Source organism: Microtus oregoni, unplaced genomic scaffold, assembly GCF_018167655.1.
Source record: "Microtus oregoni isolate MIOR12 unplaced genomic scaffold, Mior012 000138F_ref0000102, whole genome shotgun sequence".
NCBI classification, from domain to species: domain Eukaryota; kingdom Metazoa; phylum Chordata; class Mammalia; order Rodentia; family Cricetidae; genus Microtus; species Microtus oregoni.
This window is the reverse complement of record NW_024544788.1, coordinates 724988-867140: the sequence shown is the minus strand read 5'-3', so window position 1 is coordinate 867140 and position 142153 is coordinate 724988. Positions and strand designations below refer to the sequence as shown.

Genomic DNA, 142153 nt, shown 5'->3' with positions numbered 1-142153 from the left:
CTCCCTCAAGCTCCAGTCACATTTTAAAAATGTTATTTATTTGTTTTTATGTTTGCGTGAGTGTTCTGACTTCATGTATATCTGTGCACCACTTTCATGTCTGTGTCTGAGGAGGCCAGATGAGGGTAACAGATGTACCAGGACTGGAGTTACAAATGCTTATGAGCCACTGTGTAAATGGTGAGAATTGAACCCTGATCCTCTGGAAGAACAGCCAGTGCTTTCACCACTAAGCCATCACCCCAGCCCATTTTTTTCACATTTTTCTTAACAAATCAATTTTTATTCTAAAAAACTCAAACAATAAATCTGCCTGAGGGCAGTGGGATTTGAAGCATGTCCTTGTATTCATCCCCCATAGGGCAAAACACAAGACTCGGAAGGAGGTAGAGGGGTAGGAAATAGAAGGATCTGGGGTCAATGAAACCTTCATTTGGCTCCATAGTCTGGGAGACTGTTGTGGAATATTCCTTTACACTACGTGAAGATGTGTCACTGTGATTGGTTTAACAAAAAGCCAAGATAGGCAGAGGGTATGGGGATGACTTCTGGGCTGAGAGGACTCAGAGAAAAAAATGGGGAGTCACCAGTCAGATGCAGAGGAAGCAAAATGGAGACGAAGTAACAAGCACGTGGAAGAACATAAATTAGAAATATATATATATATATATATATATATATGTCAATTTAAATTAAAAGAATTGGTTAAAAACAAGCCTAATCTAAGGCCGAGCTTTCATAATTAATAATGCCTCCATGTCATTTTTTTGTGGGCTGGCAGTCCAAAGACAAATCTGTCTACAGGAGACAGTCTATTTGGCAGAAGCGCTTTCTCTTTCTCCATGCGTGGTGGGTACGCAGCATTCATGTGACAGCTCACAACCATCTGTATAACTCCAGTTCCAGGAGATCGGATGCCCTATCCTGGCCTCTGCAGGTGCTATACATATATAGCATGTACATATGCACATACATACATACATACATACACACCAAGCACCTAAGCACGTAATATAAAAATAAATAATAATGTTTTTAAACTTCAATCTTTTTATTTATTTTGTATGTGTACATATGTGTACGCCCAAATAATGAATTCCAGGAGATTAGAGGACATTTCACCCACATCAGCTCAATTCTTCCATAACAGAATCAAATGCACATCTTCGGACTTGGTAGCAGGTACTTACCTATACTGGCTGATACATCTCACTGGCCCTTAAATGCTGGGCTGGCAAGATGGCTCAATGGGTAAAGGTTCTTACCACTGTAGGCAGATGTTTCCTGTCTCAGAGCTGCTCAGTCCCAAATACCCAGCAGTCACTTCCCAAACTACCACACAGAGGCTTAATATTATTTATAAATGCTCAACCAGTAGCCCAGGCTTATATTAACCAGCTCTTACATTTTAAGCTAACCTGTATTCCTTATTTACGTCTGCCATGTGGTGGTACCTTTTCTCAGTATGGCATGCCCATCTTGCTCTCAGAGACCCAGTCTGGCCTGTGCCTCTTGATTGCACCCTTCTCTTTTCCTTGTATCTCTGTCTGAATTTCCCACCTAGCTATGTTCTGTCTGGATATTAGCCAATTCAGCAATTTTATTAACCAATGGGAATAAAACATATTCACACCATACCAAAGAATTATCACACAACATACCATCAAATCTGATGACCTAAGTTTGACCCCTGGGACCACATGGTGGAAGGCCAGAATGGATTCCCATAACATATACTCTAAGTTCCATATGAATGATGTGACCTACACACACACACACAGTAAATGAATAAATTTAATAATTTTACATCTCTTTGTTTTGTATGTGCACACAGAACCTATCTGTTTTCCAGGGCAAGGAGGTCAGAGGGCAAGGCTAGAGAATGAACAATTTACTTCTGTCATGTGGTTGAAGGATGAAACTCAGATCCTCAGGCTTTATCTGCTGAGCTATCTCAACATCCCCCAAAAATTTGTGTGTGTGTGTGTGTGTGTGTGTGTGTGTGTGTGTGTGCGTGCGCACACACTCCCATGTGCACATGCACGCCTGAGTGTCCAGATGTCTGGAGGTTTGATGACATGTTACTAGAGTCAGCCTCATCTCCCTCTGACTCTGCCCATTTTCCCTCTCTGTATGTTCAGTTTGGCTTCCCCGCCTAGTCATATTCTGCCTTACTATAGGCCAAATTAGCTTTATTATCAACCAATGAGAGTGATACATATTCACAGCCTACAGAAGGATTATCCCACAGCAACAGACTTATTTTTAAAACTTAAATTTGGGGCTAGTGACATTGCACTGTGGTTAAAAGCACTGGCTGCTCTTCCGGAGGACCCAGGTTCAATTTCCAGCCCCATGTGGTAACTAACAACCACCAGTAACTTCAGTCCAAGGGAATCTGATGCCCTCTCTGGCCTGCCAAGCACTACAGGCACATGGTGCACATACATATATACACGCAGGCAAAATACTTTTACATGTAATAAACAAATAAAAATTTAAAGTCTCAGTGTGTGTGTGTGTGACTTTTACATATAATAAACAAATAAAAATTTAAAGTCTCAGTGTGTTATGTGTGTGTGTGTGTGGACAGGTGTCATGACAGTTTGACTTCAGGTGGTTTCCTCTATTGGCTTTCCACCATTAAAAAACTAAGCTACAGGGCTGGAGAGATGGCTTAGAGGTTAAGAGCAGTGATTGATCTTCCAGAGATCCTGAGTTCAATTCCTCAGCCACCACGTAGTGGCTCACAACCATCTGTAATGAAATCTGGTGCCCTCTTCTGGCCTGCAGACATACATGCAGACGGAACACTGTAAACAAAATAAATCTCTGAGAGAGAGAGAGAGAGAGAGAGAGAGAGAGAGAGAGAGAGAGAGGAATTTGTGTTTTATTTATTTATTTATTATTTATTAAAGATTTCTTAAAAAAAAAAAGATTTCTGCCTCCTCCCCACCACCACCTCCCATTCCCTGCCCCCCCCTCGTCAAGTCCCCCTCCCTCGTCAGCCCAAAGAGCAATTAGGGTTCCCTGCCCTGTGGGAAGTCCAAGGACCACCCACCTCCATCCAGGTCTAGTAAGGTGAGCATCCAAACTACCTAGGCTCCCCCAAAGCCAGTATGTGCAGTAGGATCAAAAACCCATTGCCATTGTTCTTGAGTTCTCAGTAGTCCTCATTGTCCACTATGTTCAGCAAGTCCGGTTTTATCCCATGCTTTTTCAGACCCAGGCCAGCTGGCCTTGGTGAGTTCCCGATAGAACATCCCCATTGTCTCAGTGTGTGGGTGCACCCCTCGCGGTCCTGAGTGAGAGAGAGGAATTTGAAATTAATTTTAAAAAAACCTAAACTACATTTATTTATGATTTGTGTGCTGAGGGTCGGGTGTCTTGTCATGGTGCTCATGTAAAGGTCAGAGAAGAACCTGTGGGAGTTAGCTCCCTCCCTTCACAACGCTTGGAGCATCCCACAATGGTCATTGGGCTTGACTGCAAGCCTCTTTACCTTCTCTAAGCCATCTTGCTGGCCCTCTTCACTCTTTCAAAAAATTACATTTATTTATGTATTGTGGGGGGGGGCATACTGAGTCATTAGTTCCCATCTTATAAAAACATTTATTTTTGTGTATTGAATACAGGTTTCTGTGTGGTGGCACATATAAGGAACAGGGCTTGTCTGGAGGTCTGTGGAGATCTGCACACAAGAAGAGGGCACTGAGCCCTTGGAGCTGGAGTTCAGGCAGTTGTTAACGGCCTGCTGTGGGTCCTCTGGGAGAGTAGTAAGCACTCTTAACTATTGAACGATCTAGTCTCTTCGTCCCTCTTGTTTTTGAGGCAGGGTATCTCGTGTTCATGGCTCTGTGTATCCCAGTTCAGATGGCCTCTGAGCTTCTAGGGTATTCTCCTGCGTCCACCTCCCATCTCCCTATAGAAATGTTGGGGTTCACACACTGCCACAAAGTTTTTCCATGGGTTCCCGTGATCCATACTGAGGTCTCCTGGCTTGAATTGCAGACAGTCGTGCCCACCGAGCCATCTGCCAGGGCTTTATTCTTTCAGACAGGGTCTCTCATTGTGCTGGAAGCTCACCATTTTGGCCAGGCTGACTGGCCAATGAGCTCCCAGGCTTCCTGCTCCCACAAAGCTGAAGGTTACATGCACGTGCAATCATGGCCAACTTTTCTACGTCAGGTCCTCAGGCTTTCACAGCGAGTACTCTTCCCTACTGAATCATCTCTTCGGCCCCTGTTGTATTTATTTCTCTGAATTTCTTCATTTCTTCTGCCTTCTCTACAATAGCCTCTTTTCTTTCCCATTTAACTGATTCTTCTGCACATCTCTTAAATATTATTTCCTGTGTCTTCAAGCCCTGTTTCTAGTAAACTGCTCGTATACCTCAGTTATGCTACATACAGTCTTTACTAAAGTCTATCCTAGTCTATCCAGTGAGTCCATGGGGCTCTCGAGATGGTTCAGCAGTTAAGCGGCCTTCCTAGCCACACAGGGAACCTACATATGAACTCTTGCTGCCCCTAATTCCAGTTTCAGGGACCCAGTGCCCTCTTATGGCTTTCAAAGGCACTACACACATGCATGATGCCCATATACTCTGTGTGTGTGTGTCTCTCTCTGTCTACCTCTCTTTCTGTCTCTCTCTATCTCTTTATCTCTCGCTCTGTCTCTCTCTGTCTCTCTCTCTCTCTCTCACACACACACACACCCCAAATAAATAGTAAGAAAAAGTGATCTTGTCAGGCGGTGATGATACATGCCTTTTATCCCAGCACTTGGGATACAGGGGCAAGCAAAACTCTGAGTTTGAGGCCAGCCTGGTCTACAGAGTGAGTTTCCAGGACAGCCAGGACTGTTACACAGAGAAACCCTGTCTTAAAAAAAAAGAAAGAAAACAAAAAAGTGGTCTCATGTCTGTGGAGTCCTAGGTTGTGTTTCAATTCTTTTTTCCCCTTGGCCATTCCAGCCAGTTGCTCTTCCACGGAACCATATTCTCCTCAGTCCCAGGACTAGGTTCTTATTTTTCTCTATTACATTTTATTTACTTTATTCTCAGTGTGTACTTGAAGATGGGAGTCAACTCTGTCCCTCCACTATGTGGGTCCAATTCAGGTGGTCAGGTCTGGCAGCAGGTGCCTCCACCCACTGAGACATGTCACCAGCCCAAGAGATTAGGTTAATGCTGAGACCAACCTTATTTGTCGCTACTATTCAGTATACAGCTGCAGAAGTTGCAGCCTGTGTCTACTGTATTCATTGTTATTATCCCCTGTCCTAAACACAGTGCTTAAGAACCTCTGTTCAGTCAGGCGGTGGTGGCGCACACCTTTAATGCCAGCTCTTGGGAGGCGGAGGCAGGCGGATCTCTGTGAGTGAGAGGCCAGCCTGGTCTACAGAGTTAGTTCCAGAACAGCCAGGGCTACACAGAGAGATCCTCTCTCAAAAAGCCAAAGAGGGACAAAAAAAGAATGTCTGTTCAAAGAAAATCTTTAAATGAATATCTTTAAATATGAATAAAGCCCACTTTAACTCAATTTATACATTCATCTGTTTCCTGATCTCAACCCAATTTGAATTATATCACTAAAATAATGACTAATCGTATGGCCTGTCCTCTCTGCATCTCGGTAATGTTACACAAATGTATGTGTAGTCCTCATCTTCCCATTACCTACAGAATATAACTTCAAATTCCTCGGTGTGGACTCAAAGCTTTGGTCTAAATCCCCTTTCTTAGAACTCTTTCATCAATTTCTTAACTATATGCCAAGCACTAAACTAGTTCCCAAACAATTATGACTACAAGTACACTAATTTTAACAAGGTGTGATTAGTTCTGATTTTAACAAGGTGTGATTAGTTCTATTGGAGTCTAAGAGAACACCGATAGTTTCAGATTATGGATTTTAAAACATTAGACCTTTTACTATCTCCAAGTTCACAAATTCAGTTAAGTGTAACATCCAATTTAGTGGCCATCTATACATTTCAAGCACAAGTAGCCACATGAGGCTAATACCTATTATACTGGACAGTATCTATCATATTTCATCAGCTGTGGAAATGGGGGTTACCTATAGGTGCTCCAAAGGAAACATGGACCACTTTCCAAAGATTGCAAGGTACACTTTCAAAGTGATCGAGGACCAACTCAAACCCTCCAATGTGCATTCTAAAACAACACTTGCTCCAACAACATAATGCATCAAAGTAATTTCTACACTATTACATAATATAGAAATATGATATAATAAATAGGTCCAGTTCTTGACTTCATCACAACTTTGGTTCCCCCAAGTACATCTTAGCTTTTTTTCGTGACTTCTCCCATTCACACAACTTATGACACAGGGCTCTGAAATACTCACCAGTTAGGTATCTATTTCAAGGCTAAAAATATCCAGATAATACCTATCTTGAAACCTTTCATCCAGGGCCCTAGTCCATCGCCTGCCTTCTCTGCCACTTTCCTAAAAGAAAAATAGATTCCAAAAGATTTTTAACAAACAACAAAATATTTATTTTGCGACTGGGAATTACGGAAAACCTAAATAATGGGAACTGAACTCTCCTCCTCAGGGTCTTTTTGGAAATCAGAAGCACCTCCCTCTGCTTCAGCTCGATGCTTTCCAAGTTTAGCAATCACTTCTTTGGCTGGATTGAAGACGCCATTGGTCTGCTGATCACAGACATAGCAACGAGATGTGGTGCGGAAATGCTGCAGTGCACATCTCTCGCAGAAATAATGCCTACACTTGGTGACAACTGGGTTTTGGAAGGTCTGGCGACAGATGAAACACTTGAATGGTATTTCCTCATCATCGCTTCCCACTTCGTAGTTTTCGTCCTCATAGACACCATAGCGACCCTCATCAAGCTCACGTTCGATCTGCCACCCGTGCTTGTAATCTGAACGGTCATGGAGGAATTTGCAGCTGTCTCCGAAGCCGCAGAAGCCAGTCTCCTTGTAGTCCTTGCAGATGTCGGGCTGGTAATCCCAGCGCACGGTGGCACGTAGATGCTCGGGAGCTCGGATGGGACCTTTCCTCACCATCCCGGAGGAAGCATTGCCCATGGACATATCTTTGGGTTTCACATATTTCTGATAATTATTGATTCCCCGATAGATCTTGTCATCTTCCTTACCCCTCAGCTCCTCCTGGATCTTCTGGCTCCGTTCAAAGATGGATTGTGCATCGCGCTCCTTCTCAGTGTCCAGTTCATAGACAGCGGTATCCCCCATATCCTCGGGCCCCACGGGTTTTGCCGAACGGGTCGACTTGTAGACCACGCTGAGACCCTCCTGTATATTCTCGTCCTCGCTACTCAAGCCACTGTAGTTCGTCTTCTGTTTACCGCTACCACGAGTCTTCTGGATCATTGGATTGTGGGTTGCCTGCTTCTTCTCCGGTCGAACCACAGCGCTGCTTTCGTCGCTGCTGCTGCCACTGTCCCCGGACCCTGCATCACAGAGCGGGCGCTTTCGGCGCCCCGCTGCCCCTTTCCGCCCAGGCTTTTTGAAGAGGAAGGTGCACACCTGGCCGGCCGAATTCCCCAGAGAAAGTTGTTCTGCCATTTGAGATCATTAAGCTCTGAAACGGCCGCGGCGTACAGGACCGCTCCGCGTCGTCAGACTTCGTGGTCTCCGCTTCGGTGAGTTGGATGGGGGTGGGGGACGGGCGGCGAAAGATACAGCCTGGGAAAGACAGCCAGACCGAGAACGCCAGTCACTTTTGAGCCCCTGCGGCCACCGTCGCTTCCTCCTGAGCCGTACAAGGCACCGCCCCCTTCTGCTTGCGGCCGGAAGGAAGGTGAAAGCCGGTCACCTCTGAGAAGCCGGTTGCGGTTTGGAGTGCGAGTTACGGTTCGGAGTGCGAGTTACGGTTCGGAGATGTGGTTCGAGATTCTGCCTGGCCTCGCCATTATGGGCGTGTGCTTGACCATCCCCGGGGTGTCCACTGCGTACATCCACAAGTTTTCCAACGGGGGCAAGGTAAGGCGGCCACGGCCGGGCTCTGTGGACCATGGGACTACGGTGGCCATTTGGATGCGCTGCCGCTCCGCTCTGTGAGGGTGAGGAATGCCGCTCTGCTCTGTCCTCCTTTGCGTGTTGCCTGAAAGCGGAGACTCGGCGGACTCCACATTTTCCTTTAGCAGAACATAGCGAGGTTTTGGTTGAGGAAGAGTGGCTCAAAAGGCAAACGATGCGTTTGGCAGTTAGCAAGGTAGCGTACAAGAGCCGGGCCCTACTGCCTAGACCGAGGAAAGAGGAGGTAGTTGTGTCCCCATTCCTTCCCATCATTCATCTCCTTGTGGAAACCGATTGGGTGACTGTGCACGCGAGCGTAGGTGCCTGCGGAGATCCAAAGAGGGCACCGGGTCTCTTGGATCTGAAGTTGCAGGAGGGTAGGAGCCAGCAGAAGTGGGTGCCAGGAATCGGACTCAAGTCCTCTGCGGAAGCGACTGGCACTCTGAACCAATTAAACAATCTCTCCATTCCTGGTCGTTTTTCTTTTTACGTGTTGGGGGGGGGGGGTAGGCGTGTCAGGCACACCTGCGGACATCACAATTCAGCGTGCCAGAATTGCGTTTCTCCCTCCATCATGTGGGTCCAGGGGATACAGCCCAGGTCCACAGGCTTAGGGCAAGGGCCTTTACCCGTTAAGCCGTCCGACACCTTCCCTCTGTTGGCTTAATTTCCCACTTTCATGTTTCCGTAGCTGTGTGTTCTGTATCCTTAATCAATCCTGCCTCCTTTTCAGCTTCCCACTTGAATGTGTAAGCCTTAAGGAACTCACATCGTGGCTTTCGTTTTCCCTCTTCCTAGGCCTCCCCAGCGACAATAGAGTACTGTCAGATTATAATTGGACTTCTGTTTTGGTTTGGACTTTTCTTTCAGGTGTACTCTAACCTTTATTGTTTGTTAGAGTTACAAAGCAACAGCTAGATTTTTTTTTTCTTTCCTTCATTTTTCGCATTCTCTACGACGTGGCTTGCTTGGATTTGAACTTGTGGATCCTCCTGCTCTTACCTCCAGAGTTTTGGCATTACAGGCATGACCCACCTCACCCAGCTGCCAATTGTTTTATCTTATAAAAATTAACTTTCCATTTAGTGTGTGTGCAAGCCTTCAGAAATCTGAGGACAACTTGCAGGGAGCAGTTGTCTCTTACCACGTGGTACCAGAGAGCTAATTCAAGTCTTCAGGCTGGGCAACAAGCACTTTTCCCTGCTGAGCCATCTCACTGGCTCAGCAGCAAAATAAAACGGCTGGGCTTGGTGGCTCTAGCCTGTAATCTAGCACTCAGGAAGCTTGGGCAAGGAGATTGAGGAAGACTGGAGGTCAACCTGGGGCTAGATAGTGAGTTCCAGGAGAGCCCAGAATGCAATGAGGTCCTGTCCCCCCAAAAAAGAGAGAGAAAACAAAGAAGAAAGAAAATCAGTGCCCCGCCCCCCAAAAATAATGGTATTGATGGTCTGGTTTTGCTTTTGTTTCAGCAATGATTCTAGTTTTCTAGCGGATTATTTCTTTTTGTAGAAATGTATTTTATTATTACTATTTACATGAATGTGTGTCTGCTTCTGTTTGTGTGCACCATGGAGAGTAGAAGAGAGGGTATCAAGTCTCCTCTGGAATGGAGTTCAAGGCAGTTAGTCTCCTCCTGCCTCCCCCCAAACAAAACAAAACATGTTGGTACTGAGAAACCAATTGAGAACCCAGAGATAACAAGGGCTCTTAACCACCTCTTCAACCCCTACTTTGTCACTGAAGAAAAATTGGAGCTTTATCTTTTTACTGGGTCACCCATATTTATAAACTGCATTATCCTTTACTTGAAGGAAAAAAGAGTTGGTCGCTTTCGTTACCAATGGTATTTGATGGAAAGAGATAGACGTATCTCTGGAGTCAACCACTACTATGTGTCCAAGGTAAGATGACTGAAAGATTGCAGTGTGTTCTGGTACTTCCTTGCCTAAGTTCATACGGTACTCATTTAATTGGCATGTTTTTTTCTAGTGAAGTATGCCGTCTTTTATATATAAAATGGTCTTTGTTGGTGTGTTGTATGTGTGTGTGGTGTGCATTCGTACATGTGTGGGTACACTTCCCCTGAATGTGTACGTGGACGACACTCTCCCATTTATTTACTTGCTTGTTTGCTGTTTCTTTTTTAGGCAGGGTCTGAATATGTAGCTTTGGCTTGCCTTGAACCTGCTCTGTAGACCAAGCTGGCTGAACTCACAGATTGACCTACCTGTGTCTCCTGAGTGCTGAGATAAAATGTGTGTAGTAGCAGGCCTGGCTATTTATTTATTTGAAATTTCTCTTCCTTCTGTGTGTGTGCCATGGTGCATATATGAAGCTCAGAGGACAGCTTGTGGGAGTCAGCTCTCTCCCTTCACCATGTAAGTCCCAGGGATCAAATTCAGCTCCTCAGTCTTGGTGTCAGGCACTTTTACTTATGGAAGCATCTTGCCAGCCCTTTTAAACCTTGTTTAAAGAATTGATATAGCTGTCATGGTGGCACATGCTTGTAATCCTAGCCTCTGAGAGGCTGAGGCAGGGAAAATCTATGAGTTTGATACTAACTTGTACTACATAGAAAGATCTTACTCATAAAACATAGAAAAGAATATAATTTTATGCATAATTGAGTTGTAAGAAACTGTTATTTTTATAGGTCAAAAATAGCCAAGTAGCATTTTAATATTACTCAGATTAATGCTATATTTTCCTAACTTGTAAGATAATTTTTTCTTAATTACTTTTAATTTTATTTGTTTGTGTGTTGTGTGTGCGTGCATGTGTTTGTGTGTGAATGCAGGTTGCATGTGGAGGTCAGAGGACAATCTGGAGGCAATCAGTTCTCTCCTGCAACCTTGTGGGATCCAGGAATCCAACTCAGGTTGACAGGTTTGCATGCAGGTGCCTCTCACCCTCATAATTCTTTCAGTTTCTTAAATCACTTTGTATTTGCCCCTAGCTCACAGATTCCCCGCAATGAACTTAGGTGAATTTTGTGTTCATTTTATAGATGAGAAAGCATGGTTAGAATGAGTAAAAAGTATTGCAGGGCTCAGTTTGATGCTGGCTGAGAATCAACTCTCATGGACGAGAAGGTAGATAATAAGTAGCTTCCTTTAAAAAGTCCGTGCTTTGCTGCTCAGTGGCTTCATCTCCCCTGACTATGTTCTTTTCATTACTTATCTCTAGTAGAGTCTTAAGCATTGTGAATGATTTTTTTTTGGTTTTGATACTGCTTTTCTTTGGAAGCAGACACTTGCTACATATCTCTGGCTGGTCTGGAGCTTGCTGTGTAGCCTAGAGTAAAGTTGAACTCAGAGCAAACTTCCTGCCTTTGCCTCCCCGAGTGCTGGAATTGCGATTACAGATATATGATACTATGCCCTCTTTAGAAGGTCTGCATATTTATGGAGCAAAGGTTTTAGAGTTAGGGTCATTGTACTTGAATTTTGGCTTTGCTACTATTTGACTGACTTAAAGAAGTGGTGTTTGTTTTCTTGAGGTAGAATCGGGTGATTTCTAACTTCTTTGAGTTTCTGCTTCATCGTTTATGACGAGTTTGAATGAGGATAACAGTATTTGCCTTGTGTTTGGTGCTGTTTTGTGAGACAGTGTAGTGGTCCTCTAATTTATGGAGGGGCCTGTGTATGAGGATCCAGGAAGTGAATAGTTGCTTGACTGTAATTCTAGTTAAGGTGAAGAAAAGGGCTTTTCATATATATAATATGTTTGCTGCTGTCAGAAAATGAAGTGAACGAGGTATAGTGTGCACTCTACAATCCTAGCATTTGAAAGGTGGAAGCAGGCGGATCAGGAGTTTACCTTTGGTTACATAGGGAGTTTAAGATGAACTTGGATTACATGAGACCTTATCCAAAAAAAGAGAGAGAAAAGGCCAGACATGGTGTGGTGGTACACACCTTTAATCCCAGCACTCTGAGGGCAAAGGCAAGTGAATCTCTGTGAGTTTGAGGTTACCCAGGACTATGGAGTGAGACCCTGTCTCAAAGGGGTGGGGGCTCAAAGGTCTTTATTCAAGGATTATGAAATCTGGCCGGGTGGTGGTGGCGCACGCCTTTAATCCCAGCACTTGGGAGGCAGAGGCAGGCAGATCTCTGGGAGTTTGAGGTCAGCCTGGTCTACAAGAGCTAGTTCCAGGACAGACTCCAAAACCACAGAGAAACCCTGTCTCGAAAAAAGAAAAAAGCAAAAAAAAAAAAAGGATTATGAAATCCAATTCAGCTTCTATTGTTGCAGTTAGAGAAATGTGGAATGGTAAATCACTTGCTTTACTAACAGTGTCATTCTGTGACACTGGAAATCAACAGCATGGTACATTTCTCATGGGAACAGGATCCTCACATTCTCCTTTTCAAACTGTTTTACAGGGCTTGGAGAACATTGATTAAGGAAGCATTTTCCTTGCTGATGAAAGAAATTACTCAGCTATGATCATCTGTTCTTGCTAAAAGGCAAATGCAGCATATTATATACTATGCGCAAGTTATATAATGCCGAATAAAAATTAAAAAAAAATCTAAAGTCAATTTTCCTTCTTACGAAGTAAAGTTGGAGTTTACTAAAGCTATTTTGATACAGGCATAAGCGTGGGGGTTGAGAGAGAAGTAGAAGCACTCTGAAGAAACTAAGATGTATCTAAACACACAGTTTAGAGTGTGGGTGTGGCTTCTTGGAGAGTCTCCTTTTTCTTTTACAGTGATGAGGTTTTGGTAGGTGCTGTGATGAAACATGACATGAAATTTGGGGAGGAAAGGATTTATTTCACTCACAGTTCCATACAACAGTTCATCATCAAAAGCAGTGAGGGCAGGAACTTGGAGGCAGGAGCTGATGCAGAGGCCATGGAGGGGTGCTGATTACTGGCTTGCTCTCTGTGGCTTGCTTAGTCTGTTCTCTCATAGAACAAAGACTATGAGCCCATGGTGGCACCATCCACAATAGGCTGGGCCCTCCCCCATTAATCACTAATTAAGAAAATGCCCCACAGTCTTGTCTGCAGTCCAATTTTTTTTTAAACTTCTCTTTTTTTTCAAATATTTATTTGTTATGTATACAATGTTCTGTCTGTGTGTATGCCTGCAGGCCAGAAGAGGGCACCAGACCTCATTACAGATGGTTGTGAGCCACCGTGTGGTTGCTGGGAATTGAACTCAGTACCTTTGGAAGAGCAGGCAATGATCTTAACCACTGAGCCATCTCTCCAGCCCCTCTGCAGTCCAATCTTACAAAAACATTTTGTCAATTGAGGTTCTCTGATGACTCTAGCTTGTGTCAAGTTGGCATAAAACTAGCCAGTACAATATGTTTTGAAGTTACTATCTTTAAAGAGTTGCTAAGAAACCTAAATAAGGTCACCATAGAACCTTCATCCAGCAACTGATGGAAGCAGATGCAGAGATCCATAGCTGAGCACTGGGCTGAGCTCCCAAAGTCCAGTCGAAAAGTGGGAGGAGTGAGAATATGAGCTAAGAGGTCAAGACCATGCTGAGGACACCCGCTGTGACAGCTTTCCTGAGCTAATGGGAGCTCACGAACATGATGGCGAGGGAACCAGCTTAGGATCAAACTAGGCTCTCTCAATGTGGGTGACAGTTGTATGGGGCAGACTGAGGGGCCACTGGCAGTGAAACAAGGATTTATCTGTACTGTCCTCCCCCCCCCATCCCCTCTTCCGTGTGCTCTGATGTAGTCCACTCCTGCTTAGGGGCTTGTGTCGGTTAGTTTGTATTGTCAACTTGATACAGCTAGAATCACCTGGAAAGAGTGAGGGGTTCCCCCATCAGATTGCCTGTGGGCAAACCTGTGGGGCATTTTCTTGATTAATGGTTGATGTGGGAGTATCCTGTCCACAACGTATGGTGTCGCCACTGGGCATGTGGTCCTGGCTTGTGGAAGAGAGCAGACCGAGTAAGCCATGGAGAGCAATCCCGGTTCTTGCTCCTGCTCTTGACTTCCTCGGTGATGGACTGAAACTGGGACTTGTAAGCCAAACAAAGCCTTTCCTCCCCACGTTTTTGTCAGTGTTTTATCGCAGTGATAGACAGAAAGCAAACTAATGCAGGGCCGGTTTCTGGGTTTTTCTCAATTCAAGAATCTAACGCCGTGGGAACCTGCAAGTATCTCGCCAGCACTCTCTGGTGAACACGGTATCCTTGATAGTCCCTCTACTTCCCACACGTAGAGCAAGCAAGGTGCTCGCTTGCTCTCTTCCCTGCAGTTCCGTCCAGTACTGGACAGCACAGGTAGTACAGCCAGGTAAGCCATGCAGGGCATGTGCAGCTGTCCTTGGGAGATAACGGACATAGACTTACCTTGGCCTGGCCTGCCATAGGCAAAGGCAGCTTCCCTTAGAATCCAGTGTCCCATGGAATGAGGGGGCATTGTGCCTTGTGTACAGACAGGTTTGACCTTCTCGCAGGTAAATGCCAGGGCATGAATGAACCATGGGCCAGTGGAGTCCTGCTCTATGTATGGTTAAGGCCAGAAATGGAGTCGTAGAGTGTTGAAGAGGCCAGACACCCTGATTACTAGAGGCACATCGAGTGGGTGGGCGGGAGCAGGGAGAGAGGTGGCCGAGTAGAGGAATGGGGCCTCCCAGGCAAGGAATGATGACTGAGCTTCCAAGGCATAGCTTCTCCTCTGCCCTTCTTTTCCCTCTAACTGCTGTCCCCTGTTCTACTGTCCCATGTTCTGCTATCCCCTCGTCTGCTGTCCCCTAGTCTGCTCTCCACACTCCTCCACACTTACCTGAGTTGGCATTAGAGTTGGCAGAGCTGGGAAGAATGTGCACTTAGCGCTGCACGAGAGGCCTCTAATTTGCTACCACTACAGGCTAGATGTCCAGAATTGGTTTGCATCTTGGCTTGGCACAGGTGCTGATGTTTCAGCTCCTGCTACAGAGAAAAAGCCTGGTTATCCTGCTGGGAGACCTCTTACGGCTCAGCAGAAGGTCTATCTTGTTTATAAGGCATTACCTGTTACTTGCCTTCACGTCTTTCTCTGACCATCATGAATCTCCTTCCCAGGAGCTGGAGACATGGCTTAACAACGAAGAGAGTTTACTGCTCTTGCAGGGGAGCCAAGCTAGGCTCCAAGCCTCTTCATGGCAACTCACAACTACCCATCACTCTAGTTCCAGGTGCTCCAGCATCCTCTTCTGGCCTTCAAGGACACCTGCACACACATGGCATACATGCAGGCACATGCATAAAAATAAACCATATTAATTACTTTTCTATTGTGTAATAAAATCACCATGACCCAGACAACTTGTAGAAGGAAAGATTATTTGAAACTTATGGTTCCAGAAGGATAAAACTCCACCTCTGAGTCAGGCAGTGATAATGCACTCCTTTGGTCCCAGCACTTAGGGGGCAGAGGCAGACAGATCTCAGTTCAAGGCCAGCGTGTTTTACAGAGTGAGTCCCAGGACAGCCAAGGCTACACTGAGAAACCCTGTCTTGAAAAAAAAAAGTCCAGCATCATCATGCTAGGGAAACATGGTAGCAAGAGCCAAGCGTAGCAGCAGGAATAGCTGTGAGCTCCCATGTTGTCTGGGTTTCTGTCCTGCCTGGTTTCTGTCCTCCCACCAGGTCCCACAGCCATTTAGCCCCAAAGAAATCACACATAGGCCTATATTTATGATAAACTGGCCCATTAGCTCAGGCTTCTTATTAACACTTATAACTTATATTAGCCCATTATTCTAGTATATGTTAGCCACATGGCTAGGTACCTTTTTCAGTGGGGCAATCACATTGTCCTTCTTCGGTGTCTGCGCAGGACTCTGAAGGGAGCTTCCCTCTTCCCAGAATTCTCCTGTTCTCATTGCCCGGTCTCTACTTCCTGTCTGGTTGTCCCACCTATACTTCCTGCCTGGCTACTGGCCAATCAGCATTTATTTGAAACATAGTTGACAGAATATAAGAAATTGTCCCGCACCACTCCCATCTCAAACCACAAGCAGGAAACAGGGCAAACCAGGAATGGCGAGGGTCTGAACTCTCAAATCCATCCCCAGTGACGTACTTCCTCCATCAAGGACACACCTCCTGCTAGGCAGTGGTGGCGCATGCCTTTAATCCCAGCACTCGGGAGGCAGAGGCAGGCGGATCTCTGTGAGTTTGAGGCCAGCCTGGTCTACAAGAGCTAGTTCCAGGACAGGAACCAAAAGCTACAGAGAAACCCTGTCTCGAAAATCCAAAAAAAAAAAAAAAAAAGGACACACCTCCTAGTTCTACCCTGTAACATGGAGGGTCCTGTTTGTTGTTGGGGTTTCTGTCCCACCAGGTAAACCAAAACTGTTTAGCCCCAAAGTAAATCACACATAGGTCTCCATAAATTAGAAACTGATTGGCCCATTAGCTCTAGCCTCTCACTGGCTAACTCTCACATCTTGATTAACCCATTTTTCTGATCTATGTTAGCCATGTGGCTTAGTACCTTTTTCAGTGGGGCAGATCACATCCTGTTGCTTCGGTGGTCTGTGCAGGAGTGGGAGGAATCAGCTTCCTCCTTCCCAGAATTCTCCTGTTCTCATTGCATCATTTCTACTTCCTGTCTGGTTTTCCCACCTATATTTCCTGCCTGGCCAATCAGCATTTATTTATAACATGACTGACAGAATACACACAATTCTCCCGCACCACTACCCAATGTCGCCCAAACTGGGGACCAAGTATTCAAATGCCTGAGAATATGGGGTATGAGGGACATCTCATTCAAACCACCACAAAAACCTTAAAAAAAATCCTACTTCCAAATTCTCACACTAGGTCCTCTATGTGTCTCTCACGCACTGTCCTGGGGCCTCCACATCCTCTAATCTGTGGTGATCCTTCTGCTTCCAGAGGCTGGGGTTCCAGGTGTGCATTAACACCCCACCCAGCTCTGAAGTTACTACTTTCTTTCCTCTTTTATCATGGTGCTAGAGATGGAACCCAGCATGTAATGGGTTCTTCCTACACTGTCTCACTACATCCACACCCCCTTCACCACCTCTGCTCACCTGTCTGGAACTCCATCTCGTCAGCGGGATCTCACTGTGTGGAAACTTGATGTACATGGTGTCATCCAGGTATTGAGCTCGGCATTGGTGTTTTTTTTTTGTCCTAAGCAAAATAAAGACATTGAAGGGAGCATTTCTTTTCTTTGCTCCAATGCAGATCATCTGTGTCACAGTGAACAACCACCGAACACCCACAGCATGGTGCCGGGCAGGGATTCAGAAACTAGAGCATTTCCTGGGCTAGTGAGACTAGAGCTTGATAAAGAGTCATCAGATCTTTACCTCATCAGCGAAGCCCGCTTCATTAAAAATGTCACTACTAGTTCATCTGATGCCCTCTGGTTCAGGCAGGTGTGAGCCACCCAAAGACCAGCCTGGAATCCTCAGGACCAGGACTGGCAGGAAGATAGCCATGGGCCCATGTGTAGGTGGATCCCATTATGATGAACAAGTGTGTAGTGGGGAAATAGAAAAGACAGGGAAGCAGAATGATTCATGGGCTGTGGAAGTAGGTGGAGCCAAAGAAGTGGAGGCAGTGAGGAGGAGACAGGTCTGGTCCATGGTCCTATCACAGTCAGGCTGTGTGTGGCCAACCATGACCCATGTCACCACTAAAGGCCACAGGGATGCCCAGTGTCTGGGGCTGCCAATAGTGTTCATATAGGCGTCCAAGAGCTGAGCCGCCACCAGAGCCCACACTGATCTTGGTGGACTACGCTGCCATCCAAGGCCACGGTGTCATCCAGGCCCAGGCTGCTGACAAGGGCAATGTCTGGGTCTGTGGCCCTGCTGCAGCCAGGGCCTGTGTTGATGACTGTGGCTCCTTGCCATCAAAGGCCGTGCAGATTCCTGGGTTCTGTGCCACTACCTGGGGCTGTGTTGGTTTCCAAGGGCCAGGCTGCCATAGGGACCATTCCAGTCTGTCACTTGGGGCCATGGTGATGTCCAAACAAACCCAGGCTGCTGCCAAGAACCATGTCTGAGTCCATGGTATTACCGCAGCCAGAGTCTGTGTTGAAGTCTGTGGCCCATGTTGCCACCCAGAGCCATGTGAATGCCCACAGTCAGGTAGCCACCTGAGTCCATGTTGGTGGCTGAGGGACATGCTAAAACTGGTGCCATGCAGATCTGAGTGGCCTGCATTGCTACCTGATGCCATTGTGACATTCAGGCCAGAGCTGCAGCTGAGGGCTATGTCTGGATCTGTGACCAGGGTCTGTGTTGATGTCTGAAGTTCCTGTTACCATTGAAGGCCACATGGATACCCGAGATCTGGGGCTATGTTAGTGTCTAAAGACCATGATACCACTGGGGCTGTGCGTATCTTAGTGACCTGCACTGACACCTGGGGCAATGGTGACATCCAGACCTGGATGTTGCCTAGGACCATGTCTGGGTCCGTGGTCCCACTGCAGCCACATTCTGGGTTGCCACCAAAGGTTATATGGAAGTCTGGGGTCAGGGCTGCAACCTATGGCCTAGGTGTTAGGGCTGGCCTGTGGAGGGGGGATACATGGTGTGCCACCTCCAGAACCATCCTGATCTGAGGGCCTGTGCTTCAACCCAGAGCCAAGATGTCATCTGGGCCCAAGCTGTTGCCAAGGGCCATATCTGGGTCCGTGGTCCTACTGCAACTAAGGCCTGTGTCGATATCTGGGGCCTGTGACCCCTTAGGGGGCAATGGGAACCATGTGTGATGGAATCAGAGAACCATGCTGAGCAGGCTCTGCTCTTCACTGGCCCTAGGATAGCTGGCCCTGCCCCTTGCTGGGCACAGCAGCAAGAGCTGGCCCCAACCCTCATAACAGGTAGGGGAGAGCTGACCCTGATGGCATGGGTACAGGGGAGCTGGCTCTGCCCCTCGCCTGAGGGGGACAGCCCTGGTGGCCTGGAATGACCAGTTCAGCTACCACCCAAACCCACAGCCAGGCCTTGGGTTGGCCTGCCCTAACATCTACGCCATCTAGGACCCGCTGGAGCTCCTGAAGGGATGTTGTTCTCCATGACTTGGGGCAGCCACAGGATATCCTAGAGGAGTTTTGGAGAGGGTCCAGTGATGATGCTGTACCAGAAACTAGAGGCCTTGAACCAGGTCAAGGACTCATTGCAATGAAAGCATTTGCAAGTAAAGTTGATGGGACAAAAGGGTAGACTGTGTGATACACCTTGGCTCCCAGTGCTACCAGGACGATGAAGAGGTGTTGGAGAGGCAGGAATGATGGAGGAACAAAGGGGTTTTTATGTTTGTTTGGTTGGTTTTTGTTTGGTTGTTTGTTCTTTTGTTGTTTTTATTTTTGTTTTTGTTTGGTTTGGTTTAATTTTTTTATTTTTGTTTGGGGGCACTTCAGGGTGTGGGGAGGATATGGAGGGACTGGGAGGTGAGTGGAATTGTGGTGTATGATGTGGAATTCCCAAAGATTCGATAAAGAAATTACATTAATAAAAATATTTTTTAAAATGTCACTACTATAGGGTTGGAGAGATGGTATAGCAGTTAAGAGTGTTTACTGTTTTCAGAAGACTCAGGTTCAGTTCCCAGCACCCACATAGCAACTCACAACAGTCTGTAACTCCAGATCCAGGGGCTCCAACACAGTCGCCTGGCATCCATGAACACGAAGTACACATGTGGTACGCATACATACATTCAGGTAAAAAACACTTATACACATAAAATAATAAAATAAATCTTAGAAACACATCATTATTATTAATGATGCTGCCAGGAATATTACCAACCACTATAAAGAAAGTATGTGATATATCTGGCACTGCTTCTAATTTTCATATAAATAATTGGGCTTAATTATCATTTTTTTTAAAAGCAGCAAAGCAACTCTTTGAGGCAGAGGCAGGCAGATATCTGTGAGTTCAAGACCAACCTGGTCTATATAACAAATTTCAGGCCAGACAGGGCTAACATAGAACTTGTCTCAAAAACAAAACAAGAGTCAACAACTAGAAAAGTCCAAACAAACACCCTATTCATGTCTAAGGATGCAACTCAGTTGGCAGCTTGCATGAATTCCATAGCTTAGGGTCAGAAGTTCAAGGCCATCCTCTGCTACATAGCAAGTTCAGATCCAGCCTGGAATACATGGGACCCTGGTTGAGAGGGAAGGAGGGAGGGAGGAGTGTTGTAGAGAGGGGCTGCTTGTTTGTCCCGGCCACCCTGCTACCTAACACCTGAAATAACCACACAGAAACTGTATTAATTGCCGGGGTATGGTGGTGCACGCCTTTAATCCCAGCACTCGGGAGGCAGAGGCAGGTGGATTTCTGTGAGTTCGAGACCAGCCTGGTCTACAGAGCTAGTTCCAGGACAGGCTCCAAAACCACAGAGAAACCCTGTCTCGAAAAACCAAAAAAAAAAAAAAGGAAACTATTAATTAAAACACTACTTGGCCATTAGCTCTTTTTATTGTCTAACTCTTACATATTAGTTTAACCTATCTCCATTCATCTGTGTATCGCCACGTAGCAGTGGGTTACCAGAGATTGTTAACAGCATCCATCTCTGGCAGAGGATCCATGACTTCTCTCACTCTGCCCTTCTTCCTCTCAGCATTCAGTTCTGTTTTCTCCACCTACCTAAGTTCCACCCTATCAACTAGGCCAAGGCAGTTTCTTTATTCATTAACCAATGAAAGCAACACACAAACAGAAGGAACTCCTACACCATAGGAAGAAAGGAGGGAGGAGGGAGGGAGGGAAGGAGAGATGGGGAAGAGAGAGAATTTGAGAGAGAGAATAGAAGGACAAAAGAAAACCTATTCAAAGTTGGGCATGATGCTGCCCTCAAGCTGACATATGGGGATCTCGAGCTTGAGGATACAACTCATGTTATTCTTTTGGTCTCTGGTCCCTTTAAGGGACAAGCCACACCCGCTCCCAGTGACCTCTGACCCCTGCCCCGCCATCTTGAATCTCTCTCGCTGTCTCCTCTTGGCATGCGCACTGCACGTGTCTGTCTCTCTCTCTCTTCTCTATGTAATAAACGTTCAGTTCTGATTTATACAATGTGTCTGTCACATGTCCCTACCCACGCGCCCACTCACCGTTGGGAACCCGCCACCACTCAGATGGCGGGACCCAGGACCTGCCACGAGCCACTCTGCGAGCATTTCCCGCCAATAGCTGCTAGGGGAACCACCCGGGGATTATGGAACATTAATTGGTGCCACATGACTCAGATATCCTGAACTGGATTCTTTTTCCATTCCCACTGTTGGACTTTAGCGTCCAAAAACACCGAGAAGGAGTCACCCTCAGAGACCATCTCACACACCACAGCCGATGCAAAAGCATGAGGAATTTATTAATTCTGTCATGACAGGGTCCCCCAGCATTCAGGAAGCCGAGGGACCTCGAATAGCTGGTACAGTCTACTTTTTTTTTTTTTTTGGTTTTTCGAGACAGGGTTTCTCTGTGGCTTTGTAGCCTGTCCTGGAACTAGCTCTGTAGACCAGGCTGGTCTCGAACTCACAGAGATCCGCCCGTCTCTGCCTCCCGAGTGCTGGGATTAAAGGCATGCGCCACCATCGCCTGGCTTACAGTCTACTTTTAAAGGGGCCACAGAAGCAAGGGGGTTGCTCTTTGACTATTCTGATTGGCTTATTTGAAAGGGCTATTACCAATAATTGACTGGAGAGCTGTTGCCAGATCAGATGAGGTAAGAGGTCATTTTTACCCCATTTCCCAGGGGCGGAACCAAAACATATGTATATGGGTAATTGTTCAGGAACTGAGTACGTGTGAGTGTAGCTGTTAGGTCCTTGGTTCCCAGGGGAGAAGGGGAAGCACTATGGCACAGAGGCAGAGAGGATTCAGAATTGTCAAAAATGGCTTCAGGATTGTCTTAAAGTCTTACACACCACCAGCTTCCCAGATGGCTTCAATGGTGAGTGTCTCCCCATTCTGCTATGGTTGCTTTCCTTTGCCGGAGTCATGTTTGGATGGGTCCTGGGGATCGGTCTGCCTGCGTTAGCACTATGCACTTCCCGTGCAGTGCATTTGACCAGGGACCCAGGGTCCCTTAGTTTCTTTATCTTTTTTTTTCCATTTCCTCTCTTTCCTTTTTCTCTTCTTGTTATTCTTTTTTAAAAAATGCTGCAAGATCCCCGGTGGCAGTAGGCAGCAGAAATACTGTAGGTCCCAAATGGTGGTAGCGGGCCATGTGGTGGCAGGCAGCGGGCCCTGGGAGCAGCCAGTCCCAGGCAGAGACGGCTGCTGGTCCCAGAGCAGTGGTGGCGGGCCATGTGGCAGCAGGCAGTGGGCCCCAGGCAGAGACGGCTGCTGGTCCCTGAGCAATGGCTGGTTCCAGGCAGGGAGACACATGGCGGGTGGGCAGAAGACAGAAACAGGGATAGACACGACATGCAGGGTGAGGTTGAATGTTTATTCAGGGGGTTATGGAGGAGGAAGGGTGAAGGGGGGGACAGAGAGAGAGGAAGAGAGAGAGGGAGAGAGAGAGGGAGAGAGAGAGAGAGAGGAGAGAAGAGGAGAAAGAGACAGAGAAGGGGGGAAGCAGAGAAGTGGGGAAAGAGGCAGAAGCGAAGCTGCCTCTCCGAGAGGAAGATGGAAAAGAGAATGAGCTCAGGCAGGAAGCTGAAGGGCAGCCTGCCTCAGCGGATGGGGAGGGGAATGGGTGTGGCTTGTCTCTTAAAGGGACCAAAACCATAACATTCCCAGGTCTTCCTTATAATAAAAAGCACGCACGTCAAGGAAGCAGAAAAGGAAGGGCCCAAGATGGCAGCAGCGGGCAGGTCAGAGGTAATGGGAGTGGGCGTGGCTTGTCCCTTAAAGCAACAGGAAAGCACAACACTTCTTTCATCGGTTAATCGCCACTCGGAGCAGCCGCCCCCCCCAGCCTCCCTGGTTTCTGGGTCACCAGAATCCAGCTAGGCCATAGCACCCCACCCGCAGATAGAAGATGCTCTTCCACGTGGTCTTGGGTGTTCACGCTGTTTTTGTGGGTTTTCACAATTTTGGCTCTGGATAGCAACCGGCTCCCCGGCCTTTAAAATTCCAGCCGGCTTTTCAATTGAAGCCGTGGCATGATGCAGTTTTTTCGGTTCCAGCCTTTTGCCCCTCCCCTCTGTGGCTTCTGTTATGTCATGGCGGCTCAGCAACAGAGCAGATCATGCCTTTAAGTCGCTCTCATTAAGCTTCAAATCCTTACAGCTCAAAAATTGTGACTTTTTTCATACAACACGTGGCTGTCGCCATCTTGGTGGAGGGCCAGGTGGGTCCAGTGACTTTGTCACCATTTTGGCTGAGAGCCAGGTCAGGTGACCAAGCTCTCCCACTTTTACTTCTGCATACCCTGCCTTTTCACCTGGTTTTCACTAAACTCCTCATGTTAACCCTGTTACATATGTTTTGTACAATGGCATGCCTTTGATAGGGTCCATCCATGTTGTCCAATTCCTGTTCACTCTTTCTGTGTATAATAATTGCTCATTACATCTCATTTCAGACTACAAAATCATAAGTCTCATATTTTAAACTGGTATGTACTTTTAAGTCTCTTACAGAAACGCCTTATATTTAATATTAAGCTGTTCTCTACCATTGTCAGTTCTGCCACTAATCTTATATTACAAGCAGTTTTTTTTCTTTCTTTCTCTCTTTTTACGAGTGTGGATCTTACCTGTTAAGAGCCAGTGCAGTGAAGCTCAGATCCAACCTTCCAGACAGATTCTATGCTGCAGCTATGCCTGATAAACAGCCCTCAACTGCTCAGAGATCCGGGGAATGTGATATTTAAGTATTTAATTATTAAAAAACTTTTCATAACAAGAAGAGACAGGTTGGCTCCTTAGCAGCAACACTCTGCTTCCTCCAAAGAAGACAAATGGGCGCAGAACAACATCCTTCTGCAGTTTGCTTCAACTGCCAAGCGCTGACCATTGGGCAAAACTGCCTTTCGTCTAAACTAAAGACTTCTAGATGTGGACGGAATCACTGGAATCGACAGCCTAGCTGCTCAGGTCAAGGTAGGCCTGTCTTCCTACAGATTTCTTAGCCCACAGGATCTTCTGGAGCCTGGCAGGCCTGGTGCTAACCAGCAAAGGTCAAGTGCAACCTTCAGCGACCATGGAGGGCCCAAAAGAGTAGCTCTGGGTGCCATCCAAGTAAGTTCTCTGTTATTTTTTAATCAGTAACTCAAGTAAAATCTTATCCTTCTCAAAGATCTCAGACAATTTGATAGCTGAGAGGTTTTGCCAGGTTACCACACCAAATAAATTTCAAATCAAATTTCTCTATTATGCTGCCTTCCATGTGTCTAAAACTTCTGTTTTCACAAACCCAAGGAATTCTTGTGAGTTCCAGGGAGCTGAATTAAAGGATCTTAAACAGGTCAGTTACACCCATCAATTCCCTGGTCCAAAAAAATTTTTATCCCCTTAATTTAACTTTGTTCTTTGTTCTGCCAATACCTTAAACAGGATAAGGGACACCAGACATTTCCGTGCCACAGACACCAGTCAGAAGCAAAGAGACCAGCTATGCCAGGATGTGGCCAGCACCCAGCCTTCCCAGGTCCCCCCGCCCCAAAAGACGATTCCCACAATCAGCCAGAAGCAGTTTTGAGAATCTGCCGCCCCAATTCCTTCAAACTGTGGTGTCTAATCTTCTGTTTTTTTATTGTAAGGAAGACGTGGGAATGTTATTCTTTTGGTCTCTGGTTCCTTTAAGGGACAAGCCACACCCACTCCCAGTGACCTCAGACCCCTGCCCCACCATCTTGAATCTCTCTCGCTGTCCCCTCTTGGTGTGCGTGTGCACATGTCTCTCTGTCTCTCTCTCTTTCTCTCCCTCCCTCCCTCCCTCCCTCTCTCTCTCCTCTAAGTAGTAAAGGTTCAGTTTTGATTCATACTATGTGTCTGTCACATGTCCCTACCCATGCGCCCGCTTGCCGTTGGGAACCCGCCGCCACTCGGGTGGTGGGACCCAGGACCTGCCACGAGCCACTCCGGGGCCTGGCACCTGCCCCGCTGCTCTGCGAGCCCGCCGGGGACTCGCCAGCATTTCCCGCAGCTAGCTGCTTGGGAAACCACCCAGGAATCCTGGGCAGGCCACTTGGGAACGCCCGGGGATTTTGGAACATTAAGTCAGTTGGCATCATGCATGAATTCCATAGCTTAGGGTCAGAAGTTCAAGGCCATCCTCTGCTGCATAGCAAGTTCAGATCCCATACATGAGACCCTGGTTGAGAGGGAGGGCTCTATAGAAAGACATTGTCTAAAAAGGACAACACCCTCTACTCTAAGCCATGATCATCTTTATTTTGTAGACAAGAAATAGAGAAAAGTTGGGTGGTGGTGCACATCTTTATCCCAGCACTTGGGAGGCAGAGGAAGGTGGATCTCTATGAGTTCAAGGCCAGCCTGGTCTCAGAGTGAGTTCCAGGACAGCCAGGGCTGTTACCCAGAGAAACCTTGTCTCAAAAAACAAAAAAACAACAACAAATGGATAAAGAAAAGTGCAAAGCAAACTGTCTTGAGTCTGTACAGATATCATTGTTCTACTCTCATCCTCAATGCACAAAAGACATCTTTCAGAATAGTTGAACATATTAGAGCTCCTAACCTCAGAATGGGCATGAAAAGATGAGATTGTGGTCAATGATGTCAGATAGTTCTGGGTTTGAGCTCTCAGCAATTTGCATGACATCCTCTGTGCCTCACTTCATCCAAATATGAAACACTGGTACCTACATTCTGACGGCACTGTAAAAAGTAGATAGCTTGTTGCAGTAACCTGCAGAGCATACAAAGGCCCAGTGCTTCTTGGCTGAGGAATGTGACATCACCCTCCAGGCACTACCCTGAAAGCTCATGTCCTGGGAAGAAGCTGAGCTTGCGTCACACAGCTCAGTTCTGGTACTGAGGCCAAATGGCAAGGAGAATGTGTGTTCCTCCTCTTGCTTTCTTTGCTTTTATTGACTGGGGCACATGGGCTTAGCTTCCCATTGTTCAAAGAGCCGTCGTTGCCATGGTAGCATTTGTAAACATTCTCTCCAGGAATCTTGGGGCAAAGCCCTGCAAGAACTGCTAAAGCTTCCCTGGCTAACTCTGCTACTGCTTCGAAAAGGAATCTACTCATTTAGGTACCGGAGTTTCTTTGGGATGGGGCAGGCCTCAACTGGGGACCTGAAGTGGTTCTATTAATTACCCAGACCCCAAAGAAGTCAGTGGGAGGGACACCTAAGACTGATGTGTCCGTAGATGGGTGAAGTTAAAACCCTTCCTTCTTTCCTTCCTCAAGCCCTCCCTTTTTGGTTTGCTGTTGTTACTTTGGAGATGAGGGAATCTATGTAACCTAGGCTGGCTGCTTTCAAACTTGCTATGTAGCCAAAGGTGGGCTTTGGAAAGACGCCAGCTGCCGCAAGAGGACAACTGAGGTGGAGGGGAGTGGAGCGGAAAATGAAAATATCAAGGCCTAAATGAGCATGAGTCTGTAGTTATCTGTAGTTATTACAGGAATGTTTAAAGGATATGCAGGGCTTCATATATATATATATATATATATATATATATATATATATATATATGGAATTTGATTGCCTTACACAGTGTCCACCATACACTTAGGACCAATGATGCTAAAAAGGGAAACAAAGGGTTGTCTTTCATGAAAGGGGCTTGCAGCAAGAGTGAGATGGCACAGGGCATAAATGTGGTCCCCAGGACTCACGTGGTAGAAAGAGAGAACCAGCTTCTGCAAGTTGCCTTCTGACCTCCCCATGTGTGTTGGAGCACCCATGCCCCCTCCCATTAAGGAGTTGAAAAAAAAGAGGCTTGCAGGAAGAAGGAGCACAATCTGGACCAGATGAAGATGAAAACAGGCCCCTGAAGCCTTTTGTGAATTAATATTTTTGCATTTCTTTTTCCTATCTTATATATCAGCTGGCTCACAACTGCCTGTAACTCTGATTCCAGGCCCGGCAGTGGTGGCACACACCTTTAATCCCAGCACTCAGGAGGCAAAGACAAGTGGATCTCTGTGAGTTTGAGGCTAGTCTGGTCTACAAGAGCTAGTTCCAGGACAACCAGGGCTTTTACACAGACAGAAACCCTGTCTCAAAAAAAAAAAACAAAAAAAAACAAAAAAAAAATCCTCTAGTTCCAGGGGATCCCACCCTCTTCTAGTTTCCACAGTCTCCTGCACATACACAGTACACTTGCATACAATCAGTCAACTGAACTAAATAAACATGTTTAAAAATTAGCATTCTATTTGCCGGGCAGCGGTGTTGCACATCTTTAATCCCAGCACTCGGGATGCAGAGACAGGAGGATCTCTGTGAGTTAGAGGCCAGCCTGATCTACAAAGTGAATTCTGGGACAGCCAAGGCTACCAAAGAAACCCTGTCTCAAAACAATAAAAAAAAACTTAGCATACTTAAATTAGGATAGTTGGTCAAGGAAATACAAAGATGCGGCCATAGTACAGACATACAGAGTTCAGCTTGCTGAGGCTTGTAGGAGTTGGAGGGAACCAGACACAAGTTGTGTAAGACAGCAGCCCAGAGAAGCTAGAAGTTTCTCTAGGCAGCCAGCCAGTCACAGGTATTCCATAGAGGGGGGGGCAGCAAGCAATGTAGTTTTCCTCTCACAGGTCCACATGCTCTTCCTGGCATGTGACCTCCCTAGGACACTAGAGGGCCATTTCATGTGCTCTACTCCCGTCAGCCTTCCAGCAAAGCAGGAGACAGAAGATGTGGAAAGTAGCCAGTGTCTGTCTCAGTCATAGGGTCATGGTAGTTAAATGAAACATGGCACATAAAATATCCCAAAATTGGGAGCTTTTTTTGTAGAAAAATAAAGAGCTCAGTTTGGAAAAACACCTAATGCCACCCCCCTCCCTTTCATTTATAGGTTTGCTGGCAAGGAGGCTGGCATGGGGTTGTACACCTTTAATCAAGCAGGTGGATGGATCTTTGTGTGTCCAAAGCCATTCTGGTCTACACGGGGTACTCCAGGCCAGCAAACGCTACATAATAAGACCCCTTCTCTTACCAACTCCAGCTGGACAGGGAAGGAACCAGCATAGGACCAAACTAGATCCTCTGAATGTGGTTGACAGTTGTATAGCTGGGGCAGACTGAGGGGCCACTGGCAGTGGCACCAGGATTTATCCCTGCTGCTTGTACTGGCTTTTTGGGAACCCATTTCCTACAGATGAATATCTTGCTCAGCCTAAATATAGTAGGGACAGCCTTGGACCTTCCCCAAAGTAAGCCCTCTCTGAGGATTTGATGGGGGGTGGGGTGGGGAGTAGGTGAAGGGAATGGGAGGATGGGAGGGAGTGGGAACTAGGATTGGTATGTAAAATGAAAAAAGATAGTTTTTCTTTTAAAAAATAATAAATTATAAAAGACCCATCTCAAAAAAACTAAATTTTTTTAAATTAAAAAAAAGATTTGCCTGCAAGAAATGATTTACAAGCTAGAAATGATTTCTCAGAAGTGTTTCAAGACTCAAGAGGAAAGATGTAAAAAGGAAAAAACAGAACTCCCGATGGACACACCCCTATTATGTCCACAGTCCTGAGAAAGCTAAGGCTCAGTTATTGTTAACGGTATCAGCAAATGCTGAAGGTATTTGGAAAACTTGAACTGCATTTATGATTTTTTTAAGAAAAACATTTCTGTTCCTTCAAACAGGAACAAAATTTTTTTTTAAATTTTATGTGTATGAGTGTTTTACCTGCATGTGTCTGTGCACCACATGTGTGCCTGATGCCTGCAGAGACCAGAAGAGAACATCAGACCCCTTGGCACTGGAGTTGCAGGCAGTTATGAGCTGCCAGGTGGATGCTGGGAATTGAACAGGGGTCCTCTGGAAGAGCAGCCAGTGCTCTTAACCACTAAGCTATCTCTAGCTCCGTTCACTTATTTTTTTTAAGGCAGGGTGTCACTATGTAGCACAAGATGCCTTGGCCTGTTGATAGGGCAGAACTTAGGTAGGCGGGAAAGAAGTAAATGCTGGGAAGAAGAAGGCAGAGTCAGGGAGCCGCCATGGAGCCACAGGAAATAGACATGCTGAAAGTTTCCTGGTAGGCTACGACCTCGTGGTGATATACAGATTAACAGAGATGGGTTAAATTAAGATGAAAGAGTTAGTCAATAAAAGCTAGAGCTAGCTGGGTGGTGGTGGTGCATGCCTTTAATCCCAGCACTCGGGAAGCAGAGGCAGGCAGATCTCTGTTTTCTGTGAGTTCAAGGCCAGCCTGGTCTACAAGAGCTAGTTCCAGGACAGGCACTAAAGCTACAGAGAAACCCTGTCTCGAAAAAAAAAAAAAGCAAGTTAATGGGTCAAGCAGTGATTTAATTAATGCAGTTTCTGTGTGATTATTTGGGTTCTGGGCAGCCAGGAACCAACAAGAGGCCTCCTGCAACACTTGCGGCACTCTTCCTATCTCCCAAAAATTAAGATGAAAGATATTTGTCACTATTCCCAGCTTCAAATCTCAGAACATAAACCAGAGTCATCCCAAATGGTTCAAGAGCCCCACTGAATCCAGACAGAAAGGAGAATACTCATCATCTTGACCTCCATTTAACATTTTTGAAAGGGTTAACCAAAGCTAATTAAGCACAAGTGACATAACATGTTCGGGAAAGAAATGGTAAAAATAATAGTTTCCTTGAGATAATATATGCCTGGGATCTTTGAGAATTATATACCTGGAAAATTCAAGATGAAAACACTCTTCTGCTGGCTTGCCTCTTGGTTCATTACGTGTGCTTGCACGTGTGTGTGTGTGTGTGTGTGTGTGTGAGAGAGAGAGAGAGAGAGAGAGAGAGAGAGAGAGAGAGAGAGAGAAAGTATATGTATGTGTGTGTGTTGTGTGTTGCTAGAGATGGACCCCAAGGCTTCTCAAGGTTAGATAAATGGCCTACTACTGGAATACACTTTTATTCCCTCAACTCACAACTTTTTAAAAAAGTCATGCTGGGGCTGGAGAGATGGTTCAGTGGTTAAGAGCATGTACTGAGCTTCCAGAGGTCCCAAGTTTGGTTCCCAGCACCTACATCAGGTGACTTACATCCCCTCATAACCGCAGCTCCAGGGCAATTTAGTCTTCCTTTGGCATCTCCAGGCACCCATATTCACATGCACAAGCAAACCCACACACAGATTTAAAAATGAAATTTGGAGGCTGGAGAGATGGCTCAGTGATTAAGAGAACGGGCTGCTCTTCCAGAGGTCCTGAGTTCAATTCCTAGCCCCCACATGGTGGCTCACAGCCATCTCATAACTGTCATGAGATCCAATGCCCTCTTTGTGATGTGCAGATGTACATGCAGACAAGAACATGCACACATAAAATAAATAAGTCTTTAAGAAATGAAATTCGAATTTTAAACTAGGCTCGACCCCTTATCTGTTCAAAGCATGAACTGAGGCATTTAGAGTCAGTATTTGGAGTTATGGTCCAAGTAAGCTAGGAATTCCTCTGTTGCATTTCGATTTAAGTTCTCTCAGTTTGCAGCATGGAAAATCCTTGGTTTTCAGGCAAGGTCCATCTCAGCAAGCAGATAAAAAGGGTCGGTAGTAAAAGGTCTGACTAGCACCCTTCACCCCTAGTCTCTTCTCAAGAGGCAGCAGGTGTGGCCTGAGTATTTTGAACTTCCAATGGACAGGGTGGAGGAATTGGAGACATGACTCTGTTTTATGGCCCTTGTTGCTCTTATAGAAGACTTGGGTTGAAGTCCCAGCATCCACATGATGGCATGCGACTGTCAGTAACTCCAGTTACAGGGAATTCAATGTTCTCTTCTAAGCTCTGCAGGCATCAGGCATACACTTGCTGCAAGATATGCACACAAGCAAAACATTCATGCACATAAATATTTTTTTTTAATCTAGGCAAAATAAAATGGATAACAGAAAAAGACTCCCACCCCAGAGGGGTAAGACTGTGGAGAACACTAGCGCAGCCAAGGCAAAGAAACCGGATGCTCCAGAGCCCAAGAGTGCTACAGAGCCAAAAGACAGCAAGACTGTGGCGGACCCAAAGAAGACTGTAACAGATCAGAAAGAGAAAAAGACTGTGACCATCGTCACAGATCCGAAGGACAGAAAGAGTGTGTCTGAGCCAAAAGAAAAGAAGACTGTGACGATCTCAGATCCCAAGGACAAGAAGCCAGAGACGAAAGACAAAAGGATGGTGACATTTGTGACAGACGTAAAAGACAAGAGAATTGTGACAGACACGAGAGAAAACAAGATTATGTCAATAGAGATGAAAGAAAAGGTGGTTGTGCCCGTAGTGCCAGAAGCCAAAGAAAAGAAAATTGTGCCACCAGTAGAACCAAAGGAAAAGGTGGCTGTGCCAGCTGCGCCAGTTGCACCGGCTGCGCCAGCTTCTCCAGCTGCTCCAACTGCGCCAGCTGCGCCAGTTGTACCAGTCGTGCCAGTCGTGCCAGCTGTGCTACTTGTCCCAGAATTTAAAGAGAAGATCTTCATGCCAGAGATGAGACAGAAGAAAGACATGCCACCTCTGCTTGAGGTAAAGGGATTCAAGTCTCTGCGAATACAAGAGATAAAAGACAAGAAGGCTGAACCCGAGGTAAAAGAGAAGGCACCCGAGACAGAAACAAAAGAGAAGAAAGTTGTGCCAGAAGTCAAAGAGAAAAAGCCTGTGGTAGAGGAAAAAAAAGACGATGGGACAGGTGAGGTAGCTCGGACTATAGTTGAAGGTGTTCTGGCTGCCGCTGTTCAATTTGTGGAAGGTAAGTTTCTGGTTTATTTGTCTAAAGAATTGTCTCGTTGCTGTAAGAGCACACTACCAGGCAACTAATACACCTCTACCTTGTTTGCAGAAGCCAGAAACCCCATCAAGAACATTAAGTGGCTCACTCATGGAGAATTCACAGCAGAAAAGGGTCGGAAACAAATTGAGAAGTTTGTTTCGGTAAGTGACTTTGGTCACTCCAGTTTGGTACCCCAGGGTGTGAGCAACAACAAAAAAGTCCTCCATTGATCAAAAGTTTGAGGTCATGAAAACAAAAGGGGTGGCATCAAAGACACCTAGAATAAGTAAACATAATTTTCCTGTGAGTTCCAAAGTCAAGATTGGAAAGTTTTGCTTACTTGTCTTATGTTTTTAATAGAAGCATTGTAACCCTTCAGTCACTGCTCTTTTCTTTTAAAAAGAAAAACATCTTTGTATTGTATGTGTACGAGTGGTTTTGCCCCGACTTGTATGTGTGTGCACCATGTGTACGCTTGGTGCCTGTGGAGGTTGGAAGAGAGTGTCAGATGCCCCAGAACTGGAGTGGGAGGTGGCTGGGAGTTACTGTAGATGCGGAGGGTTGAAGCCAGGTTCTCTGAAAAGAGTAGCCAACATTCTTAGTAAGCCATTTCTCCAGTCCTATTTTAATTTTTTGAAACAGGCTCTCACTATGAAGCTCAAGCTGGCTTGGGATTTGCTATGTAGATTAGGCTGACCTCAAACACATAAGAGATCCATCTGCCCCTGCCTCTTGAATGCTGGGCTTAAAAAGGGTGCACCACCTCCCCAGTCAGTAAGCATTCTTAGCCACTGAACTATCTCTCCAGCCCCAAGGTAGGATGATCTTTGAAAGAGAAAAGTGCAACCACATTGCTATGCATTTGTATCGTCCTAATTGTACATTTCCCAAAGATATGCTATTTCAACATAAGCACTTTGTGCTGACATAGTCAATGGGGGCAAGCTGGCCTAAGGAGAGAGAAGTATCTCTAGGTATAGTGGGACAGGATTGTAACCCCAGCCCTGGGGGCGTGGGGGGGTGAAGGTGAGAGGATTGGGAGTTTAAAGTCATTTTCAACTACCATTCCAGGCCAGTCTGAGTTACATGAGTCTCTGTCTCCAAAAGGTGAGGAAGGCTGGAGAGATATTTCAGTCAGGAATATGCCTGCAGTGTAAGCACGAAGACCTGAGTTCAGTTCCTAGCAGCCACTTAAAAAGCCATGCGTGATGCTGTGTACTTGTAATCCAAGTGCCAGGAAGGCAGAGACAGGCAAATGCTTGCCTAGGACTGACCAGTGAGAAGCCATTTCTCAAAAAAAAAAAAAGAAAGAAAAGAAAAAGAAAAGGTACAAATTGGAAAGATCCTAAGAAATAACAAAAGGTTAACCATTATTTCCACATACGCATACGCATATAAACAACATCCTACTCATTCATGTCTTTGGCCCTTTGTAATGCGCATATATTGAATAACTATTCATGCGGGTCCTTTCCTACTGTGGCTCACATCTCTCCACTCCTCTCAGATCCTGGTACCACTACTCCATTTTAACCTTTGTTGGTGCTCACCAGACCCTGGGCAGTGGCCTCCTCTCTATACTCCATTGCCCTGAACCTCACTTCTGCGGACCACCCCATACTGTGAAGCCAAGCCTACTTTCCTTAAGCTTGGCTTCAAACCTACAAACTCGGCTCTGAAACCGTCAGTAGCCTGTTACTTTTTACTAATGGCCAAAAGAAAGGGAAAATGTCTCACTGTGCCACTTATGATTTCCCACAGTCTAAACCAGGCAGTGATGGTACAAGCCTTTAATCCCAGCACTCAGGAGGCAGAGGCAGGCAGATCTCTGTGAGTTCGAGGCCAGCCTGTCCATAGAGTGAGCTGCAGAACAGCCAAAGCTACATAGGGAAACCCTGTCTCGAAAAACAAGCAAACAAAACAAAATTTCCCACAGCCTGGATTAAAAATCAGATATGACTTAATTTCTTCATGTGTATGGTATATGTTGCCTATGAATATGCATTTTATGGGAATGCATGTGTGAGCACGCGTGTGTGTGGCTCCTGTCACTCTTCCACCTTATTTTTGAGGAAGGATCTCTCAATGAGTCAATCCCACAGCTTGCCCTATGCAGCTTCCTGTCTTTGCCTTCTAAAGCTGAAATTACAGCTGCACCACCATTACCCAGCCATATGGGTTTCTGGAGAGCCAAACTTCAGGGCACTTCCTTGTGTACCTGTCTCTCCATCCCATTGCATTTTGGGGGGTGGAAAGGCACAGGATTTCCTGAAGCCCAAGCTGGCCTGGAACTCATCGGATGTCTAAGAGTGACTTTGAACTTCGGAGCTTCCTGCCTCTACCTCCCGCAAGCTGGTATGACAGGTGTGCTCCACCACATCTGGCCTATGCAGTGCTGGGGACAAGCCAAGGGCTTTGTGCATGCAAACATGAGCACTCTGACAACTTAGCTACACCCTCAGCCCCCAATCAGATGAGACCTGCCACCCTCACGTCTTTTCTTACCGGACTATCTAGTGAGACCCTGTCTCAGAGAGTGTAGAAGACCCATGCTGGGGATCAGACCCCAAGGCCTTCCACACAGGAGGCAAACACTCTTCTACTGAGCTGCACCACCCCCCTCCCAGTCCCCCATTTGAGGTAGATAACCCAACTGCCTGACCTTCTTTTACTTTTTTGTTGTGTGCGGGGGAAGGTGGGGGGGGTCACACACCTACCACAGTGCACACATAGAGAGGTCAGAGGACAGCCCTATGGAGTTAGCTGGGACCTTTATGGGGATCCTGGGGTTTGAACTCAAGTCCTCAGGCTTGCATAGCAAGTGCCTTCAAAGAAAAATCTCCCCCAGAACGCGGCCCTTCTTTTCTAAGCCACGTTTCACAACAAAGGAAGTAAGTCCAATTTGACAGGTGCTTGAAATGGGCTTCGTTACCCTAGAGGCCTCCTGGGGTAAACAGAACACCTATTCCAATCACTGATTAGTCTCCAATTTAGCCACACACTTGCCTCCCAAGTGAGAATGTCAAGTGTGATGTGTACATCCACACCTTAACCCTTGCCCCATTCTGCTTCTGCCACCGCCCAAAGCTCATCTCAAATGTTTCGCATTTCCGAATTATTCTGTCTCTCTCCTGTGGGAATAACTCAGAGTGGGTCCTAGTTCGAAACAAACTGAACAAGGTCAAGATTTCAGAATCTGTAACCCTGTTACGTACTGCCTTTGTTGAGCTGATCCTGCTGTTCTCTCTCTGTGAGCTTTCTCTTTTTTCTGTGAAACAGACGTGGGAGTTTCAAAATCGCTGGGTGTACTATGCAGATTTTATAGAGAGGAAAGACTTAATTCACTCCTTCCACTATATCTACCGTGTGCGCTGGAGTGCCCCTACTGCCGTGAGACCCCTAGCAAGAGTCAGTGCTAACGCCTATTTCACCATCAAGTTCAACAAGAGCAAACCTCCGGTAAGCTCTGCTTTTTGCATCCTGGTCCCTTCAGTGAGGATTCAGCAATGATGACATCTTTGGTCATGGGTATCATCGACTCCCCTGCCTACTGCAAAACACTGGGCTTTTGTGGGGACAGGTTGTGATCTTTAACTACTTAAATAGCCAAGGATGGCCCTGAAATCCTGATCCTCCTGCCTCAGCCTCCCCCGTGCTGAGATTCCAGGCGTGTGCTACCAGTGCTCACTCTAACAAATTCAAGCCATTTGTTTGTTTATTTATTTATGTGGTGCTGAGGATGGAACCCTGGGTCTTGCATGTGCTAGGCAGTTACTCTGTCCTTTAGCTGTATCTCCAACACATAAAACTTAATTGTAGCATGAATAATAAAAACCTAGAGACAGATATTAGGGTTCAACCTGAAGATCGGAAAAACAAAGCAGTCAAGGCACTAGAGAGCTCTGACCTCAGTGAAACCTTCGGACTGAGAGAGAGAGAGTTCTTGTCTCATCCCACCTCATATTCCTTTCTACTGCTCGGAATAAAGGCGTGCATCACCACCATCCAGCCCCTATGGCTAACTAGTGTGGCTGATGGGATTGAAAGTGTGTGCCACCACTGCCTGGCCTGTATGGCTGACTAGTGTGGCTTCTTTGCACTGACCTTCAGGCCAGCTTTATTTATTAAAACACAAATAATATGCCACTCTACTTAGCAGTCACGTTTCTGCCCTCATTTTACTTGGCCCATCCGCAGCACCTATCACGCTGACTACTGTCCTCCACACTTTGCATCTGGTTTCTAGTACGCTCTCCTGGCGTGCCTTGTCCCGCACTCACCATTCCTTTGCGGCATGGACTGGTGTCTGCCTCACACGGTCAACTTCATGTTACAATGTCCCAATGCCCAGACCCATTCTCTGTACTTAGCTTCGTTATTTTATCCAGTCATATGGCTTTAACCACCATCCAGAGCTCGGTACGTGGATGCCTGCCTATAGCCGCCCCACCCACTCAGGAGGCTGAAATGGGAGAATCATTTGAATCCGCATACCAACCTGAGCAACAGCAAGAGGTACATTTCAAAATCAAACAAAACCTCAAGCTGGGTACAGTGATGCACTTTGCTCTCAGCACTCAGGAGGTTAAGAATCACTTGAACGCAGTTTATGGCAGTTACGTGCGCTTGCTGTTCTTGCTGAGTTTGGTTCCCAGGACCCAAGACACAGGGCTCATAATTACTCCAGCTCCAAAGGATCTAGCTTCTGGATACTCATAAGCACATATCCCCCAACAAACACACACACACACACACACACACACACACAATTTAAAAATAAAATCCAGGGCTGGCTCAGTGGTTAAAAGCTCTGGCTGCTCTTGCATAGGACCTGGGTTAGATTCCTAGCATCCACAAGGCAGCTCATAGTCATCTGTAACTACAGTCCAAGAGACCCTGAAACCCTCTTTGGTTCCAGGTACATGTGTGGTGCACACACATACATGCAGGCAAAACACTCATAAAATAATAAAAATAAGAACCTTGAAAATGTTTATTACCCCCCAAAAAAAAACACTTTTTGAGAATTTTTATACCCAACTTTGGTGACACACTGTGATTCCTTCATCTCAAAAAAAAAAAAAAAAAGTGAATCAAGCCAGGCAGTGGTGGCGCATGCCTTTAATCCCAGCACTCGGGAGACAAAGGCAGGCAGATCTGTGAGTTCGAGACCAGCCTGGTCTACAAGAGCTAGTTCCAGGATAGGCTCCAAAGCTACAGAGAAACACTGTCTTGAAAAACAAAAAACAAAACAAAGTGACTCAATAAGAAAAATTAATGTCACTAGATCTTATGATTTCCAAATCTCTAGCATATTTTGAGATTTAATGCACCTTTCACTTATTATTTTTAAAATTAGTTTTGTTTCTGTGATTCTGGAGGTTGGACCTAGGGCCTTTGGACGCTAAACAAGTGCTTTAGCCCTGAGCCGTCTCCCTAGCCTTAAAATTGAATGTTTGATTTCGCCCCACAACTGACCCACTTCAAGTCTTTGCATCTGAGCTGATGGCTGATTCCTCGGCATCTTCCTTGACTCTTCTCTTTCCATCATGTCCTTCCCTTCACCCATCAAGAAAGTATGGACAGTATTCCACATCTCCTGTCTCTCTCCCTCTGTCCCCAGGATTATTTCAATAGCTTAACTGTTCTCTCTCCTGTCATTGCCCACATGCAGTAGCCCTTTAAAGCGAATTTCTGTCACTCCTGTGTTTAAAGATTTATTTTTATTAATTGTGTGTGTTCATATGAGTGCATCTAACATACAGAGGCCAAGAAAGGGCTTCAGATCCCCTGGATCTGGAGTTTCAGGCAGTTTTAAGTTGCCTACTATGGGTCCTCTGAAGGAGAGCTGTTAACTGTTGAGCCATTTCTCCAGCCTCAGGTCCTTTGTTTAAAATGTCCCCGCAATAGTGCTGAACTTTGAAGTACATGGAAATTACTTGAGGATCTTATTAAATAAAGATTCAGATTCAGAGGGTCTTATTTTGGAGACAGGGTTTCTCTGTGTGGCTCTGGCTGTCCTACTCACTTTGTAGCCCGGGCTGGCCACCAGAGATCCACAGACCTCTGGCTGCCTCCTAAGTGCTGGGGTTAAGGCATAGGCTACCAGCACCCAGCTGAGATAATACATTCTCAGCAAACTCCTAGGTAATTCTGATAGCACACACCTAGAGACTGTATCTGAATAACAATGAGCTATGACTATATCTAATATACATATTATAAATATACTATTTCTGCTTTCTCATTGCCGCTTTCCCTCTATTCTGTTTCTACCACTCCAACCTTGCTATTCTTCCAATAAACCTGATAGAGACATCCACCATTCCTTCTAACTAGAACATTTTCTTCCCAAACAATGCATTGCCTGTTCCCTCTTCTCTCTACTTCTTTCCCCTTCCCCTTCCTTCCTTCCTTTTTTTCTATCTTATGTGTCAGGATTTCATATAGTCCAGGTTGGCTTCCAACCTGCCTCTCCCTCCCAAGTGCTGGGATGACAGGCACGGGTCACCATGTTCAATTTATGAGGCACTGGCTTCAGGCATGCTAGAGAAGTATTCTACCAACTGAGCTATATCCCCAAACACTCCCGCTTTTTGAGACAGGGTCTTGCTATAAAAGCCCTGGCTGACACTGAACTCACTTGGTAGACCAGGCTGGCCTCAAACTTGTGACAATCCTCTACCTCCTGAGTACTGGGATTCAGACAGGTGCCATCACACCTAGCTTCTTTTTTAGCCAGGGTCTTACTTACTATTGTAACTATTGGTCCTCATTCCTCGGTGTGTATGTATGTACCACCAGTACAGGTAACACAGCAAAACCACTGCTTCAAAATGAGAATGTTTTAACTTGTTCATCTATGTTATTTCCTTCTTGTTTGTTCCATTCCTAAGAGGTAGAGAGCCACAGCTGACTAAAATGCACTATGTAAAGAAGACAACAGAACTAAACTTCGATATTAAAAAACCATTTCAAGCCGGGCGGTGGTGGCGCACGCCTTTAATCCCAGCACTCAGGAGGCAGAGGCAGGCGGATCTCCGTGAGTTCGAGACCAGCCTGGTCTACAAGAGCTAGTTCTAGGACAGGCTCCAAAGCTACAGAGAAACCCTGTCTCGGAAAAAAAAAAACCATTTCAATCCCCCCCCTTGCCAAAAGAAATTAATAAAGAAGGCAAAAGACTGAGTCATGCTCTTGTTGAGGGACACTTGCCTCTGGCGACTGTCTCCAATCTTGTGGTGTAGCTTAAGGTACCTGTGACCAAAAAAAAAAGTCTTTAGCAGAATAGCCTTTAAATGACAAAAGAACTACCAGCTAATAAGTTCCCACTTATGGGTCCTGAAAATGCAAATATATACTTCTGGATAAGGGGAGAGGGGGAGGATTGAGCGTTGGCATGCTTGGTCCAGACTTACAGTTGTCCCTCTCTCTCAGGATATGCCTGTTGATGTCTCCTATATCTTTGAGAATTCAGAACTACTTCAAAGGTAATTAAAATTTGGAGACTTGTTCTAAACAGGTGAGGTAAAGGCTGTCACATTCTAGGAATCCCATAGGCCCACACCCACAGATAATTCATGCAGAGCTCACCTCATCTTTGACCACTTTCCCTACAGGACTGGCTGAAAGGATGATTCTGGCAGCAGTCTAGAAAACTGTTTTTCTTAGTGTTTTTTTTTCAGTAATTAGAAACTTATGAATTAGTTGATAGAACAGGGTAATGCAAAGTGAGTCATATCTGTTATTTCTACAGAAACATCAAAGCTTGAAAGTGTGTGTGTGTGAGTGCGTGTGTGCGTGTGTTTTCTGGGTATCAAGCCCAGAACCTTGCATACATGAGGCAGGGAACCTACCACTGAGCTACGGCCCTAGCCCTCTTCAGGAAAACTTGACAATTATACTGAATTTACTATGGGTAAATGCCCCTTTTAGGCATTATAATGTATGTCTATAACCTCAGCACTTGAGAGGCTGAGGCAGGAGGACTGCTGTAAGTTTCAGGCTTGACTGGACTATAGAGTAAAATTATGTTTCAGGACTTCCGCTCCCAATAAAGAACCACATGAAACTCACAATGAATTTGCTCAAGTGTAGCAACCCATGTTACTTCATGGCAGCCCTCCAAAAGACTTTATACCTAGGCTTAAAGAACAGTAAGGAATCCAGTAGAAACCAGTCAGAACCCTGTTCACTGGGAATGTAAGGAGGGAATTCCTGTCTCAATGTTTTGATTATAAAAGCTTTGTGTATGCATGTTTTTCCCCTTCCTCTATAGACCAGGAAAGATCCGATTTCGAGAACAATGGCTGAGAGACATTACTGAGACCAAACATATTTTGTTGGAGTCTATTCCTTTCAAAGTTGTCTGATTCTTGTGTTATGTCTGAGGACTCTTAATGATACATTAAAATATGAAACAGCACATCAAACCACATAATATTTATTGAATAATAAACTTGTGGTACACAACCCAACTGCATTTTTGCTTTTATTTGTTATCCATTCTGTAATAAGTTGTTTTCTGTTTTTGAAAAGGTTTTTGTCAACACTATATCATGATTTTGGAGTTTGGCAAGCACAGAGTTGCATTTCCAACAATGCTCAAGTTCACCCATTGGCCCTTAGCTGTTTGGTCCTTCTCTGTGCCTGCCTCCCGGCTTGATACACATTTTTATGGGTATGCTGGGTAACAAAACGGCAACACTTCTGAGCTCATACTACCCAGTCTGAAGGGTTTGCTTACTCACAGACCTCTTCTACTGTAAGGTGAGCCTCACTGCCAAATACTGAAACCGAATGTTTTGGCTTCTAGAACACATCACATGCTTATTAGTACAATGAACTAGAGAGGGATTAGCGCCCTTATTCTTTTCTGGTCTTGTTTCTACCTTCACACTGGGTCATCATGTATTCCTACCTTCCTTATGAGACTCCTAAGCTTGGTCACACAATTTTAAAATGTCCAAGACAAATTTACACTATACTTTGAGTGACAAAGACATACAAGGAACACAGAATACTTGTAACAAACAAGACATGTGGTAGGACTGAGCAAGTCTTCTATTTTTTTAACTATTATCTTTGTACAACAATTTAAAAAGGAGAGAAAACCCTGTGAACAACAGGTGAAGAGGTAAGAAACTAGGTAAGTCTCTTTACAGAACAAAATGAAGTATTTAAATTACAATCATTCTACATAGATTTTAAATGGGCCTAAAGAACTTGAACAATACAGCTAGAACCCTAGCCACCATCTTGTTCACTGGGAGTGTAGCAAAAAGAAGTCCTAACTCAATGTTTGTTCAATTACAAATGTGTGTGTGCGCATGTGTGTGCACGTGTGTGTGCATGTGTGTACGTGCATGTGTGTGCGCACGTGTGTACGTGCATGCGTGCGCATGTGTGTGCACGTGTGCGTGTGCGTGCACGTGTGTATGCGCGTGTGTGTGCATATGTGTGTAAACCAGGAAGATTTGCCTTTGCAAACAGTGGCTGGCTTAGAGCTCAGGTGATAAAACACAGTTTGAAGCAATAACTCAAGCTAAAAATAAAATACTTTTAGCCTTCCACTTTTTTTTAAAGGATCTGCTATTAAAGCTGATCTTTGCAGATCTTATCCAAATGAACTGACTCAAGGAATGGTAGGTTTTGAAATAAATTCCTATCTTTTCTTTCATTGACTGTGTCTATTCTATACAAGAGAAGAATCGAAATAAAACCCATAATACTTATACACCATAAAATTGTTGCATTTAAACTACATTACCTAAGAAAAATGAAAACATACTCATCCAGTCGCTAGGAGCCAGTTAACAAAATCTAATGCCCCCCCAGAATAAAGTTTAAAGTAGGAATTATAAACTTTACATTGTATGACATGAGGAGGTGTAGGAAACAGTAAGACTTGAAACTTTGGAAGCTAGTTTCCATGAAGTTTTAGGAAACTGCAGACTTACTAGACTGAGAAGAACAGATACAGTGAAATCATTTCAAGTTCAAAGATCACAGATGTTGCTACATGCTAACTGCTGGCCAGTTCAGCAGCTGTGGGCTAAAAACACATTTTCCAAGAACATATATTCAACTTTTCGAGCAGTGATAAAGTGAGGAGGGTTTCTACAAAGTTAGGGATTAAAGACATTGATTGATATAAAAAAGCTGAAGAGTTTAACAATGTTTAAAATCAAAGCTGATAGCCAGGTGCAGTGGCACACACCTCTAATTCTAGCACCAGGAAAGCAGAGGCAGGCAGAATTCTAGGAATTCCAGGCTATCCAGGGCTACACAGTGAGACTCTGTCGCAAAAAAAAAATCTGAGTACATAAAGAACACAAATGAAAACATTTAATATTTTACTTTCATTATCATGAAAGAGCTAATTAAAATACTGACATTATATTTTCCCTCATTAGCACTCCTGACGTTCATTCCTTTAGATATTATCCTATCAATAAATATCAGCTTAGCTAGAAATAGTATTTTTATACCGGCACAACAAGAGACTTCCCAAGACTGCATTTCAAAATTTTTTTTTTTTTGCACTGCTGGGGATGTAGCTCAGGGCCGCATGCATGATAACCACATGTTCTAACTCTGAGCTACACCCTGGCAGCTGAAAGAACTATCTTAAGTAATTCATTAACAACTTAAAACATCTAATGCTCACATTTTCTATTCCACACATCTGTGAGTTAGCCTTTTGGTTTGCTTGCTTTTAGAGCAGAGGTAGACTTAGCCCAAAATACATTTCTAGGGCAGACTATAGAAACAGTCAGTTTTCAAATTCCAGAATTGCTTTTTACAGCAACACTGTCATTCATTTTGTTAACAGCCCATTTGTGACACAGTCAAGACAGAGATATGCCATTTCCAAGTTCTGCTGGGGCAGGGGCAGACACTGTATAAAGCTAAAAATATTCACACCAAATCACAACGTAAAATTTAAACTTCTGCTGCCGCTGCCACTTTCTCTCTGTGACACCTTTCTAACATTGCATGATTTCACTCAAAATTTGGACTTTCAAACCAGAAAGTTAGGGTCAACCTTAAAAAGCCCAAAATAACTTACTAATTGTATCAACAAGCATCTTTTATTGAAGGACTGAAGGATTCAGAAGGCACGGAAGCACTGAAAAGCCATTCCAGAGCGCAGTAGCCTTTTTGGCTGGGCATAGTGGCACACATCTGGAATCTCAACACTTGGAAGGTAGAGGCAGGAGACCAAGAGCTCAGAGTCATCCTTGGCCACAAAGCCTGAGGCCAACCTGAACTGCTTGAAACCACACATCAAAAAGTAACCCCAAAAACAAACAAAACAATAACCTTTTTATGCCTAGAACCCACAATTTCCTTTTTGATGTTAGAAATGTCCACTTGTACAGTGGGAAAGTCCTCACTTGTCATCTTTCCCTTTGGTCTTCCTGTACACCATCTCCCGAAAGCTGGCCAGAATCTTGTTCTCCCTCTTCCGTCTTTCTTCCTGGTTAAAGGATGCAAGGGCTCTCTTCTCGTCTGCACTATAGATCTGGTTCTCTTTCCGCAGTCGCACGGCCTCCATTCGACGATGCCTAAAGACAATTTTAGTTTTTAATTAATTTCTTATTAATAATTCTTATACTATATCCTCATTAATCCTTTCTTAATATAGAATCTTCTATTTAAAAGGTGACAATAGAACCTGGAGATAGGTCATCAAATGATTATACATTTTATCTATCGATGGTCCCTTTTCCTTTAACTTATATCTAGTAGTGATGATCACCAATGTTTGTCAGCATAGTGGATATTATCATTAATTTCAGATTAAAGACAATTCTTTTTTGCTTATTTCTAATAAACTGACATGGGAAACTTATTAAATGTTTTAGATTATGTGCATTTTTTTGTTTTTGGGTTTTTGTGTGTTTTTTAAAAAGAGTTTCATTAAATAGCTCTGGCTAATATGGCTGACCTCAAATTCACACAGATCCACCTGCCTCTGCCTCTCCAGCACTGTAATATAAGGCATGTGCCACCATGCCCAGCCAGTAATAGTGGGTTTTGTCTTTGTGGAGTCCATAACAGGGCAGATGAAAGATTTCTCTTAGTTAGCCAAGTGTCACTGATAAAAGAAGAGAATGAAGTGAAAATCTATAACTGACGAGGGATCCTGTGGATACTTTAATATCCTTAGAATCCAGAAGGGTCATAAAGAAAACGGGATGCAGTCTAAGAGTTAGATCAGTAAAGTATAGAAGCAGAGGAAAACTATAATGTTGAATTCAAAGGGTCTGTTATTTAGAGAGAAAAATTAATGACCTTTTTTGTGCATATGTACCCAAGCCTACATAATTATTTCAAGAAACTTCTCTCAGAAAAACCAAGAAAGACTGGGTAACAAGAGGAGAGAATCATTTCAGGTTCGTGTAATGGTATCTCGGGATAAGATGGGAGAGTCAAGGAAATGGGAATATATTTAAGTTGTTTAGTGCAGTTACATGGAACAGAAAGATGCTATAATGAACACCTACATGCGTGTCTCTAGTCCATGGGTAGGATTTTCTCTTGGGTACCCTAGTATAGTGCTGCTTGGTTATAATGCACATGAGAATCCAACTTCCCAAGATAATGTCACATTGTTAATGGATATGCTACCACCAGTGTTTAAGAGGTCTTGTGGCACCACATTCTCTCAATATCTGCCACTGTCAAAACTTTGAATCTCTTCTTATTAAGTGGGTACAAAACAGTATTTCACCAAGGTCTTGATTTCCATTTCCAATAATCATGCACATCATTTAGTTTATATATAGGATACATGTATTCTTTTGATTGACCTTCTGTCATTTCCCCGTATTTCTTTTATAGGTGTTCATTTAAATATTCTCATTATCAGCACTTTATCAATTGTGTGTATTGCAAGAATCTTACCTGAGCTTGGAATTTTCACATTTTAATGTCTTTTGATGGACACAAGTTCTTACTTTTAGCCTAGGCAAACTTCTAGGTAGCACATGTTTTGTATTGCTTATAAAATACATTTTTATCTAAGAGGCACCCTCTCTGAAAGTATGTTATCTAGTGGCTACTTTTTATATATAGTGACTCAGTGTTCTATGTTCTTCTTTTAACATATAGATGACATTTTTCCTATTCCATTTCCTGAATACTTCTGCACAGATCTGGCATGCTCTCTCATACACACAAATTCCACACATGTAAAACTGTCCTTGGGCTCTGCATTTTATCCCACTGAATAATTAGGTTATTCCCTATGCTTCCTAAGGCCTGCAAGCTCCTTAATTCTCAGCTCTTGTAGGCCACATCTTATTTGCCTACTCTTCTTTAGAAGTAACATGGCTAATCTTGGCCTTTCAAACTAACAAATACATTTTAGAACATTTAGAGCATTTAGAACAGCTTTATTAAGTTTCATAAACTGCTGTGATTTTGTTTTAAATTTTATTGAATCTACAGATAAATTTGAGAAAACTGATTTTACAATATTGCTATTCTATCTTTGAACATGGTCTGTCTCTATAATTCTTCTTTAGTGTTTCTTTTTTATTATTCATCCATTCATTGGTTTTTCAGGACAAGGTTTCTCCTTGTAGCCCTGGCTGTCCTAGAACTCTCTGTAGATCAGGCTGACCTCAAACACAGAGACCTGCCTGCCTCTGCCAGAGAGCTAGAACTAAAAATCTGTACCACCACACCCAGCTAAACTTTTTAATTTTTTAAATGTGTATGAATGTTTTGTATATTTGAATGTATATCTATCTATACAGCACATATGTGAAGTGCCTGCAGAGGCCAGAAGAGGACTTCAGATCCCCTGGGACTGGAGTTAAAGCTGCTTGTGAGCTATCATATAGATGCTGGGAATTGAACCTGGGTTCTCTAAAAGAGTAGCCAGTGCTATTAACCACTAAGCAATGTCTACATTCTCTTAAGGATTCTTTATGTTTTATAGTTTTTCCTGTGGGGGTCTGGGGATCCTTTTGTTAAGATTTAGTGCTAAATTATTCATATTCTGATACTATATAATATACTTAAACTATAAATGTTTAATTATATTTCCTTATATATTATGCAGTTATACATTATTAGTTATATTGATGATATATTTAATAGTATTTTCTAGTTTCCTGTTGCTGAGATATAAAAACACAATTGGTTCTGTAATAACTTTATATGCAACCATTTGTTAACGCCCTGAAGAGTCTTTGGGACCTTTTATGTAAATAATCATCTCAATCAAAAAAAAATTGCTATGTTGAACCCTCCTTACTGATCCTTACATTTGTAGTGGATTGTCCTTACCATACTGTCATCCTCCAAAGTGATGCTGGTTTGCAGAAATCTAAGATTCTGGGGTACTTTAGAAAGAAGGGTCCACATATATTTGTCTCTGCTATCAATTCAAAATAGCAGTTTTAGTAGGTAGCTTGTAATCTTAAAGAAGCCACAGTTCCACATGAGTTCAGTACTGCTGCCCTTCCTCTCCCTGATTGGTCAAGTATTTTCTGTTTCTTCCATAGTCTTATTTCCTCATGCTGAACCTCACATCCTTCATGATCCCTAACTGTTACTCACTTCCAGAAATTCTGGTCCTCTGAGACCTGGAGGCAAACTCAAAAACCAACAAAGTTTATCTCATGGATTCCCATATTCTTCTATGATAGATGGCTGAACTTAACTATATTTTCCAGGGGGAAAATTATACCAAAATATGAATACAAAATAAAACTGGAGGGCTGGGGAGATGGCTCAGAAGTAAAGAACTGGCTGCTTTTCCAGAGTACCTGAGTTCAATTCCCAGCAACCACAAGATGGCTCACAACCACCTATAGTGAAGTCTGGTGCCTTCTTCTAGCATGCAGACAGAACACTGTATACATAATTAAAGTCATTATTTAAAAAAAAGTGTATACCACCACTGCCTGGTGGACCAGTTGTTTAAAATAAAACTGGAAACTAGTCTTTAAATTTGGAGATATTGTAAAGTTTGAGGCTAAGTTTTATACATAGTTAAATCTTATTTAAGTATGTTTTTCCTAATGAAACCAGTATTTGTGTGTGTGTGTGTGAGCATGTGTGTACGTGTATACTATTTTCCATTAGGAAATAGTCACTTAGTGAAAACATCACCAAAATATAATCCTAGTAGTAATAGAGAAGGAGAAGGAAAAGAGTTAATTATGGAAACTGATTCAATGCCCAGAAAATACCTGCTACCACTCATTACGTAACCCGAACATTCAAATGATGTGATCTCTTCACTCGTCAAGCCAATTTCTCCTCTTCGTGGGATTCGCTTTCCAGCTTTCACGTATTCAGCCATAGCTGCACCCTCACCAGGTAACAGAGCGTGGCCATAGCTACAAGGTAATTCAGAATTCACAAAAGACTCATTAAACTATCTCCATAGAAAAGGAGCGCACACGTCATTTTCCCTCAGATAGTAGTGAGCATAACAGTACTGAGCAGCTGTGTGCCTGATGTGAGTTACTTCATTTTTATTAGAGAACATTATACTGTACTACTAACCTAGAAATGTATAAATAATCAGGAAGAACAAATGAACCAATATTCACAAGTAAAAACTCACACCTTATAACTGTGGGTTAATTAATCAGGTATTACCATTATTGTTTGTCCTCAGAGCATTCTCGCTAAAAAACCCAAATAAATAATATATCGCAAAATAACTTGTAACAAATAATAAAATAATGCCATACAGGCCAGGCGATGGTGGCGCACGCCTTTAATCCCAGCACTCGGGAGGCAGAGGCAGGCGGATCTCTGTGAGTTTGAGACCAGCCTGGTCTACAAGAGCTAGTTCCAGGACAGGCTCCAAAGCCACAGAGAAACCCTGTCTCGAAAAACCAAAAAAAAAAAAAAATAATGCCATACGGTAAAAATTATCTTTTGCCTTTGATTAAAAGAGATTTTTTTAAAGCAGTTCAGTGATGGTTTCTTGTATTTCCTATTAAACTTGAAGCTTGTGACACAAAAGTAATCTCTGCACTTACAAAATTTATATAGTTATAAAGATAACTATACTACACTATAAGGGAAACACAAACAATATACTGCAGCATGGGCTGCAGAGGAGGCTCACAGTTAAGGTAGAGACATTTACCATCAAGTCTGCTGACCCAAGTTCAATCCCTGGTACCTATATGGTGGAGGAAAAGAACCGACCCCTAAAAGTTGTCCTCTGACTTCATGCTTTCCCCTCCCCCATAAAAAATGGGTAAACTGATAAAAACTTTAAAAATGGCATTGAACACGAGAAACAAGCAGTGCTGTGAGGACTAAAGATGGTAGAAGCTTTGGGATTCGCCATATGCTCCTTCTATTGGAAGGGGACTTTGAAGGACAGTTAAAGAGCTTGTTTTTATTTTGGAGAAACCAGGTCTCCTGTAGCCCAGACTGGCCTTGAGATCACAATGTAGCCTAGAATGTCCTTGAATTCCCAGATCTCCCTGCCTTGTCCTTCCAAATGCTGGGATCACAGGTATAAGCACCATACTGAGCTAAGAAAGTCCTTTAGATACTGCAAATACACTGCTACTGGCTGAACGCACAGTTCAGGGTCAGCCTGCTAACCTGGCATGACCATACTCAGTACTGCAGAAAACAAAGCAAATAGCCTACAATAAAGAGAACCACCAAACCCCACAATTGTACGCTTCTACTTACTTCAAAGGCTTATCATCTTGGGAAGCAAGTGTTTTGGGAGCCTCTGGGCCAATGAGATCTGATGGTTCTTCTGCCTCTGCATGAAAAATATTAAGAAGCACATTCACAACTTGACTAATCAGTTACTGTTTCATGTTTTGAGTTAGTCAACTGCAAGAACCTACTTGATCGATCCTTCCAAGGATTCTCTAGAAATTCTTCTTGGGACTCTTTGGAGCTTGAATCACTGGAGTCTTTTCTGTTCTTCTTAGACTTCTTTTTCTTAGATTTCTTCCTGCAAGGATTATAATACAAATTAAGTATTCTCATATTAAAAGGCATTCTCATGTTTTCTTTTCAATTCAGTTTTCTCAGTTAACCCAAGTAGTATTTTACTATCAACAAGAAATAACTAAAAGATTAACAAAATATATTTATCATGTAGAAAGTTAATGGAAATAAAATAACTTAAAAGTTAACTCTCAGGCCGGAGGTGATAGCTTATGTCTGTAATTGCTGCAAAAAAAAAATCTTTTTGTACACTGTAAAGAAGTGTCACTTTGATTGGTTTAATAAAAAGCTAAATGGCCAATAGCTAGGCAGGATTTTCAGGACAGAGAATACTGGGGAGAAGGTTGAGTCTCCAGTCAGACGTAAAGGAAGCAAAACCTGCAGGAAGAGAGGTAAAAGCCACGAGCCACATGGTACCACACAGATGAATAGAAATGGGTTAATTTAAGTTATAAAAAAAGCCTAAGCTATCAGCCGAGTTTTCATAATTAATAAAATGTCTCTGTGGTGTGATTTGGGGGCTGGTTGGTGGGACAAAAAAAGACTAACTACATGTATTCCTAGCACTTGGGAGCTAGAGGCAGGAAAATCAGGAGTTCAAACACATTCTATGATATCTAGTGAGCCTGAGGCCAGCCTGGGGTTTATAGACCCTTGTGTAAAAATAAAAGAAAAGAAAATAAACATCAGAGATTAAAGAGATGGTTCAGCAGTTACAAATGCTTGCTGCTCTTTCAGAGAACTAGAGTTCATATCCCAGCACATCAGGTAGTTCCAGGGGACCTGATGCCCTTTACTGTCCTCTCCAGGTACCTGTATAAACATCACACACACACACACACACACACACACACACACATATATATACACTTAAATGAAAATAAATCTTTAAAAAAACATAAAACAATCCCCAAAACAAAAAAAACCACAAAAACAAAACAAAATGCAAAAATAAAAAAAAATAACCGCCACAAAACAAAAACGAGTTCTCATCAATGTAAGCGTTAATAAAAGTTTTCAGTATAATGGGTTAAAATACAGCAAATACGTTTAAATAGCAGCATTCAAAGTAAACTCCCACACTGCTTTATAATCTCAGTGATATACTGACTCTTGACAAAGACCATTAGTGTTTGCTAATATGTCAAAAAGAGACAAGACATCTGTTGCCTACTGCTGGTGTTACATAGCACCACCTAGAAAGTATTCCTGGCCAAAGTTCCAATTTGAACCTTGCCCACCTCAAGATACCTTCCCCTTCTCTCTCCAGGAAATAGAGAAGACAGAAAAACATGCTAATTTACTCTGAATAACCAATTTGATTAGGGACATTAATTGTATTCTGATTTGAATAAACTACAGGAAAAAAAACTACAGGGAATTGACTATTAAATTTTTTTGTTTTCTCAAGACAGGGTTTCTCTGAATAGGACTGGCTGTCCTGGAACTCACTCTGTAGACCAGGCTGGCCTGGAACTCACTCTGTAGACCAGGCTAGCCTGGAACTCACAAAGATCAGCCTACATCTGCCTCCTGAGTGCTGGGATTAAAGGTGTGAGCCACCACTCCCCAATGACTGTTAACATTTTAAGCACAACAGAAATTACTATCTTTACTTTTCTTTAAACGAACACCTTTTAGAGAAAGGTACTAAATTATCAAATTATTTATGGAGGGAATGATAGCTCTCATTAGTACCAAAATGACTGGAGGGTGGTAGAGATTACCCATGAGAGGGTAATAGGTCAGACTGAGTGTGTGTGTGTGTGTGTGTGTGTATGTGTGTGTGTGTATATATATATGACCATTATACTATTTTACATAATTTTATCTACATTTCAAACTTTTCCATTAAAAAGAAAAGAAAAACTGACGTCCTCCGTTTTCTCTTTTTTTCTTTTTTCTTAGCTTTCTTTGCTCTTCTTTTTGTATCTTCATCTGAAAATTAAAGCACATTATTATTAAAAAGAATTTAAAGTTCAAAATCCCAATATTTTAACAGGTAAATATTCTATTGTAAATATTCATTAGTTGTTTCAGAGAAATTTATTCATTCTAACATTTATTGAAACTTGCCAGGAACTATACTAGGGGCAGGAATCAAAGAAATTAAAGCCATGGACCAGCAAGATGGCTCAATGGGTAAAATGCTTACTATCAAAACTGACTTGAATTTGAGCCCCAGAACTATGTGTGGAAGGAGAGACTTGATTCCTATAAGTTGTTCTCTGATATCCACACAACTTATAGGTATGTATGAATGCATAACACAAACAAACAATAAATAAATAAATGTAAAATATTAAAGTCCCCACTAAGTATTAATAATATAGGGAATCAATATTAATTTACTCATTGAGTTAATAGCATTGATTAAGTAGGAAAATGTCCTATTTCAAAGATATATATAGCCGGGCGATGGTGGCGCACACCTTTAATCCCAGCACTCGGGAGGCAGAGGCAGGTGGATCTCTGTGAGTTCGAGACCAGCCTGGTCTACAGAGCTAGTTCCAGGACAGGCTCCAAAGCCACAGAGAAACCCTGTCTCGAAAAAACCAAATATATATATTTAGTCAAGGAGAATGGCAACTTACTCTGAAGAGCTCATCAACTTCCCCTATTCCCATATTTTATGCAACTATATCAAAATGCTAAGAAAACTAATAATAAAGATGATGATTACCTTATTCCCTTTACTTCCCGAGAATTGTCAAAGTTTCATAGCGAGAAAAACAAAAGCAAAAAGGAACAACGCTGTGTATGTAGCAGAGGAAGAGAATGCTTTCCAGAATCTCAGTGGAATGGAGGAGAGATGGTAATGAAACAAGCAGAATCTGGGCTGACAGAGGAAAGCATGGAGGAGAACAAACTCTAACTGGTCTTAACAATAAAAACCTATATATTAGGGGGTGAAACTTGAGAGATCAGAGAAGCAGAGTGGCCAGTCACTAGAGAATTCTTACCTCTACCAATGCTCAGATTGAAGGGGCGACCATATCTCTACAAATCCTCAGACTGCTGCATCTCTATGAAACTTCAAAATGCATCTGTCTCTACGAATTCTGAATCCCTCCGACTGCATCCCCCCACCATATCTCACACTGCATCCTCACACTGCATCTCTGACTGAATCCTCAGACTGTATCTGAGACTGTATCTCTGACTGCATCCTCAGATTATACCCTCAGACTGCACCTCAGACTGCATCTCACACTGCATCCTCAGACTGCACCTCAGACTGCATCTCACACTGCATCCTCAGACTGCATTTCCGACTGCATCCTCAGACTGCACCCCTGACTGCATCCTCAGACTGTATCTCTGACTGCATCTCTGACTGCACCTGCAGACTACATCTCAGGTTGCATCCTCAGACTGCATCTCCAACTGCATCCTCAGACTGAGCTCCTGTCTCCTCCCACCTTATATTCCTCTCTGCCCATCCTTATAACTCCTGTCTCCTCCTCCTCAGTGCTGCGATTAAAGGCCTGTGATCACAAGTGCTGGGATCACCTTTGTGTGGCTATGTTTCTTGTTTAGACAGATTCAATCTCATGTAGTCCAGGAAGGCCTTGAACTCACGGAGATCTGTCTGCCTCTGTCCCCCGAGTGTTGGGATTAAAGGTGTGTGCCACCACTGCCTGGCCTCTATGGCTAACTAGTGGCTTAGCTCTGCACTCTGATTGATCTTTAGGTAAGCTTTAGTTGTTAGATGACAAACAAAATATCACTACAGCTTAGGGTGCATGGGGATACAGAGGAATCTTAAAAGCAGCCAGAAATGCACTGGCAAGATGACTCAGTTGATAAGATTGCTTATTGCTGGGCTTGAGGACCTGAGTTCAACCCCCAGGACCCACATGATGGAAGGAGAGAAATTTCTACTCCTCAAAGTTACTCTCTAACTTCTACACATATCCTGTGGTATGCATGTCCACATACACACATATGAACAAAATAAATGAAGAAAAATGTAATAAAAACCATGGCTGATTTGGGACAATAATTAAGGAATGGTTGACCTGGAAGTGGTGACTAGTTGTTTTTGAAATCTGTGTATCACAAACCTACTGCATGTCCACTGCTGCTCAGAGTAAGCCAAGGCAAAGCCGGGAGTGACTAGCTCAGAAGGCAGAGGCCTGCTGTACCAAGTGACACATACTTAAGTGCAGAAAATATAATCAGAAAACTAACATGGCTAGAATTACAGCTATAATTCAACAAATTTTTAAAAAGCTCAGGGGCTAGAGTGATGGCTTAGTAGTTAAGAGCCCTGGCAGCTCTTCCAGAGGACTGGGTTTGATTCCCAGCACTCACATGGTGGTCATAACGGTGACTCCAGTTCCGGGGGATCTGACAGCGGAGGAAATACACATGGTGCATAGACACGCTTGCAGACAAAACACTCCCGCACATAACATTTTGAACAATGAGAATGCAGTCCAGGGTTTGCAGAATGACACAGCTTTCTTACCACTGGAGTCTGTTTCGGATTCAGAGTCACTGTCACTGTCTTCAGAATATTTCTTATGTTTTCTTTTAGATGACTTTTTCTTTCTCTTTTTCTTGGATCTTTCTTTTGAATGACCAGATTTCCTTTTCTTCTTCTTTTCATCTGTTGTAAGTACAAATGAAAAATTAACTTCTACAGAAGTATTTCCAAACATCTTACTATATTGGAAATGATGAAAAGAAACAGCTGTTTTGTAGCCTGGGTAAAAGCAAGGTCCAATGTGCAATTATTTATAAACATACTTTTGAAATTTATGAATTAATTCCTTATTTTACAAAATTACCTTCTGAACTAGATGCTGAAGTAGTGCTTTTCTTTGGCTCTTCATCCTCTACTGGTGTATGTTCATCAGAGCTGAATTACAGAAAACGGTTGTAAGAAATATGTTCCATAGGGCATTAAAATAAGCACTTACAGTTTTTCAGCAACAGCGCTCATTGCCTAGGAACCTTTAAAGCTTGTAAAATTATTCTTATTATTAATGTTGCTTTTATCTTACTTGTGTGGGCATTCTGCCGACACATATGACTGTGCCTGGTGCCCACAGGGGCCAGAGAGAGCATCGGGTCCTCTAGAATTGGCTGTACAGAATTATTATTATATGGGTCTTGTGGCTCAAACTCAGGCTTGATAGCCTGTGCTCTTAACCACTGAACCACCTCTCTAGCGCCCAAAGACAAGCCATTTTTGTAAGAGTATATTCAAGAGTCTACCATCTCCTTAATAATAAAATAACTTATATTTATATAATGCTTCAGAGTTTACACAGTATGTTAAAAAAGCAGTGTGTAGCTGGGCAGTGGTGGTGCACACCTTTAATCCCAGCACTCAGGAAGCAAAAGCAGGCAGATCTCTGTGAGTTCAAGGCCAGCCTGGTCTACAGAGCGAGTTCCAGGACAGATTCCTGCCACACCAACTCCAGTGTCGTCTGTGTGACATGACATATGTCATTATGCCGGACGGGAGCTACATGTCCTATGGGACTAGGCTCCCTGGAGGTCAATGGCAGACGGCCCAGTATTAGCCACTGCTGAGGCATAGATGTGCAGGATATGGGCTTTGCAAATCTCTTTTATAATAATAATATCCTTTTTTTTCCTTTTTTTTTAAAATATTTTTTTATTTAGTATGTATACAATATTCTGTCTGCATGTGTGCCTGTGGGCCAGAAGAGGGCACCAGGCCTCATTACAGATGGTTGTGAGCCACCATGTGGTCGCTGGGAATTGAACTCAGGACCTTTGGAAGAGCAGGCAATGCTCTCAACCGATGAGCCATCTCTCCAGCCCCCAATAATGATAGTCTATGTATCTACAAGACAAGGATTGTCTCTTCACGAACAGCTCTGGGATAGGGAAGCACAGTATGGGAATGTATAAGACGACATACACGGGATGTATGATGAGCAAGGGAATAGATAAGGTATGGACAAAGAGGGTTATATTATACTCTGAACTTTCTGGATAGGCTTGCTAGATCCCAACCCCCATGGTGTCTGCTGCATAAGAAGGTACTAAAAAGTATATTTCAACAGGTGCAGAGAACTGATTGGGTATATTTGGTCACTAGATGAATAAAGCGTTAGGAAGAGGAAGGGCCATGATAGCGATAATGAGACAGAAACTTTCTATTCATAAGATGAAAGCACTTGCCTGAGGTTTACATTCCCAAGGACAAGATTTCCTCTTCTAAGGACGCTTTATGTCTAACACCTGTTCCTGATAATATACTTTTCTTAAATATAGCTGATGTGACTAAAAGAAGCTTTCCTACTGTGCCAACCAATGATACATGACCTTCTGATTTGTTCTTTGTTTGAATACTATATAATGAAAACATGAATTCAGTAAAATTGCAGCAGATCCCAACCACTCTCTTGTGTGTTGTGTCTGTCTGTCATTCACCGAACTTGCACCTTCCTGATTACCAAGACCTGCTTCTCCCACGGTCTGAGTGGCTCCCCACTCAGTCCGTGGCAGGTTCCAAAGCTACACAGAGAAACCCTATCTAAAAAAAGCAATGTGTAAGATTTATATTTACAGAAGAAATTCACAAGATAAAAGTTGAGAAATAGAAAACATAAGGAAAGATCAAGAAAAGGCAAACATGAAGATTAATGAAAGAGTTCATGATTTTATTATTGACTGTAGGAATCAAACCTAGGTCTCACTGATGCTAGGCATTTGCTCTATATCCAGGAGATATCATAGCTTCAGAATTTTATTCTAAGTAGGTAAAGGATATACACTGGAACAACTCCCATCTCCCCAGACCTTAACAGACTACAGAATTAGCAAAATAAATTCTGAAAGTAAGCTTTTTGTTTGGGGGTTTGAAAACATTTTTCACATTTAGCTTGTTTAGTACGTGTGTGAGTGTGTGTAGGTGTGCACGAGTGCACGCGTGCACATATGTGTACACTACTGTGGGGGTCTGAGAACAATTTTCAGGATTTGGTTATCTCCTTCTACCCATGTGGGTCCCGTGGATCTGATGAAGTTGTTGGAGTTGGCAGCTGAAACATATGGCTTTTGAGACAGGGTCTCTAGCTCATGCTGGGGTTTAACTCTGTGGCTAAGGATAGCCTTTCACTTTAGCACCCCCCCCTGCCTCTACCTCTTCAATCCTGAGATCATAAATCATGTACCACCATGCCTGGTGTATTTGGTGCTAGAGATTAAACCCAGGGTCTTAGGCATTCTAGACAAGCCCTCTACCAGCTGTTATCTGCACAGCAAGTAGAGTGTGCACTGCTCTTGAACAGCAGCTGAGCTTGACTCCCAGTACCCATGCTGGGGGTGGCTCAAAATCACCTAAAACTCGACTTCAAAGAAATCTGATATCCCTGGCCTCTGGGGGCACTAGCGCCTAGCTGTGCATACCCATGGAAATCCACACAATACATATAATTAAAAATAATAAAAATAGCAAGACATGGTGATACACATCTTTAATCCCAGCACTTGGAAGGCAGATGCAGGTGGATTTCTGTGAGTCTGAATCCAGTCTGGTCTACACAGTGAGTTTCAGGACAGCTGGGGGCCACATAGTGAGACCTTGTCAAAACTAGTAAATAAATCTAAACAAAAATTTTAATTCTTTGGGACAGGCTCTAAAAAATTAAAATGCTTTGATGGTACCCAAGGAAAGTTAAAATATTGTGTCATCCTTAAAGTTTGGAAGATCACATGATATAACTTGGATATTACTTATCAAAATATTTTTAGGGTTTCTTTTAATCCTCACTCAATGAGTTCAGGTATCTGTAAGAACAGGTTTCAGATAATATCGCTTTATCATCCTGACACAAATTAAAGGTTTCTTGTTAAGCACACTGTCTCAAAAAAATCCAAGAGTGGAGCTGAGTAGGGTAGCTCACACCCTTAATCCCCACAGCTGGATCTGAGTTCAAGGCCAGCCTGGTCTACAGAGTGAGTTCCAAGACAGTCAGGGCTACACAGAGAAACCTCTCACAAAACCAAAAATATAAATAAATAAAAAGGCCGGGCGGTGGTAGCACACACCTTTAATCCGAGCACTCGGGAGGCAGAGGCAGGCGGATCTCTGGGAGTTCGAGGCCAGCCTGGTCTACAAGAGCTAATTCCAGGACAGGCACCAAAGCTACAGAGAAACCCTGTCTCGAAAAACCAAAATAAATAAATAAATAAATAAATAATAAATAAATAAATAAATAAATAAATAAATAAATGAAATAAGCATGGGGGCCAGCAAGCTAAAGGTGCTTGTTGTCAAGCCTGAGGTCCTGAGTGCAATCCTTAGACTCCATACTGTAGAAGGAGAGAGCAACTCCACCTGTGTGCTAGGGCACACAGATACCCGCTTAGAAAATATTAACGTTTAAAAAGAAACTAAGCATCAACTAAAAAGTACTAGGCCTTCAGAGTATTAGATATAGAAAACGTTTATTTGAAATTGTCAAAGAACAAATTTAACTAATAAAAATGATGTCATCAGCACTAGGAAACATTTTTTTAAATAGCAGCATATTAATTTTAAAAATTCTTGGTGACCTTAATATAGACTTGAAACTCTGAAAATCTAAGAGGAAACCCTTTGAAATACGAACATACGGGATGAAGAGATGGCTCAGTGGTTTAGCACCTTGGCTGTTCTTTGCAGAGGACCCGAGCTCAGTTCCCAGCACCTACACGGCAGTTCACAACCATCTGTAATTCCAGTTTCAGGGGCTCTAATGCTCTCTTCTGCCCTCTGCAGGCCCAGGGTAGTATGCAGTACACTTATACACAATGTAGGCAAAACACTTATAAAATAAATATTTTTCAAAAAACATAGGTGTAAGTAAGAACTTTCTAAATAGGATACCAGTTGTTCACAAAATAAATCCCCAGATCAACAAATGGGGCCTTACAAGATTAAAACCTCTTACACAGCAAAAAAAAATTGAGTGAAGAAACAGCTTACAGAATGGGAGAAAACCTTACATCTGGCAGAGGAGGATAACAAGACTATGAGGAACCAAAAACATTAAACAAGAAACCAACACAATAAATGCACTCAGCCAGGTGGTGGGGGCACACCCCTTTAGTCCCAGCACTTGGGAGACAGAGGAAGGCTGATCTCTGTGAGTTCAAGGCCAGCTTGGTCTACAGAATAAGTTCCAGGACATCTGGGTCTACACAGAAAAACCCTGTCTCAAATAAACATACAAATAAAAAATAAATAAATAAATAAATAAAGACTAATGAAATGAACAGATGGTTCTCAAAAGACAAAATACAAATGGTCAATAAACACATACAAAAAAAATCAACCTCATTATCCATCAGTGAAATGTGGATGAAAACTACACTGAGAGTCCATCTTACCCCAGCCATTAAGAAAACAACTAAGAGCCTGGCAGTGGTGGTGCACACCTTTAATCCCAGCACTCGGGAGGCAGAGGCAGGCGGATCACTGGGAGTTCGAGGCCAGCCTGGTCTGTAGAGCCAGTTCCAGGCCAGGCTCCAAAGCTACACAGAGAAACCCTGTCTCAAAAAAAAAACCCAAAAAACAAAAAACAAAGAAAGAGAGAGAGAGAGAGGGAGGGAAGGAGGGAGAGAGAGAGAGAGAGAGAGAGAGAGAGAGAAAGAAAACAACTCAGTACAAATGCTGTTGAGGATGTAGACAACAGGGAGCCTTTATATACAATCAGTTGGAAAATAGACTGATCCAGCGTCTGTGGAAAGCAGTATGGAGGTTTCTCAAACAACAAGAACAACAAAAAAAAAATAGATCCTCCACAGAATCTAGCTCTACCACTCCTGGGCATCTGCCTGATCTGCCTGATCTGCCCAAAGGACTAGAGTCATCACATCACAGAGACACACACACACAATGTAAACTGCAGACTATTCACAGCAGCTCGGCCGTGGGACAAACCTACAGACAGACCTACAGATGTAGTGTATGTGCACAGTGGAAACATTTCCAGTCAAAAAGAAGAATGGAAGCGGGGCGGTGGTGGTGCACGCCTTTAATCCCAGCACTCGGGAGGCAGAGGCAGGTGGATCTCTGTGAGTTTGAGGCCAGCCTGGTCTACAAAGCTAGTTCCAGGACAGGAACCAAAAGCTGTGGAGAAACCCTGTCTCGAAAAATAAAAAAAATAAAAAAAAGAAGAATGGAGTTCCACCATGTACAGGAAAACAGGTGCAAAAGCCTATCATCCTGTTGAGCAAATGAGGTCAGTCCCAGAAATACAAATTTCATGTTTTATCTGATTTGTGGTTCCCAGATTCTATATAGTCCCATAAGATCATGTATGTATGTATAAAATGAAAGAAGAAATGAAAGTATTTAGGAGAACAGAAGGAAGCAAGGGGTGGGAATATGGCAATGGACAATGTTATATCTGTCTGAACGTTTTTTTAATTCAGGGGTCAGAGAGGTAGCTCAGTTGATCAAATGTTTGTCACATAAGCACAAGGACCTGAGTTCAGATTCTCAGCACCCACAGAAAAATGATGGGTGGGGTGGCATTCACCTGTAACTCTAACACTCAGAGGCAAAGACAGCAAGATTCCTAGGGCTTATTGGTCAACCAATCATGCTCACTGAATCAGCACCAGGTTCATTGAAAAACTCTGTCTCAAAAAACAAGGTGCTGGACTAACAAGATGCCTTAGCAGGTAAGAACACTTGATGCCAATCCTAACAACTTGAATTATATCTCCTATAGCCCTCACAGTGGAAGATAACCCAACTCCTGGAAGTTGTCCTCTGACCTCCACATGTGTTATGTGAGTACACCTAGAACACCCGTGCACGGACTGTGTGTGTGAGAGAGAGAGAATAAATCAATGTAAACTTAAAATATAAGGTAGAGAAGAGATCACAGAAGATATCTGACTTCAAATTCTGAACCCCGCACACAATCACTCACACACATGAATTTTCCAGGCTTTTGAGTGTCTACTTTCCCCAGCTCACTAGCCCACTTCCACTCTCAGGAGGACCTTCTTTCTTAGTAAATTACCTCTATTTTTATTACTTATGCTAATACCTAGCAGTCTGATGGTGGGTTAGTTGAAAAAAAAGAAAAATATTATAAATATATTATTTTTAATAACGAATCTGAGTAGGAAATTAATGATTCATGAGTTATAATTTCAAGATAGCAGTTAAGCAGGACATGGTGATCTATGCCAGGAATTCCAGCATTTAGGGGGTTAAGGCAGGAGGATTGCTGTGAGGCTGAGTTCTGCCTTGGTTATTACACTGTGGGTTCCAAACAGCCTGGATCACGGAATCAGACCATGTCTCAAATACAAAACAAAACAAAGCAACCTCCCCCCACACACACACAATGAATGTGCTAAAATCTACTAACTGTATCTGTAATCATTACCCATGTTCCATGTTTTTTTTTTAATATAAGGGGTAAAATAGTATAAATCATAAGAAAGCAAAAAAAATTTTGATAAGTACTTGAAGCTCTTCACTTAAAAATTTTGACAGTAGGGCTGGCGAGATGGATCAGTAGGTAAAGGCGCTTGCTGCTAAGCCTGACGACCTGAGTTCAATCCCTGGGACCCACATAGTGGAAGGAGAGAACCGACTCCTGCAAGTTGTCCTCTGACCTCCACCTGTGCACATACATACATGTGCAAATAAATAAAATGTAAGAAAATATAATTAAAAAAATTTTGCCTGCAGACCAGGATTTAAACAAATGCTATTAACATTTTAAAATTATATTTTTTTAACCTACTTACTCTGGTTCAGGATTCTTTGGAGAAAGTCCCCAAACTTCAGGAGCTCCCAATTCTCCAATTCTCTCTCTTTCACTTAATCTCCTAAAAGATATAAATATTTAAATTATAACTCAATGGATGAACTGTTTCCTAGACATACAATAAAACTCAACAGGAATCAAGTCTTCTAGTATTATGTTCCTCATATATCTTTTGAGACAGGATCTTACCGTGTTGACTAGGCTGGCCTTGAACTCCTGGGCTCAAGTGATCCAGCCTTCGAAATAGCTGAGGCTACAGAAACACCTGGATTTATGTATGATTGAAAAGTTAATAAAAACTTGATTTAAATATAAGCTCTGTAGGTAGGAGTCGATGCTCTGATAGTATCATAAACAGGTGTAAACTATAGAGTGCTTCAGTGGCAGTGGCAAAAATGGCAGTCAGACTGTCAAGGGCATCTCTTTTACTGAATGTGTGGCATAGCTTCTAAATGCCCATTTAACTGTAAAGTGTAACAGAAAGGTTTTGAGGGTGGAGGAGGTTGGTGTTTTGTTTTGTTTTGTTTTGTTTTGTTTTCCTTTGAGACGAGTTTCTCTGTGTAGCTTTGAAGTGTGTCCTGGAACTTGCTTTCTAAATCAGGTTGGCCTCAAACTCACAGAGATCCACCTGCCTCTGCCTCCCTAGTGCTGGGATTAAAGGTGTGCGCCGTCACCCCCGGCTAAGAAAGGTTTATATTTAAAAATAAATTCATTTGTTTACGTATATTTATAAAGTAGTGAAATCTTTTGATTTGGTCAAACTTTGCTTTCAGAAACCTAGGAATTAGTGAAGATAAAGATGAAATAAAAATAAAGGGAATTCTGGAGAGAAAGGAAAATTTTCTTTAACAAAAACTGTCCTCATGCTCCATAAGGCTTATGACCAGTTTTCCATCCAGATCCTTTTAGGGGAAGGAGTATGTTCTCTACTCTTGGGAGGACACCTTTTTTCATTTTGTGTATGTGGCTAATTCTGTTTTAATATTTACTACTACTCATAAACTTAAAATACAAACTCTGGGCGGGAGAGATGGCCCAATGAAGAGCACATATTGTTCTTGCAGAGGACTGGAGTTTGGTCCCCCGCATCCAAGACGGTTGATTCTCAGCTGCCTGTAACTCCAGCTCCAGGAGATCTGATGCTTCTGGCCTTCCAAGGCATCTACACTCATATATACATATCCATACACAGACGCACATTCCTACACAGAATTCAAAACATAATAAAAATAGCATCATGTATAGTGGTTGGTGCCTTCAGTCCCAGCACTTGGGAAGCAAAGTACGGCGGGTCTCTTTTTGTTGAGGCCAGCTTGGTCTATCTAAGTTCTAGAACAGCTGTATAGACAGACCTTGTCTAAACCACCCCCCCAAAAGAAATAATTATTCGAAGATAAAAAATAATTATTGGGGTGGAAGCCTGAATTTCTTAAAGTGTAGTAGCTTGCAACTTACAGTTTAAAAATTAATCATTATAGCACAAATATAATTGGCTTGATTTTCTTTTAACTTCTTTCATCATGGGAAAAACTTGGAGGTTTTTTTTAATTTGGTCAAAACTATAATTTAAAAGGGAATTCATCTCTTTGTAACTGCTAGGGGAAGAATGCCTACCCAACCACAAAGAACACAAAGCCTCATACCCGTTGCTCCTGTAATGTTTTAAAAGTTCTCATTTTTAAACACATGCTACAATGCCTAGTACTGAGCCTAAGACACAATGTTTAACAGACAGAATAAACTTCAAGTCATCTAAAAGTACAAATGCAAATTCCATCCAATGAATTATAACATTCCAGTAAACCCTCTCCACCTGTTTTTGAGACTGGATCTCATATAGCAGGGTCCAGCTAGTCTTCAACTCCTGATCCTTTCTCAAGTCATGGGATTAGAGACATGAGCTCACAAAACTCCTGGCTCACCGTTTGCTTTCCGGCCCACATACTCTGTGGGGACTACACCATGCTGAATAACTTAAATTGGATAATTAAGTCTCTAACAATTCAGAACTATCTTACTGTTTCCGTTTTCACGCATTTATGGAAGTTAGTAGAACCTTAAAAGCCTTGTTGCTAATTTCCCGCACCCCTTTCTGGTGAAGAAGAGAAGCTCAGAAAGGTCAACTGACTTGCCCAAAGCTACCTGCTTCATGGCAAACAAAATCTTCATCCTCAAGCAGAGTGGCTGTGAAGCCTGCCCTTTTTACTATTAGACTTTATGTCCTCCCCTCCTGGAAGGAAAAAAAAATATCACGAAAACATTTCTCAACAGTTAGAGAGTTTACTTGCCCCTAATGCCTGTAATGTTTTAAGTTTTATCCTTTTAAAACACATGGTAAAGGCCTAGTCCAGTGCCTAAGACATAATGCTTAACAAACATGATAAACTTCATAATATTAGCACTATGACTAATGCAGCAATAAATGCCTCTCTCTTAGGGTCTCACTCTCCCTCAGGCTGACCTTGAATTTATTCTGCAGTCCAGGCTACCTGCCCTCCATTCTGAATGCTGAGCCATCATGCCCAGCCTTTTTAACGTATTTTCTGAGATACGGTCTCGTGTATAGCAGGCTAGCCTTAAACTTGCTACGGAGATGAGGACGACAATGATCTAACTTCCTGCTGAGACTCATAGCTGTTGCAACCACAGGCTTTTTAAACCAAGAACTCCATTAGAGGAGATCTGATCTCAATACCTGCATTGCTTTTCATGGTCAAAAATGGCTGAGACCACTTCACAAAACTTTTCCTAATATAGCCTCATCCACAGTTTGGCAGAGTACTTTTCTTACATTCATCTAACCATCTTGCATAGAGGAAGGTTTCCTCCTACCCAATACAGATCCTTAATTAAAATCCTTACCAATTCCCAGCAAAACTTTCCCACTGACATCGTGTTATCGCAAGCTCGTCTGTTCCTTCATGCAACAAGCGATGGTTGTTGCATGCCTACCAAGAGGCAGGCACTACTAATTCTGTGAACAATAAAATAGAACCTCTACTTTTCACAAGTTCAATTTAGTGAAGAATAAAGAGAAGCTCACGGATAATGACACAACCAAAGAACTACAATAGAGCCGAGGCTCTTAGCGTTATCAGCCTGCAAAGACAGGAGGGGGGAAGTAGGTAGTGGGAAAACGGGGCACTTTATGAAGGAGTCTCGGGATGAATGAAAATTTAAGTTAGAAAAGGATAAATAAAAAGGTCGTGAGATGGACTGAAGAACAGGATGAAAAAGGTGCGAGGTGGGTGGGAAGCGAAATACAAACACAAACAATGAACGACTAGCCGGACTCAAAGGCGGGCGGACTCGTCCAAGAGAGGATGCGGCGATCTCACTCACTTCTGCCGCAGACTCTCCTCCCTCTCCTTGTCCAGCAGGCTTGGCCAGGGCTTGTCGCCCCCGTAGGGGCGCGAGTAACCGCCATAATAGGCAGACGAGGATGCAGAAGCAAAAGGGGCACTCCGCTGCGCAGAGGGCCGCTCTCGAGAACGCGATCGAGAGCGGGAGCGGTAAGACTGGTTTCGAGAGCTTTGGCTGAAGCCGCTCAGCGAATGGCTCAGACCATTCCGGTCACAGAGCTGAGAACAAGAGCGCGAGCGAGAGCGGCGACCCTGCGGGGAGCGGGAAGACTTGCTGGGCTCAGGGCTCCTCGACGAACTGCGCCATTTTCCCCCGGAGGCCTCCCTTTCAGGGCTACGTGAGCCCGACACAGGAGCCATGGTGGTGGAAGCTGAACCCGCCAAGGAGCGGGACAAGGGGGCGCTCTTGCGGCCCCCAAAGGGTCTAAGATGCCAAGCGTCCAAGAGCCCGCAGCGTTTAGCAAACCAGAAAAAAAGAAAAAACCCTTGGAAACAGTTCCGGGTACGTCGGTAAACCCCTTCCCCTGGACCCAAGCTCCTTGCAGCAAACAGGAAGGGATGGGTGTATTAGTATAAAGAAGCCGGTCGGGAAACTCGAGCCACGGACTCGTACAGTTCCTAGTGAGGCTTCAGAAATGTAAACCACGCGAACATTAATTCTTTGTTCGTTCTGGAACTCTAATACCTGGAGCAAAGTTACGATGAATGCTGTACATATTTCATTGAGTAGCTGTGTGAACAACACCAATTCTCAATGTGTTCCGTGTGCGGTTTTATTTGGTGTGAGCTTTTGTATCTGTGTATGTAATGTAACAGACACACGTACACACACCGCTCCTTTTTTTTTTCCTTTGAAATCTGTGGGCACTGGAGAGAGGGCTAAGTGGTTAAGAGCACTGACTTCTCTTCCAGAAGACCCGGGTTCAATTCCCAGCACCCATATGGCGGCTCACAAACTGTAGTTTCAGTTCCAGGGGACCCGGCACCCTCACACAGACATACATGCAGGCAAAACATCAATGTACATAAAAGAAAAATAAATAAATTATCCTGGGCAGTGATGGCATAGGCCTTTAATCCCAGAAATCGGGAGGTGAGGTAGGAGGATCTCTGTGAGTTTGAGGCCAGCCTGATCCACAAAGCGAGTTCCAGGACAGCCAGTTCTCCGTTCCACAGAGAAACCCTGTCTCGGAAAAAAAAAAATCCATGTATGTATACACACACACACACACACACACACACACACACACGGCTCCTTTTTTCTTTTGAAATCCCAAACCAAAAAAAAAAAAATCGCTGTTTTTTTTTAAAGCTTTGATCTAAGACCCTTGTCTTTCGGTTTTCTTAGAAGACATACATTCTGATAACTCAGTCTGTTGCACTCCGATTAAATAAACAGCCCAGAGGAAAATCTTAGAACTTAGCCCCCAGCCACCCTTCTCTACCAGTGTCTCCACAAAACGAATTTGTTCAGCCCCCTAAACTACTCCGTCATACACTAGTCCAGCAATACATGGTAAATGATCCCTAATTGTATTTATTAAGTACTATTTTAAGTGAAAGGGCATCCAAATGCTAATTTTGATTTGGGTTTTTTTTTCTTTTTTTTTTTGAGACAGGGTTTCTCTGTGGCTTTGGAGCCTGTCCTGGAACTAGCTCTGTAGACCAGGCTGGCCTCGAACTCACAGAGATCCACCTGCCTCTGCCTCCCGAGTGCTGGGATTAAAGGCGTGCGCCACCATCGCCCGGCTTTGATGTGGGCTTTTTAATCTCTTGAAATTGAAATACAATTACATCATTTCCTCCTTCCCTTTCTCCCTCTAAGCCTTCTCATGTGCCTCCTCCTTACTCTCTTCAATTCATAGCTTATTTTTCTTTAATTGTCATTACATAGTGTGTGTGTGTGTGTAAATATAATTGTTTAACCATTGTGTGGTATTTAACAGAGAAGACTGCTTTGGACATGCATTTAAGCTAATAGAAAGTCTTTATTAGCTAACGAATACACTGGGTGTTCAGGATCTCAGTTTAGCTCCCAGACTTTCTCAGGGTGAACTTTTAAGAACAAACAAATAAAAAAATATCCTGGGTTGGCATACTTCACTTAACAAGAACAGCCAGAAGTGGAACTAGAGAAGACAAAAGACAAGGTTAGTACATCTAGAAACTTTCCAAAACTATACACTTTGATGGATTGGGTCTTTTGTTTTGGCAGGTGGTACTGTCTACATGCTGAGTTTTACAGCCTTAATGGTACTTCAATCATGGAGTCAGTTGTGCTAAGGTTTGGGGGCCTACTAAGGTCTGGAGCCCTGTTTCAATAACCTGTTCAATGCATATACTATTACCTGTATGTATATGTTTTCTGGGCAGACCACTTAGTATTAGATAGTCAATTGGGGGAAGGCTATTTCTCTTGGCTCTCAGCATTACTTAGTTGCCTGTAAATCTTTGTCTAGGGTTGGAGCTTCTTGTGATTTCCCTCTTTCATCTCACCTTATCTATCTGTTGGTGTGGTCCTTGTTCAGGTCTTGTTTAAGTAACAATGTTGCTGAAACCTCTAGTGATGTAGGAAGTCCTTCTGTATGTGTGTTGCTTTTATTGGTTAATGAAAGAAAGCAGAGTTAGGAGAAGTCATGGAGCCGCCAGAGGAGAAAGATGCAAGCAGCCAGTCGGAACCTTACTGGTATGCCATGAACCTCGTGATAAAATATAAAATAATGGAAACGGGTTAATTCTAGATGTAAGAGTTAGCCAATAAGAGGCGAGAGCTAATAGGCCAAGCAGTGATTTTTTTTTTTTTTTGGTTTTTCTGTAGCTTTGGTGCCTGTCCCGGAAGTAGCTCTTGTAGACCAGGCTGGCCTCGAATTCACAGAGATCTGCTTGCCTCTGCCTCACAAGTGCTGGGATTAAAGGTGTGCTCCACCACTGCCCGGCAATTTAATCCTCTGTGATGGTCTCTGTCTCTTGCAAAGACAGGTTTCTTTGATGAGAGGTGATAGTTATGCTTGTATTTATGGGTATTAAGATAAAAAATTTAGAATGCAGGTAAGAACTATGTTGGTTTAGTGAAGTGATGGTTGTAGGTTCTCTGCAAGTATCAATGACCTAACTAGCCCTGGGAAGTTAGTTGACTGGGTTTCTAGTACCAGGCATCACTTCCCTCTTGTTGAGCAGGCTTTACTTTATGAAGAAGTCTGGGGATGAGTGAAAAAGTAAGGAATAAAAGGATAAGTAAAAAGGTTGTGGGGTGGAATGAAAAAAGGGCTGAAAAGATTGCAAGGCAGGCAAAAATCAAAATGCAAAGAGAAAACAAATGAATGACAAGCCAGACTCAAAGGCAGGCAGACTTATCTAAGAAAGGGTGCAGCCAACTAGAGAGCTGTAGGTTACTTCCAGGATATTCATGCCCCTACTGCATCTTTAGGGATATCCCTACTGCATCTTTAGGGATATAGTGCTATGCCGGTTGATGTTGTAGTTCATAGGTATGACGATTGGTTGTTCTGGAAGCTTGTATGGCACCTTTTGGTATCACAAAAGCTAATCCTCAGGAAGGAAGCTTTAAGGTTAGATCCAGCTCAGATCCTCCAGGTCCTTGTTTGGTGTGTGGTGCCTTCAAAATATGGACTTACTTTCAACTTCTGAGAGGCAACAAAGAGCAACAGCAATAGTTTATGCTTAAAGAGTCTCTTAGACTCCCCTGACCAATAACCCAAAAGCGGGCTTCTTATCTGGTGTAATGGCTATTCTTGGTTGTCAACTTGACTACATCGGGAATCAACTACAAAATCCAAAAATGGAGGGAATACCAGGGAGGAATTTTTTGCTTAATCTAAAATAGGAAGATACATATCTAACCCAAATCTTGAGGTGGGAAGAAACATGCCTTTAATCTTGAAGGGCTCTGGTGGCACACGCCTTTAATCCCAGCACTCGGGAGGCAGAGGCAAGCAGATCTCTGAGTTTGGGTCCAGCCTGGTCTACAGAATGAGTTCCAAAGCAGCCAAGGCTACACAGAGAAACCTGTTTCAAAAACACAAAATAATAATAATAATAATAAATCTGGATCTTAAGGTGGAAAGACACACCTTTAATTTGGGCCACACCTTTCTGCTGGAAGCCTATATAAGGATATGGAATACGTAAGCTTTTGTTCTTTACCCGCTTACCGTTGCCTTGCTGGCAAATGCCTTCCTTCACTGCATTAGAACTTCCTTCTTCAGGGTTCCAGTGTCTCCTGGACCAGTGAGACATCCAGCATCATTGACTGAACAACTACAGGATTCTTGGGCTTTCTGTTAGCAGCCAGCCATTGTTGGATTAGATGAACTGTAGCCTGTGTGTCATTCTAATAAATCCCCTTTCTATATATAGTGTGGTTCACTCTATAAGTTCTGTTACTCTAGAGAACCCTGACTAATAATACTGCGGATATTGGAGTTTTATTATATAGAGTGTATGGCTCTCCTGGGGGGCACTGTCAGTCCACTCTAATTTGGATGTTTGAAGGCACATAGACTTGCAGTGGAATATCAGGGCTAGCAGTAACTCATCACACTTTGAAAACCAATAAACTGGAGTATGAGCCATTTCCTTTGAAATATAAGAGAAAGTTGTATGAAATGTTAAATGGGAAAAGCGAGCCTTATGTTGAATATAGCCTTGGTTTTTCAAGACAGGGTTTCTCTGTTGCATTGGATCCTGTCCTGGAACTAGCTCTTATAGACCAGGCTGGTGTCGAACTCACAGAGATCCGCCTGCCTCTGCCTCCCAAGTGCTGGGATTAAAGGCGTGCGCCACCACCGCCCGGCCTGTTGAATATATTCTATGAAAAAAAAAAGACAAGCTGGGCGGTGGTGGCGCACACCTTAATCCCAGCACTTGGGAGGAAGAGGCAGGTGGATCTTTGTGAATTTGAGGCTCAGCCTGGTCTACAAGAGCTAGTTCCAGGACAGGCTCCAAAGCTACAGAGAAACCCTATGTTGAAAAAAAAAAACAGAAAGAAAAAAAAAGACAATTAGTCGGAGGTCAAAAGTGCAAACCAGAATTGTGTGGAATTCTGTGTTGTGTAGCAGACTCCTTCCAGATTAAAACCTTCCATTTTGGAGAGAAGTTCATTAAGACATCGGATGTTCTAAAGCAGCCATTCTTAACATGTGGCCCTCCACCCCTTTGAGGGCTGAATGACCCTTTCGCAGAGATCACTAATCAGATATCCCACATTGGAGATACCTGCATTATTATTCATAACAGTAGCAAAATTACATTTGTGAAGCAGCAAGGAAAATATTTTTCTGGTTGGGGATCACCATGACATGAGGAAGCATTGTGGCTGCGGCATTAGGAAGGTTGAGAACCACTGTTCTAAAGGGAAGGGAAAACTTCCATCCTATAAAGAAGCCAGTGAAGCTCAGGAAGTAAGCAATGCCAAGGCTGTAGAAAGTCCCTGACACGGAGAAGATACCTAAATCCCTCCCTTACCACACACACTGGTGATATCTTTGAGTCATTTCTGAAACTGGAAGTAACCATTCACCCACATCCCTGTGAGTAACCCCAATAAAACTCATTGGCTCGTCAAGTTGGACTTTGATGGTATCCTTACTTTGGTCTGTTAACAGTTCCTTATCTGCAGTGAATAGACATTTATTTGTTCATGTCTCCCAACTTGGAGTAAGACTTACCAGGAAATTTGTTCTTCTTATTTTTTCTTGTTTGCTTGTTTGTTTGTTTTTGAAATAGGGCAACATTATATAGCCCTAGTTGGCCTGGAGCTAATGAGACGCCCAGCAGGTAAAGGCCTCTGACACTAAGCTTAGGGATCTGAATTCCATTCCATCAGAACATGACAGAAAGAATGACGCACGATGGGCAATGCCTTGGGGAACTGGGAGAAGGGGGAAAAGCGGAGGGCCTTTTACCTCGGGTGCATTTTGCTCTTGGAGGAGATTTCCTGCCTCCTGTGACAAATATCTGCATTCAATTTATAAGACATGGTTTATTCTTGTTGGATGTCAGACCATAGCTATAGAACCCAAGCTGGCGAAAGGATATATTTTGCATATGTGCCTCTGTGTGTGTGTGTTTGGGTGTCTCACCAAGTAAAAGGACTTGCTGTCAGATTTCACAATGTGAGTTGAATAGCTGGGAAGAGAGAGCAAATTCTTGCAGGTTGTCCTCTGAGCATCGTGTCCCAGCCACCCAAAACACACACCCAGACACATACACGAAATGGATCAGATTTTTCAAACACATTTTTTTAAAGCACTGGCAAGATATAAATAAAGGTTCTGGGTGCCAAGCCTGAGTTTGACCTCTGAGAATATTGGAGTTGGAAGGAGAGATTCAACTCTTTCTGGGTGCCATCTAAACCCATGGCCTGCAGGCACCTGCACACAAACCCCCGTAGCCACACATAGTTCACCACCGCACAGAAAATAAACTATTTAAAAACATTTTTTAAAGCCTGGTGGAGGGCATACCTTTAATCCCAGCACTTGGGAGACAGAGGCTGGCGAATCTCACTGTGTTCAAGGCTAGCCTGATCTGCAAAGCAAGTTCCCGAACAGTCAGGGCTGTTACACAAAAACACACTGTCTCAAACAAACAAACAAATAAAAATAAACCATGTTTTATGACGAAGTGTGGTGAAATGCCTCGGCTGGTGTGTGTGCCAAGGGTAAACCTCGGGATTCCATCTCCACCTCCACATGGTGAAAATGGAACACAAATGATGTCTGGGTATCTTAATATTCCCAGGAGTGCAGACGCACAAGCACACCAAAACCAAAGACGACACATGCTTAAGGAGGAAAAAAAGGTAAAGGTCCAGTGAGGTGGCTCAGAAGGCAGAAGGGCCTGCTGCAAAGCTTGACAATTTGGGTTTCATTCCCCGGACCCATGGAGTGGAGCAGCTGCAGTTGGCCAGCTGGCCTGTAGCATCACCAGAAGGCTCTCAGACAGACAGAGAGAAACACACACACACACACACACACACACACCCACACACACCAATGAATAAAAAATAGTTTGAGAATGTATTTTAAAGGGAGTAGTGAGATAGCTCAACAGGTGTGTGGAGGTGCCTGTTGCCAAGCCTTATGACCTGAGTTCTGTCCCTGCAAAGCACCAGGTGGAAGGTTTCAGCCCTCTCTGGTCGTATGACTTCTCACCTCCTCAGCTACATAAACACACATGTACCACACACAAAATAAAGACATTAAAAAAAGGTCGGGTGGTGGTGGCGCACACCTTTACTCCCAGCACTCGGGAGGCAGAGGCAGGCGGATCTCTGTGAGTTCGACACCAGCCTGGTCTACAAGAGCTAGTTCCAGGACAGGCTCCAAAGCCACAAAGAAACCCTGCTCGAAAAACCAAAAATCAAAAAACAAACAAACAAAAAAAGACATTAAAAAAAGATTAAAATTTGGGGGGCTGAAGAGATGCTGCTCTCCAAGAGGACCCAGGTTCAAGTCCCGGAACTCACACATCAGGGCACAATTGTCTACAACTCCCGTCCCAGGGTATCTGATGCCCTCTTCTGGCTTCTTTGGGTACTACATGCATGGTGCGTCTACATTCCAGCACTTATCACCTACTAATTTAAATTTTTTCCCCCTAAAGTACGGTGTGTTTATTGGGGAGCATGAATCAGGGGATAAAGATTCCTGTCATCCATTTTCTCTGAAGTTCCAGTCCCACCTGGTAGAAGGAGAGAACCTACTTGGGGGAGGATGTTGTTATATAATCTCCTTGCTGGTACGCACACAGGTACACCTCAACATGCATGCTCTAAAAAAAAGTGTCAGAAAATAGCTTTAAAAAATACCAGACACTGAGATGAAACTACAGGTTAAAGAGCCTGCAGCAACCCCTGAGGATGTGAACTTCATTCCTGGGACCCAGATGATGGCAGGAGCGAAAGAACTGGGGTGGGGATGGAATCATTTACCTTCTGCATAAGCAAACACGCGTACACACTGACACTAACTAAGTAAAAGTTGTTTTACGGAAAGGATTTTTTTTTTTAAGGATTGGAGAGATTTCTCGGGCAAAATGGCAAGTCTTAGAATCGGTTTAATCCCGGGGTTCCAGGTGGTGAAAAGCAAGAACAAACTCCTGCTGGGTGTCCACTGGTCTCCTCTCCCATGCACACACACACAGGCACACACTCAAAATATGTACATTTAAAAGGTTTAAAGGGCTGGTGAGATGATCAGCAAATAAAGGCACCTGCTACCAGCACTCGGGAGGCAGAGGCAGGCAGATCTCTGTGAGTTCGAGGCCAGCCTGGTCTACAGAGTGAGTTCCAGGACAGGCTCCAAAGCTACAGAGAAACCATGTCTCGAAAAAATTCAATCAATCAATCAATTAATAAAAGGCACCTCCTGCAAGTGAGTACTATCCCCACAAACCACTTGGTGGAAGGAGATCCCCAACTCTGGTGGAGTATCTTCTATCTTATCTTTTTGGGATGGCAAATATAGAGCTATCTCAGTTAAGAGCACCGGTTGCTCTTCCAGAAAACCTGGCTCCTATCCCAGCACTCACAAGGCAGCTCACAATGGTCACTAATCCCAACCCCAAGGGATCTAGCAACCTCTTCTGTCCTCCATAGGCATTGCACATATGCGGTACACAAGTATATATTCAGATAAAAACTCATACACTTCAATGAAAATAAATAAAACCTAAAATTTTAAATCTTCAGGGAAAAAGAAATTACAATGTAGATTTTAATCACGAAGATTTGGGGGGGAGGCACTTGGAAAAATAAGACATCAAGTGTGGCTATGGGCTATAGAGGAGAGTCGTGCTCGGGCTTTTTAAGACTAGGTACTGTCTCGGGGTTTCTGTTGCTGCTTTGAAACACCATGACCAAAAATCAAGTTGGGGGAGGAAGGGTTTATTTTACACTTCAGCATTGCTGTTCATCACTGAAGGAAGACAGGACAAGAACACAAACAGGGCAGGATCCCAGAGGCAGGAACTGATACAGAAGCCGTGATGTTGGGAGCAGCTTCTTACTGGCCTACTCAGTGTGCTTTCTTATAGAACCCAGGACCACCAACCCAGGGATGTCACCACCCACAATGGGCTGTGCCCGCCCTTATCATCCAAAGGGGCTGTACCAGCTTGCAGTCCCACCAGCAATGCAGAAGTGTTCTCTTTTCCCCACAACCTCTCCAGCATAAGTTGTCATCAGTGTTTTTGATCTTGGCCATTCTTACAGGTTAAGATGGAATCTTAGAGTTGTTTTGATTTGCATTTCTCTGATGACTAAGGCTGTTGAACATTTCCTTAAGTGTCTTTCAGCCATTTTAGATTCCTCTGTTGAGAGTTCTCTGTTTAGGTCTGTACTCCATTTTTAAAAAATTGGATTATGTGATCTTTTCGTGTCCAATTTCTTGAGTTCTTTGTAGTTTTTGGAGATCAGACCTCTGTCTGATGTGGGGCGAGTGAAGATCTTTTCCCATTCTGTAGGCTGTCATTTTGTCTTGTTGACCGTTTCCTTTGCCTTACAGAAGCTTTTCAGTTTCAGGAGGTCCCATTTATTGATTGTTTCTCTCAGTGCCTGTGTTACTGGGGTTATATTTAGGAAGTGGTTCCCTGTGCCAATGCATTCAAGTGTACTTCCCACTTTCTCTTTTATAAGGTCCAGTGTGGCTGGCTTTATGTTGAGGTCTTTGATCCATTTGGACTTGAGGTTTCTGCATGGTGATAGATATGGGTCTATTTTTCATTTTTTTTTACATGTTGATATCCAGTTATGCTAGCACCACTTGTTAAATATGCTTTCTTTTTTCCATTTGATATTTTTTGCTTCTTTAATCAAAGATCAGGTGTTCGAAGATGTGGATTGACATCCGGGTCTTCTATTTGGTTCCACTGGTCCTCCCGTCTGTTCTTATACCAATACCAGGCTGTTTTCAGTACTGTAGCTCTGTACTAGAGTTTGAAGTCAGAGATTGTGATGCCTCCAGAAGTTCTTTTATTGCACAGGATTGTTTTGGCTATCCTGGGTTTTTTGCTTTTCCAAATGAAGTTGAGTACCGTTCTTTTGAGGTCTTTGAAGAATTTTTCTGGGATTTTGATGGGCATTGCGTTGAATCTGTAGATTGCTTTCGGTGAGATTGCCATTTTTACTATATTAATTCTGCCTACCCAAGAGCATGGGAGGTCTTTCCACTTTCTGGTGTCTTCATCAAATTTCTTTCTTCAAACATTTAAAGTTCTTGTCATACAACTCTTTCACTTGTTTGGTTAGAGTTACTCCGAGATATCTTATGCTATTTGTGGCTATTGTAAAGGGTGTTGATTCTCTGATTTCTTCCCCAGCCCTTTTATCATCTGTGTACAGGAGGGCTACTGATTTTTTTTTAGTTAATCTTGTATCCTACTACATTGCTGAAAGTGTTTATGAGTTGTAAAAGTCCCAAATGCAGGGACAACAGGAACACGCCACAACACCTGGCTAATCTCCTTGCTCCTATTTACAGAATGTGTCACAGGTCATTACCAAGACATAGTACTTCATCCTGAGGATGCAGCACAGCTCGCTTGTCCATTCACCTGCTAAGGGGATTTAAATTGTAGGAGAGGTCGTTTACAGTCAGTTTTGTCCTTTTTAAAATGAAGAGAGTAAAGTGAACCAATACCAGTAGAGAATCCCTTAATTACAAAAAAAAGGGGGTGAGGTGGTGGGGTGAAAACAAATCTCATACATTTTTGTTATAACTCCTTGCAATTAGTATAGTGTGTTTTTTGACTTTCTGTAAAGTCTAATTTTATTTACTTATTTGGTTTTTAGAGAGGTTTCTCTGCATAGTCCTGGCTGTCCTAGAACTCGCTCTGTAGACCAGGCTGGCTTCAAACTCACAGAGATCTGCCTGCCTCTGAGGCATGTGCCATGACTGCCTAGTTAATTTTGTAAATCCTAATCAGTAAATTTTCATACTAGGATTTAACGCTTCTGAAAGTGTATTTCAGAAAAAAAAAAGACAACTTTTCCTTAGCTATTTATTTACCTATTGATTGATTGGTTGCTACAGGGATCCACTATCTAGCACTAATTTGCCTGGAACTTGCTATTTAGACCAGACTTTGAACCTGCTGTGATCCTCCACCCTCAGGCTCCCTAGTGTTGGGATTACAGGCACCAGCTACCACACGCAGCTCAAAACCTTATCTGAAAAAAAAATGAACACTAAAATTTAACATTAAATGATCACATATGCCGGGCGGTGGTGGCGCACGCCTGTAAATCCCAGCACTCAGAAGACAGAGGCAGGTGGATCTTTGTGAGTTCGGGGCGAGCCTGGTCTACAAAGTGAGTTCCAGGTCAGTCCAGGGCTGTTACACTGAGGAAACCCTGTCTCGAAAAACCAAAAAAGAAAAAAAAAGATCACATGTACTTAAAATAGAGACCCTGAGACAGCTGTAAAATTCCCACGTTCCAGTCTTAGGCGGGTAGTTGCGTTGCATGCAGGGAACTGTAGTCCACGAAAGAGTCGCTTCCAGACAAGATGGCGGAGTTGCTACTGACGCTCGAAGGGGCGGGCCCCGCGGGACTCTGGGCCCCTAGGGGATTGGGCCGCGCGGCGATTAAGCAGGCGGGAAGTATAGACCAGGTGTTAAACCCTTACCCCCGGAGTAAAGCAGGGTGCCCTAGACTCTCGCGAGATCTCGGGGAGCCCAATGGAACGCCAGGCTCCGCTTATCACCAGGGGCATTTGTTAGAGGCGGAGCTCTGAAGGCTTCTTGCCGGGAGCCGTAGGTGCCCGGCGAAACGGCATTGCAGCTGAGCTACCGCTCTGAGGAGCGTACCCGTGACCATGAAGGAAGAGAAAGACAGGCCTAAGGAGAAGCGAGTGACTCTCTTAACGCCTCAGGGTGCCACGGGCAGCAGCGCTGGTGCTACTGCCGAAGGCGCCAAAGGGGAAGATAAGCAAGATCGCAACAGGGAGAAGAAAGAAGCTTTAAGCAAGGTGCCTACCGGCGGGTGGCCCGAGAGAGGGCGGGACGTGTACTCGGGTTGGAGAGGCTGGCAGAGAATGGGGCTGTTCTCTTCCTCTCCCGGGTTTCTCTTCTTGTTCTGACTGAATGAAAATCGCTTTGCTCGGTCTCGAGCGCCGGTGGAAATAGGATTAGCGGGTTCTGGTTAAGCCCCCGAATGGGGGGCGGGGAGCGGTGAGGGAAAGCGAGGGTTCCCTGATGAGAAGGGTGGATTAAGTTAGAGTTGCGACTGCGGGGTGGTCATGGGAGAGGGGAGCGGCAGGCAAGATAGGGGAACTTTAATTGCGCTGAATTGCTAAATAGTCCTTGCGATACCGCGGGTGAGGGGTGGGAGTGCGTGTGATGGGTTAATGGAGGCGAGTTGGGGAAGTCCGTCAAGGGACTTGATGACCTAGAGGGGCACGACAGACGGTTGGCGACGGGTGAAATGTTTTGCATATGTTAAGCAGAATGGGGAGGGTATTCTTTCAGCGGGAGTTAGGAATACAAGTGCGAGAGAGACGATTTCGTGACACTCACGAAAGACTAGGATTTGTCTACCTGTTCAAGAACGGGTTGCACACTGCGGGGTTGCTGTTTAAGAGCAGAACCTGAGATTGTCCTTGCGCCAGACAATTGTCATTTCCGAGAGTGTTTATCAACCCGCATTGCCCCTACCTTTGACTAATCCTGAGTATTGGGCTGCAGGAGAATAGTCTCAGTGGTTTTGTATTTTAAAGCCGATCCTCAAGAGCCATGATTAGGGTATGCGAGAAAGTTGATGTGTGCTGATCTTGTTTTCCTCATATTTCCTAAGGTGGTAATTCGAAGATTACCTCCCTCTTTGACCAAGGAGCAGCTTCAGGAACATCTTCAACCTATGCCTGAGCATGATTATTTTGAGTTTTTTTCCAATGATACTAGGTAAAAAAAAAAAAAAGAATAATAATAATTAAAAACGGGGGTGGAGAGCAGACTTCCGTTCTTTTATCTTACTCCTTTTTGATTTTGAGCTAGTTTCTTTGATGCGTACATCTTTGCGATTGAGCCAGACACCTGCAAGCATATTCACATACCTGCTTTCCCTCTACAGTCTGTATCCGAATATCTATGCCAGAGCCTATATCAACTTTAAGAACCAAGAGGACATTATTTTATTCAGGGACCGATTTGATGGCTATGTATTCCTTGACAATAAAGGTGAGTCTTTTTAAAAAGGTTTCTTAGAAGAGTTTTCCATTTTTACATTGAAGAGACTGTGTGTGGCCAGTAGCGGTGCATACCTATTATCAGCACTCTGGTGACAGAGGCAGGAGGATGACTGCAAGTTAGAGGTCATTCTGGGCTGCATAGAATGACCCTAGAAAAAGAGAGGGTTAGGGAGGGGGAGGGCAGGAGGAAAAGAGAGAGGGAGGGGCAGAGGGGGAGAGCAGTACACAAAACACTGCTTTCTCCACGCCTATGTAGGCGCTTTTTCTCAACTCCTTTGAGATAGAATGTGCAACATGTAAAGGGTTTTTAAAATCCTGAGATATTTTTATTAACTTACTTTAGTTGGATCCAGTGAATGAAATTGCCACGGATTTCTCCTTATGCGACACCTTAAACTTGTTTTAAATGTTGACTTTCTGCTTCAGAGCTATTAATATCCTTTAGGTCAGGAGTCCTCAGTGAGAATACTGTTTATCTTTCTCACAAAGTTGTATATAGCTAACACATCAAATTTGCTCTCCCAGACTGAAGATGATTAATATCATGTGAGGCCCTGGTGTGATCCCCAGCACCAGAAAAACACATAAACATGCAAGCTCTTGGTATCCAGGACACGCAATTTATAACAGTGACAAACTTCTGACTTAACTTCAATCTCACTTTTTACTTGGTATTGGCTACTTGCAATATTTAGCCAAAATGTATCCAGGTTGGCATTTGCCATCTTTCATTTGGTTTTATAATTACAGATAAATGATATAAGGTTTCTCAATTATTTCCAGTTTTCAAATAGTGAATCTTGGTTATGGTATATGCCAATAAAAGCTGAAGGCTTAACAATTGTGTTTATCGAACTTGTGTGCACAAAGGATAAACCAAGGGCTTCTCACTTGCTACAGTCACTCTCTGTTATACTCTTCCATGCCTAACTTCTATAAATTTTCCCAAACTAGCTATTTTTCCTGACCAGCATTTTTATTCTAGTAGGTAGCAGTGATTTCTCACTTAGTTCACAAGTTGTAGTGATTTTTTTTTTGTAGTGATATTTTTATTTCTTTATTCTTTACATCTGATTCAAGTTAGGAGTCTTATCAACGTATTATTTTCTTTTTTTCTTTCTCTCTTTTTTGGATTAGGTTTTTCTTTTTTTTTAAATATTTATTTATTTATTATGTATACAATATTCTGTCTGTGTGTATGCTCGAAGGCCAGAAGAGGGCACCAGACCCCATTACAGATGGTTGTGAGCCACCATGTGGTTGCTGGGAATTGAACTCAGGACCTTTGGAAGAGCAGGCAATGCTCTTAACCTCTGAGCCATCTCTCCAGGCCCAGGTTTTTCTTTTTTTAAAAAAATATTTATTTATTATGTATAGGGCACCAGACCCCATTACAGATGGTTGTGAGCCACCATGTGGTTGCTGGGAATTGAACTCAGGACCTCTGGAAGAGCAGGCAGTGCTCTTAACCGCTGAATCATCTCTTCAGCCCCCTGGTTTTTCAAGACAGGGTTTTCTGTGTAGCTTTGGAGTCAAAGCCTGTCCTGGAACTTGCTCTGTAGACTAGACTGACCTCGAACTCAGAATTTACAAAGATCCACCTGCCTCTGACTCCTGAGTGTTGGGATTATAGGCGTGTGTCACTACCGCCTGGCTTATTTTCTTAAACAATTTTATTACATGTATTTGTTTTGTGTGTGGGTTATGGTACACATATTATCTTGTTCCACTGTGAGGGTGTTGGGAATTAAACTCAGGTCATCAGCCTTGGTGGCAAGTGTACTTACCCACTGAGTCCTCTCACCAGCCCATTGTGTATAGTTTTTTATATTTAAGTAACATTTATTATGTGTATTTTTTTTAAAAAATTTACGTGTATGAGTGTTGCCTGCATGTATGTCTGTGTACCATATTCATGCCTCATGCCCACTGAGACCAGGGCACCAGATCCCTTGGAACTGGAGAGTTACAGATGGTTGTGAGCTGCCATGTGGGTGCTGGGAATTGAACCCATATCTAAGAGCAATAAGTGCTCTTAATCACTGAGCCATCTCTCCAGCCCCTAAAGTGCATTCTTCCCTGAAACTTAACCTATACTTTACATTCTGTGTCCTCATCAGCCATTTCTCCTTACAGGGGTTTCTATTTTTCTATTTTTGTATACTTTAATTGCTATAAGATTCATTGTGTGTGTGTGTGTGTGTGTGTGTGTGTGTGCGCGTGCGCGCGCACACACACACACACACACACACACAAGAATAGAACCAGGGTCTCTCACATACAAGGCCGTGTCTCTGTCACAGAGCTACATCCCCCACTTGAAATTAACCCTTTTGAAAAGATGATTTAAGTTGATAGTTATGAAACAAAAATTCCAAACTCATCCTGGCAGTAACAGCCCTGCACCACCTTGCCTTGGCTCTGGTTTGGTTTTCCTTTGTTTCCCCCAGTTGATCTCCCACTGTGCTTCAGTCTAGTTTTCTTTCTTCCTCTCCTTCAATAGATAGCACTTAATCCTCCTGGTCTGATTCTGCATTTGTTAGGATTTTCATAACCATGTTTCCTTCATGATTTGTTTTTGTTTGAGACAGGTCCCATGTAGCCTAGGCTAGCTTTGACTTCCTCATCCTCCTTCCTGCCTTCCTCTTCTAAGTACTAGGATTGCATCTGTGCCTCCCAACCCCACATAAGAACCCAGTTGTTATTTTATTCTAGTTTATGTCACTGAAGAGAAGATAGTATTTTTTATTTTATTAATTTATTTGAGAAGACAGTATTTTGTACCATGTATGACATTGTTCAGTGGGAATGATCAGGTATATGCTATTTTTTAGCAGTCAGTTTTCTTTTTCAATTGAAATTCACTACCTTTTTCCGAGTGGTGATGGCCCCAGCTCTCAGGGGCAGAGGCAGGCGGATCTCTGTGAGTTCAAGGCCAGCGTGGTCTACAGAGCAAGTTCCAGGACAGGACTCCATAGCTAATGAGAAGCCCTGTCTTGAGAACCCCCCCACCTCCCCCCCAAATAAAAGAAAGAAGGAAATTCACCATCTATAAGCGCAAATTTAGTAGTGTTTAGTATATTCACAAAGTTCTGTGAGTATCACTTTGCTGGAGCGTGGACCATCCACAAAATAACTCCTCTCTATTAGCAGTCTTCTAATCTCCGCTCAGCCCTGGCAGTCAGCTAATCCACCCTCTCTATGGATTTCCCTACTCTGGGCATTTCATAGCAGCAGAATCATATCATTTGTGCAATATGTAGTCTTTTTTTTGTTTTACTTTGTTTTATACTTTTGAAACAGTATATATAGACCAGGCTGGCCTTGAACTTGTGGCAATCCTCCTGTCTCTGTTTCCTGAGTGCTAGATTATAGGTACGAGCCACCATACCTGACTTTAAACAGGTTTTTCTGTTTAGTGAGATCAAATTGACAAATTTATACAAGTTTGTTGACATTATGAAAACTTGATGTATGTATATATACTATGAGATGATTGCCATAATGAAGTTAATAATATTTGTCAAACTTATATTGGTACCTTGCTGAAAATATCTTTATGTAGGTGTAATTCACACACCATAAAATATACCCTTTTAAAGAATACAGTTCAGTGGTTTTTTTTTCATATAATCACACAGTTGTATAGCCATCACCACAATCTAATTTTAGACTGTGATTATCATCCCAGTGAGAAACCCCATACTTATTAGTTGTCACCCCCACAACTAGCTCTAAGCCATTTAGTATCTCCCTCATCCCCAGACAGGGTCTTACTCTGTATCCAATGCTGGCCTCAACTCAAGGCATTCTTCCTCATGAGTACTGGGACTACAGGCTTGTGCCACCACACTGAGCTTCTGTCTCTAGATTTCCCTCATGTAGCTGGTCATTGTATCCCTTTAATACCAGAGTTTGGGAGGTGGATGCAGGAGGATCAGGGGTTTAAGACAGTATCAGCTGCATAGAAAGTTTGAGGTTGGCTGTGGCTATGTGATGTATCCTACTTCCAAAAAAAGCCACCATATTGTTTTAACAATTGCTTGTTTAAGAGATTTCTAATATTTGCTGGTTTTATTTAGAATTTTTGAATTGGTGTTTGCTAGGCAGCCCAGACTGGCCTTGAACTCATGACCCTCCTATTTTAACCATCTAGTGCTAGGGCTATAGATGACCCACTATGTCATGCTCTAATATATGGAATGAATTCATAATGAAAATTAATTTGTAGATTTTCTTTTCACATATCAAAATACCGCATTTTAGAAGGTAAATTTCAGGGAACATTAATTCTGTGCCTTATCTTTGTTTTTGTTGTTGATAGAGATAGGATCTTTGTGTGTTGCCCAGGCTGGCCTGAAACTCTTGGGCTCAAGCAATCTTCCTGCCTCAGTCTTCTCAATAGTTGAGACTATAGGTACATGCCACCACATCCAGCTTAGTGCCATGTCTTTAATTCTGCTATCAGTGTCAGTTCTGTAGTTGTGTTAATCTAGTAAGGGTTTCGGCATTTGGAGTCTGGAAAACAGTAGATGATTTGCTTGTACCCACTTTTGAGATCTTCTTTATTACAGCAAGGGTGGCATTTTTTTTTCTCTAAACAGGTCAGGAATATCATGCTATAGTAGAATTTGCACCTTTTCAAAAAGCTGCAAAAAAGAAGATTAAGAAAAGAGATACAAAAGTTGGGACTATCGATGATGGTACAGTATAGCTCTGGTTATGTATTGCTGCTTTGGGCTTTTTTAAAGTTCTTTTGCATAATGCTTTTGTGAGTTAGACTCCAATATGTTACATTAGAAACATTTCAAATAAAGTTAATGGGAACTCTTATGCCTGCGGAAGCGTTGCTGAATTGTGAGAGTGGGTGTGGCTTTTCCAGTGTTTCTGTTCTCTTTGGCTTAGTAGCATTTCATTCGTCCGCCACTGAGCCATCCAGTCTTGACTGCTGAGTAGTAAATCATTCTGAGTCTGCTGGTTAGGAAATGGTAACCAAAAGCAGTTTTTAATTATGTTTACAGTGTTCTGCCTGCAGGCCAGAAGAGGGCACCAGATCTCGTTATAGATGGTTGTGAACCACCATGTGGTTGCTGGGAACTGAACTCAGAACCTCTGGAAGAGCTGCCAGTGCCCTTAACCTCTCAGCCATCTCTCCAGCCTCAAAAATTAGTTTAAATGATATTGATTGCTCCTTGCAGCCTCCTACCAAGCTGTGATTTAATTTATAGTTTCTGTTATCTTTCTAAAACAAGTTTTGTCCTATGGTTGAAAACATTGTAAAAGTGTGTGTGTGTGTGTGTGTGTGTGTGTTTTATCTTCATGTTTGTCTATATACCATTTATCTGCCTGGTGAAAGGAGAGGCCAGAAGAGGGTCCCCTGAAACTAGAATTATAGGCGATTGTGAGCCACTATGGGGTGCTTAGAATTAAACCCAGGTCTTCTGGAACCGCAGTCAATACCCTTAACTACTGACCAATTTCTCTAGCCCCCCCCCATGACTTTGAAAAATATTAATGTAGGAAGTGGAAATTTTGAATGGTATTATTTATTAAGTAATAAAAAATATTAGAAAAATATTAATGTATATAATTGGTGGTGAGGGGAATACATAAGTGTAGAGTTTAGGGGACAGCTTTTAGGAGTTGGTCTCCCCTCTACCATTTGGGTCCTGGGGACGGATCTCGGGTCAGCAGGTTTGGCAGCAAATGTTTTTACCTCTGAGCCATCTTGATAGACACTCCCACCCCCAAGGGGAAAACCTTTTTATCTCCAGGTAGCTTCATATAAAACAACTGAAATCAGCATTCTAATCCCCTAGGCCTTGAGTATGCAGTTAGCAATACATATAGTTACTAAGCTAAACAAAAATAGAGGAATGGATAACTGGCATAATTTCCATGTAAGGCATAACCAACTCCAGATTTTGAGATTTTGGTACTATTATGTTGGAAAACTGTTATATAACTCTTATTGTATTCGATAAGGATTTAGCCCCAGTGTGTGTGTTTTTTTTTTATTTTTTATATGTTTGGGTGTTTTGCCTGCATGTATGTCTGTGCACCTCAGAGGCTAGAAGAGAATGTTGAATTCCCTAGAATTGGAGTGATAGAAGGTTGTAAAGCACCATTGAATTTTGGGAATCGAACCTGGATCCTCTGAAAGAGAAGCCAGTGCTCTTAACCACTTAGCCATCTCTCTAACCAGCCATCTATCTAACCACCAGCCTCAATATTTTTATATCAGATTGATCCTAAAAGATCAATCTGATATAAAAATGTTAAATAAAATAAAAATTGTTGAATTTTTGTCATTTGTTGTTGTGAAACAGTGAAGAGGCAAGTACACAGCTTTTTATTGATGATAATCCAGATATGAAATGCGGCAGTGCAAACAATATAATGACTCAGGTATATTTCCCTTCCTTAGGATGGAGATACCTAGGAGAGAGCTCCAGGAATCACCACAGTCTCCAAAGCCATGTTTAGGACTTGGCCTCTAATTTATCATTTTGGACCACCACACTTTCCGATTGAGGTGTCATAAAGTGGTGTGTGCTCATGCACAAATTGCTTACACGCTGTTAAGGAATACTATGTAATTTCTATTTCTCCTGTAAGTGTGGCTCTGGTTTCATGGGGTCCTTAGACTTTTTTCTCCTGAGATTCTGTGGCTCAAACCAAGTGTCTCATCCATCTAAGCAAGCGCTCTCAAACTGAGCTGCAACCCCAGGCCTAGAACAGTGTTCCACCTCGTATCAGTGTGTTCTAATGTATGCTCTCTCGTTTTTCCTGACCCCTCTGTTACATCACACTCCACCGTGGGTATCAGTGATTTGAGTTCCAAAGTAGCCGTAGGGATCTAGCTTGTGTGAGTGTTGTTTTTTGTTTTTCAAGTCTTCCATATAGTAGAAAAATATCTTCTTAGGTAAAGATCTGTCCTAGGTAATACTTCTTTTTTGTTGGTTAAAGTCTCTGTTTTCTGGTTCCTTAAATGATTGTTTAGATCCAGAATACAGAAAATTTTTGGAGAGTTATGCCACAGACAATGAAAAAATGACGTCTACTCCAGAGACATTGCTGGAGGAAATAGAAGCCAAAAATCGAGAATTAATAGGTAAGTAGGAAGAGGGTTTTGGCCAGTGGCTTTTTCATCAGACTGCCTTTGAAAAACAATTGATGTCTTCTAGCAGTAAGATCTTATTCCTAAAACTTGACCTGGTAATCTACAAAACTGAAGTTCATTATTAGAAAACTGAAAATATGAGAAATTTTCACTTAGATGTTGGTTCTAAGCAACCAGCTCTAACTACTGGCATGTGTTTGACCCAGGATTTCTACTTCTAGGAATTTATCTCATAAATTTGTTCCATAGTCCTAGCTACTCGGAGAGGATAGAAAGTTAAGGCCTGCCTGCACTATAGTTTGTTCGCGGCCAGTTGGACAGTTAAGTGAGCAGGATGCTGTCTCCAAAAAAAAAAAAAAAAAAAAACAACCCAGTAATGGTAGCATACACTTGTAATCCCAGCACTCGGTGGGGTGAAGGGGATAGATAGAGGAAGGGGGATCAGAGGTTAAAGGTTAAAGTGATCCTCTGAGAGCTGGGCAGTGATGATGCACGCCTTTAATCCCAGCACTTGGGAGGCAGAGGCAGGTGGATCTCTGTGAATTTGAGGCCAGCCTGGTCTACAGAGTAAGTTCCAGGACATCCAGGGCTGTTACACAGAGAAACCTTGTCTTGAAAAACCAAAAAAAAAAAAAAAGGACCATCGTTGGTTATATAGTGAGTTCTTCCAGACCAGCCTTAGCTGTATTAGACTCTGTCTCTAAACAAACAGAAAGTTTATTTTATTTATTTTTTTTGGGGGGGGGTTAGAAAGTTTTTTTTTTTTTTAAAAAAGATGTACCCGGGCGGTGGTGGCGCACGCCTTTAATCCCAGCACTCGGGAGGCAGAGGCAGGCGGATCTCTGTGAGTTCGAGACCAGCCTGGTCTACAAGAGCTAGTTCCAGGACAGGCTCCAAAACCACAGAGAAACCCTGTCTCGAAAAACCACACAAAAAAAAAGAATATAAAAAAAAAGATGTGTTCAAAAAGATGCCATCAAGGCTATTATCACTGTTCAGCATGTTGAAAAAATGAATTTAAGTAAGTTTTTTTTTAGTATTTGTTTGTTGTTTTGAGACAGGTTCCCTCCGTAGTCCTGGCTGTCCTGGAACTCACTCTGTATACCAGGATGCCTGCACAGAGATCCTCCTGCCACCTGTCTCCCTAGTCTCCTGTCTCCCTAGTATGCCACCATGTCTACTCCATTTTTACTTTTCTAATGTTTATGTCTGTGGGGGGGTGTATGCACATGGGTGCAGGTGCCTGGGGAGGCAGGAGACTTCAGATTGCCTAGCGCTGGGATTCTGATGTGATTCCTGAGAGGTGGACTCGGGTCTTCTGCAGTAGCAGTACTTAACTCTTAACCCCTGAGCTGTCCCTCCAGCCCCTTACTAAAATGCTAAAGCTTGGTTTCTATTAATGAATATGCAGATTATTCTATTAATGAATATGCAGATTAAGCTTCCTTAGAATAAATTCCCCGAAGCAGAGCTAGGGCATCAGAATGACCAGCTGTTTGGAGTAGCGCTCCTGTCCTTGGTTTCTTTCCAGTCAAACTTAAGCTCCTATCTAATAAAAATGTACTTACTTACCTGTTACCAAGTAGCAATTGCTCATAAAAACTTTCAGCACTTCTTTTTTAAGATTTATTTTTATGTACACATGCTTTGTCTGCATGTATACCTGCAGCCCAGAAGAGGGCATCAGATTGTGAGCCATCATGTGGGCGCTGGGAACTGAACTTAGGACCTCAGGAAGAGCAGCCAGTGCTCTTAATTGCTGAGCCATCTCTCCAGCCCCAACTTTCAGTATTCTAATGACAGTTTATTCACTGTCTTTTCACTTTTTTGTGAGATGGTCTCATGTACCCCAAGCTAGCCTCAAACTATGTGACCATACAGCCAAGGATAGTCTAAACTCCTGATCCTCTTGCCTCCTCAGGTGTATGCCACCACACCCAGTTTTATTCACTTTTTAAAAAATGTAATTTAAGCTTGCATTTTGAAATAGAATACTTTACAACTTGTTTGGATTAATAGGGTGGATTTTGTAAGGGGTATCATTTCCCCATCTTGAGTGGGTAGCAGGGCTGACTGAAAATAAAATCCTTTCCAGGCTTGATAAGCATTATTAATAATCTGCTTGTGCTTTATAGCTAAAAAGACAACCCCACTCTTGAGCTTCCTGAAGAACAAACAGGTGAGTTTTCATTTTGTAGTTCGCCTGGTTCTTGATTAGTTCACAGAGCATAAACATCTGAGAGCCTTGGGGTCCTACAGGAGAAATAGCTATTTTCCCACAGTTAGCCCTTAAAGGTCTAGCTTCTTTGGGCATCTTCATGGTGGTGGTGAGCCTATGGGCTTACCTTGCAGACCTAGAGAGAGCTTTGCTTCCCCAGAGAAATTTGTGATACCCCGAATGCCTCAAGTCAGATGGGCTAGCAGGTACCCATAATACCTTTGCAGCTAATTGGGGTTTTGGTGCCTTTGGAATTGGAATTGGATTGTGTTCGTATTTCTAGCGAATGAGAGAAGAAAAGAGGGAAGAAAGAAGGAGACGAGAAATAGAAAGGAAAAGACAACGAGAGGAAGAGAGAAGAAAATGGAAAGAAGAGGAGAAACGAAAAAGAAAAGATATAGAAAAGCTAAAGAAGATAGAGAGAGTTCCAGAAAGGGAAAAAATAAAGGATGAACCAAAGATCAAGGTATGGGAACAACGGAAACAGACTGCATGTCACTGAAACTGCATGTGTCTATGCATGAGCCTTGTGTTGTTGCAAGTTTTGTTTTATTTTTGCACTTTTGGGGGTGGGTTGTGGAAATAAAAATATTTCCTATCATAGTAATAATATTAAGTTTTAAGCTGAGGATGACTTAGAAGGATTCGGTAGTTTACCCAATGCTATCATCCTTCATTGCAGACCTGTTTTGTTTCAGTCACTAATAATGTTTGCTATGTGGGTTGCTAGTTTCTCGGGTCCTGGTAAATGAGGACTTAGGCTTGGCTTGCATGAATGTGGGGTTTTTTTCAGCTTTTCTTTCATAAATGATACATGAAGTTGCCTCATCTGTTTGTTTTCCACTGTCTTCAGGTACACAGGTTTCTGTTACAAGCTGTGAATCAGAAAAATGTAAGGATCAAATACATGATACAGAACATCTAGTATCATGTCACACACACAGGTCTTAGCTCATAACTTTTGGTGGTGGTGGTAGTGTTATGTGTTGAAACCCCTTCAGATTGACTTGGGTCTTTGTAAAAGCTGAGCTATTTGACATCTCTCTTTAAAAGGAAACCCCAAACCAGGCAAGGTAATTCATCAAGGCAGAAGGGTTTAGTATGAAGCCAGCCTGCCCTGCAGTTCCAGTACCTCAATAAAATAGGATAGAATAAATGGAGGGCATTCAAGTGACACCCTCATGTTCTGCTGTATACCCAGAAGCCTCAGCAGTGTAGCTTCAGAGGAAAGTCAGTTTATATCGTGCCTTCTCTTCTATGCCTCTCCTAACTGGCTGCCCTGGGGAACGAGTATTGACAAATACCCTGCCTTAAATGCTTTCCCTCTCATGATTCCTGAGTTACTGTCTTGCATCTAGGAATCTGTAATCAACAGGTGCTTATTGCTACATTGCATATAGGAAGAGGAAAGCCTGTAGAAAGATCTCAGCCTTGCTGCTTCCATCCCAAGGGTATGGCTTGGGCAGCCCTTGCTCCAGTGAACATCCCAGAGAAGTACTTGGAGCTAGACCATCAGAAAGTCTAAGAACATCTCACAGATAGGACAGCATGGTTGCCTTCTTCTACTTTCTGGAAATACAGCAGTTAGGGGAGCTGGGGTTTCCTGAGTCTCCTTTGGACTCATCATTGCTGATACAGGAGAAACTTCCACCTCAGTTCCTTCCAGCTGAGTCTCTGTTCACCATGCCACAATTGATTTGACTTGTTTATCTACATGATAAGCAAGACAGAAGGTAGAGCCAGCCATACTAGAGAGCTTCTCTAATGTTCTTATTAAGTAACGAACATCTTGGCATCTAATACAGGTAGATGTTTGTTAGAGAAATAAGAACACTTCAAATGAAACCTGCACATCCGCCCTCATTTTACTTTGGGACCTTCTTTGTGTCCATTTTGGATTCCCATTTGTAGTGGCTGTGTGTGCTGAAGTAGCTCATGCTTAAGTCCTGTGGTTCTTTTGCCTTTTGCTTGGTGACTTGCATGATGACTTTTCCCTAAGGTGAACCTCTTATGATGCATTTACTGTGATACTTTGTTTTGCCTAAGAATCTCTGCCTATCCAACACCTAGTGGAGGTATCCATGATACCTCTTTATAGCAATGATGTCAGAAAGAGTAGCATATGTGGCATTGAGTAGAGTTGGAATTTCAGCGTTCTATTGTGTAAGGCTTTTGGGTTTTAAAATCTCAGTGCCAAGTAATTCTTGATATTTATCTCTAATGATAATGTGATTATACCATCATAAATATGTTATTCTCAGGCTTAAGGCAGAATCATTTCCACAATGAATCTCTCCTTTGGTAATCAAGGCATTTGGCACTGCAGGTGTATACATAAAAGAAAAATAAAAACAAAAAACCTGACTGACTTAAAAGTTTGACCTATAGCCAGGTATGGTGGTGCACACTTTTAACCAGTACTAGGGAGACAGATATAGGCAGATTATAATTTCCTGGCTAGCCTGGGCTACATAGTAAGAACCTGTCTCAAAACCCCTTCAAAAGAGTCCATTTAAAACCAAAGGAGTCTTGATCCCATTGCCACAGGATGATGAAACCACTTCTCGTGGAAGGAATGATACTTTACAATAGTAGCATCCTTTTAGTAAGTCACTATTGTGCATTAGCTGTTTGAGAATAATGGCACAAAGATAAGGGGCTTTCTGTAGTATAAAGTCAAAATAGTATATTGTGGGATTTTTGATAAAATCAGAAGGCAATGCCCTATTCACCAAAATAAAAAATAAAAATTTTCTCTTTAAAAGCTGCTCAAGAAACCAGAAAAAGGAGATGAAAAAGAACTTGATAAAAGAGACAAAGCCAAGAAAATGGACAAAGAGAATCTGAATGAAGAAAGAGCCTGTGGGCAAAGTTGTACTCTGCCCAGGCGTTTTGATGTTGACCTGAAGGATGAAAAGCCAAAGAGGTCAGTCAGCGATTGAGAGCTCTGAGCCACCTTTCATCGTTAGCCATTAATGTAGATGGCATGCCCTATACTTGCCTAGAGTTAAATTAATTGCTGATTGGAATAGTGTACTCACATGTAAGAACACTCAGGAGGCTGCGGTAGGAGGATTGTTAGTTTCCAGACTAGCTTAGACTACATAGTAAGACCTTGTCAAAAAAAAGGAAAAAAGATGAATTGCTTTATACACGTGGAAGAAGGAAAAGGAAAGGTCGCAAATATTCTAGTGTTTTCATCTAGGTGAATGAGCTTTGGTTTTTCTTTTTTTTTCTAAAGATTTATTTATATTATTTTCAGTTATGTGTATGTGTCTAGTATGTGATTATATGCACATGTGTGCAAATTCCCTTGGAGGCCATAGGTGTCCGATCCCCCTGTGACTGGAGTTACAGGTGCTTGTGAGCCCCTGATGTGGGTGCTGGGAAACAAACTCGAGTTTTCTGCAAAAGCAATAGGTTCTTAACTGGTGAGCCAGCTTTTCAGCCCTGACCTCTGGTTTTGCTTGGTTTTTTTTTTTTTTTTGGTTTTTTGAGACAGGGTTTCTCTGTGGCTTTGGAGCCTGTCCTGGAACTAGCTCTGTAGACCAGGCTGGTCTCGAACTCACAGAGATCCACCTGCCTCTGCCTCCCGAGTGCTGGGATTAAAGGCGTGCGCCACCATCGCCCGGCTTTGCTTGTTTTCAAAAACACTACTTTTCCCTCAGCTGTAGCAGTCAGTGCACCCTCATTAGGATGGCCAAGTTAGCACAGTGTTCCTGCACTTGCAATTGCAGGATGCTTGAAGGGTCAGGCTCACCTTCCTTTCTTTTGTTCCGCTGTGTTTTTCAGACGGTCTCATGTGTTTGAGTCCAGCCTATGGTGCTGGGACTTAAGACCCGCACACGATCATACATCATTTGGTAAAGCACCCACCTTGTCAGCCAAGCTGTGTTTCCAGCCCTCTTGTTTGTTTGTCACGCAGGCTTGATGATGAGAATGTCAGAGATTACAGGGATCGGGATTATGAAAGAGAGCAGGAGCGCATGATCCGAGAAAGAGAGAGGATAAAGCGGCAAGAAGAAGAACGCCGGAGGCAGCAGCAGAAGGAGCGCTATGAGAAAGAGAAGGCTTTCAAACGAAAGGAAGAGGAGCTGAAGAGGGAAAAAGAAGCACTTCGAGATAAAGGGAAGAAGAGCGAGAATACAGAATCAATATGCACCTTGGAAAAAGCTGAAAAGAAAGAGGAAGTGGTGAAGAGAGACCGCATAAGGAACAAGGTGCTGCTTTTCATTAAACTTGCTTATTTTATGCGGATTGATTTCCCCATTCTTACAAGGATAAATGTAAAGGAATGAGTGCTCTCCCCACCCCCACTAGGTATTGAACTCAGGGCTTTGCAAGTTTTCTGCTCATGAACTTCATCCCCAGTCCCTATTGTGGAATTTTCATTTCTTTTGTTATGTTTATTTACTCATTTATTTTGTGTGTGCAAGTGCACATTAGGTCTCAGTGCGTAAGTGACAGTCAGAGGGCAATTTGTGGGAGTCATTTCTTTCCTTCCACCATGTAGATCCTAGGGATTGAACTCCCGTTGTCAAGCTTGGCAGCAAGTGCCCTTACCTGATGAACAGTAATTTCTTTTTTTTGGATTTATTTATTATATATACAGTGTTCTGCCTGCCTGTCTGCCTTCATGCCAGAAGAGGGCACAAGATCTCATTATGGATGGTTGTGAGCCATCATGTGGTTGCTGGGAACTGAACTCAGTACCTCTGGAAGAACAGCCAGTGTTCTTAACCACTAAGCCATCTCTCCAGTCCAAGCAGTAATTTCTTAATATCCTATTTATTCATAATTCAGAGTTCCTCAATTGCATCATTAATGTCTTCTTAAATAAGGGCTTTGAACAAAGTTCTTAAAGTATATGTGTTTGAAATAGTTAATTAGTGTGTGGTTGAATTCTCTTTTTTTTTTTTTTTTTTTGGTTTTTCGAGACAGGGTTTCTCTGTGGTTTTGGAGCCTGTCCTGGAACTAGCTCTTGTAGACCAGTTGAATTCTCTTTTGATCTAAGCAATCTCCCTTTTGTTTTCCTGACATTGAATTGTTTGTTGCAGAAACCAATTTGTCTTATGGATCTTCTCAGATTGTAGACTGGCAAAATATAACATTTTGATCTCATTAAACATATATATCCTGTTTCTTTTACAGTTCATAATTAAGTGCTGGTACTGTGATAGACAACTTAGCATGAATGTTCAGTCTCCAATACTAAAAACTTATAATTAACTGAACAATTTTAAAATGAAAATAATAATCAAATCTAGGCTGGAAATCAGCAAGCATTCCTAGAAAAGGCCAGCTGGTAAATATATTAAGCTGTAAGAGCCATATGGTCTCTGACATAGCAGCTAAATTCTGTTAAGAAAACAGGCATGATGGTATATAAAAATGATCTTGGAACTGTGAGTATTTCTCAGTGGTTAAGAGTGCTTGCCTAAATTGCATGAGGCCCAAGGTTCAATCCCAGCACTGCCAAAAGGAAAAAAAGGAATGAATTGAGTATAGCTGTGTCCTAAGCAAATTTTATTTACTTAAAAAATAAAAAACTTGGGGCTGGAGAGATGGCTTAGCAGTTAAGAGTGAATAGTGCTTTTCCAGAGTACTGGACTTCAGTTCCTAGCACCCATGTTAGAGTCACGGAATCTATAACTCCAGCTTCTATGAGCAAGTTGTACATAAATACATGCATGCACACACACATGCATACACACACCCCATAGTTAAAAATAATAAAAATAGGGGCTGGAGAAATGGCTCAGTGGTTAAGAGCATTGCCTGCTCTTCCAAAGGTCCTGAGTTCAATTCCCAGCAACCACATGGTGGCTCACAACCATCTGTAATGAGATCTGGTGCCCTCTTCTGGCCTGCAGATGTACACACAGACAGAATATTGTATAGATAATAAATAAATAAATATTTAAAAAAATAATAAAAATAAATCTTTAAAACGGCTGGGCATGGTGGTGCACACATTTAATCCCAAAACTCAGGAGGCAGGAGCAGATAGATCACTGTAAGACAGGTAGATCTTTACAAATTTGAGACCAGCCTGGTCTAAACAATGAGTTTCAGGCTAACTACAGCTACATAGTGAGACCCTGTCTCAAAAACAAAATAGACAAAACACCCGGTGTGCCCTGATCTCGAAAAACCAAAAAAAAAAAGTTAGACCTAATTATTGAATCTGAGATAGCTTTAAAGGTTAGGCAAAGAAAGCCAGGTGGTAGTGGTGCACGCCTTTAATCCCAGACTGCAAGTTGGGTATGGTGGCACATGTTTTTAACCCCAGAACTAAGGAGGCAGAAGCAGATGGAACTCTGTGAGTCTGAGATCAGCCTGCTCCACAGAGTGAGTTCCAGGACAGCCAGGGCTACACAGAGAAACCCTGTCTTAAATAAAAATGGGACAGCAGCTATATATATACACACACACACACATATTGTATATGTATATGTTGATGGCCTGTAGTTCTAGCTACTCTGACGGCTGAGGCAAGAAGATAGTAAGTTCAAGGCCTGCCTGGGCAACTTAGAGATAGCCTGTCTCAGAATAAATAGAAAAAGGGTTGGATATACAGTTTAGTGGAGCACTTATCTACCATGCACAAGGCTCTTGTTTCAATCCCTCCTTTCAAAAAAAAAAGGTTGCTTTTCAGATTGAGAGAGGAATTGGGAAGTTATTACGTAGCACACATTCAGGTCTTTGACCTGATATGACTTGATTTGGGGGTATATGAATGCATCATTTAGGGCTCTGAAATCCCCCTCCCCCCATGTTAAAGAGGAGTAACAGTGCTGTAACATGAATATTTTGCTTTGTTTTAGGATCGTCCAGCAATGCAGCTGTACCAACCAGGAGCCCGAAGCCGAAATCGACTCTGTCCCCCTGATGACAACATCAAGTCTGGAGATTCCCCAGTGGACAGAAAGCAGGAAAGTGGTATTAGCCATAGAAAAGAAGGAGGAGAAGAGTGAGAAGACTCATTGGCCATAGGTGTCCTGACTGTCCAGGCAGCCAAAGAGCACGTGTTATGCTATCCAGAAGTGCCTTCAGGGCAAAGGAACAGAGAACAAGGAAAGGGGTCGCTGTGCTGGTGGGATGCACTACAGAGGAGTGTAGTGTGTCTAAGCAGGAATAAGATTGCAGGCTCAGAATCGGAAGTACAATTTCATTGTTTTTTGCAGTTTTCACAAGTTAATTTTAATGTCTCAGACAAAGATGGTAGCAAGAACATTGCAAGTGCAAAGTAAGGACTTTGTATGACACAAGCGAAAACGGAGCAGGGGCTAAAATCAACAGGTGTTCTTAATCCTGGCTTAGAGTGTCTTAGCTTGAGTGGAGCAGAAGCACACGAAGTCTTGTCGGGGTCTAACTGTTTTGCATTGTTGGTGATAACTGTTGACTCTGTAGTGTAGAAGTAACAAGCATGTAATTGTAGCACAAGTAGAGTGGAAGAGAGATTATGGCTGATGGAAAAGATTTAAATAGTCGTGTTACATCTATATTCTTTGTCTGAAGTTTTTGTAATTATAGCTTGTTTTGTTTACTTCTGTGAACTTAGCATCAAAAAAATTGTAAATGTCTTGTTTTGCCTTTAGCAATTTTTTCCTATTTATAGGTAAAGTGTAGTCTTTAGTTAGCTGCTGACAATCTAAGTCTTCGTTCTATCTTAGGTCAGATGACTTGAGTGCACACCCTCTCCAGGAAGAAAACTACACAGATAGATCTGTTCCTGTCAAATGGCAGCTTTCAGTCTTAGCTTGTTTTGTGTTACAGTCAATAAATTTTGACTTCATTCAAGTATGAAACTCCATTTCCTTATTCACGTTCTGACTTACTGGTGGTACTGGGGACGGAATGAGGGAACTCAAGCATGCTCTGTGTGCACTCTGCCACTCAGCTATAACCTCTGCAGCCTGAAGCAAGGTGAGTTTATTAACTTTCTTAAGTAGCTTTGCTTTTTAGAAATTAAGTAGTTGATACTGAATTAACTTCTTGAAAATTTTGAAAGGGGATAAATGATACTAATTTCTGCCTTCAGTAGGCAAGGAGAGGCTTCAACCAAAAGAGAGGTTAGATCATGGCTCACCATTCTTTTACCATAAAGAACGAACTAAAGGTAGACATGGGTTCACACCTGCAATCCCAGCACTCAGAAAGTCAAGGCACAAGGATTGACATCAATTTGAGGTCATCCTGTGCTACATAGCAGGGTCTAGGCTAGCCTGAGCTACAAAGTAAGACTGTCGAAAACAGTAGTGCACAACATTCTTTTTTCCAGTGTCTTTTACACATTGTATTTTTTAAAAAATATTTATTTATTATGTATACAATATTCTGTCTGCATGTATGTCTGCAGGCCAGAAGAGGGCACCAGACCTCATTACAGATGGTTGTGAGCCACCATGTGGTTGCTGGGAATTGAACTCAGGACCTTGGTCTAGTTCGAGGTTCCTGGTTTCTGCTACACTATCAATGCTGGGTCCTCACTAGGACTCTTTCGGATATCCTGTGGTTACCCTGTGTTGTGGAGATCCTGTAGCTTTGGATCTGCAGGTCAGGTTTCTTCACATATTCCTGCAGGATAGATGGGGTGGATGTTGCCAGTGAAGTCAAAAGTCATAACCCTGGTTCTGGGCCTGGGCTGCTGCAGGGTTGATCACCCCACCAGTTCTGCCCTGTCCTCACCACCAGGGTGAGCTCTCCAATACTGTCCGGGCCCTGTCCCCTCTCCCGCCCATTGTCCCTTGTGGCAATGAGGGAGGGGTGGGGCCAGTTCTCCTGTCAGGCCCTCAGGGTCTGCTCTTCCACACCTGCCCCACCAGGGCCAGCTCCACTGTGTTACCCTGTGAGGTACAGTGGCCTCTCCTTCCAGTGCTGCAGCTGGTGAGGGGTAGGGACAGCTCTCCCACTCTTATGACCCCATGGCCAGCTCCTCCACCTGGCTCAGGCATTGATGAGTGGGGTTTGGGGGTGCATCTCTCCTCCGCCCATGATGCCACATGTCAGATGAGTAATGGGTCACCCTTACCTCCAAATACCTGGCCAACTCTGCTGTGCTGCCTAGGCGAGGCAGAGCCCACTTTCCTGAGTGCTGCAGCTGGTAAGGGGGAGGGTCAGCTCTCTCATCTGTTGCAGGCTGTAGAGGGGGGATCTCCCCCACCCCTACTACTGCATGAGATACGAGTAGTGGGGCACAGCATTCTTGAGCTGCTGCTTGACTTCCTGCCAGCTCCACCTAAGGTGGCATTGATTGCCCATTTACTCATAGGCTAGCTTGTGGCTTTGTATTTCTTCACATTTATTAAAAATAGTTTTGGTCTTTGACAATTTTATACATGTATGCAATGTATCTTTTAAAAACCCATTTTACTGATTTATGTGTCAGACTGGATTTCTGTGCATCACATGAGTACCTGGTGCTAGCAGAGCAGATCTCCTGAAACTGGAATTACCGGCCATTGTAAACTGCTGTGTAGGTGCTGGGAACTGAACCAGGTTCTCTGTAGTGGTGGCAAGTGCTCTTAACCACTAAACCGTCTCTCCAGCCCCCTATGCAATATCAGTGTATCTTGGTCATATCCACCTTTCTCAGCTTGTAGAAGCCGGTTCCAAGAAGCAGGTAGAAGAGCCACTAAAAATGATTGAAAGACAATTATCCAAAACTGGGAGAGTACTTCCAAATAAGGGAAAATTTCAGGAGAGTGGCTCAGTGTGTCCCTTGCCTCAGAAAGGTTAGGGAACAGAAGTATGAAGTTGTCACTGGATTTGGCAGTGCTTGAGTGTTAGGAAACTGGGCAGAGGGAAACTCATATAATGCAGAGTGACCGGTAAGTGGGGAGCAGAGATGGGGGCAAATGGGTCAGAAGAGATTAGAACTTGAGAAACATCTAGGAACTCATCTAATTTTAGATGGTCATTGAAGCCACAGACATGGATTCTGTCACTTAGCCAAAGAGAATGAAGTAGGGACAGAAATAGATGTAGATTCCAGGCTGAAAGAATTCTAACATTCTACCAATAAAAGAAAAATGTTTCTATAAGGATGACAAGAAGTAGCCATAGAGTAGGAGAAAAGCCAAATATTCTGGTGCTACTTAATCTGAAAGGATGTTTCGAGAAGTAGTGGCCCTGGATATAGAGGAACAGATCTCTAATCATAGCACTTGGAGATGGAGAGTTCAAGACTATTGGCTACATCTTAAGTTTCAGGCCAACCCCGGGCTGTATGAGACCCTATCTCAAAACATGAAAAAAAAAAACCAGTAGTAGTAGACAGGGCTGTGAATAAAGCTTGGTGATAGAGCAAGCAAGGCCTTGGCTTCACACTCCAGACTGCAGTGGGAAAAGGGGAGTTGCCAGCAGAGTTGAATGCAAGAGAAGAGAAAACTCAATTAGGATACTTGAGAGCCACAGAATGTGGTGGCTTCTAGACTATTAATAGCCTGGCATTTGAAAGCCACTGGGTTGAGAATAGATTCAGTTTGCATTTATAGCTTTTTATAGAAGTCTATCATGAAATAAACCAGACAAATGGTGTTGATAAATGATCATTTTTAATATAAGGAACACTAAAATTTAGTATTTAGACGTCTAAGAGAAGGGAGAATAACCAATAATGTAGTTTTCTTGCAAAGGCAGCCAAAATAGAAGCGAAGGTAGAGGTCAGAGGAGCCTGCCTTGGGAAAAAGGCTACTCCCCAACCATCAGTAATGAGTTGGCAGCGCCTGCCTCCTCTCTAGCCGGTTAGCAAGCAGCTGAGTAAACGCAGGGCGGTTTTCCCGTCAGCACCTCTCTCCGGTCTTGCGTGGCCTGAGTCAAGGCCTCTTCCCCGCCCCTTCGAATTTCTTCCCCCCCCCCTCTCTCTCTCTCTCTATTCACTTCCTATTCACTGTGTGCCAGTCACTAGGGACAAGGAAAGAAAACCAAGTCCTTGTCCTTGAGTAACTCAGCTAAGTCAGTGACTAGAGACCAGTGGAACAAACAACTGGGGTTACAATGTGAGCGGGGCGGTGAGAGGAGAGATGATCTGGGAGTCTCCTGCCTGGAAGCTGCCAAGTGTGGCTGAGGAAACCCCCTAAACTGGATGGACCGGTTGAGAGCATGGCAGGGCCCAGCCCTCCTCCCTCTGAGCAGTTGTTTGGTGTTAGCAACCAGTGTTGTTTTCTCGAAGCTGCCTTTCTTTCACTTTCTACGCTGAAGATTGAGCCTGGTGATGGTGGGGGCGGGGCGCACAGGCCTTGAGTCACAGCACTCAGCGGACAAGTGGATTTCTGTGAGTTCAAGGCCAGCCTGAGTTCCAGGACAGCCTGGGGCCTGAACAGAGGCCCTATCTCAGCCAGGTCCGACCCCTCCCAAATAATAGTACCGCTTCTTAGCCACAGGGCTGTTTCTCCAGCCCTAACTTTAATTTTTATTGTATTTATTTTGTGGAGCTGTTTACACATGGCATGGCATGTGTTGAGGTCAGAGGGCAACTTTTGGGGCTTTGGGGGATTGGTTCTCAGTTGTCAGATTTAGCCACTGAGCCATTTTACTGCCACACCCCCCCTTTTTTTGTCAAACTTTAGTTTGTCCCCTTACTGTCCCTCTCCACCACTTTTATTTTTTTTATTTATTTATTGAGACAAAGTCTCTGTATACAGTCCTCGCCGTCCTGGAACTCTCTCTAGATCAGGCTCGCCTCGAACACACAGATTTGCCTGAATCTGCTTCCAGAGTACTGAGATTAAAGACATGTGCTGCCATGTCCTACCTTGCAGCCATAAAGCATAATTTCTTATTATTTATAATAATAAACTTATAGGAGCCAGGCATGATGGCTCATTGTCTATAATGCTGGTACTCAAGAGGCTGAGGCAGAAGGATTGCTGTAAATGTAAGGTCAACCTGAGCTATATAGTGAGTTTTAAAAAAGCCTGAACTACACTGTAAGACCCTGTCTCAAGGGGCAGGAGAGATGGCTCAGAGGTTGAGAGCACTTCCAGAGGTCCTGAGTTCAGCCATCTGTATAATGAGATCTGGTGCCCTCTTCTGGCCAGCAAAGCATACAGACAGACAGAACACTTAAAAAAAAAAGACCCTGTCTCAAAAAACCAACAAAAAAGAATAAACACATAAGAACTGGGCATGTCTCAATGGTAGAGTGCTTTTCCTAGCATGTATAAGACCCTGGGTTCCATCCTTACCCATACATGCACACATACAAATAAGTAAGCATGGGGAGTGTGGGTGGGGAGGAGGTGTCATTCCAGCCAGGACTAGAGAAGCAGAGGCAAGTGTACCTCTGTAAGTTTGAGACTACCCTGGTCTACAGAGCTAATTCCAGGACAGCCAGGGACACACAGAGAAACCCTAAAACTAACCCCCCCCCCAAAAAAAAGTTCATTCCATTTTGGGTCTTTTTCTTCAGGCACAGATTTAATTTTTTATGGCTAATTGTTTTGAATTTGTATGGTGCTGGTGATTAAATCCAAACCCTCACCTGTGCTCAGCTCCTGGTTTCTTTGGAATTAAAGACAGAATGGAGAAGATTCAGAGGGCACCTGAGTCTTTTTTGATTGGTTGGTTGGTTTTGGTTTTTCTTTTTTATTTATTCTGTATACAGTGTTCTGCCTGCATGAACTCGGGACCTCTGGAAGAGCAGTCAGTATTCTTAACCTCTGAGCCATCTCTCCAGTGCTGGTTTTGGTTTTTCTTTTTTTCTTTCTTTCTTTCTTTTTTTTTTCCGAGACAGGGTTTCTCTATAGCTTTGGAGCCTGTCCTGGAACTATGGAACTAGCTCTTGTAGATCAGGCTGGACTCAAACTCACAGAGATCCACCTGTCTCTGCCTCCCGAGTGCTGGGATTAAAGGTGTGCGCCACCACCACCCAGCCTGGCTTTGGTTTTTCAAGACAGGGTTTTTCTGTACAGCTCTGGCTATTCTGGAATTTGATTTGTAGATCAGGGTAGCCTCGAATTTAGAGATCCATTTGCCTCTGCTTTTTTCACAATTTCTGGGATTAAAAGTGTGGGCAACTAACTACACCCTGCTTGTTTGTTTCTGAAGCTCCAGGACCATTTAATTAGAATTTGAGAAGAAGCCATGCAACAGTGGCACACGCCTTTAATCTCAGCATTTGAAAGGCAGAGACAGGTGGATCTCTGTGAGTTCGAGGCCAGCCTGGTCTACAGAGTGAGTGCCAGGACAGGCTCCAAAAGCTTCAAAGAAACCTATCTCAGAGCCGGGTGATGGTGGCACATGCCTTTAATCCCAGCACTCGGGAGGCAGAGGCAGGAGGATCTCTGTGAATTTGAGACCAGCCTGATCTACAAAGCTAGCTCCAGGACAGGCTCCAAAGCCACAGAGAAACCCTGTCTCGAAAAACAAAACAAAAAAAAAGAAAGAAAGAAAGAAAGAAAGAAAGAAAAGAAAAAGAATTTGAGAAGAAACACACACACATAGCAAGCTGTAAAGTTTGACAGCTGCTAAGAAAAGATAGAGATTTAGTTAAGTCTGTAGACAGGGTCCCACTTTATTGCCCTGGCCGGCCTGGAATTTGCTATGTATCCCAGGTTGGTTTCAAATCACAGGACTCTTCCTGCTTCAGCCTCCTTATTGCTGTGACTTTGGCCCTACTATGGACCTATGTTCTTCTATTCTTTTTCTTTTCTCTTTTGTTATTCTTTTGCAAACGGGAAAAGAAGAGCAAGAATCTCTTTGCTAAGCCTTCCTCTGGCATTGTTTAGAAACTTAGAGATAAGATTTGCCTATTACATCATCGAGACAGAGTCGATCCCTGTGCAAAGTCGATACTTTGTCCTTGATGCCAGGTGCTGGAGGCACACGCCTTTCCTCTCAGCACTTGGGAGGCAGAGACAGGCGGATCTCTGTGAGTCTACACAGTGAGTTCCAGGACAGGCTTCAAAGCTACAGAGAAACCCTGTCTCGAGAAACAACAAAAGCTAACTGATAGTGACTGTATAGGTGGCACCACTTGTGTGTTGAGTGTTGCTTTGCAGAAACTATCACCTCCATGGGTCTGAGCCTTTGCTCTTTCTGTGTCGGCGCTGATAATGCATGCAGCACTGAACACTCCATGAGCTGTCTCGCATTGCTTTTGGCCATGACAAGCTAGCTGCTCCGCTGGGAGAATTGAAGCTAAAGGAACTAGGAGAAACTTCAGAGCTGAAGACAGTGTGTGCTGGGTATTGGTGAGGTAGTGAAGGATGGCTTGGATGTTTATGAAGTTCTCAGGCCTTGCACGTCAAGAACTGGTCCCCTTCCCCAGAAGACATATACAAGGCAGTTTTGAGAATAACTTAGCACTGATAAAAGGAATCTTTAACTTTTTATGATAACCACAGATAGTAAGTATCTTTACTTTTCAGTTTTGTTATACAGTAATATTTCTTAAAATAAGGTCTTATCTATAACCTAGGCTGGCTCACAGCTCACCATCCTCCTGCCTCTGCCTCTTGAGCATCATAGGTATACACACCTATGCCCAACTTGTTTTATTTACATACATGTGTGGAGGTTCATGCTTTCCACCTTTTTGAGGCAGGACTTCTCTTGTTTCTGTTGCTGTGTTGAGTGCTCCAGGCTAGCTGGCCCTCAATCTTCCAGGTGTCCCTGCTGGAGGGATGTTCAGGGTTACGTATTCAGATCACTGCATCCAAGGGTTTTTTTGTTTTTGTTTTTTTGTTTTTTTTTGTTTTTGTTTTTTTTGCTTTTTCAAGACAGGGTTTCTTTGTAGCTTTGAAGCCTGTCCTGGAACTCACTCTATAGATCAGGCTGGCCTCAAACTCAGAGATCTGCCTACCTTTGCCTCCCAAGTGCTGGGATTAAAGGTGTGGGCCCGGCCAACTTTCTTTTCTTTGAGACAGGTCTCTATTCTGAAAGTCTTGTGAGAAGACTACCAGGAGATGAAAGCCGTTTAGTGACCCCAGAGCTTACTCGTGTGATTCAGTCCCAATTTCCCTCGCTCTACCACCTGGCCTGGCCTGCGAAATATACACTCGGGAAAATCTTCCCAACACCGAAATGTGGAGTCCTCTGAACCTCATTATTTCTCTTAAGTAGTCTTGGCTGTCCAGGAGTTGGCTGTGTATACCCAGGCTGGCCTTGAACTCACAGAGACACTCCTGCTTTTTGCCTCCCTCGTGCTAGGTTAAAGGTGTTGGCCACCGTGGCCCGTGCTTTCGCGTTTCAGGACTGAGTTGTTAAGGTTGCATGGCTAATATTTTTCTTTCTTTTTTTAAAAAAAAATTATTTAGTTTTATTGAGTGCTCGGCATGTACACCTGCGTGCCGGGAGAGGACATCAGATACCGTTGTAGATGATCATGAGCCGCCACGTGGGTGCTGAGAATTGAAGAGCAGCCAGTGTTCATAACCGCTGAGCCATCTCTCCTGCCCTATGGTTAGTGTGGTTAGTGCTTTTATCCACTAACCATTTCCCTGGCCCCCGTATATGTCTTTATTCAATTAAATTCTTTTTTTTTTAAGTTCTTCTGGTTGTGTCAGTATGCTTCTACATAGGGGATATGTAGACGTAAATCGTGAATGCAGGCGCCTGTGAAAGCCAAAGGCATCTTTTTCCCGGGAGCTGGAGTTACAGGCGCCCGGGAGGCGCCAGACACGGGTGCTGGGAACGAATTTACAAAACCGCGGAGCGATCACTCCCTCCCTCTTCCCATATGCCCGCCGCCCATATCCATAAAAGGCGCACACCCAAGCCCCGCCCCTCGCGTTAAGCTTCCTCCCAAAGAAGGGCGAAAGTGATGGCAGCCCTTTCTCCGCCCTCCTCAGTGTTGGCCCCGCCCACTTCGTTTCCCGAATTTTGCTAAAGGCTTTTACTTCGGCACCTCTTAAAGGCCACCTACCCCCGCCACGAAAGAAGTGCCCCCAGGACCCTGACGGTAGCCTAGGAGAACACAGCCACTGAAGCGGAGGCCTGAGAATTATGTTTCGTGTAATTCCCGCGCGCGTTCTCAAGGCCCCATGGGAGCGCGGAGGCGGGGAAAGATGAGACGCGTGGCGACACCGCTTAGCTAAGCTCCACCTCTAGCTGCGTCTTCTAATCGCGTTTTTCCGGTCGGAGCCTTCTCTTTGCCTTTCCTTCGCCATCGTGCGCCACCTACCCGCCTAGCCTTCTCGCCATGGTAAGATTATCGGCTGCCATCCCCATTCTAGGCAGCTTCCCTGAGACCGCAGGCTGCCATGACTTTAAGATGGGATTGCACAGCATGGAGGGGCGGGTGCATTTTCAGCTTTGGGAGCTTTTTTTGTGGGAGTTAGTTTGGCCATTGCTCGGATCGCGGACGCATCATAAAATTAGCAAGCCCATTTCTCCCCACAGTGTCGGGCTGTTCATCGTGCAGTCTGGCGAGCAGTTCAGTGTTCTTGCTTCGCTTAGCTTCGAGCCGACGATTCTGGGCAAAAGGAGAGGGTTGATTGCGGCTGATTGAACGCTAGCCTTGTCTTGGCGTGCACAGAGAGCACAGGTCAGAGTGGGGGCTTGCACAGGCAGCTGTCCACAGTAAGGGTTAATGGGACTTAACGAGAGTCTTCGGAAGCTCTGCATCACTCCGTGGAAGCGTCTGCTAACAGCACACCAGTCGTTGCCTACTGATAAATTGTTTATTGGCGTTTCGGTTCAAAGTGGGATTCATAGCTGCATTTATTCAGGAAAATCTAGAACTTTTACAGTGGTTCAGGAGAAGTGCACACTGCCTTTTGAAAGTAGAGAATATTGTTTTCAAAAGTAGAGCGCCTAGCCGGGCGGTGGTGGCGCACGCCTTTAATCCCAGCACTCGGGAGGCAGAGGCAGGCGGATCTCTGTGAGTTCGAGACCAGCCTGGTCTACAAGAGCTAGTTCCAGGACCGGCTCCAAAACCACAGAGAAACCCTGTCTCGAAAAACCAAAAAAAAAAAAAAAGTAGAGCGCCTAGACTTACTGATTTAAATGATTGGGCGGGATTGACCCAACGTCATTTTAGTTGCAGTAAATTAGTTCCCCCTACCTTAGCTATTCTATGTTTGTCTCTGAAGCACAGCAGGATAAACAAATTAGCATGGTTTTCGAGCATGGACTTAAAACCCGGCGCTGTAGCTGGGCGATGGTGGCGCACACCTTTAACCCCAGCATTTGGGAGGCAGAGGTAGGCAGATCTCTATGAGTTCGAGGCCAGTGAGTTCCAGAACAGGCTCCAAAGCTACAGAGAAGCCCAGTCTCGAAAAATCAAAAAAAAAAAAAAAAACCTGACTCTGTAATTAATCAGTCTTGATCTAAGGCAATTGAGTTTAAGCCATGGACTCTGACTTGAGGGGAATAATGAGGTTCAGAGGACTCCACAGTTCGGTGTTGGGGAGATTTCCCCGGGTGTATATTTTTCGCAGGCCAGGTGGTAGAGCGAGGGAAATTGGGACTGAATCACACGAGTAAGCTCTGGGGTCACTAAACTGTATCTCCTCGTAGTCTTCTCACAAGACTTTCAGAATCAAGCGATTCCTGGCTAAGAAACAAAAGCAAAATCGTCCTATTCCTCAGTGGATTCAGATGAAAACTGGCAACAAAATCAGGTAAAGCCCCTACTGCCCTGCTTGCGGGTCTCCAGCTCTTACATGATTTGGGGTGTGTGGATTCGTAGTTGGAAGATAACACGCTGGGACCCCTGTTCTCTGTTTACCATTTTGTAACATTTTGTAAACATTTTGCGGCTCCTTTTCTGTGTGTGGGGGGGGGAGTGCACTGTTAGAATTTAGAAAAAGTGGCACACGAGAGAAAGATGCTCTGAGTGCACACAGGTGGTGCTCTTAGTGGCTACAGGCTGAAGACACGAATTCCAAGGTCGGGCCAATACAGACCTGAATACTAAGGTGCACGTGGCTGGGGCCGGCTTTCAGGAATCACTTTTCCATTCACGTGGATCCTGGTAATCCAACTTAGGTCATTGGGCTCCAAGGAAGTGACTTTGCCTACTTAACCTCATAGAGAGCTCCAGAAATCCCTCCCACAAACCTTTTGTAAATGTTTTGTTGGTTTCTACAGTCACAGCTAGGCTTTGGGGGCAGGTTTTTCTCAGTTCCTTGCTAATTTCCCTATGAAAGCTTGAGGAGATTGACTTTCCTGGTGGGAAATCTTTGAATTGGCAGCTTCAGAAGAACTTCAGAAGCAAGGGAAGTGCCTTACTTAGTGAGTTCAGTCTGAAGCCTTGGAGGGAGGAAAAATAGGCATGCGAAGTCCTGACAGTTTGTCAGGCAGCCAGCAACAGTTCGGACAGTTCATGTGTATTTCTTTAATCATTTGTGTGGGGGATGCATGCCGGCATGTGGTCAGAGGCTGGTTTGTGGGAGTTGGTCCTCTTTGACCACGTGGGTTCTAGCGACTGAATTTAGTTCTTCAACCTTGATAGTGAGCACTTTTCCAAGCTGTCTCGCCTGGCTACTGGTTTGGTGGGTTGTGCTCAGACAGGGTCTCCATAGTCCAGACTGCCCGTGGTTCTGCTAAATTGAGGGTTTATATTCTCAGTTAATTTAGCCACTTGAACTTGGAAGTCAGCTCCCCACTCTGGCCTTACACTCTAGTTAATAGATATCTTCTATCTACTGGTATGGTAGGTGCTGCCTTTTTCAAGTGCTGAGATTACAGGTGTGAGCCAACACATACTGTAAATGCATGAGCCTGTTTCCTGGAGCCCTGGCTGATGAGAGTAGGGACTGCTAGTTGATATGTGGGTTAGCTATATGTCCTAGAGTTGTGAATGGTGTTTTGCTGGGTGGATTATATACCCTAACCCACAGAGTTCTCTATTTCTGGCTCACGTTTATGGATGCTATGGGTTTGAGTGAGGGCCACCTGCATGCTCTACTCAGCAAGTTCTCTGTATGGGACTGTAACCCCCAGCCCCTCTCCCAGCTTTGACCATTTAAAGCAGGTCGCAATTGCAGTGCTTCATCTTGTGGGAGTGCTGACATTATCCTGCTGAAAGAAAAGCCGTGCTGACTGTTGCTGATTTTACCTTACTGGGAGCAAAATCGTGACACGTTGGCACGAACAGCAAATTATGTGCAATTTGGGAGGTGCTTTCTCTTACCTGAATGAGTTCTTGGGGTGAATTCTGGCTGCCAGGTTTGCATGGTAGCCGCCTTTCCCCAAGGAGCATCTTGTTGCCCTTTGCAGGAGCCTTTGTGTATGGTCCATAGGAAGGGGTTCAACTGTCTGCATCTACCCTTACTTATCTGACCCTGCACCGCAGTGTGGGTATTAGACCTGGCGTTTCCCCAGTGCTTCGTTTAAGGCAGGGTCTCAGTAGATTGCCTGCCCTTGCACTCAGCTGTCCAACCCATATGGGCTTTGGATTTTCAACCCTCCTACCTCGGTGTCTAGAAAGAAGGTAGGGTTGGCAAAGCTTGTTCTGCTTTGAATCTTCTTGGTTTGACTTGACGGTTTTTGTAGTCCAGGCTGGAATTAAAGGGGTGTCGCCACTGTGTCCTGCCCCCCTTTTTTTAAACTGGGTTGCCCCAGCCCGTTCTTGACATGTTGACTAAACCCAGGGCCCTGCACTCGTGTAACATTTATTTTGGAGATGGTCTTGGCTATGTAGGCCTGGCTGGCCTGGAACTCTCTCTAGGAAGCTCCTTATTAAATTATCCTATTCCCTAAAAGGCCAAATCTGCTAAAAAAAAAATGAGCGGCTATATTATGACCGCACCACCTTGTAACTTCTGTCTTCATTCTCTGCAGGTACAACTCCAAGAGAAGACACTGGAGGAGAACGAAGCTGGGTCTGTAAGGAGTCAACAATGAATGGCAAAACAATTAATGATGAATCGTGATCCTTGATGAGTGTTAGAAGATGAAGTTCAACATTTTCAATCTGGAGACTTGATCATGTTTAAGTTGGGAGTGGTTTCTCCAGTAATAAAATGTAGAACCTTTTGAACTGCTGTTCTGGTTTGTAGAGTTCTGAATTTCCCTTTCCCCTGCCAGACCTAATAAGATAAGCTTCTGCGGTGCATGTGGAGAGTTGTTCCCTGGGAGCTAGAGAAGCTGAGGACTGATACTCTTGCAGGAGTCCTGGATCTGGAGCCTAGCACCCGCAGCTCACACTGTTATATTACACCAGCTTCAGGGTGAGCCCCTCTGTGGGCGCTGCTGACTTGACGCGTATGTAGGCAAGTAACAAAAGTAACTTTGCACATAAGTTACCGAGCACCTTGGTTAAGATTGTGACTGTTCACACATGTATGTCCCATAGTGGGGAGGTAGGTCAGAGGATAACTTTACAGTTGTCTTTAACTTGTAAGTATGTTCCAGGTTTTGGATTCAGGTAGCCAGGTTTGTGTAGCAGGGGCTTTACCAACAGCCATCTCAATAGGCCCCCACTTGTATGTAGTATGCTTTACTTACTTAGGCTTGAGATGGAGCCCAGGGTCTCACATACCAGATACTTACATGGCATTACGATTCACAACAGTTCAATTAGTTATGAAGTAGCAATGAAAGTAATTTTATTGTTGGGGATCATGTGAATTGTGTTAAGAGGTTCATACCATTAGGGAGGTTAAGTACTGCTGCTCTGTAGGCCTTCTCTTTTAATATTAGATTTATGCATGAATGTACTACAAATGGTTGCGAGTCACATTGTGGGTGCAGAGAGTTGAAACCAAGTCCCTGTAAGAAATAGTTAATGCTCACTGCTGAGCCATCTCTTCCAGATCCTGTCGGCTAATTTTTGGTGCTTGATAGGGATCCTAGAAGCTGCAGACTGGCCTTAGTCCACCTAAGTGGTGGGATCACAGGTCCACAAGCCTTTCTTTAGTCAGGGTCTCTAACTGCTTCTGCCTTTCAAGTGCCAATCCCAGGCTTCTGCATTTATAAGCATTTGAAAGCCATGGAAAGGATATTTGAAAATTCAAATTTGTGTGTCTAAAATCATTTGAATTTACATTTATTTGAAGGTGTGTAGTATATGGGGGTCCAAACAACTTGAAGTGAGTTTTCTACCCTGTGGATACCAGAGGTCCAACTTAGGACAGCAGGCCAGTTCTGAGCCCCTTAAGTGTATCTATCTGAAGGATAGATTGGCCAGCAAAGTGTGAGGTTTTTATAAATGAACCAACCTCTGCTTGGTTCAAGTTCATGTTTGCTTAGAGGTGCTTATTCTTAACATTGCCTGACTTACACAGCTGCCAGTAAAATACCTGGTGGTTGTGGTGGCAGTGTTTTTGGTGGGGATTATTTTGTTTTTTATCCCAGGGTCATCTTGAACTCCTGAAGCAACCCAGAGACCTAGAAACTCCAGATCTTTGGCTCATGTCTCTCTTAACTCCATCAACATGGGGCTAGGGTGTAGATAGAACACTGGCCTAGCATGTGTGTAGTCCTGGGTTCTCTCTAGCACAGCAAAAATAATCCTCAAGGCTGTCATGGATGGCAGTTCTTTTAAATCCACAGCAGAGTGACTTGATAGAATTATGGTAGTCGCATGAAAAAAATTTAAGCAATCTGATGTATGTAAATTTTCAGGGTTAGAGAGATGGCTCATTGCTTAAGAACACTTTGCTATTTTTTTAAATATTTATTTATTATGTATACAATATTCTGTCTGTGTGTATGACAGGCCAGAAGAGGGTACCAGACCTCATTCCAGATGGTTGTGAGCCACCATGTGGTTTCCGGGAATTGAACTCAGGACCTTTGGAAGAGCAGGCAGTGCTCTTAACCTCTGAGCCATCTCTCCAGCCCCCGCTTAAGAACACTTTGAAGGACCAGTTTGGCTCCCAGCACCCACATCAGGTGCCACACAACCACCTGTAACTAGCTCTAGAGGATCCAGTGACCCCAGCCTTTCAGGGTACCTGCAAGTTATGTGCAGACACACAAATAGATAATTTAAAGATAATACGCATTATTTATAGCTAGGTATAGTGGTACATGCCTTTAAGCTCAGCATTCCAGATACATGTGTGTGTCCAATTCAAGACCAGCCTATATAGATCTGCCTCTACATAGTCATTTCCAGGACAGCCAGCACTACATAGATCCTGTTTCAAAAAAAAGCAAAACAAAACTAATAATCACTATTTAAAATTTTTTTTCAGTGGAAGTTGGGATAGCATCCTAACAACCTGGGAGGCTAAGTGACAAGGCCAGCCTTCTCTTGGGACCTTGAATAGGTAGGCTAATAGAAATGGAAGGTGATAGGGCGGTACAATACCGCCTATCCATTGACCTGGAAAAGGCAGCTGCAGAATAGTAATTGAGAATAGTAACTGTGGGTTCAAAACCAGCAGAAAGCCACAGTGGAACAGTACAAACTGGAGCCTCGCCTGCAGGAGGCAGAAAGCTGCTCAAAAGTGCTAGCTTTAGCTGTAGGAGTTTTGCTTATCACGACAGGGTTTCTCTGTGTAGGCCAGGCTGGCCTCAAACTCAGAGATCTGCCTGGCTCTGACTTCCCAGTGCTGGGATTAAAGGTGTGTGTCACCACCACCTAGCAGGAAATTTTTTTCAAATGGTCTTACTGTGCAGCACTGGCTGGCTTGGAACTCTGTAGATCAGGATGACCTCAAGCTTCAAGATTTACCTGCCTCTGCCTTTAGAGTGCTGGAAGTGTGTCACCACACCCAATGGGTTGTAGAACGTCAAGGAGGGAGCAAGGGGAAAACGTAGTAGGGTTTTAATTCCCTCCCCAAGCAGGATATGCTACATGCTGGATACAGTATAACAACCCATACAGAGATTGTGGGAAGCGGGGTGCTGTGATGGGAGCCAGTTCAAGAAATGAGAAGGTGCCGGGCGGTGGTGGCGCACGCCTTTAATCCCAGCACTCGGGAGGCAGAGGCAGGCGGATCTCTGTGAGTTCGAGACCAGCCTGGTCTACAGAGCTGGTTCCAGGACAGGCTCCAAAGCCACAGAGAAACCCTGTCTCGAAAAACAAAAACAAACAAAAAAAAAAAACAAAAAAAAAGAAATGAGAAGGTGCTGGGCCCTTTCTCTTCCAGGGTTCTAACCCAAAGAAGGCAGGGTGACATGAAAAAAATTCCTGGGTCTTGAAAACTGGGCTAGGGTCTCAGCTCCCTTTTTGAACTGGTTGTGGAAATTTGCCCTCAGGAAACAGAATCCCCTGGGTGTGGTGCCTCGCGGCTGTGCTCCAAACACCTGAGAGGCTGAGTTAGGGTTGCCAGCAGCTCAAGGGCAGCCTGCTCTAGAAAGTAAGGGCCAGGTCAGTGGGGAGTGGTTGCTCCAGCATGTGAGTGAAGCCTTGGCTTCAGTCGCCAGCACCACAGAAAGCAGGAGTGGTGGTGCACATCTGTAGTCCCAGCACTTGGGAGGCAGAAGCAGGAAAATCAAAAGTTCAAGGCCAGCCTGAACTACAGAATGAACAGGTTGGTAAAATTTTTCTACAAATCTATGTAGAAGAGCAATTCTTTTATTAAAACAATTAAAAATGAAGTTATATGTATGTGTGTGTGTGCACTATGCATTCCTGGTGAACTCAAAAGGAGTGTCAGATCCCCAGAAACTGGAGTTAAAGGTGGGTGTGAGCTGCCTGATGAGGGGGCTGGGAGCTGAACTCAGATACTCTGTAAAAGCACCAAGAACTTAGTCAGTGAGCCACTCGAGTGCCTACTTTTATTTTTAACTCTGCATATGTGTGTGTTTCTGCGAAAGTGAGTGTGGTGTTCAAGGGTAACAGAAGAGGTTAGGCCCAGTGATGGCGCACGCCTTTAATCCCAGCACTGGGGCTGCAGAGGCAGGCGGATCTCTTGAGTTCAAAGCCAGCCTGGTCTACAGAGTAAGAGTAAGTTCCAGGACAGCCAGGGCTACATAGAGAAACCCTTCTTGGATGACATTCTCTTCAGGAGTGGTTATCTAACAAGCATCAAGCCCCTAGCTACGCAATAGTGGAATAGTAGGGAAGCAGCCTCAAGTGTGATCTGCAAGGGTACCCCACTCAGGACTGCAGGGCTCTGTTTGGGTCTAGGGAAATGAAGTAGTCAACCAAGAAAATTAAACACAGCCCATGAGGAGTGATTTTTTGTCCCTGTGGACTTTTTTTTTGTTGTTTTGTTTTGTTTTGAGACTGGGTTTCTCTGTGGCTTTGGAGCCTGTCCTGGAACTAGCTTTGTAGACCAGACTGGTCTCAAACTCGCAGAGATCCGCCTGCCTCTTTAAAGGCATGCGCCACCATCGCCCGACTCCCTGGGGACTTTTGACAATGTCTGGAGACAGTTCTGGTTGTAACTATGAGGGCAGTTGCCACTAAAAGTGTCCAGCAGGAATGCTTTTGAACATGCTATGGCTTGCAGGGGTCAGTCCCCAGCAACAGAATTATCCTGCCCCAAATACCAACAACAATGCCAGTGCTGAGAAAGGCTAGTCCCACAGCCCTACCCTGCCAGCCAGAGTGAGCTCTGCCAGACAACTCTCACCCCCTGCCTCTTCTCCTTTCACAGTGCTCTCGGGACAAAGCTCATTCTCTGAAATGACTCCAAAGGAGTGGAGGACAGCATGTTTCCAACCTCCTCTATTTACTAAGCTGGGTCCAGCCACATGGGTCTGCCCCTCAGTACCAGGTGCCCTCCCTACTGGGACCGCTGTTCCTCTTTCTAACTCCAGACTGTTCTTCAAGTGGCGGTTTACTGTATATGACCACAGGGAGACCCCCTGAAGTTCCCATCTCCTCCCAGTCCAGGTAGGTTTACCTCTTCAACCAGCTTCTGGCATTTTTAACCTTGCAGCTGTAATTGCAAATTTGCACATGCGGTCGATTCATTGATGGCTGCCTTTTTCACCTCATTGTGAACTCTGCAGGATAGACAAAAGGGACGGCTTGCACACCGATCTTTGTTTTCACACAGCAGCAACTAGTAGAAAATGTACTCAGTTGATTGAATAAGCAGCTGAATGAATGGGAGTGTGTGAATAAAGGGATGAGCTTGCAAGTGAGCTATAATATAAAACGTGCACATGAAGACGTATGTGGTACATAATATAAAATGTGTGCACTGATGCATTTACATAAAGTAGCAATCGCTTTTGTTTCTTTGAGACAAGGTCTTGCTACATCACCCAGCTTTGTGTCAAGGTCTAGGATCCTCCTGAGTCAGCGCCCTAGTAACAGTAGCTGGTATCACGATGCAACAACACCATGCCTGGTTGGAGTCTATTAATAGTGCAGACGTGATCGTTATTGAGCATATCATTTGCTTAATATATATATATATATATATATATATATATATATATATATTATAACATGATTTAGCTTTCATCTTTTATATTTCCCAGGCTATATAGACATGATGACATTGTGTTTTATTACAAATCATGTGTTTGTGTGTATGAAACATGTGCTGATGCCTGTGGATGCCAGAAGAGAGTGCCAGATCCCTTAGAGCTGTAGTTTGTAAGCCGACTCATGTGGATGCTCGGAAAGGAACTTGGGTCCTCTAGAATGTGGATGCTCGGAAACGAACTTGGGTCCTCTTGAATGTGGATGCTCGGAAATGAACTTGGGTCCTCTAGAATGTGGATGCTCGGAAACGAACTTGGGTCCTCTAGAATGTGGATGCTTGGAAAGGAACTTGGGTCCTCTAGAATGTGGATGCTCGGAAACGAACTTGGGTCCTCTAGAATGTGGATGCTCAGAAAGGAACTTGGGTCCTCTAGAATGTGGATGCTCTGAAAGGAACTTGGGTCCTCTAGAATGTGGATGCTTGGAAAGGAACTCTGGTCCTCTAGAATGTGGATGCTCGGAAAGGAACTTGGGTCCTCTAGAATGTGGATGCTCGGAAAGGAACTTGGGTCCTCTAGAATGTGGATGCTCGGAAAGGAACTTGGGTCCTTTAGAATGTAGATGCTGACAAACAAACCTGGAGCCACAAACATTCTTTTATTTTTATCTTTTTGAGACAGGATCTCTCTATGTGGTCCTGTTGTCCTGGATCATGATATATATAGAGCAAATTGGCTTTGAACTCACAGACGTTCTACTGGCTTTGCCTCCTGAGTGATAGAATTAAATATTCACATGACCACACCCTGCTTGTCAAACTCTTGAATTCCAAGCAGCTGTTATTGCTTACTTACAAAGGACTAGCACAAGATTGGGCCTATCGACATTCCATTATAGAGCAGGGGTGGAGGGGGGATCGCAAGAGGCCCAATTTCTCCCTGAGTAGTTAAAGGTTGCTGGGGGAAGGACTTTCTTCAGTGGTGTATCCACTGGTGAGTTGCATGTAAGTAACCCTAATTAAACTCATTGAATCACCAATTTAAAAAAATTAACAAAAGGACACGTAGAAGAGGAAGGGGGTCAGCGGTAATCCAAATGCATCACACAAGTCAGAATGAAATCCATTATCTTGTAGAACTGCTATATGCCAACAGGAAGTTTTTAAAGAGGGTTGGAGAGATGACTCGCCATTTAGAAGACTTACCGTTCTTTTCAGAGGATCCAAGTTCAGTTCCCAGCACCCACTGCAGGTGGCTCATGACCACCTGCAACTCCAGATCCCAGGGATCCAACACTGTCTTTTGGTTTCAGCCGGTGCCTGAATACATTCGATGTGCAGAAACTCATGCAAATACACACACATGCTCATAATTAAAAATAAACCTTTAAGGAAAAAAGTTGTTTCATGGAACCAAAGGGCAAGATTGAACTTTCCTGAAGAAGCATAGGTAGGCCTTTAAGGCCGTTGACAAGTCTGGCAGGGTGCTCACTCTCTTTAGGTCCGTCCCCCGTCCCCTACAGTTCCTTTCTGCATGTCTGCTTCACTCTTGTTCCTCCTGGCAGATCTACTTCCTCTGCTCCTCCTAGCACAAGACCAAATATGAACTCCTCTCTGGCCTCAGGTCATGCATGAAATAGAAATAGACAGAAATCACTAAATCCCAACAGTAAGATTTTGAGAGAAAAAAGCCCATTGGCTCAAGTTAAGAGTTCATTTCAAGTGGGGTGAAGATTCAATGGGCTGTGACTGAAGGACTGGGCAAGTGTAAACTTGGCTGTAAATAGGCTGGCTCAGGCTGAACACGCTGGGGCAAGGGCAGCTGCTGCAAGAGCCTTGTGTGTTGGCCATGCGTTGCCAGGAGAGATGGCTTCCCTCTCTGGCCCTTTGCCATTGGCTGTTTGCTTTCTGTTCACTTCGTGCTTTCTACAGTCATTTATGTTGCCCTTTTTTTTTTCTTTTTATTTAAGTCTGTCTGGGTATTTCAGAGATCCCTAAGGATGCTGCCATGTGGGAAAGATGCCATATAAAATAAAAGGAATAAATCTTAACACAAACTAGGTTATGGACTGTGGGATTTAGTGTCTTTTTGTTGTTGATTTTCAAGACAGGACTTCTCTGTATAACCACCATGCTGGTCTCGAACTCATGGAGATCCACCTGCCTCTGCCTCCTGAGTGCTAGGATTAAAGGCATGCGCCAACACCACCACCACCTGGCAGACTATTTTTTATTACCTTAATTGATTTCATGATGATGTGTCTCTCTCTTACACACATACACACACACGCACGCACGCACGCACACATGTGGAGGCCAGAGGAAACCTTCAGGAGTCTGTTTTCTGGCATGTGGCTATCAGGGATCAAAATGTCACCAGGCTTGGCAACAAGTGCTTTATCTGCTGAGCCATCTTTGATTTGGACTTGTGGAGAGTAAGAGCCAAACCTGTTGTGGTGACACAAGCCTGCAGCCCCAGCGCTTGGGAGGTTAAGGCCAGAGGAAGAGGGTGAAGCTTTCAAGGTCAGCTCTAACTACATTCATAGAAAGAAAGATTGTGACATGAACGGGGGCCCTGTTTGTTGTTGTGGTTTTTGTCCTGCCCTTTACCCCCAGCTGTTTATCCCCTAAGAAAATCACACATCGGTCTCCATAAAGTATAAGCTGATTGGCCCATTAGCTCTAGCCTCTCACTGGCTAACTCTCACATCTTGATTAACCCATTTTCCTGATCTAGGTTAGCCATGTGGCTCAGTACCTTTTTCAGTGGGGCAGATCACATCCTGCTGCTTCGGTGGTCTGGGCAGGAGTGTGAGGAATCAACTTCCTCCTTCCCAGAATTCTCCTGTTCTCATTACATCATTTCTACTTCCTGTCTGGTTTTCCCGCCTAAATTCCTGCCTGGTCAATCAGCATTTATTTATAACATGATTGACAGAATACAGACAATTCTCCTGCACCACTTCCCCCTCTTTAAAAAAAAAACAACAAAGGAAAATATCCATAGTCCATTTTTGGGAATGTGGGCATAGTATTCCAGGCCACTTCCAGCTGGTTGGGGGCGATGATAATCTTATGGGGACCGAAGGGCGGGGGCATTGCGTGCTATCTCTCTTGGGAGCGCATGGGAGCTGGCAGAGTTACAGCTTGGAGTTCCCCTTGGCCCTTTGGGAACAAGGTTACAACGCAGCAGCGGAGATCTGGTTCCCCTTTAATTTAGGCAGAGCAGCTGGTGACGAGGCCTGGATTCCTCAACCTGTCTTGTATCATTGTGCACTGATTTGGTACTAATAAAATGTAAAACAATCAAAAAAAAAAACTGACAGCACATCACCCTCAAATCTGAGCTGTTGCTTTGCTCCAAATAAAGTTATTCTGCTTCTTTGTAAAAAAAAAAAAAAGAAAAAAAAGAAAGAAAGAAAATTTAGAGTTATGATCAAGTCCTGACTGAAGTATTCTGTGAGTCTTGATCATCTCAGGCAGCAGTCTTGAACCTGTTCTGGATGAAGAACTCAGACATCTGGGCCATCTATTCCTGCCGGAGACTTCTCAGGTGGTCTTCCTTGGTCAAACTGGATTTTTCTTAACTCTGAATAAATCCACAGCCTCTCATTTTCTGTGGAAACAAAAGCAAAATCTCTTCTCCAAAGTAACATAACTTTTGACTTCAACTATGAAGTCAAGGCATTTTCAAAATACCTATCTTGGATTAATTCTGCAGCATTTATAAGCAAATATCTTTTAGCAGCTGTTGCTCCTTCCTCAGCATTCAAACAATTCAAAGAGAGCATAATAACATACAGTTTCAAGATTCTCTGTGTATTTTCCATCTTTACGTGGCTTTCTTTTAACCTCTTTTATTTTTACTTTTAACTTTTGGCTTTTTGAGACAGGTTCTCTGTGTATCTTTGTCCTGGAACTCCCTCTGTAAACCAGGCTATCTTTGAACTCACAGACATTCATCTGTCTCTGTCTCCCAGGCTACTTTCTTTCTTTCTTTCTTTCTTTCTTTCTTTCTTTCTTTCTTTTTTCTGTGAGAACCTTAGCCTTTAGCCTGTATATATTTTTAACACACTGTAAACCATTTAGAGGTTTTCTTACTCTTTGAATCTCCCTTTACTGTATATCTCTCTTTTTCTGACCACATGGGTCTTTAATTTGCTAAGGAATATGGAGAAGTTTTTTGCCACAACTCTATGGCATTTTAAGGTCCTTGCCAGGAAGCAAGCTGCAACAGTGTGTAAATAACACTGAAAAGCTCCTATGGCGTTTCAAGGTCCTTGCTAGGAAGCAAGCTGCAACGTTGTATCCATAACTCCATAGTCTGGACCACCTGCTTGAAAGAGTCAGAGTTTTCCCTGGCAGGACAGCTTAGAAAGCCGGCATTTTTAAATAGCCGGTTTGGGGCTGGAGAGATGGCTCAGAGGTTAAGAGCACCGACTGCTCTTCCAGAGGTCCTGAGTTCAATTCCCAGCAACCACATGGTGGCTCACAACCATCTGTAATGATATCTGGTGGCCTCTTCTGGCCTGAAAGTATACTGTATATGTAATAAATAATAAATATATATAATATATATACTGTATATGTAATAAATAAATCTTTAAAAAAAATAAAATAAAACAGCCAGCTTTTTTCCTGCTACGGCTGAAAACCAAAATGCTTTAGTCTAGTCTTTCCCAAGCTTTCTCAGGCTTTTTGTGGATGAAGTTATCCACGTGGGCGCCATTCTGTAACATGGAGGGCCAGGCCTGCTTGTTGTTGGGGTTTTTGTCCTCCCTGCCTGGCCAATCAGCGTTTATTTATAACATGATTGACAGAATACAGACAATTCCCCAGCACCAAAAGATACATAAAAAAGAAAAGAAACAAAAGAAAAAGGGGTGGACGCTGGAATCACATGTTACCTCTGCCAAGAGACTCAGAATGAGTTTCGAGTTGTCATCTTGATCTGCTACCTCCAGAGGGAGCCTTCGGCACTCGGTTATGCTTTGAACGCACACCTGTTTCCCAGCTTTCTGAGACTTGTATTTTGATAGAGTCTAAAAAGCACTGTGTGTGTGTGTGTATGTGTGTGTGTGTGTGTGTAAAAACGTAAAAACATTTCCCATTGTGAGACATGGTGACACATGCCTTTAATCCCAGCTCTCAGGAGGCAAAGGCAAGTGGATCTCTGAGTTCGAGGCCAGCCAGGTCAACATGGTAAGTCCTAGGCCAACCAAAGTTGCCCAATGAGACCCTGTCTCAAAGTTTTTCCTATTGGTATTAATTTGTTGCTGATTCATGATATTAAAATATAAATCAGAGCTACAGGTGGGGCATGATTTCAGTCCTCAGCACAACGCACAAGTAAAATAAATAACCAGGGGTGGGGGGAGGGCTGAGGCAGAACAGCACTCACTGCAGCCGCGTGAGTACCAGAAGAGCGTGCTTGTGTCTGCCTACAATCCTTAGGAGATGGGGCAGGAGGATCAGGAGTTCAAAGCCATCCACAGCTACATACTGAGGCCAGCCTGAGCTACAGGAGATCCTGATTCAAAAGAAGAAAATAAAACAAACCAGTGCCTGGCCAATCAGTCAATGTTAGTATTTGGTCTTTAGGAGTTCCTACAAAGTGGTAAGCCATCATTTTCTGATTGGATTTGAGGCTGGCACCACAGGAAGAAATTGTGCCAAATAGTGTAAATCTGTTCCAAAGTCCACAGCTGGGGAAGATCTTGGCCCTAACGGGGAGGCAGACTAATGTTGCTTTGCTAAATGGGCATCGTATCAAATTGCCTCCTAAACACGTATGTTTGTGTCCGTAGATAAGTGCTGCGCTCAGCCTTGGTCTGTAATGGGTAATCCAGATGCTGAACTGATCAAAGTGGCCGCCTGCTCAGCCCTAAATGGGACATTTACTAAGGCGCAGGGAGCATTATGGAAAAGGGAAAGAAAGGCTGTAAGAACTGGAGGAGGGGAAGGTGTGCTTTACAATGCTGTCTTCTGGTCATGGTATAGCTCATACAGCCACGAACTCGCGGCAGCAATAGGTCTCTGTGCAAAATCTGTAGCAGACGGGACCTGTCAACATTCCATCGTGGGTGGGGGGGGTGGCTCATAGGATCACACCTCTCCCTGAGCAGTGTAGGCAGTTAAAGGTTGCTGGAGGAGTGAGGATATCCTCAATGTTGTAGCGACTGACAAAATTGCCCTTCTCAAGTAAATAACCCCTACTCATGCCAGGCAAGCAAGTGTGATTAAACGCAGTGTGACACACACATCCAGTGGTAGTGACAATAAGCAGGAGATTTCTTGGGAAGAAGAGGTTCAGCGGGTGGGGGAGGGCATACAGGAGGATAGTTCTCTGAAATTGTAAACAACCGAGTCTTTAAAAAGAGTTCTTGGCCTGGAGGGATGGCTCAGCCGTTAAAGGCTAGGCTCACAACCAAAAATATAAGAGTTCGGTTCCCAGCACCCACAGCTGTCCCTCCAGGTATAAAAAAAAAAAAAGAGTTCTTGTAGGCCAGGAGGTGGTGGCGCACGCCTTTAATCCCAGCATTTGGGAGGCAGAGGTAAGCAGATCTCTGTGAGTTCGAGGCCGGCCTGGTCTACAAAGCAGTTCCAGGACAGCCCGGGCTGTTACACAGAGAAACCCTGTCTCAAAAAATAAAAGAGTTCGTGTAATGTCAGTTTTCTTCTTTCTTTTCCCATTGCTTCCATTGCTGGGAATGAGCATCCCTGGAGGGAAGCTGTGTCTGATGGGAGAGGCTAGAAGGTTGCAGGCCCAGAGTCGAATTACACTTTATTTGCGGCCAGCTTTTGCCCCCCCCCCCAATAGCCATTCCTTGCCCACCTCTGTAGCATACCTAACAGAGAAAGACCTTTTGGAAATTATGAACTTAGCAGGCCACTAGTTTCCACCACCCAAAAGCTAAGCCCGTCATGAAATAGCATCTGAAGCCTATGGCAGAGGTTTTCCTCCTCTTGCCGTGACTGTTCCTCTGATGCTTCTACCAGTGTGTTCTTGATTTATTACTCACTGTTCTGTTACTAAACTACGTCTATACTGAGCATTATGATTATATTTGGGGAGACCTAAACGTGTGCTCCGGGGACCTGGCCACTCATATTTGCTCCAGAATAAACCATGTCATGTATTCCTTTAGCTGTTTCTTTCGACAACATTCCTTTCCTTCATTCTCTTCCCTCATGTAATCATTTTTTTTGAGTCCAGTCTCACCCTGTAGCCCTGGCTGGCCTTGAACTCACAGAAATCCTCCTGCCTTTGCCTCCTGAGTACTAGGATTAAAGGCACGTGCCACCATACCTAGCCTCATTATTTTCTCTTGTAGGAAAATTTACTATATATGTATGTGTTGTGTATGTGTGATATATGAATGCTGGAACATGTTATATTTGTGTGTATGCAGGAGCATGTGATGTATGTATGTATGCAGGAGCATGAGATGTATGTGTATACAGAAATGTGTGATGTACGTATGTATGCAGGAGCATGTGATGTACGTGTGTATGCAGGAGCATGTGATGTATGTTGTATGCAGGAGCATGTGATGTATGTGTGTATGCAGGGGCATGTGATGTACGTGTGTATGCAGGAGCATGTGATGTATGTCGTATGCAGGAGCATGTGATGTATGTGTGTATGCAGGAGCATGTGATGTATGCGTGTATACAGGAGCAGGTTGAGTGTCTTACTCTATCACTTTATGTCTTACTCGTTTGAGACAGAATCTCTCACTGAAACCTGAAACCAGGCTGAAGATCAATAGCTCAGCATCCTCCTGTCTCTACCTATCTCCCTGCTACAGTCACAGGTGTGTATATGAACACCCATGTTTCTCCTTTTTACAGGGTGCTGTGATCTGAACTCAGGTCCTCTTGCCTAGGTAGCAAGAAGTCTTACTACTAAGCCATCTCTCCAGTCCCACATTCCTTTCTATCTTCATTTAATACTCATATGTAATACATCATACTTACAGGTCTATTTCATCAAAAAATGTGGTTTGTGCCCCTAGTAAGTTAATTTTGCAGCTTGAAAAGTATAGACCCAGGTGTGGTAATATATGCCTGTAGTTCTAGCACCATGGCAATAACAGTAAGAGGATCAGGAATTCAAGGCCATCCTTGACTGTCAGGGCCCCATGTTGGGATGACATCTGTTGGGGTTCAGCTCCGAAGGGTTCGTATGTTCCAGGGCAGGGGCGTGTGGCTTAGAAAATTTCGCAGACAACAGATACAAAAGAAAAAGTGACACAGAATAGAGTTGGGAGGACAACCCAGTGAATACTGAATTCACTTGTATTTATTTTCCATATGCTTATATACCCCAATCTAAAAGGTGGGGAGGCAAAAGACTGCTTTACCATGATACAAAGACAAACAGAGCAATTGCCTCTTTAATACCTGAGACGTCAAGTAAATATCCTAAGTTAAGTATTCTGTTGTTTAAGCAGGATATGTAGCAACCACACCTTAGACCAAGCATCCTGTAGGCAGCCACACTCTGGTTCAAACCTCCTGTCACATCCTTGGAGGAGCAAGAATAGACCTGAACTCTCTGACCTTTGGTCAAGATGGAATGGATCCACATCCATGGGGCCCGACCCTTGACTGCACATTTAGTTTGAGATCAGCCCTTGTCTACATGAGCCCCTTGTCTCAGAATAACAACAAGAAAAGGAAGCCGGTTGTGGTGGCGCACGCCGGTAGGATTTGCTGAAGGAGGCAGAGGCAGGAGGATCACGAGTTCGAGGCCAGCCTGGGCTACACATTTGGGCTGGAGCAATGGCTCAGAGGTTAAGAGCATTGCCTGCTCTTCCAAAGGTCCTGAGTTCAATTCCCAGCAACCACATGGTACTCACAACCATCTGTAATGAGGTCTGGTGCCCTCTTCTGACCTGCAGTCATACACACAGACAGAATATTGTATACATAATAAATAAATATTAAAAAAAAGGAAAACACAGGCCTGGTTAAAGAGATTAGTTCATAAATATTTATGGTATTTTAAGTACCATGATAGAGAATACCAAGGCCAAGGCAACTATTTGGAACTCAAACACCAGTACCACCATCACCACCATCATCAACCAGACAGGTCTCATTCCACAGCACAGACTGGAAGGAACTCACTATGTAGTACAGGCTGATCTGAAACTCAGCAATTTTCCTTCATTCATGCTGGGATTGCAGGTTTCAGCCAGCTCAACTTCACATACTTTAAACTGGGAAGTGTAAAGGTGGAGGTTGGCAGAGTCTGAAACAGTTTTTGTCTATAGTGTGCAATATGATGTTACATATTTTAATTTCCATAGCGATATCTATGTGTTTTTGCAATAGTCATATCTATATACTTACAATTTAACTTAGGACTGTCAGACTGGAACCACTCTATACAAACAAAACCTTTGTGCTTGAAGAGATAGCATTTTGCTTGCATTTTGAAGACTGCCAAGAAAACTGTGTGTCCTCGCTATCTACTGCCTTCTGTCACCGAGAATAATGTGCTCTATTTATTTACTTCTGTGCAACAAACTATCCCAAACCACAGTGGCCCAAAAGAAAGACATTTTTGGTCTTCATCATTTTTGTGGGTCAAGAACTCAGGCTGACCTTGCCTGTGTGCTTTGGTTTGGGGACAGTGGGACTGTCCAGTCGGAAGAATTCACTTCCAAGATGGTTTCTTCATACACATACAGTGAGCTTGATTTCCTTGGCCTTTTCCATTTCTTTACACAGCCTTTGATCCTTCTAGATTTCTCTATGTGGCTTCAGCTTCTTGTCCCCTGGTAACCTCAGAACACTTTATTATTCAGGTGGCAACTCGCTTGACTTGAATGTCCCAAGAGACAGGAACTGGAAGTAGCCTGTTTCTGGAGACTTGGGCCTAGAATCTATAACTTGTGCACTGGCTCATTTTCTGCCAACTTGACACACAAACTAGAGTTATCTGAAAGGAGGGAAACTTAATTGAGTAAATGACTCCATAAGACTCCATAGCTGTAAGGCATTTTATTTATTAGTTATTGATGGGGGAGGGCCCATCCCATTGTGGGTGGTGTCATTCCTGGACTGGTTATCTTGGGTTCTATAAGAAAGCAGGCTGAGGGCTGGAGAGATGGCTCAGAGGTTAAGAGCACTGACTGCTCTTCCAAAGGTCCTGAGTTCAATTCCCAGTAACCACGTGGTGGCTCACAACCATCTGTAATGAGATCTAGTGCCCTCTTCATGTCCAGCAAGCATACAGACAGACAGAACACTGTATACATAATAAATAAATAAATTAAAAAAAAAGAAAAGAAAGCAGGCTGAGCAAGACACGAAGAGTAAACCAGTAAGGATCATTCCTCCATGGCCTCTGTATCAGCCCTTACCTTCAGGTTCCTGTCTTGCTTGAGTTCCTGTCCTGGCTTCCTTCAATGATGGACTACAATGTGGAAGTGTGAGCCCAATAAACCATTACCCAGCCCAACTTGGTTTTTGGTCATGATATTTTGTCATAGCAATAGAAATGCTAAGACAACTTGGAGCCACTTTATGTGCCTGGGAACCACAGAGCACACAAGGATCTGTGTTTATCTTGATGCTCTATATTGACCATCAGGAAATTCTTTCTGGCAGGGAGAAACTTTGAGGCAGGGTCTTATGTTGCCCTGGCTGGCCTTGAACTCAGTATGTATTCAAGGATGATCTTAAACTCACAATCCTCTAGCCTCTACCTCCTGATAGCTGGAATTATAGGTGTGCACCACACACTAAAATAAGCTGGGGCTGGAGCGTGGTTCATAGAATTTTTGCTTACTATGCACGAAGACCTGTGTTCCATCCTCAACACCACATAAACTGGATCTTGGTGGCACATGTATGTAATCCCAGCACTCTGGAAAGGGAGGCAGGAGGACGAGAAGTTCAAGGCTATTCAAGGCTATTCCTACAATATGAATTACTGTGGGACAATGTCTTGTACCCTGTAAAGATTTGTCATTTGTACTGGTCTAATAAAATGCTGATTGGCCAGTAGCCACGCAGGAATTAGAGATGAGTCAAGGAGAACAGGAGAATTCTAGGAAGAGGACTCAGTCTGCAGTCGTCACCCAGATGCAGAGGACGCAAGATGAGAATGCCTCACTGATAAAAGGTTATCATATGGCTAATACAGACAAAAATTGTGGGTTAATGTAAGATGTGAGAGTTACTTAATATGAAAGCCTTAGCTAATAGGCCAACCAGTTTATAATTAATGTAGGCCTCTGTGTAATTCTGAGCTAGTGTGGGATTATTTTGTAACTTCCATCATCAATGAATTTGAGGCTAGCCTGGGATATCTGAGATCCTAGCTAAAAAAAAAAGTAAAACAAGAAAACAATTAAATAAGGAAGGAAAAGACACAGGGAGGGAGAGAGAGAAAGAAAAGGGGAAAGGAAAGACATTTGAGACTTGAGTCCAGCCTTTGGGATTTTCGGGTTTCTTCATTTGATTTTTTTTTTTGAGGCAGGGTCTCACTATATCAGTGGGTCCCTGACTGGTAGTCCTCCTGCCTTTGTCTCCCCTGTACTTGAATTACAATTCCACACAACTGTGCCTGGCTAGTTTTCTTCTGTTTGATGCCCAGGCTCTAAGAAACATGAACCTGGAAACCCCATTTGTGACCCTGACTGTATTGTATTTCTTAGAAACAGGGATCCCAGCCCAGTGTGGGGATACTTCTGTCATCTCAGCACTCTGGAAGCCAAAGCAGGAGAATCCTAGTCTGGAACCAGTCTGGGTTACAGACTGAAGTGGTGGTGGGAGCTGAGGGTGGGGGAAGGGGGACTGCAGGAGGGGAGGGAAAAGAAAAGTTATCCTTCTTAGGGTTTATCAAAGGGACAGAACATGAGAAAGGAAGACAAATAACTTACCACAAAATAACTATGTAATTGGATCACAAAGCCCGTGGATCTGGGTTCAAGGTCAGGCACCTCCAGCTCCCACTTTCTCTTTCCAGAAACCCCACCACAGATAACAAAGCTGAGGTTCATCTAGGCCACATCGGCTCCTAGTCTGTCTGGTGACAGAGGAGGTCAAAGACAGAGCCCAGCTTACCCCACCTCCTGTTCTGAGGAAGCCATTGGGTGCTTGGGGATCCGTCTTTAACGTGGAAGGAGCTAAGGAAGAACACCCAGAACCCCGAAGGCTGAAGAGGCCTTAGATTTGGGAGCAAAGCTGTGGAGAATGGAGCCCTCATGATGTGGCCAAGCAGAGGAAACAGACCATGAGAAGGGCAGACAAAAGAAGGCTGGGAGCCTTTAGGGAACTGAAAGTTACTCAGTGGACCAGGACTGCATAAAGGGGATGTATTGGGTGGAGGGGGGGAGGGGGTTACCAGAGGAAGTAATGAAGACGGGTGAGAGTCTGGGAAATATCCAGGAGCTAGGTCATGGGAGCCTATAGGCCTAGGGGGAACTTGGATTCTATCGATAGCCAAGAACAATATTAAAGTGTTCACAATCACACAGTGGCCTTGAGGGGGGAGAGTTTAGTGGTAGATAGTCTCACTGCCCCAATTTGATCATGACACTCTGTGTATCTGTATCACAGAATGACACTCTGAACAGCCAGGTGAAGGGGTGTATCCACCATGCTAGCATTCAGGAGACTGAGGCAGGAGGATCAAGAGTTTGAGGCTAGCCTGGGATACATAGTGAGATTCTGTTCTAAAAATAGATCATACTGTACCTTAAAGTTATGCACAGTTACTGTGCATGTTTGAAATTTGGGGGGTTTGGGGGAAACAGCGAGATGGCTCAACAAGTAAAGTGCTGCGCAAGCCTGATGACCTGAGGTCCAGCCCTGAAATCCACAGAAAGATGCAAGGAGAGGACTGGGTCCATACACTTGTCCTCTGACCTCTGCACTTGAGCCGTTGTGCATGCGCGCGCACGTGCGCGCGCGCACACACACACTAAATAATAATAATAATAATAATAATTTAAATCATTCAAGCATATTTACATTAACTTGGGGTGGGGCTGGGGTAGACAGTGTATGCACCATGCTCATGAATGTTGCTGCTCTTCTTCCACCAGCTGGGTCCTAGGGATGAAATTCAGGTTGCAGCCTTGTTGGGAAGGCCTTTATCTGCTCAACTACTTCATTGGTCTTTGCCTTCCTCCCTTCCTTCCTTCCTTCCTCCCTCCCTCCCTTCCTTCCTCCCTCCTTCCCTCTCCCTCCCTCTCTTCCTTCCTTCCTCCCTCCCTCCCTCCCTCCCTTCCTTCCTCCCTCCTTCCCTCTCCCTCCCTCTCTTCCTTCCTTCCTTCCTTCCTCCCTCCCTCCCTCCCTCCCTTCCTTCCTCCCTCCTTCCCTCTCCCTCCCTCTCTTCCTTCCTTCCTTCCTTCCTTCCTTCCTCCCTCCCTCCCTTCCTTCCTCCCTCCTTCCCTCTCCCTCCCTCTCTTCCTTCCTTCCTTCCTTCCTCCCTCCCTCCCTCCCTCCCTTCCTCCCTCCCTTCCTTCCTTCCTCCCTCCCTCCCTCCCTCCCTTCCTCCCTCCCTTCCTTCCTTCCGTCCTCCCTCCCTCCCTTCCTTCCTCCCTCCTTCCCCCTCCCTCCCTCCCTCCCTCCCTCCCTTCTTTCCTTCCTTCCTTCCTTCCTTCCTCCTAACACTATTTTATTTTGTGTATTTATTTGTTTTATACAATATATTTTGATCTTACTCTTTCCCATCCCCCAACTCCTTCTAGATCCAATCTACCCAACTTCGTGTCCTTTTTCTGTCTTTCATTCAAAAACAAAAAGAAATGAAAATCAAAACAAACAACAGTGAAGCCATCAAACGGAAGCAAAACAAAATGAAAAGCTCGCAAAAAGCTCCTGAGTTTGTTCTGTGTTGGTCAAGTACTCCTGGGCCTGAAAGTCGAGGCCTGCCCTGGAGTGTGAATGGCATGTTCAGCGTCACTGCTCTGAAGAAAACTGGTTTCCCTTCCCCAGCAGGTATCTATAGCTTCTCGGTTAGGGTGGGATCTTGTGTCCACTTCCCCTTCTCAGTGCTGAGATTTTGTTTGGTTTGAACCTGTAGAGGTCTTGTGTTCTTGGTTACATTTCGTGTGTGTGTGTGTGTGTGTGTGTGTGTGTGTGTGTGTGTGTGTTGAGATAAGGCCCCTCCAGGCTAGCCTGAGACTTGGGACAATCTTCCTGCCTCTACCTCCTGAGTGTTGTGTTTACAAGTATTAGCTATCATGATTGATTACAAATAAAAACTGAAGTCATGTAGGAGAAAGGGGCCAAAAGGAAAGAGTGAAGGTGAATGTGTGGACTGCTGCAAACGGCGTGATTGGGGCTGTGGCGGGGAGGCGTGGAGCTGTGACTCACTGGAGGCTGTGGTTCAGACGAGGAGGCATACTGGTGACAGAATTGGGGCAGAGGTAGTGGAGAGGGATGAGATGGGCAGACGGAAGAGATTTAGTTGTCTCAACAACAAAAACGTGTGACTGACAGCAGGGATGAGGAGAAGGGAGTGACCGTGACAAAGCTCAGGAATCTGTCTTGCACAACACACTAGAGGTTTGTGCTGTGTTCTAAGAGGTGGACAACTAGAGCACTTGGAGAGCAGGCTGGGAGGTCAGTTTTTGTATACCAAGTTAGACATGATTGTAAGGCATCCGAGAGACGGGTCTCTGAGACAGGCCGTGGACTTGAGGAGGGGAATTATTTTAACTTGGAATTCATTTGCATAAAGGCTTCAGAAGGAGAAGTAGGAAGACACACAGGAAGTCAGTGACTCTTGGGTCCTAGGGATGGGAAGTGGGATGGAGGTGGGTTTGGGGTCCTGGGAAGGATAGCCTAGGAGCCAGACGAGCTGGTTAAAACTTGGTCCTCTGACTCCTTTCTGGAGTCTCAGCGTCCTCCACCGTGGAACAGGGACATTTTGAGGGTCTGTGGCATAAACAGCAGGTTCCGCTGCTAAAAGTACTTGGCCATCCCGCATAGACGGCTGCGCATGAGTTTATTACGTATCAAGCAAAGTGGTAAGTTAGTAACAACTGTTAGGGTAAAGGAGGCCCTGCAGACAAGAAGCGGAACAATCTCTTTCAGGTGGTTTCTATGTTTCCCTTTCCCTTTCCTTTCCTTTCTTTTTTTCCTTTCTTTCCTTTTCTCTTTCTCTTTTTCTTTTTGTAGCATTGGCTAAAAGTCAAGACAGTTGTGACCAACAGAAGTTTAAACAACAACTGCTCATTTGAACCACCAAGATTTGTATCTTTTTAAAAAATATTTATATATTTATTTATGTATACAGTATTCTGTCTGCATGCAAGCCTGCAGGCAAGAAAAGGGCACCAGATCTCATTACAGATGGTTGTGAGCCACCATGTGGTTGCTGGGAATTGAACTCAGGACCTTTGGAAGAACAGGCAATGCTCTTAACCGCTGAGCCATCTCTCCAGCCCCCAAGATTTGTATCTTAATTAAAGCAAAAATAAGATCAGCAGAATAGCTCCTTGTTCTGAAGTGTAATACTGAAACTTGTTTGTATGACCTTTTCCTGATTGAGTTTTTTTAAAAATAGATGCTATTTTAAGAATGATTTTTATTTTTATGATTTTTAAGTATGTGTAGGTGTGTGCATGTGTACGTTCACACACATGTGTGCATATGCACACAATTTGGGTATATGTACATGAATCAGGTACCCTCAGAGTCCAGACTCATTGGATGTCCTGGAGCTGGACTTGCGGATGGTTGTGAGTTAGCAGCAGTGAGTGGACCTGAACTCAGGATCTCAAGAAGACATCTCTTCAGTCCCTATGTTTAAAACAGCTTTATTTTAAAAACTGAGAAGATTCCACAGAGAAAGTCATGGTTTATTGCATTTTCCTGGCATTTATCTATTTATTTAGAAACAGGGATTCTTGTGTATCCTGGAACGCTATGTAGATCAGGCTGGACTTGAACTCACAGAGATTCCCCCTGCCCTGCCTCTGCCTCTTGAGTGCTGGGATTAAAGGCATTCACCACCACCTCCCTGTAGTTTTTTTTTAATGAGGTTTTACAGTGTACCTCAGGCTGGCCTAGAACTCACCATGTAGTCCAGGCTGGCCTCAGACTTGAGGGAGTCTGCCTGCCTTGTCTGCCTGCCTCATCTTAAGTGCTGGAACTGCAGATGTGAACCTCTCCACAATTGTTTTTGCATTAAACAGTTTTTCACTTTGGCATTTCAAGATCCCATACATGAGGTCATGATTTAGTCAGCCATAACATGGCCTTAGAGTGCTCTTTGTTGTGAGAGGTCCCCCGCTTCCCTTGTCTTTGCTGACCTGGAAAATTACCAGTCAAGCATCTGTAGGATGCTCCTCTCTCGGGATTCCTTTGCTATTTTCCTTGCAATTAGGCTGGGCTTGCGAGTTTTGGAAAGAATGATCACAGAGGAAAAGTGCCATTTTTCTTGTGCTCTGTCTCAGGAACATACCATCCACATGTCGACACTGACCTAGAGCACCTGGCCAAGGCAGGGTGTCAGGTTTCTCCAATGTTGAGTCCCTTCTCCTTTCTGCTAGTACGCTGGAAAAATTGCTTGTTAGGTGCGACCTTCGTTTAAAGAGTAGGACAGGGTGTGATGGTGAATGCCTGGAACCCTAGCACTAGGAAGGCTGAGGCAGGAGGATGGAGACTTTGAAGCCACTACTTAGTGAGTCTCTGTTCAGAGAGACAGACACAGAGACAGAGTCAGAGACACAAATACAGAGACAGAGACAAAGAGACAGTAAGACAGACAGACACACACACATACACAAACATGGGGCGGGGATGACCAGAAAAGGGGTAGGGAGTACAATCTTTTTGAAGAAGTATCTGCACACATTCTTTGGGGGTTTCCTGCATATAAAGTTTGCCTCTTCTTCCCCACTTACTTACGTATTCATTAATTTCTTCTATCACTTGGGATATGCAGGCAGGAAGATCAGAAGTCCAAGGCTAGTCTCAGACTGAACTTCTGGAGATCCTGCCTTCAAGAAACAAAACAACAAAATAGTAACTTCTTCGTATCAGTTGGAAACTTTTGATATTTATTTCATGCATTCATTGTGTTACAATCCATTATGGATCTTTTTATTGGAAAATGGTTGTAGAAGTCATGACCTAGCTGCCAGGTATGTTCCATTCAAAGAACTCTCTGTGTGTGTGTGTGTGTGTGTGTGTGTGTGTGTGTGTGTGTGTGTGTCTTGTGTTTCACTGGAAATCAAAACCAGGGCCTTGCGACCTGAACAAATTTAAATTTGATCACCAACCTGCAGTGTTGGAGTGTATCATGTTTACATGTGTGTTTCAGATGTGTTCTTTTTTTTTTTTTGGTTTTTTTCGAGACAGGGTTTCTCTGTGGCTTTGGAGCCTGTCCTGGAACTAGCTCTGTAGACCAGGCTGGTCTCGAACTCACAGAGATCCGCCTGCCTCTGCCTCCCGAGTGCTTCAGATGTGTTCTTGATGCATGGCCCATCTGGACTAGATCCTCACCAGAGGATGATGGAAAAATCTTTTTACCATCCTCCTGCCTCAGCCTCTGGTGCAGATTCCAGGTCCCAGCACTTTTCTTTTCAATACTTATTTTACATATATGAATTTTGTATATATATATATATATGTATATATATATACACCATGTGCATGCCTGGTGCTCTCAAAAGCCAGAAGAGGACATTGGATCTCCTGGAACTGGAGTTAACAGGTGGTTGTGAGCACTCTGTGGCTGCTAGGAACTGAACTCAGATCCTCTGCAAGAGCAGTCAGTGCTCTTAACCACTGAGCCAGCTAGCTCTCCAGCCTTTCTTTCTTGTATTTAATAAGTCAGAGTCCAACCAGAGAAGCAGAACTCATCGGTGAGAAATGGGAAGAGATTTACTACTAGGTACTGGATTTGGCAGTTTCTGGCTCTACCAAGTCATAGGTTAAGCCTGTAGGACAGGCCTTTTAAAAAGGCAGACTGAGTCTCCCAGGCATAGGCTGCACTTGGCTAGGACTGTCGTCCACAGATGAAAATTCTTTTCTCAGAGAGACTTCCACTCTGCTCTTAAAGCAACCCCATTGATTAAATCAGTCCCTCGGGTCACCACAGACACTCTTCCTTACATAGAATGAGGTCATCATGGAACAACTCACCAATACCATTGGTGCTTGTTGACCATCTGGGCCCTAGAGCACAGGCGAATTCACATACCAAAAGGCCCTTCCTATCTTTAAGGAAGAGTCCATATCCAGAACTCCTCATTGACCAGGGCCCGTTAAGGTATGCTTTCTGGATTCCTGTTTTGAACAGAAGTATTTACTTTTTAAATTATTTTTGTGAATTCACTTATTCTACAGCACATGCACTAAAATTAGAATGACGCAGTGAAGATGAACATGGCCCTTGAGCAAGGAGGACATGAGAATTTGTGAGCCACTCCAGACATTTTAAAGAAAATTCTGTGTGTGTGTGTGGGGGGGTTGAACCTGGAGCCTCCTGAATGCTAGTCAAGGCCACTACCACCGAGTCCCATCCCCAGTCACAGGCCACAGGCTCTTTAGGGTGCATAACAAATTCCTCTGTCTTTTTGGCAGGTGATCCTGAACACACGAATCCAATTGTCATGCCCCAGGCCCTGCTTTGAACATCTGTAGCTTACTGAGCTGAGCAACAGGGAATCGAGTCTTTCTGACTCCTTACCTTTATGTCAAGGGCCATGATTCCTCTAGACATGATCTCCTTCTGTCTGCAGGGACTTCTTCCCTTTTTCCTCTCCGAGGTCTCCTCTCCTCTCTGCTTCTATTCACTGCCTGGAACCAAACAGGCCAGGAAACCTGCAGGAGAAGCGGATACAGAGCGCTGCAAACAAGTCTCTTCCTGTCCTTCAGCAAACTATCAACTGTGAAATAGACTGACCAAGATTGGGATCCATGAGGGACACATACAGTTCTGTGCCGGGTACTGGTGAGTACAAGGGCGGATTTGGGTTGCTGTTTTTCTTGATAAATTCAGTTACTCTGTGCTTGTTTGGTCTCTGTTTTCAAATCCCATTGTTCTGTTTTTAAGTCCCCCTTCCGTGTTCTGTTTTTATTTTTGTTGATTTAATTTTTAAATAAAGATTTAATTTTTAAAAGATTTAATTTGATTTTACTTTATTTTATGAATATAGGTGTTTTGCCAGCATGTATGTCTGTATACCAAATGCATTCTGGGCCAACAGAGCCCAGGAGAGGCCCTTGAATTCCCTGGAACTGGAGTCACATAAGGTTTTTAAGCAATCACATGGGTGTTGGAAATCGAACCTGGTTCCTCTGGAAGAATAATCAGTACTCTGAACTGCTGAGCTATCTTTCTGCACCCATTTCTTTTAGTCTTCATTAGGTGTATGAGTGTGTGCCTTCGTGTATGTGCAGGCCAAAGTAGATGTCCTGAAGGTCAGAGGCATAGGACTGTTTAGAGCTGGAATGACAGGCTGTCGTGTTGTGGTCATCTGACATGAGTCTTGGGACCTGAACTTCGGTCCTCTGGAAAAGAAGAAGGTGCTCTTAACCACTGAGCCATCTCTCCAGTGTCTCTGCCTTTATTTATTTAAATTTTTATTTTATTATTATTATTATTATTGTTATTATTGTTATTATTAAAAATTTCTACCTCCTCCCATTTCCCTCCACATCCTCCCACTTCGCCCCCCTCCCTCTCCATTCCAAAGAGCAGTCAGGGTTCCCTGCCCTGTGGGAAGTCCAAGGTCCTCCCCACTCCATCCAGGTCTAGAAAGGTGAGCATCCATACAGACTAGACTCCCACAAAGCCAGTACATGCAGTAGGATCAAAAACCCATTGCCATTGTCCTTGGCTTCTCAGTCAGCCCTCATTGTCCGCCACGTTCAGAGAGTCTGGTTTGATCACGTGCTCCATCAGTCCCAGTTCAGATGGCCTTGGTGAGCTCCCAATAGATCAGCCCCACTCTCTCAGTGGGTGGGCACACCCCTCGCAGTCCTGACTTCCTTGCTCATGTTCTCCCTCCTTCTGTTCCTCATTTGGACCTTGGGAGCTCAGTCCAGTGCTCCAGTGTGGGTCTCTTTCTCTATTTCCATCCATCGCCAGATGAAGGTTCTATGGTGATATGGTGAAAAATAAAATATGTCTTATTTTTAAAAGATTGATCTTATTTTAAATTGGTGTGTGTGTGTGTGTGTGTGTGTGTGTGTGTGTCTAGGTAGGTATGTGCACATGAGTGCGGGTGCTCACAGAGGCCAATCCCCTGGAGCTGAAGTTACAGTTATTTGTGAACTGCTTAATATGGGAGCTGAGAACTGGACTTAGATCCTTGGCAAAAAACTCTAAGTGGTCTTAACCATTGACCAAACATTCACTAAGTCTGTAGTCTCCTCCCTTGAGTACTAGGATTATTGGTAAGCATTACAGTGCCCAGTTTATGTAGGGCTGGCATGGAACCCAGGGCTTTATACATGCTAGACAAGCTCTCTAAAATTGGGCTATATTCCCAGCCCTCTCAATGTAGTTTTGATTTCCATTTCTCCATGGCCTAGTGACAACGAGCACCTTTTTATATGCTTTTCTTTCATCTGCTTCTCGTCCTTGTAGAAATGTGTAGTAAGGGGCAGGCGGTGGTGGCACACACCTTTAATCCCAGCACTTAGGGCACAGAGGCAAGTGGATCTCTGAGTTTGAGGCCAGCCTGGTTTGCAAAGTGAGTTCCAGGACAGCCAGAGCTACAGAGAGAAACCCCGTCTCAAAACAAACAACCTAACAAACAACAACCACAAAAACATAGAAAGAAACGTGTAGTGCAGTCCTTTATTCGCTCCAGCATCAGGTGGTTGTGTCTGCGTTGTTAACTTATAGGAGCTTATATGCGATCAATATCATATCTATACCACCGTTTAATTTGAGATAGGGTCTCTAACTATGTAGCTCAGGCTGGTTTGGAACTTGAGATAACCCTTGTCATAAGTCCACTGGGTGATGGGACTACAGGCTGTCACCCCCAGGCTTGGGCCGGATAGATAACTTATTAGATGCATGTTTACAAACACCTTCTCCCATTCTGTGGGTTTTATCCCATGAGACTCTGTGTGTGTGTCTCTGTGTTTGTGTCTGTGTGTCTGTCTGTCTGTCTGTGTGCACAGCTGTATAGAGCCAGAGATCGATGATGTCAGGTGTTTTCCTCAATTGCTCTCCATGTTTGTTTGTTTATTTGTTTATTTAGAGACAAGATCAGAGCTTGCTGATTCAGCGAGATTGGCAGGCCAGCAGGCTCTCGAGATCCACCTCTCTCTGCTCCCCCAAGAAGGGACTACAGACTACAGTACTAATGCTGACTTTTTACCCAGATGCTGAGATTCCAAACTCAGGTCCTCTTTGCTTGTGGAGCAAGCAGTTTCTTAACTCAGCTATCCTTCCAGAACTCACTTTTATTTGAGACAGGCTGGTCTAAAACTCATATTGATCCTTCTGCCTCAGCTGGGAATACAGGAGTTTTGCTATCATGCCTGACCTCTTTTCATTTTCTTGATAGTTTTCTGTTGTTCTTTAAAGATTTAATTTGGGAACTGATGAGATGGTTCACTTGGTAAAGATGCTTGCTGCCAAGCTTGATGACCTGAGTTCGATTCCCCAGGAGTCAATGGAAGGAAAAAACCTTCTACATGTTGTGCATAGCATGGCATGTACACAGGCACCAACACTAACCAAATAAATGTGATATATATATATAACATATACATACACACACATACATACATACATACACACACACACATACATACATACATACATACATACACACACATACATACATACATACACACATGCATACTACATATATATATTAGATTTTTTGAGACAGGCTTTCTTTGTGTAGCCTTGCTGTCCTGGAACTCACTCAGTGGATCAGGTTAGCCTCGAACTCCGCTATCTACCTCCCCCTACCTTCCAAGTGCTGAAAATAAAAGTGTGAGCCACAATGTCCAGCTCTAAATAAATATAATAATTTTTAAAGACAAGTTTAAATTTTGATGCCCTTCAGTTTATTTTTCCATTCGTTTCTAATGTGCTTTTGGGTGACATCTAAGATTCCATTTGCAATCAGTAACTTCTTTTTAGATGTAGTTTTAGTTTTTAAATTATGTGAGTATATGTCTGTGTGTGGGTATTTGCACAGAAGTGCAGATGCCCTCAGAGGCCGGAAGAGGTGTTAGATACCCTGGAGCTGGAATTATACATGATCGTGAGCTTTTCCAGTGTGGGGGCTGGGAGCTGAACTCAGTTCTTCTGAAAAGTCAGTATGAGCCCTTAACAGCTGAGCCATCGCCGCAGCCCCAGTGAGTACCACCATGTACCAGAGTCTAGGGATTCTGTGGTTAACCCAGCAAACTCGGTCCCTGTCTTTGTGGCAGTTGAGTCTAGTTAAAGCTGAAGAGATGGTCCTTGGGTAACCGCACGAAAATCTTATCCATTGCCAATAAGGCTCCAAGGAGGGCTGCAGCTCAGTTGGTTGAGTGTTTGTGTGGCATGCAGGAGGCCCTTGTCTCCATCCTGATCCCAGCACTGCATAACACCAGGTGGGGTTCAAGGTCACCCAGAAAGTGAGGTTGAGGTCAGCCAGCCTGGAATGTATAAAACCATATCTAAAAGAAGAGGAGGAAGTGGGGGCTGAAGTAGTTGGTCCTCTTGTCCAGGATCTTGTGAATGAGTAGAAAATGGGTAGTATTAAGGCGCTGAGCCGGGGAGGTGGGGGGTGTCTGCCTCACTGAAAAAGATACTGAGCCACATGGCTAACATAGATCAGGAAAATGGGTTAATCAAGATGTGAGAGGTAGCCAGTGAGAGGCTAGAGCTAATGGGCCAATCAGCTTATAATTTATGGAGACCTATGTGTGATTTTCTTTGGAGCTAAACAGTTGTGGGGGCCGGGCAGGACGAAAACCACCACAACAAACAGGACCCTTCATGTTACAGAATGGCGCCCAGCATGAATAACTGCATCCACAGAAAGCCTGAGAAAGCTTGGGAAAGACTAGAGTAAAACATACCAATTTTCAGCCGTAGCAGGAAAAAGACTGCGCTGGTTTAAAATGCAGGCTTTTTGGGCCGTCCTGCCAGGGAAAACTCTGACTCTTTCAAGCAGGTGGTCCCGATGGATACACTGTTGCAGCTTGCTTCCCGGAAAAGACCTTGAAACTCCATAGAGTTGTGGCAATAAACGTGGCTCTAGCCAGTACCTCAGCCATGATTGCTTGGTGAATTAAAAGATCATGTGGTCACAAAATAGAAAAGAGAGATTCAAAGAGGAAGAAAACCTCTAAATGGTTTACAGTGTGTTAAAAATATATACAGGCTAAAGGATAAGGTTCTAAAAATAAATAAATAAATAAATAAATAAATAAATAAATAAATAGAGTAGCCTGGGAGGCAGAGACAGATGGATCTCTGTGAGTTCAAGGATAACCTGGTTTACAGAGGGAATTTCAGGACAAAGATACACAGAGAACCTGTCTCAAAAAGCCAAAAGTTAAAAGTAAAAATAAAAGAAATAGAGGTTAAAATAAAGCCACGTAAAGATGGAAAATACACAGTGAATCTTGATACTGTATGTTATTATGCTTTCTTTGAATTGTTTGAATGCTGAGGAAGGAGCAACAGTTGCTAAAAGATATTTGTTTATAAATGCTGCAGAATTAATCCAAGATAGGTATTTTGAAAATGCCTTGACTTCATAGTTGAAGTCAAAAGGTATGTTACTTTGGAGAAGAGATTTTGCTTTTGTTTCCACAGAAAATGAGAGGCTGTGGATTTATTCAGAGTTAAGAAAAATCCAGTTTGACCAAGGAAGACCACCTGAGAAGTCTCCGGCAGGAATAGATGGCCCAGATGTCTGAGTTCTTCATCCAGAACAGGTTCAAGACTGCTGCCTGAGATGATCAAGACTCACAGAATACTTCAGTTAGGACTTGATCATAACTCTAAATTTTCTTTAGGTCCCCATAAGATTATCATCGCCCCCAACCAGCTGGAAGTAGCCTGGAATACTATGCCCACATTCCCAAAAATGGACTATGGATATTTTCCTTTGTTGTTTTTTTTTTAAAAAGAGGGGGAAGTGGTGCGGGAGAATTGTCTGTATTCTGTCAATCATGTTATAAATAAATGTTGATTGGCCAGGCAGGAAATATAGGTGGGAAAACCAGACAGGAAGTAGAAATGATGTAATGAGAACAGGAGAATTCTGGGAAGGAGGAAGTTGATTCCTCACACACACTCCTGCCCAGACCACCAAAGCAGCAGGATGTGATCTGCCCCACTGAAAAAGGTACTGAGCCACATGGCTAACCTAGATCAGAAAAATGGGTTAATCAAGATGCGAGAATTAGCCAATAAGAGGCTGGAACTAATGGGCCAAGCAGTATTTAAAAGAATACAGTTTCTGTGTAATTATTTCGGGTGTAAAGCTAGCTGGGTGGCGGGATGCAGCCTGCCACTCCATCTACAATTGGGGTATCATAATAACATTCTTGAACAAAGTGTTTAGCAGATTCTCATCCTTCTTGTATCCTCTACCCTCCTGATACCCTTAAATGCCCCCTGGTAAGCTACCTTTAATCTTTTTATCTGTTTTCATGTCCCATGTGTCCTTTTGCCTATCCCCCATCCTCCCTCATCTCCTATTTCTGCCTCTCTTTGTAACCCTAAAAATGAGAAGAGGGAGTATGTAGGGACATAGGGAGGAGGGTTAGCAGTGGCTGATGAGGAGGGTTAATGCGAAAAGACCCGTGCTTGGTGCTGATGGGGAAGCAGGAGTTCAGATGAACACAACTCTTGCCCTTCATGTTGCTTCACACATTTAATCCAGATTTTGGGAAGCAGAGACAAGAGAATCTCTGTGAGTTCAAGACCAGTCTGGTCTAAATATGGAGTTCCAGGCCATTCAGGGCTACACAAAGAGACCCTGTCTCAGAAACAACACTGCCCCCTCCCAAGCGTGGTCCTTTAAGGGGACAGCAAGAACTAAGTGGTTGGAACAGAGTGATGGGTTGAGGCTCAAGCAGGGAAGGAATGAAAGGACTTTGGGAGAGAATGGAGGACGGCGGCTCTCTTCTGGGATTTATCCTAGTAAATACTGACAGAGAAAGCCATAGACCCTTGTGAAGGGACAGAGAGAAGTCTGAGGATGAGGAGACTGCTGCGGAAGTAAACTAAGACAAGGGCTTGGACTTGGCAGGTGGGAGGAACCAATCTAAATGTGTGTGTCACTTCAAAATGCATGTGTTGGACCCTGACCCAACATATACCCAATGCACCGTAACCCGAGAGTGCTGGCATTGGGTGGTAGGACAGGTGGGCTCTTGGGGAAACAATCAAGTCATGAGGGGTTGGTGCCCATGAATAGGATTAATATCCTGTAAAACAATCTTCAGACCAAAAGCCAGGCCCCTTTGTGTCCACGTGTGAAGGTAAACAGAAGGCATTGAAAACGAGGAATGGGCCCTCAGTAGACACCAAAGCAGGCTGCTTGTTCCATTTCCTTGGACTTTATAGCTTCTTGAATTGTGAACAAGACAGTCCTCATTTGTTTGTTTGATTTTGTTGTTGTTTTCAATTTGGTGGATTGATTTTTGATTTTCTGAGGCAAAGTCTCTCTACACAGCCTTGGCTGTCCTGGCACTCCCTATACAGACCAGGCTGACTTTGAATTTGTAGCTGTTTCCTGGGTGCTGAGATCACAGGCATGGGCCACTATTCATAGCCTGGCCTTTTGTGTGTATGTGAGTCGGTCTCCTGTTCAGGCTGGTCTGACCCTCCTGCCTCTACCTCCCAAGTGCTGCGATTACTGTCATGTACTGCCACGGCCAATTTCTATAGTACTCGGGATGGAACTCAGGGCCTTTTACACGCTAGGCAAACATTCTACCAACTTAATTATATCTGCCCCCCCCCCCCGATTTATCCCCCCTTTTATTTTTCAATTGAAAGAAAAGCAGCCTGCTGCTCAGGCTGGTTATAACCTCCTGGGCTCACAGGGTCCTATTATCTTGCCCACCCCAGTTGCTGAAAGTATTGATTGGTGCCACTGTGCCTGACTCCATAAGTTAAATCTTGACAGAACAGAATACTTCTCTGTTAAAATGAATGAGAGGTGGAAAGACGGGGAGGCTGGAAGCAGAATGCAGGGTATGTTAGCGGGACAGGGGCATGTCAATAAGAAAATGGGGTAAGAAATGGAAGGCGTGTATAGCTGTATTCTCTTCATCAGGTTTCAGGCTTGGCTTGGATTCCCGTTTATGACTTCCCTGGAAACAATATCTGACATAATTGACATTTGTTGGACACTTAATCAAAGCTGCTTTTACAAGACTTGAACTTGATAGGTAATCAAAGATGAGACATTGAACTGAACCATCTGCCTCCATCTCCAAAGTGCTGGGATTACAGGGCTGTGCCGCTATACCCAGCTTACTTGGTGCTGGGGGTTGAACCCACGTCCTTGTGCATGCTAAGCAAGCACTTTTAGTACCTGAGTCATTTACCTAGCCTGCTTTAAAATCTGGACACAGTAGCTCACAACTGTAATTCCAGGACTCAGGAGGCTGAGGAACAAGGTTTCCCCGACTCCAAGGCCACTGTCGGCTGACAAGGTCAGTCTTTGCTGAGAGAGACTCTACCTCAAAACTGTTGACTGAGGGTTCTGTCCTGCCCGGTTCCCACAGTTGTTAAGTCCCAAAGAAATCACAAAGACGTCTACATTAATTATAAATTGATTGGTGTAGTATCCCAGGCTTCTTATTAACTCTTATAATTTATATTAGTCCATAATTCTTGTCTATGTTACCCACATGGCTTGGTATCTTTTTCGGTGAGGCAGTCACATCTTGCTTGCTCTGTGTCCTGCTTTCTCTCCATCTGGGTGAGGCCTGTAGACTGAAACTTCCCTCTTCCCAGAATTCTCATTGTCCTGCCTATACTTCCTGTCTGTTCACCCAGGCTATACTTCCTTCCTGGCTACTGGCCAATCAGCATTTATTTAAAATACAAGTGACAGGTTACAGACCATTGTCCCACAGCACAAAACAAAACCAGGTGTGAAGAAATTAGGGGAAAAATGAGGTGTGCATATCTGTAATTCCAAAACTTGGAGGTGGAGGCAGGAGGGTCAGATGTTCAAGGCTAGCCTTGGATGTACAAGACTCTTTTTTTCAAAATGAGCTACTCCCCAAAGTCTCTAACAATACTAAAGGTGTATCTCTGTGATGGAGCATGTGCTTCATGCAGGAGACCGTGGGTTCCACCCCAGCACCAAATAAAAGTAAACAAACATGTCAAAGTCCCCAGTGTCCCCTTTGAGAAACATCCATTCCTCTGGCACCTGTGGAAAATGACCTGTAATAAACAGGAACCCTTCTTCTGTTCTTTCTTTCTTTTGACACAGGCTCTCATGTAGGCTAGCTGGCCTTGAACTCACGAAACGGTCAAGGATGACCCTGAACTTCTAATCATCCTACTCTTCTCAGCATTGCACACATGTACTACCATGCTAGTTTATGTGGTACTGGGAATGGGACTCAGAACCTCACATATGCTGAGCTATAGTTCCATTCTTAAATGAACCCATTTGTATTTTTATTTATTTATTTTAGCTTTTTGAGACAGGATTTCTCTGTGTAGCTTTGGGGCCTATCCTAGAACTCACTCTTATAGACCTTTGAACTCACAGAGCTCCACCTGCCTCTGCCCTGAGTGCTGGGATTAAAGGAGTGCGCCACCACCGCTGGGTAAATGAACCCATTTTAATGCTGAGATAACATATTTCACCCACACCATCCCTCCTGAACTACCCTAGCCGATGATACTATAGTCTCTCCAGAAGCCCTGTGGACCCCTTTTCAGTTGTTTCCCATTGCTGATGTGTTCTCTCCCTCTGTGTCGCTAATGTGCTACACTGTTGGTAGAGGCTTTGGAATCTCCACAGCCCTTCCAGTGACAGTGTATTGCTCCTGTTTACTGACGAGGGAACTACAGCTCAGAGAGGTGGGCACTCTGCTAAAGGTCAGTATCTGAGAGTCAGGATTGGAACTCATGGTAGGCTGAATACTTTCCATCACTCCAGTGACTAGGAATTTCCATCTGGAGGCCACCTGTTTGTTCATCTAGAATAAAGGGAGGGGTGGGAAGGGAGAGCCTCCAGGCAGCTGCAATCCAAAGAGCTTCACATGGTCAGTTCTATCCCCGGGCTCCTAGGAAAGCCTCAGTGGAACAGAGGGTGTGGCAGTGGTTCTCAACCTGTGGGTCTCGACCCCCATATTGGATGTCCTGTGTACCAGGTATTTACATTATGATTCACAACAGTAGCAAAATTACAGTTATGGAGTAGCAATGAAATACTTTGATGACTGGGGGATGGCCACACCACGAGGAACTGTGTTAAAGGGTCACAGCCTTAGGAAGGCTGAGGAGCGCTGGTGTAGAAGGAAGAAAAGATTGAAGACATTGCCTCACGAGAGCCTTCCTTGGCTGAAGTGTGACTTTTCTTAACGCCTTTCTCTAGAGATGCTTTGCTTGAGAGTCCTTCGCGCTCATTTCTGCCCCACACAGCCATCCATCATCCATGTGACCCCCCCCCCCGAGTGATTCCTTTAAACTTATCATTCATCTTCTCCGCTTAGAGACCTTCCATGACTCTCAAGTCATGGCTAAATTCATCAATGTGCCTCTTTTAGCACAGCCTAGGAGGCCTTTTGCAATCTGGACTCCCATCCACTCTTTCAGCCTTATCATTAACCGCTCCCTGGCTTCCATACGGCCAAACTGATGGGCAGTTCCTGGCACTCGTTACATTCACTGGCCAGCTCCCACTCATCCCCCCAGCCTTCACCCCTGGAAAGCCTTTGCTGCTCTTGTTCCTTGGTGTCAGGTCAAGTCCTTCCCACTTGCTCGCTCTGCAGCCCTCCCCCACCCCTCGCCATCCTTACCTATCCCATCCTTGCTTTTAACAGGCTGTCTTGCCAGTTGTCCTGCACTAGAATTTAGTTTCGCATCATCTGCCTAACTCTCTTTCTCAGGGAATTTACTCTTTCTCTTGGTGCAAGCATACCAGTGTTGCCTCCAAGAGCATACCAGAAATGCCAATGGCTTGATGCTAGGCACAGAGCATTTTCAGCACGGGATTGTGTCCTTTGCAGCCAAACCTCAGTTTTACATGGAGGAGGTATGCTAGGCCATATCACAGCGATGAAAAAAATCTGGGAAAGAATAGCCGACGACAGGATCAACTATGGAAAGCTACTCCGAAATTCTCCAGCTACCTTTATTTTCTTCTGGGAAAGAGCAGGTGATGCTTGTCTCAGGGCCTCAAATCTACTAATGGTTAAGATGCCTACCTTCTTACTTTTCCATGAGACCGCGGGTATAGGTGCCCTCTGAATGCTCAGGGCACGCCAGTCTTCCTGTACAAATCAGGAGACTGACGACTCAGCCATGTGGCAGGCAGGCTCTATGGGCTAGCCATCACAAAGCCCAACTCACTTTGGCAACTGGAGATGGGGAGGTGTGGAGCAGGGACCACAGTCCAATATCCGTTAGTCAGTTTGTATCTACAAAGTGGGCACAGGGAATGAGGGGGCTAAGGCCAAATGCTAGTTGCACTTGGAAACTGCTCCCCTCCCACCATCCCAAAAGAGTTTATTTATAAACAAAAGAAAATGCCAGGTTCCACTGTGCCAATATTGTTTAAGGTGTAGTCTCTAGAGACACAAACTAGCTGAAACAGCAGTAGGGAGGGTTTGGTGCATCCCATGAGTAAGAAGAAACTAACGGGTTACTACAGGAAGGTAGGGTATGTGCCAGCACACGAGGGGCAAACAGGCCCATGAGGTAGAGGTGGGGAGGCCTGGCTGTATGGGCGCAGGAAAAGGTATCTGGGCTGTCTGGTAATGACCCAGTTTCTCCTGCTGTTCAAAGACTGAACTGAGAGGGCTAGGAAGTGCAACAGTTCATCCAAATGCTATGAAAGCTTCCAGGCAGCCAGGAGTTTTTCTAAAGCACCGTTCTCTAAAGCAGCGCGTTTCTCTGGTCACCAGGGGCTTTCCCCTCCCCTTCAGCTGAGCCAAGCAGCCCTCTTGTATTCTGTTTAATCCATGCTGCTTCTGAATGAGAGCAATTGCCCCAAACTCCAACTTTCATACTAAACTTAACTTTAAAAAAAAAAGTGTGGATGAGAAGCTGGCGTGGCAGCGGACACTAGGCTCAGTAGTCTGGAGGCAGAGGCAGGAGTTTGAGGCCAGCCTGGGCTAGTGAGCAAGTTCCAGGTCGCCTGGGATGAGGACAAACCCTTGTCAGTAGAAAGAAAAGCCTTTCTACTGAGTGGGCGCTTCCAGTCACAGGACACAAGTTGAGTCGATTACTGACTCACAACGAATATGGGAAATACAAATGTGATGGTTTTCCCTTTTTATTGCCTTTGGGCCTCAGCCCCC

General features: G+C 43.9%; 6 protein-coding genes and 2 non-coding genes across 9 annotated transcripts; 6 read left to right on the top strand and 2 right to left on the bottom strand.

Annotated features, from left to right (window-relative positions):
• Positions 1-6503: 6503 nt before the first annotated feature.
• Positions 6504-7585, bottom strand: LOC121444722 (E3 ubiquitin-protein ligase RNF113A-like). Its single transcript, XM_041646625.1, has one exon. It carries the CDS (start codon positions 7583-7585, stop codon positions 6557-6559), a length of 1029 nt encoding a protein of 342 aa, XP_041502559.1. The 3' UTR covers positions 6504-6556.
• A 234-nt stretch (positions 7586-7819) lies between these two features.
• On the top strand, positions 7820-12560 carry LOC121444726 (NADH dehydrogenase [ubiquinone] 1 alpha subcomplex subunit 1-like). The gene is made up of 3 exons (XM_041646629.1): positions 7820-8002; positions 9850-9939; positions 12424-12560. The coding sequence occupies exons 1-3, from the start codon at positions 7901-7903 to the stop codon at positions 12442-12444; spliced, it is 213 nt and encodes a 70-aa protein (XP_041502563.1). The 5' UTR covers positions 7820-7900; the 3' UTR covers positions 12445-12560.
• A 13531-nt stretch (positions 12561-26091) lies between these two features.
• Positions 26092-40202, top strand: LOC121444728 (A-kinase anchor protein 14-like). Its single transcript, XM_041646631.1, has 6 exons — positions 26092-26178; positions 30947-31812; positions 31903-31994; positions 35113-35292; positions 39268-39320; positions 40109-40202. Exons 2-6 carry the CDS (start codon positions 30957-30959, stop codon positions 40200-40202), a joined length of 1275 nt encoding a protein of 424 aa, XP_041502565.1. The 5' UTR covers positions 26092-26178; positions 30947-30956.
• Positions 40203-43225: 3023 nt separating this feature from the next.
• LOC121444705 (NF-kappa-B-activating protein-like) lies at positions 43226-64300 on the bottom strand. The gene is made up of 9 exons (XM_041646609.1): positions 63897-64300; positions 60535-60615; positions 53586-53656; positions 53264-53404; positions 50664-50727; positions 48684-48793; positions 48520-48595; positions 47043-47192; positions 43226-43400 (listed from the first exon to the last, which is right to left on the bottom strand). Exons 1-9 carry the CDS (start codon positions 64274-64276, stop codon positions 43226-43228), a joined length of 1248 nt encoding a protein of 415 aa, XP_041502543.1. The 5' UTR covers positions 64277-64300.
• Positions 64301-75723: 11423 nt separating this feature from the next.
• On the top strand, positions 75724-93888 carry LOC121444718 (regulator of nonsense transcripts 3B-like). 2 transcript variants are annotated; one of them, XM_041646620.1, is made up of 11 exons: positions 75724-75906; positions 76731-76837; positions 77007-77113; positions 81729-81827; positions 84128-84238; positions 86383-86426; positions 86749-86931; positions 87319-87357; positions 89231-89391; positions 90391-90685; positions 93293-93888. In XM_041646620.1, the coding sequence occupies exons 1-11, from the start codon at positions 75754-75756 to the stop codon at positions 93440-93442; spliced, it is 1449 nt and encodes a 482-aa protein (XP_041502554.1). In that variant the 5' UTR covers positions 75724-75753; the 3' UTR covers positions 93443-93888. The 2 variants fall into 2 exon arrangements, with proteins under 2 accessions (XP_041502554.1, XP_041502555.1); XM_041646621.1 differs by lacking the exon at positions 87319-87357.
• Positions 93889-102577: 8689 nt separating this feature from the next.
• LOC121444724 (60S ribosomal protein L39-like) lies at positions 102578-106383 on the top strand. Its single transcript, XM_041646628.1, has 3 exons — positions 102578-102615; positions 103932-104035; positions 106200-106383. Exons 1-3 carry the CDS (start codon positions 102613-102615, stop codon positions 106246-106248), a joined length of 156 nt encoding a protein of 51 aa, XP_041502562.1. The 5' UTR covers positions 102578-102612; the 3' UTR covers positions 106249-106383.
• LOC121444732 lies at positions 105384-105515 on the top strand. The gene has a single exon (XR_005973816.1). It is a non-coding gene; the product is annotated as a small nucleolar RNA SNORA69 (small nucleolar RNA).
• A 23617-nt stretch (positions 106384-130000) lies between the features above and the next one.
• Positions 130001-130112, top strand: LOC121444731. The gene has a single exon (XR_005973815.1). It is a non-coding gene; the product is annotated as a U6 spliceosomal RNA (small nuclear RNA).
• Positions 130113-142153: the final 12041 nt, after the last annotated feature.

Bases quoted from the DNA above. Each gene is read 5' to 3' on its own strand.
- LOC121444722 (XM_041646625.1), bottom strand. From the start codon at position 7,585: ATGGCAGAACAACTTTCTCTGGGGAATTCGGCCGGCCAGGTGTGCACC.
- LOC121444726 (XM_041646629.1), top strand. From the start codon at position 7,901: ATGTGGTTCGAGATTCTGCCTGGCCTCGCCATTATGGGCGTGTGCTTG. The intron at 8,003-9,849 runs GTAAGGCGGCCA...CTTTACTTGAAG, and splicing joins AGTTTTCCAACGGGGGCAAG to GAAAAAAGAGTTGGTCGCTT. The intron at 9,940-12,423 runs GTAAGATGACTG...ACTGTTTTACAG, and splicing joins ACCACTACTATGTGTCCAAG to GGCTTGGAGAACATTGATTA.
- LOC121444728 (XM_041646631.1), top strand. From the start codon at position 30,957: ATGGATAACAGAAAAAGACTCCCACCCCAGAGGGGTAAGACTGTGGAG. The intron at 31,995-35,112 runs GTAAGTGACTTT...TCTGTGAAACAG, and splicing joins AAATTGAGAAGTTTGTTTCG to ACGTGGGAGTTTCAAAATCG. The intron at 35,293-39,267 runs GTAAGCTCTGCT...CCTCTCTCTCAG, and splicing joins TCAACAAGAGCAAACCTCCG to GATATGCCTGTTGATGTCTC.
- LOC121444705 (XM_041646609.1), bottom strand. From the start codon at position 64,276: ATGGCTCCTGTGTCGGGCTCACGTAGCCCTGAAAGGGAGGCCTCCGGG. The intron at 48,794-50,663 runs GTCAGTTTTTCT...TAATCCTTGCAG, and splicing joins AAAAAGAGAAAACGGAGGAC to GAAGAAATCTAAGAAAAAGA. The intron at 47,193-48,519 runs GTAAGTAGAAGC...ATTACCTTGTAG, and splicing joins CAAGATGATAAGCCTTTGAA to CTATGGCCACGCTCTGTTAC.
- LOC121444718 (XM_041646620.1), top strand. From the start codon at position 75,754: ATGAAGGAAGAGAAAGACAGGCCTAAGGAGAAGCGAGTGACTCTCTTA. The intron at 76,838-77,006 runs GTAAAAAAAAAA...TTCCCTCTACAG, and splicing joins TTTTTTTCCAATGATACTAG to TCTGTATCCGAATATCTATG. The intron at 90,686-93,292 runs GTGCTGCTTTTC...GCTTTGTTTTAG, and splicing joins GAGACCGCATAAGGAACAAG to GATCGTCCAGCAATGCAGCT.
- LOC121444724 (XM_041646628.1), top strand. The intron at 104,036-106,199 runs GTAAAGCCCCTA...CATTCTCTGCAG, and splicing joins AAAACTGGCAACAAAATCAG to GTACAACTCCAAGAGAAGAC.